General features: G+C 46.5%; 2 protein-coding genes across 10 annotated transcripts; one reads left to right on the plus strand and one right to left on the minus strand.

The window, feature by feature from the left end:
- Positions 1-23,229: 23,229 nt before the first annotated feature.
- Positions 23,230-50,123, plus strand: SLC41A3 (solute carrier family 41 member 3). 5 transcript variants are annotated; one of them, XM_085590488.1, is made up of 11 exons: positions 23,230-23,462; positions 25,421-25,737; positions 35,985-36,092; positions 36,931-37,002; positions 37,799-37,943; positions 40,009-40,155; positions 42,768-42,912; positions 43,787-43,866; positions 45,569-45,703; positions 46,514-46,662; positions 49,090-50,123. In XM_085590488.1, exons 2-11 carry the CDS (start codon positions 25,447-25,449, stop codon positions 49,273-49,275), a joined length of 1,458 nt encoding a protein of 485 aa, XP_085446614.1. In that variant the 5' UTR covers positions 23,230-23,462; positions 25,421-25,446; the 3' UTR covers positions 49,276-50,123. The 5 variants fall into 5 exon arrangements, with proteins under 5 accessions (XP_085446614.1, XP_021387521.3, XP_085446615.1 ...); XM_021531846.3 differs by lacking the exon at positions 23,230-23,462 and adding an exon at positions 24,279-24,423; XM_085590489.1 differs by lacking the exon at positions 23,230-23,462 and adding an exon at positions 24,492-24,749.
- Positions 50,124-57,306: 7,183 nt separating this feature from the next.
- On the minus strand, positions 57,307-87,194 carry CHST13 (carbohydrate sulfotransferase 13). 5 transcript variants are annotated; one of them, XM_085590496.1, is made up of 3 exons: positions 87,025-87,194; positions 61,947-62,023; positions 57,307-58,620 (listed from the first exon to the last, which is right to left on the minus strand). In XM_085590496.1, exons 2-3 carry the CDS (start codon positions 62,010-62,012, stop codon positions 57,775-57,777), a joined length of 912 nt encoding a protein of 303 aa, XP_085446622.1. In that variant the 5' UTR covers positions 62,013-62,023; positions 87,025-87,194; the 3' UTR covers positions 57,307-57,774. The 5 variants fall into 5 exon arrangements, with proteins under 5 accessions (XP_085446622.1, XP_021387601.1, XP_085446619.1 ...); XM_021531926.3 differs by lacking the exon at positions 87,025-87,194 and adding an exon at positions 86,121-86,260; XM_085590493.1 differs by lacking the exon at positions 87,025-87,194 and adding an exon at positions 82,218-86,114.
- Between the last annotated feature and the right edge of the window lie 45,496 nt (positions 87,195-132,690).

The raw sequence follows: 132,690 nt of genomic DNA on the forward strand, positions 1-132,690 counted from the left end.
CCATGTTTCTGAGATCCCATTTAACAAAAAGAGCTTGTGTGAAAGCACTACCTTTAAGTACATGCAGTTATTAAGATCTCTTCACTTGGAGAATAATTTAGCTTTGGCAATTCCCTGTTCATATGACAATTAATACATTTTTCATGGTAATGGCTATTTTCTTAAAGGCGGAAAAAAAAAATCATACTTCTGTTAATCAGGGATACCACAGGCTCAGTTTAGTGTATGCAAACTTGCTGATTTCTCAGAGACTTTAGGAAAGGACTGCTTTCTGAAGTAAGAATTATCACTAGCATTAAACAATACTTGAGATTAAATTCTGCTCTCAGTAAATTCAGGTCTTGAATATAGAGAATGACAGGCAGCACTTGACTTACTAATTGCTGTCTAAATAATAATCCAGCTGGGCAAAATTCACAGGCACAAAATCATTTGCAGAGGTCTGCATTGACCACATTTACACACCATTGGGTGTGTAAATTGCCCTAAGCAAGAGCACAGATCAAGGCAGGACACGTGTACGGGAAGCCAGGAGCTACACCTTCTTTCAGATTTCTGTTTCTATACTTCACTATTTCAATTTGTGATCTGGGAACAAGGAACTCTTAAAACTGTTGTGAAACTTCATGGATGAGAATTTATGGAATGATTTGAGGTCCTCTCCAGTGGGGTGGCACATTATTAGGATCAGAACTGTGCCAGATATTGAATTAATGCATGGGCCCTGGGGACCATCGCTTGAATCAGATGCTGTAGGTAAATTTAAATCTGTGCCACAGTTGCTACGTCTGCAGAGAATGGCTGTTTTCCTTTTAATCTGCTGTTCTTCAATGGGTTTCCAGCCTTTGCTAGCCAGTCTTTGTGAAATGAATTTTCACCATTCAAAAGCAGCACTGTTTTATTTTTGTTTTAGCTGTGCTTGGGAATGCAGAGCAATTCAATCAAGAGGAAAATACACCATGAAAAGCTCTGAAAGCCCTGAGGTCAAGGATCTGAAGTTACCCACAATATTAATGACAAACCAGTGGCTGCACCATGGCAACGGACAGAAGAATACGTGGCGTGGAAACCATAAGTAGTTTGGGGCTTTGAAAGAGCACAAACGGGAGAAAAATGGAAATTACATCATGTTCTCTCTGTTCTGTGCTAGGACAGCCATGTACAGTCTAATTCCCAGTGCTGGTGAGTCCAAGACTTTCACGAGGGCCCCACAAGAGAAAGAGAAAGGCTTTGGAGCTAGAATTGGACCAGTGAGAAGTTTTGTTGAAAGGGGGAAAGGTTTGGATGGAAGCAAGTTAGATGAGGTTACTTGAAAAAAAGGATGCTGATGCTGTGGGATCTCCATTCTTGGGTTCTCCTCTGGGATTCCCTGCTGGGTCCAAGTGAGTCACTGAAAAATCAAACATTGGTGGTGAAGTTGATTAGAAATATGAACCTCAGCTCCTTTGCCTGAGCTGGGAATTAGTGGCAATAGGTTGTGCTGTTGACTTCAGAGGGTGTTTCTCCTGATTAAGAAGCGAAGGGATTGTTTCCAAAAAGTTCTCTAGACAGGATAGCTTGTTATTCTTTATTTTTACTAAAATATTATGTTTCTGTGACCATCCCTGCTGGCTGATAGTACATGAGATAATAAAGAGCAGAAGATATGGAGGGCTGAACTGTCCTGTTCTGGCATCTCATGGCAGTACTATTGAGCAGGGATGGGGGAGACAACTGGAAGAGTAAAAATGGGAAAAGTCATGAACTGAGATAAAGGTGATTTAGTAAGTAACCCAAAAGCTGTGCACACAAACAAAGCAAAACAAGGCATTCATTCACCCTTTCCCATGGGCAGGCAGATGTTCAGCCATCCCCAGGAAAGCAAAGCTCCATCGTGTGTGTGTGATGGTCAGCGGGGAAGACAAGCACCATCACTCCCAGTGTCCCCTGTTGCTCTTTCTTCCTTCAGTTCTGTGAGTTGAGCACGATGCCCTGTGCTGTGGGACATCCCTTGGGTCAGCTGGGGTCAGCTGTCCCCTCCCACATTCCTCTGTACCCCCAGCTGACTCGCTGGTGGGGTGAGGTGAGAGACAGAAAAGGACTTGACTTGTGTGCAAACTCTGCTCAGCATAAATGAAACATCCCCCTGTTATCCACACAGTTTTCTGCACAAATCGAAAACACAGCCCCATACCAGCTACTGTGAGGAAAACTAACCTTGTCACAGCCAAAGCCAGCAAACAGTGGTAGAACTGAGCTCTGCAAAGCAGTGATGATCCCCATTGTCATACTTGGCCACCCCAGTCATAAGTGTGGATTTTTTTGCTGTAGCGCAGCATGTGCTGAAGCTCTGCCCAACCCTCTTGCAGCAAACATTAACGTCATGGCTTGGACAATGCTGACAGCTGCAGCTCTGCATCTTATTTTGCACAAATGCCTTTTTTTCTTTTTCTTCAGCTGTATGAGCACTTCAGCCATAGAACCATCCACAGAGCTTTCTGTGGAATGAATGTGAATTTTTCTATTTTTAAGTCAAGCTCCTACATTTTGGAAAACCAGTGGTATAGACTCAAAACTGGGTCATGGTAAACTGCGTCACTGAACAGCCCATAACATCTGTTGCTGCAGCATTTGTTGTGTACACTTGCAACCAGATGACCTAATTCTCTTTGTGTGAACAGGGAGTGCACTTAGGCAGGGAGAGGGCTGAGAATATCTCCAGGAGAACCCTGTGCAGGAATTTGTCCATTCAGTCTAGCTGGTTAGATTGCAACAGCTCAGTTGCAACAACTGAATGAGAAGAGAGGCATACAAGGCAGCATGACTTTGTGGAAGAACACAAAATATTGTTGAGGGAGTGGGCAAAAAAGCCATTTAAAATCAGAATAGGAAGATTTTAAAATAAACACCAAACTTCCCCTGATAAAGGCAGGAAAGGAAGCAGTGAGCTCCTTGCAGCAAATGCTGCAAATGATCACTTAGTGCCTAAAATATACCCATAAGGCCCTTTTAATGGTATGAAAGGCAGTAGCTCAAGAGGTGTTAAATTTGAGACAGGAGGGCTGTGCAGGGCACTCTGGTGAAGAGTTTCCTTTGAAGCACCCTGATGACTTGGGAAAAACTGGGATTAAATGACAGGAGGGGACAGAAAGTTCAGCTGCTGGGACATGAGGCTGAGAAATGTGACTGTGTTTCTTCTTTCTGTTGGTTGGCATTTCTTGAATACCTTTTAATTTCTTGTTCAGTGCATTGTTCGGTGTCTTATCCAGATGACCTCGAGTGTTTTACTTCTGAACATGAGTTGCTTCTTTCCATATTGTCTAATGCTTGTGGTGCTGTAGCCCCACAACAAAGAGAAATTACGTGAAACAGCACAGTCATGAGTACTCTTCTTTCCTGAGGGCATTCTGCTTTCCAAAATAATCCTAATTATACCAATTTACCTCTTTTTTAGCTGCCTTCTTTTCATGGATCCTTTTCTCCTCATACTTGTTGAAATGCCTAACATGGTTGTGAATAGATAGGAATGGACATGAAGAGCAAGGGGAGGATTGATGGTGAAATGTGCATGTGAGCAGTCAGGGTGATCCAAACTTCAGATTCTGGGGGATTGTTTTGCTGACTAGTGTCTCCAGGGCAGGGCCATGCTCTGGATTCCTGCTCCCTTTCTCTGACTGGCCAGGGCTGGCTGGCAGCAGAGTTTGGTCCCATGGAATATCTGCAGGAATTTGGCATCTGGCTTAGAGGGAACGAGCAGGATGAGACTGATGGCCAGGTCTGGGGCAGAAAAGAAATGTTTTCTGTGCTGTCTGAGGGTGAAGGAACCTGTGTGGGTTTTGGACTTCTATTGCTTCCAAAGGTTTTTAACAGAAAGATCCTCAAGGAGGGAGAAAAGTAAAAATAGTGGGTGCCCCATCTTAAATGACTCTTTAGAAAGTTTTAACAGGGAAATCTGGGAGGAGTTTTTGTAACATCCTTGTCCTCTTTTGCTCTTGCTTTCTCTGAGGTCTGTTTTGCTTGTCAAGCCAGATACTGAATACTCCAAGCTACTCTCCCCTTAAAAATAGCCCAGATGTTCCACATGGACTAAGAGCTACAAATCTGCCTCTCTCTGGCTGTTTACTTGACTCCTCTCATTAATGCCTTGATCTTTCTCAAGAAAAGATTGTTGTGTGGCTCTGGAGCCACAGCTGCCTCGTAAGTACAGCTCCTCGTGCACTGACTGTGTCACATCACCACCAGTGGGGACCTGCAGGGCTCTGGGTGCTTCTCTGTGACCTCAGATCTCTCTGCAAGTCAGCCAGGAGGGGCTGAGCCTGCTGTACACAGCATGTTCATCCTGGTGCCAGCACACATGAGAGCAGTGAGACCCCAGTGGAGCTGCTGTCCTTGCCTCCTGAGATGTTCCCAGCCTTGCAGAATGTGTCTTGTGGGTGTTGGCTGTGCTAGACTCTCAGTATGCAAAGGAGGGTTGGCCACTGCTCCTCCAGCTGTTCCTGAAGTGTTCTCTGTCAGTGGCAACCCTTCATATAACATCAGAAACAGCAGCTACAGATGGAAAATCACCAAAGTGCAAGTCCTGCTGACATGCCCAATGCCTGACATCAGATTCCTCGGAAAGGATCCTGAGGAATCTGGGAACTGTGGCACATGATGGATTATTTCTGGTTTGGCCTGTCTCCTCCATGCAGCTTATTTCTGTCAGTCTCTGCTCCTCTTGACAGCTGGAGGGTTGTGGAAATGCAGCTTGTCTCTGGCTGCCTTTACTATTCCAGCCCTGCTAACAGGCTGGCGTAAGCCTGAGTGTGACACACAGGAATGGTGATCATATGTCCTGAGGTGACAAAGTCCTGCAGTACAGTCTGCTCTGTTCTTTCCAGCAAGGCTGCAAAAATAATTGTGCCTGTTTGCTGGAAGCAAAAGACATGATAAAACTCCAGCCCCTGTGTCCCTTCACAGCTTGTAAGCAATTAGGCACCAAGAAGAAGAACTTGCATGGGTTATAGAGAAAAGGCAGATTTAAAGTGCGTTGCTGTCTTCTGATCCCTGCCAATAAAACCTTCAAACTGCTCCCAGGCCTTTCTAGCTCATCAGGGGGCATGTTCCAAGCTCTCCCACCCCAGTTCTTTCCCTGACCTTGTTGTTGCAGTCAGATTTAGCAGTCTGCCCAGGCAGCATTGGGCACTGCTGGCAAATTGTGGAGCACAATGTCCCCTGCCTGCCAAGCCCTCTGCAAGGCTCTGAGCTCTGTGCAGCTGTGGGGTGAGACACAGGGGATGATATTGTTCTGTTCAAGCTCAGGGCCCAGCCTGTCAAAGGCTAAAAGCTCCCAGCTCCTCAGTGATGCCACTGGGGTTCAGGATACAGTACCTGGTGCATAGAGTGGCTCACTCAGATATAAAAAGGATGTTTTTTATTTCAGGCTTGAGTGATCCTACTTTAGTGTGGGAGACGTGGCTTAGGGTAGCTTCTTTTGTTCCAGCCTGTTTCCAAAAGACTCAAAAGAACAGTGCTACAACTCTGTGAAGTTCTTGATAGTACAGCTTCCACCCTCTAAGAATGTCTAACAGCAGGAATGTCTAACAGAAGGAAATAATCTGTCCAAATCTTACCCTGAAGCATGCAGAATAAAAAAAAAAATCAGAGAACAAGCCATGTTGCTGGATGATCCCACATCTGTACTGGGTCTAAACCCAGGGCTGAAGTCAAGTTTGCAGTGGCACCTTCACTCTGGATCAAAGTTTTCTTTTAGAGTCATATGTTTATGTACCATATGGTGGTGGATGGTAACCTCACAAAAGGTTACCAAGTAGCTATTTTGTGTAGTTAATGCTGGGGTCAATATTAAACAGTCGGTCCCTTTTAGTAACACTGAATTTTCATTTCACTCTGCCTAGAAGTTTATCCCACAGCCTTGGGCTTAATGAAGGGCTCAACCTATCTTTGATCTCATTCTCTACAGGGTGGAGTAGAGAATCTTTTCTAGCACAGATCACAGGAAAATAATGGCACTTGGGGAAGGCTGATCTCACCCCAAAGGTTGTTTGAATCCCTTTCACACAGGTAGGAGGAGGGGCTCACTGCAGGGACCAGTCTTTTCTGGGCACTGGGGCCAAATTTGTTCTGTCAGCAAATACACTCTTGTAGCACATGACACCTCCTAGGTATGCACAGGGGGCAAGATGAGCCAGCAGCTCCTGCAAGAGTTCCAAAAAAAGAGTGAAACTCCTGCACTGCTTGTTCATGGCCTCCCTGGAGTCGGCACAGGGGGAGTTCAGAGCCATTTCCCTGCCATCTTGCTTCCCATGAGTACCAGACAAAGAATGCCTGATGCAAGAAATAAACCATGGCAAATGCTCTGTTTCCATTACTATATGGGGAATGGCTGGCTTGTGTAATGTGCAGTGTGAAACCACTGCAGGGATCAAATATAAATATTGCCCTATTGTGGAATGTACTGGCGGCATAGCTGATATTTTTGTGGCTGATGAAAAATCAAAGCTCATTATCACTCCTGAGGTTTGACCTCTCTGTGTGTGTCAGTGTATGGGTCTGTCTATCTCAGTGTATTAAAGGCTCTGGGTCAAATCCTGATAATTCTAGTTTTGCTTTGTCACTACTCAGGCAAAACTTCCATTGACACTAATTGGAAAGCTACCTAAGAAAGGGTGTTGAGGGAGTTGAGAAGCTGGCTGTAACTTGGCTTGATTTTGGTTTCTGAAAATCCTTTTCTTGAGATTTACTTATATATATATATATATACTATATTATATATATACATATACTTCTAATGCAAGTTGATGTTGGTGCAAATTTACGCTGCACTGCTGGAGCCATACACTGATTTATTTCAGCTGGGCTATATTTTGCTCTGCATCTAGGATAGAGGTGTCCTGTGTGCCTGTGGGTCTGCACTTTGTAGGACTTTCCCCAGGGAAGGGGTGAGGAAGGGTCTGTGTTTGAAGTCACCCACATGGCAGTGTGGCAGTGGAGCAGTGCTGACTTTCACTGGCTGTAGTTCTGGCAGGCAGAGTATTTATATTTTTTTGGTGGGTTTTTTTTGGTTTGTTTTTTTTTTTTGTTCGGTTTGGTTTTTTTTTCCCTTTCATCACTGAAGGCATTTGGTGTTTGATGGAGGGATTCAAACAAGTCTCCTTCGATCTCAAAGGTTTTCCTGTTCTTTTCCTTCCAACCTGCTGCTTCCAAGCTTGTTCTCTCTGAACTGCTGCCACTATCTGACACAAAGGTGGCAGTTTGTCACTTGGCATGGAAGACCCTACGTGAAAGACACCTGAGGAAGAACTGGCTTGTGGAGTGAAAGGCATACCCAGCAGATGAAACAATCCCCTGGCAATGAGTTGAAAACGTTTGCCAGGTGGGAACTCTGAGTGAAGGGCAGTCAGAAAGATGTGTCTTCTATCATTAGCCCAGTTTTTGATTTTGGACTCGCTCAAATTATGTTCTTGCTTCTCAGGAAGGACTTGGTTTGAGGAAAAACAGACAAATCCATTCTGGACAGATGGTGCTGCAAAAATGGGTGGCAGAGAGGTGGTGGGAAAGCAAAGGGAGGAGTGGGTGTGAAAGGAGGATGGGGAGAGGGAGCATGTCTGATACAGGCTCAAGCAAGCCTGTGAGGAGTGATGTGAGCCAGCCCCTGACGTGAGCCAGGGAGCTCATGGTACGTGAAAACCGTGTCAACAAGAAGAAACTTGTGAGAGTGCACAGGGGCTTTCTTCTCCCTTCAGTGGCACTAATGAGAGTTGTCAAGCTGCAGCTACTTACTGGGCACAGTCACAGGCTTTGTTCTTGTCTTTGTCTCCATATCCTGAGCTTCTCTTTTTTGGTGCTACCACTCAAACTAGTTCCCAAACAGCCCTGAAATCTGGGAACTTGGGAACAACCCATGCAATTCCTTTTTTATCACCCTGTGATCCAGCCTGTGTTTTAACCAATGGGGTTATTCTCTAACTATTCCTAGAGAGTGTGGATGAGACCATGCTTTGGGTCACAGTGGTGTCATGGAAAATAAGCATGGGAAATATTCTGATTAATGTTATGTTTTGCTATTAGGCAACCAGTAGTGGAAGAGCTGCCAAGAGCTCATTGCTGTCCCTGCAGAGAAGAAGTTCCCAAATTGCACAGTGACATTTAGTGGTACCCAGAGTCCTCTTTGCTGGTGTCAGGCCTCTGAATCTCTCCAGAAAAGGGGTATATCCATCTGTGCTCCCATGTCTGCAGAAAGATGCCATCCTGCCAGAACAACCTTTGAGAAGAGATGGTGAATAGATCAGGAAATAAACAGGTTGGTTATTCTCAGTGGCACATGAAGCTCTCTGAAGACAGCAGAAGGAGCATCTCTTCTGAGAGCTGCTTTTACTCTGGCGATATCTACGGAACAAGAAATTTCTTCTTTGTCAATCAACTTTACCATCAGGTAAAACTACAGGTTTATCACTGTTGATATGACATGTTGTCCCAGCTATTGGCTCCAACTGCTGATTCAGCTGCAAGAAGGCAAATTAGGCTTCAGATGCAACCCTGGACTTCTGGGGAAAGCATGCTGCTTTCCTGGGAGCATTTCCTGTTTCCTGTAGAAACAATAAAATGTAGAAATCTCTTTTATTACAAGCATTTTTCATGAGGTGGCTGACTGACTATTTGGAAGGGACTGTGTAATTTGGATAATTTTGCATATGAAGGCTCTCATGTTTCTCATCTTCATTTATTACTGTACTTAATATGTAATTACAGTCAGCTATTAGCTCTTAGCAGTTAATTCCCTGTTACTGATGATGATGGAATTGAGTTCCCACTTCCAAGTGTCTTATTTCATGCTTCTTAGCGTCTGAGCCTCCAGAGAAACATCTCTGAAATACCTCTGTAGAGCAGGCAAAGCATGACCTTCCTAGAGCTGGGCTGGAGTTGTGTTGCAACCTAAACAATAAGTATTCAGGATTTTCATTCAGTTTTTCATTTTACAGCATTTGAAAATGTTTTGGATCCCTCCAGGAGGCTTCCCGGATTAAGTGAGCTCCTCAGGCAGGTGGTTTTCCTGGTGTGGGGATGGTCAGCATGGCTTTTTGTGTCTAGAAATGTCTGTGTATGATTCCAGCTTCAAATCTAGACCTTCACCCCTCCTTCCCACTGACAGTGCAGGAGGACACGTGGGGGGTTTTGGTCAGTTCATCACCCAAGGTTTTCTTTCACTGCACAGTGAGAGGAGTTTTTCCCCTGTGAGGCTGTGGGGTCCCTCCCACGGAGACAATTCTCAGTGAATTCTCCAACATGGTTCCAATCTCAGCAGCAGCAGTGCTACCACACCTGCTGCAACGTGAACTCCCCCAGGGGCACACAGGCCTCCCAAAACTGCTGTGGCATGGGTCATTGTTCCACGGGGTGCAGTCCTCCAAGGCCAGGCTGCTCCAGCCTGGGAGCAGGGCCCTCTCTCCATGGAGTCTCCCACTGGATCTCAGCCTCCTGCAGGCATCCACCTGCTCCAGCATGGGCAGCTCCCACCTCCCATGTGGGCTGTGTGTGCATCTCTGCATCCCTGTGGATCCCCATGGGCTGTGGGTGGATCTCTGTATCCCCCATGGATCCCCATGGGCTGTGGGTGGATCTCTGTATCCCCCATGGATCCCCAGGGGCTGTGGGTGGATCTCTGTGTCCCTGTGGATCCCATGGGCTGTGGGTTTTTCCAGCCCACAGACACACAGGAGTGCACTGAAGAATAAACACATAGCACAGCTCTCTGCACTGAGAAAAATCCTAAGGGTGCTGTGCCCTGGGGTGAGCTTGATCCTTTTTTAAGCAGATCTGTGTCATGCTTAAGAGCAAAAAAAGGCCTGGACATCAAACAGTTTAGAGCCTTAGCCTGGCATGGAATATGTTCCTGCAGACTACTGGGTGACCTCCAGTCAGTGATGAGTGTGAAAGCCAGCACCCTTGAGTAGTAGTGTGATGTGGGTCAAGCAAAATTCCCCTTCCTGAGCCAAGAAGGAAAGGAAGCATCTTCTCCAGGCATCTCTTGCACTCTGAGACACTCATTCTCTGTTTCTTTATGCACCTACTTTGATCCTCTGGACAAGAAGTTTCCGTCTTAAAAAACCTGAGCCTCTGTTCCCAGTCTGGTCGCTTCACAAAATGCTCCTTCCTCTCAGCTGCTCAGTGGAGTGGCTTTTCTGATCACTCATTTACTGGGATCGTGCCAGCCCTTTAAAGAGTTCACGTTCAATTACTCCTCTGTGCCACTTTCTGGTCACCAAGGAAATGCCTCCAACAATCAAGGAGGCAGTGCAGCTGATGAGGAGGTTTCCAGCCAAATCCCTCAGCAGGAGGGTAAAAAGACAGACAGGAACTGCTCAGAAAGCCACACTCAAAGTAAAAACGGATCACTTTAGGAGTATCCATTCACACCTCCCCTCCAGGTTGCCTCTAGGTTGTAATAACAGCCTTTAAAAAATTATTGCTGCTGCTGTGGTTTGGGAAATCTAGAAATATGGGAAACTCTAGAGAAAAAATAAATCTAAATATACCTGTCAACCCCACAGGATATTTTCATATTAGCTTGCAAAGATGTTGTATGAATAATTGATGGCATGTTGATATTGTGCCATTGATTAGCTAGGCTCTGACTAAACCATCCACCCCACCCTATGGGATGAAGTGCTGAATATTTTTGTTGTCATTATCAAAATTCTGGCTTTCAGTTCCATGGACAAGGGCCAGAACTGAAACTCCAGCTCCAGCCACCCCAAACATGGGTGATGTTAGGGAGCTGACCCACAACTGAGTTCCAAATGTAGCAAATCTTTATCATGGTAGAAAACCTCAGGTGTGATCAGCTTGGGGTCAGGCTCTGGCCTCACTTGAATGAGTGAGGCTTTGGCCGTGGCTGGATTTGGAGACAGGAGTGCTGGCTAGTGAATTTCAAGCCAGGATTGTATTTACAATTTGATTGTACCTTAAACTGGTTACTTCAGTGTTCCTCAGTTTGTACTCTCTCCTAAGGACCTAGGTAGAAGCCAGCTAAATAACAATCTTGTCTTAAGTGTCTTGTTCTCAGCCAGTGGGGAAAATGTTATGATCTTGTGCTCCATCTTCCACCCCTCGGAGATACACAACTCCATGATTAGATGTTCTCACTGCAAATGGTTTAGCAGGTTAGCCCATCATTTCTAGAAGCATGTAGTGAGTTTTATGCTCTGAAGGACATTTATCCTTTTAGCCATCAATGTCCCTCTGACATTGAAAGCAGGCTTTCACTCATTGGGAAATGAGTGAGATGAGGGTGGAAGTCCTTAATGGGAATGTGTTATGAGTTCCTCTGCCAGAACCAGTGCTGTCTATAGCTGGTTGCAGTCAATCTAACCTGGCAGTGCTGTCCTCCTCAGGGACAGCTCAGATTTCTCTGTCTGAAGAAGACCCTTGCATCAAGGTGATGATTTTATTCTTCATGCCAATACACAGAGGTTGGAGGTGGAAAGAAAAATGAGCTGCTTCTTGCAAGCACCTCTGATCCTTTTGTACTTGCAAAAGTGACTGTTAGGCACGCACATGCCAAAACTCACTGAGAGGCTGAGCTTGGGAGCACAGGGAGCCAGAGCCAGCCCTGCGCCAGCTGTGCAGCAGCTGCTGCCCTGGGGCTGCTGTGTGCCTGTGTGTGACACTGCTCAGTGTGTGACACTGCTGTGTGACAGTGCTCGGTGTGTGACACTGCTCAGTGTGTGACACTGCTCAGTGTGTGCCTGCTGTGTGACACTGCTCAGTGTGTGACAATTCTCAGTGTGTGCCTGCTGTGTGACACTGCTCAGTGTGTGACAATTCTCAGTGTGTGCCTGCTGTGTGACACTGCTTGGTGTGTGCCTGCTGTGTGACAACCCTCAGTGTGTGCCTGCCGTGTGACACTGCTGGCTGTGACCAGAGCACAGGGCTCTGACACCCAGCCTGCTCTCTGCAACACTGAGCCACATCACTTCAACCTTTCCAGCTTTGTTCTCTGTTTCTAAAGGCTTTACTCTTCTGATGAGTTTTGAGCTTGAGGATTAATTTCTTTGGGCATAGGTAAAGGAGAAGTAACACACTGAGAAATGAATATGTTATGAAGGTGTCTGTACTGCTTGTGGAGAGGATGGATGGTCAGTAGGCAGATGTAGACAGTGAACTTTCTGCTGCCTGGGACAGGGCAGGATATTGGGCAGATACTGGTAAGGAAAACAGCTGCATGACAAGGAAGAGTAAATGATCTATATTTTACTGTGGGAAACTCTACCAATCCATATCACTATTATCTCATCATGGGCTTTACTTTTTCCTTGCTCTAAAAGGATCACATTGTCAACATCAGGAAAGGAATGCTAAATACTTGTATTCCAGTGTCTCCTTGCACAGAATCCATTGCCATGTGCAAAAGACACAGTGAGCTGGGACACTTAGCATGAACTTTGAGGATTAAGGCTATAATGTGGGAAAATGTTGGGCAGGTTTCCCTTGAGAGGCTCTCACAGTGTTCCTGTGATTGCAAACCTCCCTGCATAGCTGCAGGGCTGAGATAAACAGTTCTGCCAAAAGAGTAGTTAACCAGATGAGAAGAAATCCACCTCAGTCTACAGGCACGAAGCCACTTGGATCTTGGGTTCACTGTAGTGTGAGAAAAAAGCCTTCCTCCTTGCCCTTGTGTAACCAAAACCTGCCAATGCACAGGCAGAGAGGTGGGCAGTGTTACTGGGCTTTGTTTAGTGCTGAAGATTTCCAAGACTCATGCTGTCTGTTTACTTTAAAATTCAGCATTTAAGGCAGATCCCTTCTGTAGCCAGCAGAGAACAATGAGCACTTTTACTGGGTCCCATCTGAAGAGACGTGTTTAAGATGGATTTGATGATTTGCTCCCTGGCTCTCTAGCCTTCCTAACGCTTAATGAGTATGATCCAGCCTGTTTCAATTTTGACATATTCAGTCAGGGGGTTTAGGCATTACTCATCTGGGTTAACAGTGCTCACAGCTTACATTTCCCCCCTTATCTGTGAAAAGCAAAGATTTATGTGGCTCAGCTAATGTGCAGTAGCTGAGTAAACCAGAGCAACTAAGTTGAGTGTCTGAGAATGAGACACATTTAACTGCAATTTATAAAATACCGAAGGATGTACCTCTAGTTGCTTATACTTCATTACTTTCAGAAAGTGGATAGCTGATGTTTATCATAGCTAATTAACAAACTATGGAGTGGGAAGGCAACTCTAAAAGCCTTCTCATCCATCCTCTGTTTCAGCTCCCTGTGCATAGAGGTTTACGCCTGTAAAGATGTCAATTATTGGAGGCATGCTGACCTAATGCTTCATTATCTCGGGAGTCTGAAAGCTCTTCCTAAGCTGAAGCCAAATTACCATGTGTTTGTGGGTGCTTGCTAGCATTTCAACATAGGTAATTAAACTAATATATTAATGAACAACAAAATAAAGCAAAAAATCCCAAAGGATGTTTAAATGGACAAGGGAGGAGAAGGGAGGTTGCAGTACATCTGCACATAACTAGATTCTGACAGCGAGAAGATAGTGACTTTCTATAGCATTAAAGAGATGTTTTAGGAAGTGCTCTGTTTGTTGAAGGTTGGAACATTTACCTTTTTCTCAGTCACTTCCCTTGGAAAAACTGCAAATGACTTTGAGGGTTCTTCCAGTTCAAGTTAATGAATATTTAATTACAGAGCAATTTAAAAAGTAAGGAGAGCTCCAGCAAAGTCCTTTTTTCACCTGTACACAAAACTCTCTCTGGTACTTGTGATGTGATATTTGTTCACATAGAGTGATAGTCCCTTGGTGTTATGGATGGGAAGGAAGTTGTTCTAAAGCTCATTCCCAGGCGGAGTTTGCTGGAAGGGTGCAAATTCTTCAAAAGCTCATTAAATTATTACCTTCATCCTGGAGTGCACACTGCAAAGCATCCACCCCTGGTTCTTAATGTCACCATCCATTCAGAGTTATTATGACAGGGTAGGTCACGGGATGTAATGTACTGCTGACAGCGCTGCCACGGGCTCCACACACCCCACTAATATGGGAAGCTCAGGGCTCACATACTTATGGCTCCCATTACTCCAAACCACTTTGCTGCCAGGTCAGAGCTTCCAGGCAGGGCAAGGCACTGTCCATTCACCAGTGTCTGTCTCCTGAGGCACAGCAGAACATTAAACACATGGTGCTCAGCAGATTGGTTCTCCTTAGCAGCTTGGCTCTCCACACAGAGAAACCTGCTTGTCTGTCATTCCAAGGACTCTGGGGTTTTTTTGCTTAGCACACAGAGACATAAATAGATCTCGTCTTAAGATATCAAAGCTGGTTTGGGTCCTATTTGTGGCAGAAGCTAACTGCTAATGGAATGAAAATCCATAAATGTTGTCGGCAGCTTTTATCACCCAAATGTTTAAGGAAGCTTTACCACAGACTGTGCTCACTTGTTAACTGTAATTATCCTGGTAGCAGACATGAGAAGACTGAGAACAGGACACTAAAATGCTGCTCAAACTAGCAGCACGTGCAAATGTAAGTTTTGCTTTGCCTCCTCCAAAGCTGCTTTTTCAACAGCTGGACTGTGCTGCCTCTGAAGTGTCCAGTGCTGCCAGTATCCTTCAGAATTATATAAAAGCTTTTGGTAAACAGATTGAAGAGATACTTAGCATATATCATGTGCTATGGCTGCTCATTGTTTCTGAACCAGAAGGGCTCTGCATTTAATAGAAACCTCTGACTGCTGATACAGGCAAGCAACGGTTCTTCCTATGGCCAGGAGTGTGCAGGGGATTAATATTGTACGTACAGGTTCTTGAGAAGCCAAGGCATGTGATGGCTACTCTCAGCTGCTGGTATGAGACCTGGAGGCAGCATGTGGGTTGTACACTTTCTCTGACCATGCACTTCTTGCATTCAGGAACGGAGAATTTCCCTGCACCAAAGGAGTGGTGGCACACAAGCAAGAACATAAGGCCTTTTCCCTCTGCCCAGGCTGCAAATGAAAGGAAAAAACCAAGATTTCCTAGAATTATGTTTGTCTCTGGTGTTGTAATGTTATATATATACACACTTACATATGATCAGAATTCTAAGCTACTTTGACAGAGTATCTGGACTTACCATATCAGGATGAGATCTATGCAAAGAGTATATGAACACTCCAGATTAGAGTCTGAGTCTGGAAAGATGCTCCTCATTATTAGGGAGAAGAGGTTAGAGAACAATGAAAAGTGATACAATCTAGAGGTTACAGAGTCTTTTTTACTTGGAGTCTTCCACATCTGTAGCTCTGTGCGAGTGAATTAGAGCTCCTTGTGTCTCAGTTTCCTTAAAGCACCACAGGAGAAATGCAGCCTAAATTAGAAAGGGAGATCTATGTGTATGTTTTAGCCAAGTATCTCCAAAGTCTCTCACAAATAGAAAGTCAGTTTCAAAACAAGCTCAGCTGGACAGGGTAGAATGAAATGCACAGAAATAGTGTCTCCTGCTCCTGGAATGTACCCATGTCTGGGACTGAATGTTACAGCAGTGCTTTTTTCACAGCCTGGCACAGAAGTTCACAGCAGGGTACAGGGATCATGCACTGCGTACCTCTGAAGAAGAAATGATGATGCAAATCTGAAGAATGTAATCTACCCATGCTGGAACTCAGAGATTATCTGCATAAGGAACTTCTTCAGTTTGCACCCATGTTTGACAGCCTTTCTCAAGTGTCTTTTGCCTTTGTGCTCTGGTGGCAGGAGACTGGTTGCAGAGAGCTCTGAGGTGTTGGCAGGGCAGCTCCAGAAGCATCAGTGAGTGTCTGCCTGCATCCAGCTGTTTTCAGCTACGGCATCGCCTCCCTGCAGGGAGCTATGGGGAAATACATGCTCAAACTTCCTTTGAAATGGGAATCCTCCCAGATCTTATGCAGTGTTTCTAAACTTGCTATTTAGGTGGGAACATGCCCTTGAATTTGGCCTCAAAAGGCAGAAGTGATTGTACTACAAGATCACAGGGCAGGGGCTCACCTGGTACTGATGGCTGCAGCACAAAGCATCAAGTGTATTCAAACACAAATTCTCTTTTTCAAGTATAAAATAAGAACTCAGAAAAACCTTGAAAATTACTGTCTTCTTTTCCTCTTGACTGTACAATTCTAAGTCTGGATTTCTGACAGGTTGAGAATAAACTATTCCCTCTCTACGCAGTAAACAATTATGATATGGCACTCCGCTCTGTGGAGGATTGGACCTGGAAATATGATAAGTATAGTAGCTAATGCTCAAATAGAACCAAACAAGTCCCCAAAACTAATATTACCAGGGTTAATCAGCTGGGAACATTTTCTATTAAATATAGAAACCACTTTTCCATCTTACAAGCTAGTTATAAACAAATATAAATGGCTTGTAACTTTTTTTTTTTTTTTTTTTTTTTTTTTCAGGAGAGCCTGGCACAGCCCCAGTGAGCCTGATCAGCCTCTGTTGTGGAGCTGAGTAACAGGGAAACAGGCAGCTGCAAACCTTCTAAATACGTGAGCAGGCTGACACACTGCAGCCCAGCTGCAGAGCAGGGACACAGATTTCCCCCTCAGTTCTCTCTGCCTGTGGGTGACGTGCCCTGAACAGGGCTGCAGAGGATGAGCAGCATCCCTTTCTCCTGCCTGTGGAGGACACACTGATGGGGAAAAGAAACTGGGCTCTTTGCTTGGTGTTTGGGAGGAAAAGGAGAAAATCATGACTGAAATAGAACTGAAAGCTCTGAAGAAGTTGTTGCTGTTGGTTTACAGTGTGGAGAGTTTGTTAGATTAGGACTGGCACAAATAAATGGTACCATGAGCAAGAGTTGGCAGGTGTGCAGGCCTGCACCATGGGAGTGCATGGTGACTGATGGGCAGATACCCTCAGCATTTGCACTTTGAAGGGAACTGAGTCTGGGTTCCAAAATCTGCCTTTTTGTGCCTAATAACAGCAGCATCAGGACATTCATGTAACATTTATCAACTTCTCAGAATGCTACTTAACAAATAGATCTCCTTGAGGAAGCTCATAAATTGCTCAAGAATCCTTGGAGGAAACATGACTCTAATTTTCATGCTGCTAAAATGTCTTCCCTGCCACCCCACCCACCAGCAGATTCTGCTCTTGGAAGGTGATGGGTGACATCTTTGTGTGTCTGTTCCACAACAGGGTAGGACACTGGTCCCCCAGGTGACCAAGGGCTGGCTGAGCCAAGAGCACAGTCTGAGGGTGTTGTCAGAGCTGTGGTGCCTCCCATGGTTTCCAAAAGGTCTAAGTGCTGTCTTATGGGAATTTTGCATTCAGGTGTCTGGGGATTAAAATACATTTGCATCATAACTGTGTGTAGTTTACATATTCATTTGGCAAGTCTTGAGACAGGGTACACAAAATGCACCTGCCTTGTTAGACCATTCCTTTGAAAAGGTGCCCCTGAGAGCCTATGGCTGTAACTATGCTTCTTAAAAGCCTGGTTTTGGTAGTGAATGTGTCCACACTCAGACTTCATAATCCTCTTTAAGCCCTGAGTTTTCTGCTGAGGCTGCCAATCTAGAGGCCATTTCTTATGGTGATCTTTGGGACACTTCGAGTGCATATTTTGTTTTGCTAAACAATATTGTTGGGACTTCCCAGATCCTTTCTCAAGAAAGCTTTGGCTTTTCTGGAAAGAGTTCAAAGAGGAAAGTTTGTTGTTATTTGCAGCAGCAAACAGCTAAGAAATCAAAGGTAGCAACTCATAATACAGATCAGCATAAGGTAAGAATGAAACCATTTCCAGAGGAAATATCCTAACAAACCAGAACGACATTTCAAAATTATAATTTTTAAGTCACTTAATAATATTCTTTTCAGTACAGCTGTGCCCTAAGGAATAAGTGTCTATATTTAATTCCTCTTAAGCAAGAGGCATTTGTCTGTTGGGAAAGGTTGCTTTGTTCATCTTCCTTGGGGGCAGTGAGACAGCTCCAAAAATATTCAATAGTATCCAAGTTTCTGCAAAACTGAGTGGTTTTGAAAGATGGTTTATTTTAAGAGCTATTAAAAAAAAAAAAAAGAGTAGAAGGATCACTGGCTTACTTTGAGGTATCAGTTCCAGGCAGAACTGAATGGAAGAAATGATGCTCTTCTTACCTACATTTGGAGCTGCTAGATCCCAGCCCAAAGATTTCCTACTGCCACTTCCATCATACTCAAGCATCTAAAAAAAACTATTATCAGGCTGTGTCCTATACCAGGGCACTGCAAGTGTAAGTATTCTTGAATGATTCTGCATGGTATCTTGATGTGATCACTGCAAACTGGGAAACTGAGAAATACTGCTTTTACCTCATACTCTGGTGTGAGCTACAGGGAACTAATTGTAGGGATTAGCATAAATACAGCCACCTTGTTTCTTAGCAAAGGTACAGTTATGCTAAATTAAACATGCTGAGATGACTAAGAATAATTATTCATCATGATATCTTACTGAATTTTCTGGGGTCAGGAAGATGACTCCCTTTTTAATACTAAAATTATCATTAGCTGAACAGAGCATATTTGATGTTGTCATGAGTAAACTTGGGAGATGAAGCAGACTGAGTAACTAGAAAAAAACTCTGCCCATGGCAAGGGGGTTGGAAATAGATGATCTTAATAATTCCTTCCAACTCAAACCATTCTGTGATTCTGTGAAAACACTGATTTTATTTTTTTCTCTCTCCCTCTTACTCAGTAGCCTGAGCTATTGAGAGAGAGAAATGTACCCTGCAGAGGCAGCAAAGCACAGGAGAATGGAAAAAAGGCTGTGCTGTGTGTCACTGCTTGTGACAGTGTTATTAGTCAAAATAATGGAAGAGCTCAGAGGTGACTCATGAATGAAAATAACTTGGTAATTAACACCAGTGAACATTTATTTAGGAAAAAATGGGTCCCTTCAAATTAATCCAGTTAGGCTGATGGGTTACAGGCAGAGATCTCTTATTGATGGGCTGAAGTGACACTGTAACACACTGACAGTCTCCTGATGCACAGGCAAAGCACCAGCACTTTAGTTATGAAAATCCATGGGCCAATGTGCCAGTCTTTAAAAGTCTAGCAGGGCTAAAATGATCACTGGTTTGACAAAAAAAAAGTCTGCTGCCATAGCACAGTTAGTTTGGTTGTCTTTGGATTCAGCATTGCTGACCAAATAGTGGGCTCTGTTGTTTTGCACACTATTTGGAAATTTAGTTAAGTGGGGAGTTGTGGGGAGACTCACAAGAGTGAGTGGAAGTTAATTTGCTTTTCCTAATGTGAGGGACTCAAGGAGAATGACAAAAGTGAAAGGACACCTTGGAAATGAGCTTATATAGTCATAAAGATATATAAAGATATAAAGATGTAACTACATTCAGAGGCTGAAAGCCGAAATGGGTAAAATTTAGCCTCATAAAGACATTCTAACAGAATTTCTAACAGAAATGCTCCAGTTCAACCAGGAGTTAATCTAAAGACATGTTATGTGCTTTGAGTCACACAGGACAATGGTTCCTCTCTTGCCTTGCAGGATATCAACCATGGATGTGCTGAAACCACAGAGTTCCAGTCTGGGATCTGAGCCTTGTAATCAGATTGGTGAGGTTTGAGTTAAACAAAATACAAAATGAATACATTATCATCTGTTTCCTCCCATTTTGCTTCAGGGCACTAACTGTGGGAAAATCACAAAGTGCTTGAATTCTTCCCAAGCTTGGGCAGTAGCCCACATCTCAGAGGCAAGATGGCACATGGAACATTTTCTGTTTCCAACCATTTCCCTTGGGGGTACCAGGTGCCTCTTTCCTGTAGTCCTGTGAGCTGTGCTGTTAATTCAGCAACTCAGAGATCTCAGTGAGGAAGGACAGATTCCCACTTCTGTGTTTTCCCTACTGTATTGCTCATGATACTTGAGAGATCCCAGTGATGTAAACATACCCAGATGTGTGGAAGCTGCCCTTGGCCTCCCTGCCACGCTGCTCTGGGGGTGCTGTGAAGCATTTCCACTCTGGGTTGCAGGTTTCTGTGGGAAGGGGGCTGTTGGGACAATAACACCGGGTGTGCAGGGGGCCTGGCTGCGTGTCCTTGCAATGAGGCAGCTGGATCCCATCCCTGGCTCACACTGGCATTTTCTGTTGTGTGGTGGCACTGGCACCATGAAATGTCAGGTCTCAAAATGGAAATGGCTGGCATTGTTTAGGACTGATTCCAACAGATGCCTTTTGGATAGAAGCACTCTATTGCTGCCCTTCTCCGATACCTCGTGAGGAGAAGGATCTCGAGTAGGTCATTGTTATGCACAGAGAGAGCCCTGCTCCCTGAGCTCCCTTGTTTTCCAAGTAAACGAGCTTTGGAGGTAAGTTAGCAAAAGAGACTGATTCATTAGCAGCAAGGGAAATCTGTGTGTTGGAGGGGAGCCCAGCTGCCCAGAGGGATTTACGTAGTGACATGCTTCTCAAATCTTCATAGAACAAGCTGAGTGATACACACACAGGCTTGAACTGTATCACAATCACATGCTTGCTAGGCTCAGTTCTTATCTCACGGGTTTCTCTGGAGAGTATCACTTGCTCCAGTCCTTCACAGGGCTTTAAAATTGTAAGGGAAGAAGTCACAGTGAGGTGTCCTTTAATGTGAGAAAATTCTGTATCTGTTTTCTTTTCCAAATTAGGTCACCTTGTAAGGCAGTTCTGGATGGAGTTTGTCCCTGCAGTTACAGAGGCTGTAAATAACATAGGTATTACAACATGTTTGACAGGATTTCATTGCGCCATCACTACTCTGTCCGAATATCATATCTCAAATTAATAACAAATTAATTTTATCTGCTGAAAGACCCCAACTGTCACCCTCCTGCCCGGAATGAGATAATTCTGGGCAGTTACTCGCTTAGAGGAGGAATGGGGCCAGCACATTCTTCTGGCATCATTACCGAGGGCAGGCTTGTCACAGGGATGAGTGCTCCCCTTTGTCCAATCACACAGAGCTCAGGAAGGAGAATTCAGCCTCCTTGGAGCATCTTCTGCCTCTTTGTTGGCGTGTCAAGCACCGGTGCCAATTAGTGCCAGGGATGAGAAGGGCATTGGTCCACAAGATCAGAAGCAGAAATGCACAAACTGCTCTCACAGGGGATGCTGAGCAGCTGTAGGATTATAAAGATCTCTGGCCCCTCCTGACCTGGGCCAGATTTGAACCATTGACCTAGAAGCGGAAAGCTTGAAATCCCTGCACAAGCCACAGGATAAACAGGACTTGCAGAACCTCTTTTGCATTCAGTTGCTGCCATCTAATGGCAAATGGAGAGGGGAAAGGCCTCAAGCAAGAGAAAGTAACATAAATATCACCCCTGGGGCTCGGTAGGTGGTAAAACCTGCACAGATGGTTCTCATCAGAGCGCTGGGGAAGCACTTTAGGCATTTAGGCTGGTTTTATTCCTCTGAAGAATAGTTTAGTTTATTCCTCTGAAGAATAGACAAAGGACTGCTGTGCCCCACTACAAACACCAGGTCTTACACTGCTTTTGCTCTTCACTGCTGGGTTGTTTCCATTCAGGAAACCTGAGGGAAAGTCTGTTATTGAAGTCTGGCTTAGCAACTGCCCCAAGGGCAATGGCAACTGAGTGTTGAGTGCCTATAACTGGGGGAGGTGATGCGAAAAAGAAAGTAGGAGATGGCACTTTTAATTTTCTTAGTAACACTGGTGCACACAAAACATCTGGACTTCCCAGAACTTTGTATCAGAAAGATAAGGTGGTGGAGATTAGAACAAAATTAACACAACTATCTAAAATATATTTGGCCTGGCCTAGGAGACAATAAAGCTCACTTTCCTTCAAATATTACATAAAGGAGAACCAAAGAGAAGAGATTCCTCCTTCTCCCCCTTTACCAGCTTCAGGAAGTTCCTTCTGGTTTCTACCTCTAAACCCTCAGATTTATAATTTAAAAAGTATTGTTCATGCATCAGTTTTACACTGCTTGTTTCTGTCTATGCACATAGCTCCAAATATTTTTTTTAAGTCATGCTAGCTAACACTGTCTCACAGAGGAGAAAGGCTAGAGAATGTATCTTCCTTTATGCATCCGTGAGCTGCAGCAGGTGGGTATCCAGAGGCATGTCCCATGATGAGCCATGCAGCAGTCTCCAGAAGCCTTAACACAGCCCCAGTGGTGACATGGGAGCTTGCAAAGCCCAGAAGTCCCACTAAGTCTGTGACCAGGCTAAGTGAAGTCATAAATCAAGATTTATATTTGAGAAACGTCTCCAGTAGTCCCTAGTCACCCAAGAAATGCCATCTTATAGGAGAAAACTGGGAAGGAAATAAAAAAAAATCACATCTTCAGACAGAATACTGAAGAAAGCTGCAAAATTCAACTTTCCTTGGCTGAGGGAATAATTGCTGGAAAGAAAGTCCAGTTGTGAAGCAGCATGGAGGTGACAAAGAGAATACCAATCTTATTCTTTTTTTTCCCTACTGAAAGAAACAGTCTTCAAAAGTAGTGCAGGGATAAACAGAAATGAGTGCATTGAGCCCTCACCTTGTGACTGCTGGTGCTACCTGCACGTTTGTGAGAGAGCAGAGGAAAGCAGCACATGCGAATTGTAACTCAGGGGGGAGATAAAACATTTTAGCAGGAGGCTTTGTGCCAACAGGCACTTCTCAGGCTGCAAGGAGCAGCTGAGCTATCCTATCTAAAGGGTCACTGCAGCTCTGTTTGCAATCAAGGTCCAGCCACTACTGCTCCCTTACGTCCAAGCCAGCATCTATCCAAGCAGTGTTGCTGCACTTCTGAGCAAGTGCAGCTCTGTGCTGCTGGTGAAAGCAGCCTGCTCAAATATGCAGCCTGGGGATGCTCCGGGGACTGCAGCCTGCTGCACCGGGTCATGGCACACGAGGTGTGCTGCACCCAGAGTGAGCTCCGGCAGAGCCGGGAGCTCTTGCTGCGGCTGCTGCCAGACCCAGGTGTGATTCCCTTGTAGAACAGTTGCATTCCTGAGCTGGAAGCATCACCAAAGTGTCCTTGTCCATCAAGTGCCCCGGGAGAGTTTGTGCTTGCTCTGTAGATATTTTACTTTGAAGCTCATTGGTAAAATGATAGGAGAATACACTTAACAGGTCTAAAACTGTCTTGGCAACGTTGTTACTGTTTAAAACCGCGCTCCTTCCCCTCTTGTTTCTCACATCAAGAAGCTGTCTTCTGACCACTCTCAGGGAAGAATCAGTTGCAAAGTAAAGATGTAAAATTACACCAAGTGAGCTGAAATTTAAAGCCTTGCCCTTACAGGGCGACGTTCAGCAGCCACCGTGCACCCTCGGCTCGCAGCAGCTGCAGGGTTTCGTTACTGCCCCTTCCAAAAACCTTCAACTCCTTTTGCTGTGCCCTGCTTTGAGCCAGGGGCACCATTTTATCTGTAAGAGCCCTTTAGCGTAGCATGACATCTGAGAGACTTCAGCAGGATATAAATTTGCTCTGGTACTGAGGTATGATTTAATATCCTCAATTGTTCTGGAAATTTGAGCTGCATGATTCAGGAGACTTGCATGAGTACGGTTACTCCAGTGCTTAATGAGATTTTTGTGCTTAAATGAATGCTGTAATCACGTTTCTAACACGCCGATTCAGAAGGGGAAGGGGAGAAAATCCCAATCAACGGGAGCTTTGCTCTGCCGGCGGTGGAGGCAGCCTTTTGCACAGGAAGCTTGCAACGCGACCTCTTGCAAATGCCAAAATGAGGAGGAAAAAAAAAAAAAACCCAAAACCCGCCAACTAACCCAACAAAAACCACCCCGACGAACCCAAACAGAGGAAACATCTTTCCGCAGCTATTAATCGCAGCCTCCTGTTTCCGCTGCCCGCGCTGGAAGCTGCCACCCTTTCCCCACCACCCTCCCCGGGCTCCGGGAGAGCGGGAGGTGCTGCGGACCCCGAGCGACCCCCGTCCTTGCTGGGAGTAAAGGGGGCACCGGGAGGGGCTCGGGGCCGCTGCCGGCGTGGCGGCACCGCGGTGGGGGCAGGACCGGCCGCTGCCACTCACGGCGCCGCCGCCTCCTGAGCGGGGGCCGGGCTCGAACCCGCGGGGCCGGGCTCGAACTCGAACCGCGGGGGCCGGGCTCGAACAGCGGGGGCCGGGCTCGAACCGGCGGGGCCGGGCTCGAACTCGAACCGGCGGGGGCCGGGCTCGAACTCGAACCGGCGGGGGCCGGGCTCGAACCGGCGGGGCCGGGCTCGAACTCGAACCGCGGGGGCCGGGCTCGAACCCGCGGGGCCGGGCTCGAACCGCGGGGGCCGGGCTCGAACTCGAACCGGCGGGGGCCGGGCTCGAACCCGCGGCCCCGCGCGGGGCGGGCGGGATGTGGCCGGAGCCGCCCGCGCCCGCATCGGCCCGGCCGCGCCCGCGGGGCAGCGGCGGCGCGGGCAGCGCCCCGCCAGCTCACCCAGCCGGTAAGCGCCGCGACCGGGCCGCGGGCCGTCCTCCCGCAGAGCGGGACTTGGTCTTCCCGTCTTTCCTCCCTCCTTCCTTCCCTTCCCCTCCCCAGCTGTTCCCTCCGCTCTCCAGATGTTGCGGCAAGAAGGGGGCTGGTCTTACCTGGGATAGCGCAGGGCCCCTGCTGAAAATGAGAGCATCTGGCAGAGGTTAATCCGGATGAGGGCTGGAAGGAGGTGATGGGTGAAGGATTTGCGGCACTGCCTGGGCCAACAATGGGACGGGCAGTGTGAGTGACAGTTCCATGAAGAAAAGAGATTTGATGGCAGCAAAAGGGCTACTGGTTAGAATTTTGCATGTTTATTTTTTTTCTTGTAAGATGCTGTGAGGTCATAGCAACTTCTCTGTAGATAGATGAATCATGTAGTGCGTGCATGTCAACTAAGACACAAAAAGAAAAGTATCCAGATTAGCACGAAGATCAAAGAATCGTCTTGTTATTGAGGAGTGGTGGACAGCTATGCTAGGTAGTAAGCATAGTACACATCTTGACCCTAGTCCTTTGCTGGACTGTGGGATGCTAGGATATAAAGAAGTCAATTTCTCCCATTTCTTGGCTAGGGGTGAGGTCCTGAAAGGGGTTGGATTCTGCTGGGCTCATAAGTTCTTTGTGACTCCCAGTGTGAGAGCTGGTAGGTCAAGAGTTCAGGCCATGTGCAGTGCCTTCTGCTTTCTTCTGGGAGTTCTCAGGGGAGCAGCCAGGATGCACAGCAAGCATTGCAGCATGAGCACAGGCCTAGGAAGAGATGCTGCTACAGGAAGGGAGATTGATTTGGCACTATACAAAGTTGAAGATAAACTAAGTACTAGTATTTGGGCCAGCAGAGTATCTTGGGTTAGGGGAGTAAGTGGTAGCTTGCCTTCAGGAGTACACACAGTACCACAGAATTTCCTGTCTCTCATCTGCCTGATACTTCTTTTTGTTATCTCATTGTTTCTGACTTTATTTTTCAGAAAAACTGTGATTCAAGAAAGCCACCATGAAAGGTGATGAAGTCCGGCAGAGGAGAAAAGAGGGCAGGTCTAGGAATGGAGAGAGATCCCGGCACAAAGGAAAGAGCAAGGGTAAACACAGAGAGAGCCGACTTGGCAGCCAGGAGGCAGAGGATGTCTCTCTGCGTACACAGCAGAAGCTGCTGGCTGAAGAGAAAGCAGCCATGGCAAAGTCACAGGAAGAGTCAGCAATCTCAATTTGCCTGCAAGTGCTCCTGCCATACCTCCTGGCTGGGCTTGGCATGGTCTTGGCAGGCATGGTTTTGGATTATGTTCAGGTAAGGGGAAGAAGCTCATCTGACATACCTGTTGTGGAATAAGTGGGGAACTTTTCTTCACAGGCAGGGGATTTGGTCTGGGAATGGCATAGTAAGGGAGGATTTGCAGCAGTTTCCTGTGCTTTCCCTCAAAGTCAGCTGTTATGTGCTGTGCAGTTCTCAAGAGACCTGGTGCTTTTCTGGTGCCTTTCCTTCTCTGGATAAAAAAGAGGACACGGTACTAAAGGGTACATGAAGGTTGATTAGGAATGTGGAGTCCTAATTGATCAGTGATTAGGAATATGCAGAAATCTCCCCTTGGTCCTGGGAAGAGGGTGGGTGAGGGCAGCCTGGGGTGGCACAGTGCTTTCCTGCAGCAGACACAGTGGTGACATATCTCGTGGATGTAGCTCTGGACAGTTCTGCACCTGCTGCTTCCTTGCACAGGGCATCAGCCAGCCCAGCACTGTTAACATTTCATACAACAGCTCAGCCCTGCCTGTGCACCACATCCTTTTCTAAGGCCTCACAGCAGAAGACTTGAATTCCTGAAGTCCCATTCCTGCCACTGTGGGGATCAGGATAAGACTTTTCTTCCTGTGGTGCTGCAATACAGACATTTAAGGCAATGATCAGCACCTAATTTTAGACAGTTTAAAGCTGATTATAAATTGCCATGCCTTTGCACTCTGGGTTCCTCTAACAGCATGCCTTTTTGTTAACCTTGTTATTTGACTAACTAGCTGTGAGGTCAAACTACCCTGACCTATCTGATACAGTGACACAGAAGCTACAGTGCTTACACTGACAACTTTCACAAATGTGGAGCTGTGTTCCTTTGTCATTAACCCAGGGCTGATCTCCCTGAGCTAGAAGAGCTAAAAAGGCTTAGGAGTGACACAGTATCCTTAACTGACCTTAGCATGTACTTGATACCCAGCAGAATGTCTAGTCAGATCATGGAACACCAGGCAAATGCAGAACCCAGTGTCAAACTAATTTTTGTCTCCTTAGACATTATTCCCAAGAGCCTTGAACACTGAGCAGCCACTTCCGTTTTTATTTTTTAGACTTTCTAGAGCTGCCTGTTCCTATGGACCTCTGACATTAAATGTATGTTTCTTCCTACTGTGAGTTATTAAAGTGTGAAATGGATTGCAGATGGGTTTATGATGTTGGAAGAGGACTTTTCCTTCAATGTTTCCTCCCTGGGAGTTTTTTTTCCCTAGAGGGAACTGAGCCACTAATATGAACAGAATGTGAAGCAAACCTCATTCTACTCTGAAACTGCAAAAGTCTGTTTTCTGGTTTTGCGAATACAGAGCTCACTAAAAGCCATCATAGTAGTGCTTAAAGTATGGGAAATCAACCCATGCAACATCTCATAGGAAATGTGGCTTTTGGCAATTAGCACAGTGGCTGTTTGTACATGACCATGGACTCTTGAGCACATCTCATCACGGACTTGCTGCTGCCCTTCCTTCCTGAGCCAGTCCTGGCCTTTGCCTGGCTGCTGTTGTTTCTGTGGGACACCAGTGGATCCCTGAGAGTCCCTGGGCCCCAGGCACTCTCCATCTGCCTGCTTTCCAGCTCTCCACAAAAGTTCTCTTCTCTGCCCTTTCCTAAAATGGGGAGGAGAAGAGCAAGTGAGAAACAAAAATACACTGCTTGGTGTAACAGAGAGCTCACAGAGTCAGGAGTGGTGGTGCTTGAGCAGCTGGGACAAAGCTTCATTCTCCTGTGAGCCCATGGTGTTGGGATAGTGCTTCCTGCTGCCACCTCTGCCACGTCGTGAGAGCATTCTGTCATTCCTGTCTCCTCTTTGCAGGGATGGCAGGGTGTGTATGAAACTGTGCTCTCAGACAGTTGCCATCTTTCTGTTCTGTTTTTTGTACTGTGCCAGTGGAGGGGCATCTAGATCAGGGTCAGGACTCACCCAAGAGGTTGTTTCTGTCCTCCAGGACAGTGCTACTTGTTGACTAGCAGGCAACATGAGGATGGATCTGTGTGCAGAGAAGGGCAGCAGTGCACTTCTCCAGGTTTTGCCTTCTTGAGTGGCACAGCCATAAGCTGTTGGGTTTTTTTTTAGTCTTTTCACTAGCTAGTTACGATCTTTTTCCCACTGTTGAGCAATGCTCTCATTCTTCTCAAACCTGATGTATGTTTTCTGGACAAATAAGGTATATTTCTTCGCCAGGAAAATGTGATGCATCTCTCTGCTGATAAATATGGTGTGGCTCTTTATCAGAGGCTCCTTAAATGCATAATAAAATGGCCCAGTGTACACACATGGGTCACCTGAACCAATTACCTCTCTGCATACTGATTTATCGGTTGAGGGCTTTTTATGGTGCTTGCTTAGCAGGAGAGAGATGGAGCATGATAAACTCATAAACCCTGTCAGGCTGACGCTTTAGTACAGGATGTGTTGCTGCTGTGTTTTTTAATGTCATTTGAGTCATTCAGTCTCATTGATATTTCCTTTACATTAATGCTTCTGCCTGTCATCAATCCAGTTAGCTGATAGAGTGACATATGGGACTAGGTAGGCACATTATTAGAACTGGAAAACCTATGTGTTTGTCCAGAAATTTTGTCAAGAAATTGTCTTTTGTTTCCTTGAAGCCTCTGTGAATGACTAACTAGAACTGGGCCTTCATACTGTCATTTCTCTCTTCCCAGCTGGTATAAAGAGGTTGGGTCATGTGTAGTTATTATAGGATTTTTATTAACCTGACTCTTCCAGATATTTTATGGTGGCATAAAAAAGGTGGGACCTTTTTTCCAGTTAGATTAGCTGAAAGGTACTGTCCTGTTAGCTTTCAGCTAACTGGACCATTGTTAGGTGGTGGAGACACATGTACACACCAAGGCAGCTGGGAGTGGAGAAGGTTTTAGGGGCTGTACCAAAATAACATCGAAGGACAAAGCCTCTGTAGCTTGCATTTGTTTTCCACTCTGTCTTGCTTTCAGGGAGATCTGCTCTGTCACCTCACTTGGTGTGAATTCAGACCAAAGAAACACTGTCTAAACAGCCGAGAGCTTCCTCAGTTCCCAGTTTAGCTGCAAGTATGTCATGTTCCCTCCAACTCCCCCGCAGTGCTGGGGACCCTGTCACAAGGACAGAGTCCACGAGCCATTAGCCTTTTCCTCTCTGCAGAGAATGTGAAGGAAGGGGTTGATCCATCCTAAAAGGTGGTTTTTAAAGCTTTCTCACCCTCTGATTCAATTAGTTTGCCCGAAATAATTATTGGAAAGGAGCCTAGGCATAATACCATGACTCTTTTCCCTACATGCCTGACTTTGAGCTGAAGCCTTTACAGAGCAGGATACAATTTTTTTTTTGGCTGTATGTATGTAGCCATGGTACAGCTCTAATTTTACCTTGTATAAAAGCTTAACCATGAAGCCTTTGGGGTGAGACCCCTCTCTCAAAGAGCACCCAGGAGCAGCGTGTTTCACTTCGGAACAGGAAGGGTGACCAGCTCACAGCGTGCCCTTTCTCTGCCTTGCCTGTCGTGCAGAGAGATTATGGAGCTACCTTAAATGAGCTCAGCTAGGACTCTTATCTTGGCCTTTGCAAACTAGCAGAAAGTTGAAGTGATGACAGCAGATAAGGGTGCTCGCTTTTGAAGCTTATTGGCTGGTTCTCTGAACTTCTTTTCCCCGCTGAGAGCCGGTCATTCAGAGGTACAGCTGGCACAGCCTGGTTGTTGTGCCCCGCCGAGACCACGGAGCGGACACGAGGGGCCGGGGTCTAGAAGGGCAGATCCTGTGTCACCAGCGGCTCAGCCGTGTCACCTGCCTGGGGACGGGATCTGCGCAATGCCGTCAGCTGAGAGAAACGCGGGCTCCTGCTTCCCCTGACCTTCCTTCACCTTGGAGAAGTGCAGAATGGATCGTGGTTGGTAACTCCCCACCTCCTCGGCCTCGGGACAGTGAGGAAAGTCCAGCAGAGCTTGTGGTGGGAGCGAGGGAGCCGAGCTGGGCTGCTGTGCGGCGGGCTTACTCATTAAACCATCGTATCAAACGCGCCGCGCTCCGACGAGAAATGTAACCCGAGCAGAAAGGACACCAGTGTGTTTGAGCACGCTGAGAGATTCTTGTATGACTTGTTACTCTTTCAGTGCTGTAGCCTGAGCAGGTCTTACTGGTTTTTACCGAAGCGGTGGGAGCTGAATGGGGTGTGGGCTCGTTTCTATTCATCCACAAGCATCTCTACAATCTTCTCTTCTCTTTTTTAATTTCCCCCTGGATATAAATCAGAGAAATTGTGTCCATCGAGTTTGCTGCCACCTGGGCTCAACCCAGCTGAACCAATTTTGGAGGATACCATTGCTGCAATCTTCTGGACGTGCTCCTAGGAGGAGAAGAAACTAAAGGAATTTGGCATCGTTGCTGTAGTTTGAGGAAAAACATTCCTTCTGACTTTGGACAGAGCTACAAAAAGGATCTGTGTCATGTCCTAATCTCCCTCCATTTTCCTGCTGAGCATGGGGTAACAGCGTGTGACCATGGTGGTCACCCAGTTACAGCTGGAACTGTGCTTCCATGGCAAGAAGCTGAGAGGTTTCACCTGCAAGTTGACCAGGTCGGCCAGTGGATTTCTCCCAGAGACTTCATTCTCCATTGCCTCCCAGATTTTTGTGCCATTCCTTCTGGCTGGCTTGGGAATGGTAGCTGCTGGCCTCTTGATGGATGTTGTTCAAGTAGGTACCTGTGCTTAGGCAACCTGTAGTGAGAGGGTGGGCTAAGGCTCTGACCTGGAGTATTTGAGCTTGTTTGTTTTTAATGAGTGTGGTCCTAGCAGCCAGACAGCAGTATGGCTGTGGGCTTGTTCTGTGCTGGAGGGACACCATCCATCTCCTTCAGATCAGTAGCTGGGTTCCTTGTGATGTGGGACACTGGTTTTCAGATGGCTGCCTAGCACTTTGCTGGGTATGTTAGACTGGGCGCTCCTTTTTCTCTGTGGAGCTAAACTCTTTGGTAAAGACTCCTGTGAAGCAACTGGATCAGGCTGCAGCATATTCCCTTGTTGCATGATATCATTTCTTTCCTTCAAAAATTGCTGATAAGGAGATCTAGGTCAGGGTTGTTGTTACGTACCTGTTTTACTTAGAGGCAAGTTCATGCTTTCAGGTCTTTGCAAACAACCTAATATAATCTTTGGTCTAGAAAGCATTTAGATACTGTGATGAGAGGCATGCCACCATAAAATGATTAGCATTGCCTACAAAGTGAATGCTTCTTGGGCAGTCTCTGAGGTGGGTATAAATTTAGAATAACTTCCCATGACTGCTGGGGAGTGCTGCAGCATTTACACCATTGTGTCCCAACCAGGATCTATCCCATCCGTTTTTCTTTATACCGGTGGCACAAATAGAAATGCAAAATTTGATCTGGTAGATTTACAAATGCTGGTAGATTTACAAATCAAAAGTCTGGCAGAGTTTCCCAAGGATATATCCTATACTCTGAGCTCACTGGAGTACATTGGATTCTCTGGCATTAATACCACAGGATGAGCTAAATATGGATACATGAATGTTTGGAAAGACAATACCTTGCTTGTTTTTTTCTAGCACTGGAAGAAACAAAGAAGGCAGAGAAGTCGAACTAAAGAAAGCACAAGGAATATCAAAGAAGGGTTAACTGGAGTGGCACAGGCTGTTGCTGGGCTGTGTTTGTCATCTCCACTTGGTGCAGTGCTTAGGCACAGACCTGTCTTGCAGCATTACAGAAGTTCTCAAACTACCCAAGATGTTATGTTGATAGTTAGCATTTATCTCAAAGAAGGAGAAAGACGTAGCACATACCCACTCTGTACTTTAGAGTGAATAGGTCTTTGTTTAGAAGAAATCATTTCACTTGCTAAGAACTGAGCTGTGCCCAAAAATGTAACTGTATCCAAACTGATGAGAAACACAGGCCATGTATGCCTACATTGCAACTGTCCTTTGAATAACAATGTGCAATCTAGTTTGTGTATTTGCTCACTTGACTCATAGAAATGGGGTCAGGTGTAAACCACAACCACAGGAAGTGTATAATTTGGTGAAGTATATTGAAATATAAACATTGAGTCCATGGTTCAGCTCCCAGAGGAGGGAGCCCAGTGCATTGAGAGTCACAAATGGCACAGGAGAGATGTTAGTGAGGTGAGCTACCATGGTACCAACAACCCCACAGCTAAAAACAAAACCAGCAGCTGGGAAAATGCAGAGATCTTAGCCTTTAAAGGTTTGGGATGTTCTTTAGTGCTTCTTTGTCTTTGAGCTGTTTATTTTCAACTTCCTGCAAGTGTGAGAGATACAAAATCACAGTCCTGTCCAACTAAAACCTGACACTAAGTTTGTTTGCTCGAGGCCAGGTCCCATAAGACTCATATTGCCAGGCATGAGGGCTCACATACTGAAACTACAGGTTTTTCAAGTCCAGGAGCCTGTGGTTTGCCCGTTTTCTAGTGGTTCTTCTGGCTAAGGAATGTTTTGCCCTAGTGACTGCAAAACATTCTTAGGAAACTCTGTGTCTTCCTTGGAAAGGGAGATATATGGGCAAGCTTAAGGATGGTATCTAGAGCATAGATAACACTGAGTTTAATCCTGCTGAGTTTAATCAAGATATTTAATACAAAATATCTTGAAATAACTTGGTTCTGTGTTGTGAGTCCAGCTGATGCTGTCTTTTGCAGAGCTCATATTGCTGTAAAGAGAACAAAGTGTAAATTGCTCATTTGTGTCCTATCAAACTTCTCAGGATTTTAGCAGTTTCTGATCTACTCTGGGATGAGTAACCAAGAACTGTTCATATTGCTGTTTAAAAGAAAAATCAACAGAACAGATTTATCTAGCCTAGTTGACTCCAAGGCTCAGACCTGGGTGTCCCATGCTGTAGGAAAAGGATGCCCAATGAAGTAGATGTTTGCTATTTTCTCTTCCTGAGCGTGCAGGGGATGCAGTCTCTCTGCAGGGCTGATAGCACAGCACAGGTTTTTTCCTTCTGGACATTTTTGCCTCTGTTCCAGTGATCCTTGGCCCACTGGTCCTTCTGGATTCTGGGCTGGCTGTCATTGCTGGAGACCTTACAGGGCCCTGCCAGTGTTTGGCCCACTTTTGTACAGTAAGGTGAAGAATCATTTTGAAGCTGACTGATCAGATTTCAAACCAGAGAATTCAGGAGGAAAGCTTCCCTTTCATTTTCCCTTTCCACACCATTGGAGTGGGACACAGTCCAAATAAAAGCCACAGATATAAGACATCTCTTTGTTGACAAAAGCCCATGGGATGATTAGCTTTGAAAAGGATTTCAAATTGGCTTGCATTTTATACTCTAGGATATTTTGATCTTTCTGTTGACTTGTTCAGAGTAATGGGAAACCCCTGAGGCTTCTGAGTTGCTGCCATGGGAGATGGATGTCCTTGGGAGGCACCAGGACAGGTTGGGTTTGTGAGGACAGTGTGAGGAGCTCCAGCACCGAGGCTGGGGGGCTGCAATGAGGCTGGGGGGCTGCAATGAGGCTGGGGGCTGCAATGAGACTGGGGCTGGCTCAGTGCATCCATGATAACCTCTCTTCCTCTGAGGGACCCCACGAGCAGATCCAGCTGCTATGGGTAGGACATGGAATTAACCAAACTTCTTCCGAGCTGAGTTCTAGGGCTGAAACTCCATTATGAAAATGTGAAGTGGGAAAGGGTCCCTCTCTGGCTGTGTATCTGCCTGTGTGAGTTTGCAATGCTGCATGGAATGTTTTTGTTCTTTCTAGGCCAGTTTTCATCTCAAAGGACAGAGACATTTCTAGGCTTTGTCCAGGTGTCTTCATTCAGGCATCTCCTTGCCCACATGGCTCCAAGCTGCCCACTCATCACTCTTCCAGCTGGCAGTCCTGCAAGCTGATGGCACAGGCATCATCTGTTTATTCTGTATTTCTGCAGTCACTAACACAATGAAGTCCTGGCTCTTGTGGTATAAATCATTAAGAATCTTTCCTTAGGCTGTAGGTGAGTCACTAATGAGACTCCAATAGAGGCAATTAAATCAGCTTTTTTTTTAATTAGTACAGTTGTGTGATTATTAAATGTTCAGAGCTTTCAGGTGTAATTATATGTAAGGCAAAGTCCCAAAACAAATCATACCTCATATGCTGAAACTTCTGATGGCTTGAAACCTGTTAAATCTATTCTGTCACAAGGACTGGACCTTACCTAGATATACCAAAGTCATATTTCCCAAAGGTGGCATGCACAGAAAATACAAACAGTCGAATTTTCCTGTTGCTTTCTATTTATGTCTTTTTATGTGCAAAATATGCAAGGTCTTAAGTATGAATTTTCTGCATGCCTCTGTGCTTTAGATGATTGGGGAGTTTTACATTGTGACTGTGAAGTCTGTGTTTCCTCCTCTTTCTTTGGAAGATATCAAAGATGTGTTTTGGATTTATTCTTAATTAAAGAGAGAGGAGAGAGGGGAATATGAATCTTTAAAAGAGATGTCCACCCCCAGCTTTTCTCAGGCATTTAAGTTCCATGTTAACAAATTTAAACAAAACTGTAGCATGTCAAATAAGGGGACAATTTTTGTGTTGTTTGTTGTTTATGCAACAGTAACATACCTTGAACATTTTGAAATGTGCCTGTTTCTACCAGTGGCAGGAAAAGTGCCTTTTTTATATTGATAATAACATTTTTGCTTATTATGTGCACTTCTGAGGTGCCTTGCACCACACGCTCAGGACTGGCTCAGCCCCAGTTTCATTCATCCTGACTGAGAAGGAAGCTGTGATGAATTCCCAGCAGACAGACACCTTCCCACAGCTTCCTGCAGCTTCCCATGGCACAGCCAGAGAAAAACACTAAGCTGTTGCACCCTGTGTGTATTTCCTAACAGCCTGGCAGCCGAATGTGTCACCATTTGTGTCTGTCCAACCACCTGGATATTCAGGTTTATAGAATCCCAGTGGATGTGAAAAAAGTGGGTAGGGATGTGCTGGTTTGTTTTGTCCTCTAGTGCCAGAATTCAGGACCACAGTGGGTAGAACAAACAAATCCTTCACATGATGTGCTGCTAAATGATGGAAATCTTTGCCACAGGATGGCACATGGGTTGGAGGGGGGGAGTTTGGATGAGGACCTGGAAGAGAAAGCCTTTCAACACTGGGCATTGTGCAGCAAACCCCCACCAGTTCAGTACCCTGTGGCATATAGTCATAGTCTGGAAAATACACAGGAGAATTATCCCATTTACTTGCCATTTTTGTAGCTTCTTGCTTTATACACCCAAATTGGATTATTGGCTAAGGATGGGTTAGATGGGCCTTTGATCTGACTCATTGCAGCCACCCTTTTTTCCTTGTATTCTGCTCTTGGATGCTGGGCTCATTACTTTTCCTTCATGCTGAGTGGCCCCATTCTGTGATTTCATCCTGATTTAAACCTCTCTGGCTACAGCAGGGCTTTGCCAACACCCTTGAATGCACAGAGGAGGAATGAATTCTATTCCTAGGCACTGTATGGTACATAAATTAGAGAACACATGTCAGTTAAAAAAGTTTCTTACGTTTTCAGATTGTCTCTGGCATTGCAGCTGGTTCAACAGCTTTGTACAGTTCAGCTTCAGAGGAGCAACAACAGTCAAGATATTGGCCTAGCAGTCTGGCTTATGAGATATCTTAATTAAAAACATTTTTCCACCTGTACTGAAATTGTGCTTGGTAACAGGAAGATTTAGGAACTGCCTGTGGAGAAGAAATGCAAAAATCTCATTCCCTCCCTCCATCAGTCTTAGATGCTTGATTTGGTAAGAAAAGATAGACACAGCTTCTTGTTGTGGGATCATTTTCCAGATCTTTGTTTTTGTTCTTATGAGTTTGGTTATCAGTAGAGCTTCCTAGGTTCTAGTCATAGAGGTTCTAGTGCCAGTGCAAAGGATGGAGAACATGCTCTATTAAAGTTGCCTTGTGAATCTTAATTACTTTTAACATTGGTCTTGGCTGATGCTAAAGGCAGGTTTTAATTGGTGGGTTTCCAAAATCTTCTGTTGCCCCTATAAGGAATGCTCCTTCCTCTTTAGGGTAGTGCTTTGTTGTGCATGAGATGAGACAGAATACTGCAAGCTGAAAATTCCTTCCTTCCTTCCCAAAATGCAAAACATAAAATGCATCTGGGCAGCATCTGCCCCTGTGTGCACAGGGCACCTGGAGGTGTGAGAGAAGAACCTGCTGCCCTGGGCTGGGCAGCACCACAAACTGAGGTCATTGCTTTGTCTCCTTGCAGCACTGGGACGTGTTCAGGACAATTACAGAAGTGTTCATCCTGGTTCCTGCCCTGGTTGGCCTGAAGGGTAATCTGGAGATGACACTGGCATCCAGGCTCTCCACTGCTGTGAGTGTTAACAGGCTGGTGGGGAGTGCTGGGAGGGGAGGGGGGGGGGGTGATTAGCAGGAGACATCAGGAGATTCTTAATTTATGTAATCACACTGTGTATGAGAGATGCCCTTTGCTGCTAACTAGAAACTAGTGGGGTGTGAGCATTAAAATAATGTGTTTGCCCTCATTTTGTAACTGGAACAGAGAATTTCCATCCGCACTTTGAAGGTGAATTAATCCCTGGGTGGCCACTTGCTGATATTTGGGGCGCTGTGACACATGAAGGAGACAAAGCCAGGGCTCCACAGCTGTCAGCTTCACTACTGGATTGCTTTTCTGTGGGTATTGATCCTTGAGGGCTTCCCAGCAATCCTACCTTGGGGGGAGCAGACTGAGGCTTCTTGGAACCTGCAGCAGCTTTTGCTGCTCTGTATTTGATCTCTTCTATCTCCCTAAGCAATTTTGTTTACCTTGGTCTTTTTTTTTTTTTTTTTTTTTATAATGCCTCAGGAGAAAATGTAGCTTACCAGAGCAATTTAGGGGGAACAAAGGACAAAAAATAGTTTTAATTTGTTCAGCTTTTTGTCTGCGTGGGCTGTGGTGGATATGCCCACTTGACTTCTACCTGGGTGCCCTGCAACACCTCTGCACCTCCAGTGTGAGCCTCTGATGCCCCTGGGACACTGGGCTGGTGGAAAAGTGTCAAGAAGGAAGTGCAGGGAAAGGTGGGAGATGGTAACCTGCATTTGCCTCTCTCTGGCAGCCCCTTTCCCCCAGGGAGCAGGTGAAACTGTCTTCAGCAGCCACCTGTACCACAGAAACAGCTTTTCAGAGTGTCTCTCTTTACTCCTAGGCTAACACTGGACAGATGGATGATGCCCAGAAACAATGGAAAATGGCCACCTGCAATTTAGCCCTTATCCAGGTGAGTCACTTCAGCTGGGAGATGAAAAAGTCCCTTTTCTCTTGCTGTGTTGCAGACCTGCAGCATCTGTTCCAGCAGTGCTGAATGCACAGCTGGTGATTTGGGGCAGGTATCCTCAACACAGCCAAGCAGAGCCAGGACTTGACCTCCAATAAAGCTCTTTGTGGCCCCAGAGCTTGTAGTTTAGCTGTAAAACACATCTAGGCATTCATTGCCTTTGTGGACAAACTGAACTAATAAAACTCCTTTTGCAGCAGGAGCTGTGGCACAATCCCTGTTCCACAGCAGCCCCTGGATAAAGCCTGTCATTTACTGGCAGTGTGTGGGAATCAGCCTTGGCCAGGAGGGGAGAGATGGGAGAAATTGCCTCTGTAAAGGCAATTCTTCTGCTTGTTAAAATCCAGAACCAGCCTAGAGTTTGCACATGGCAAGACCTCAGGGCTGGCAGCATCTGTCTTGTGTGCTTTCCCTTATCTCCCTGCACAGCTCCAAACCTCCCAGGAGTGCAGAGCTGATGGGGAGCCCACTTTTGTCTTGACCAGGACTATTCCTTTGCTGATGGACTCAGTGTCCTTTGCTGAAGTGTTATCTGCCCTTTGCAGGCCCCCAGAGATTTTCTCCAAACTTTGTCAGGATTTATTTTCTGATCTAGTGGAGCCTTGTGGGGCTGCTGTTTAAGTACTCAAACAATCAGCATCTGTGCCAGGCTTTGCCCTCCAAGCTGTGTGGCAGTGCTGCAGCCGTGTGGAGCTGCCAGGAGAAGATGTGTGCTCACCAGCTGTCCTTTGGTGCCCAGGTCCAGGCCACCGTGGTGGGACTGCTGGCTGCTGTCGCTGCTGTGATCCTGGGAGCCATCTCCAAGGGCTCTGTGGAGCTGAGCCAGGCTGCTGTGCTGTGTGCCAGCAGCGTCACCACGGCCTTCATAGCTGCACTTTCCCTTGGTGAGTGGTTCTGGTCCCTCAGATTGAACATGCAGCACTCAGGTGGGGAATGAGCTGTCCCTGTTCCACCAGGGAGGCCCAGCTGGCATGCCTCTGGTCTGGCAGAGGGAGGAGGGATGCGGGGAGCTGGGTCTGCTGCTTTCATCCTCTCTGCATCCTGCCTTTGCTTCTCTTCCCCCATCATCTGTTGCTCACTGGCATGCACAGGCAGCAATCAAAGTGTGCTTCACCTGACACGTGAAAATGCCCCAAGCTGTGCATGGCTGTACAGACACCCCCACTCCGTGTCCCTTGGGTGTCACATGAGCCATCTACACCGGCCCTTTCCCAGGGGAGGGTGAAACAACATCACCCAGGCCATGGAGGGTCTGTTAGCAAACAAATCCAGACCAGGCTCCAGATGGGCTTGGGTCACCCCACACCCTGAGCAGGGCTGTGGCCAGCCCTGCAGTTTGCCTGCTGTGAGCTGACAGTCCTCTCCCCTGGCCCTTCCTCTTCCAGGGGAATGTGATGGGCTGGACAGCTGGAGTTGCTCTGTGTGGTCTCAAGATCTCCAGTTTGTAGATCTGCCATACGAGGGCAGCATGATACCTGAATAGAGCAGCTGGCACAAAGGATACTGCAAGTTTCCTAAATGAAAGGGATGAGTTAGAACAACTGCATATCCCTAAACTGGAATCAAAGGCTGGTTGTAGATACCTTTGATGAAAAACGTGGGATGAGGCAGTTGTTAAATACCAGCAGCTCAGCTTTCATTACTCTTCCCTACAATCTCCCTGCTTGGTGTGGTACAGAGAGGCTTTGCTGCTGTCCTGTCTCAGGTTTGACATCAGTTTTTTCCCTGGACATGGTCACAGGCAGCCTGAGTGTGGGTGTGCACGATGGCAAGCTGCTGTTTTTATGGCCAGGGAGGGAAGCAGCATGAACTGTGCTGAGGGGAGGGGAGCGTGGGTGTCTGGGAGGGCTGCTGTGGAAATGTCACGTTGTGTGAGGATGTGTTTTTGTGTTAGGGATGTTGCATCAGGGAAGATGCATATGGAGCATTTCTTGGGGTAGAGCTGATGCTCCTGTGCATGATCAGCTTTGGAGAGGCTGTGCAGACAGGCACAGAGAGGTTGTGAGCTGGAGGAAATCCCCATTTCTTGGGCTTCCTTTGGTGCAGTCTGTCAGCCACAGAAGGACTTTGAAGGGATGTCTTATGTCTTGTCTCAAGGCTGCCTTTGCTACTTAGCAGTGGAGCCTGGCCAGGGCTTATTCCAGGTGCTTCTTCCACAGACCTGTGAGAGATCTGACAGCTGAGGGATTCCCACATCTTCATCAGGGGTTGGGGTTTGTGCTCCTAAACTTACTTGGACATGCAAAACCTCTCTTCTCCCTAGCAATGCTGAAAAGCAGCTCAATATTGCAGGTGCACCTCAGAGGACAAGGGAAGAGATGTGGGCCACCACCATGACCCCTTGACTCGGGAGCTGCTCACAGCATCAATATTCATCCAGTGCAAATTAAAGCAGCCCCAAAGGCTCTGGGACACGAGGGCTCAGTCTGGTGGCTGGGCTGAAAGGCTAATGCAGGCTACTGTAAGGATGCTCGTTGCTCCTTGGTGATTCAAACTTTGAGAAATTTCAGTCTAATATGGAAAATATCTTTGTGCTGTGGAATCCAGAGGAGGGGATGCACCAAGAGGCTGCTGCATGCCTGCTGTGTGCTTATCTATGAGTGTGCTTCGTGCCTGGTTCTGCTTCAAGGCAGCAAAGATTAGGCTGCTCAGGAGGGGAGCTTCTCCATTTGGGCTGCCTGCTGGTATTCTGCTTTGATCCCTGGAATTTGTTTGTGTGCCTCTGGGCCCTTGGTGCAGTTTATAAGGACAGAGTCGTGCACTTCAGGTTGGTGAAAACAAAAGGACAAATTCCTGGGGGTGTCCAGTCTCCAGCTGCATGGTGCTGTTGTGGGTAACGTGCTTCTTTCTTCTCTTAGACCCCCACGTCCTTCTGGGAACCAGAACAGCAGCTCTGGGGTAAAACACAGCCAAATGTCATCTCTGATGCCTGCTCTGTGTCTTCTCTAGGTCTGGTGATGATTGGTGTGATCATTGGAGCAAGGAAAGTTGGGATCAATCCAGACAATGTCGCCACACCCATAGCAGCGAGCCTGGGAGATTTGATAACCCTTTCCCTCCTCGCAGGGATCAGCAGCACACTCTTCAAATACATAGGTACAGTGTTCAGCAGGGAACTGCAGCTCAGCAAGGGAGCTCACATATCCTTGGGAAATTACTGCAGGCTGCCTCAGCATTTATGGCATGTTTCAGAATGGAGGCTGTCATGCCACTGGGGTAGAAAAATGACCAAAGAGGTTTTTTTCCAGACTGTCTTTTAGTAGCAAACTGGAAGGCAGAGCCTAGTAAACACAACTGGGATTTGTCAAAGAAATGACCAACATGTATTGTGCAGCTTTGGAACAGAAGGCTGACATATGTGACGCTGACTCTGTTCCTCGATCTGTCACTGGCCAAGCAAAACTTCTTCCTGTGCATGGGTAATAGCAGGTCCCTCTTCACAAGGCAATTCCAGGGGTTTGGCACTAGTAAGATATTCTTGTATCCTCTTACGTGGAGAGTCATGGATGAACAAGATATTCAGTTGGAGGGAAGTATCTGCAGCGTTTGTGCCTGCAGGACTCTGAGCAGGAGTTGTGGTCTGGGTTAGCTGTGCTGCTGGCTGCCAAAGGCTTGGGCACCTGATGACCCTCAGAAGTTCAAAACATTGGTGATATATGTCTGTTGCTTTTTAAATGCTAGGCTGTTTACTGTGAGCCTAAGCTAGAACAGAAATGGGAAAATAAAAAGATCCGGCAAACTCAATTCCATTTGAAACCCAAACTGTTCCTTCAGACTGAGCAGAAGCAGTGAGGCAGCTGTTCTCAGTTTGCATAACTCATTCCATGTGCAAGAACAAGTGAGGGAGTGAAGGAGCACACACTGCAGGGAGAGGCCTATGATTCACTTCCATCCTGTCCTCCTTGAGCTTCAGAGGTGCTTTTTTTTAATAGGATTTTTCCATGATGCCATTGCATCTGCCTCTATAAAGCTAATCTCACTTTCAGTTGCTGTGCCTCAGATAGTATCTCCCAGGGAGCACAGGGCAGAACAACATGATAACCTCTATGGCTGTGACCAGAGAGCATTTCTGGGGTTGCCAGAATAATTTAAAGACCCTCTTGAGATGGAAAATAGTCAGCACACAGACACCAAGTCACTGGGAGCATGAAGTGAAGCAGGTAGAAGAATAGCACTGCTGATGGTGCTTGAACAAATCCATTTCCCTGCCCAGTGTGTAATGAGGTACAAGTCACACTCTACAAACTTCTGGGTCCTACCAAAATGTATATGTATCCTTCAAAAACACTGATGAGTCTGTAAAGTTTGAAGTGCTGTGTGCCACTTGATGCAGCACCTTCTCCTTCTGCAGAATATCCTCTTGCCAGAGAAGATTCTAATTTTTTTTAAATTGCGTCTGGTCCTTCTCAGTCCAGCATAAAGGAGATACAAACTGTGCCAAAAGGTTTCAGCTTGCTTATGGGCTGCCTGTGAGAGAATGTAGCAGAACTGGAATGTGGAGCCTGAAGACCATTCATCCTACCAGGAGCCTTTCTGTGGGCTCTGGTAAGGTTTGATCAACTCCTGTGCTCTGTGCCTGCATTATTTAAGAAGGAATTAGTTGCTCAAAACAACATGTGGTGTGGGTAAGAGATCCAGTACAGCAGCTAAGTCTGTCGTACAACCCTCCTGTCCTGGATGACTCCAGAGGGTAAAGTGCACTGACAAAGCTCTTAACTCCCAGGAGGAGCTGCATTTCAGTGCCCACTGAAGCCACTCAGGAAGAGTTGCACCTCTTTGTGTAAGAGCCTTTGATGAGCAGAGAAGATGCCATTATGTCAGTACTGTCACATCCATGTAGCCCAAGACCCTGGCAATGGTGCTTTTAAACATGCACACTTTGAGCTGATTCATCTCCCAGATTATCTGCAAAGCCAGCATTACATCCCACTGCCTTTGGCCCCAGCTCAGAGACCAGATAGAGAGCTTTGTTGAAGAAGCATTTTTGTATCAAAAGGGGGTTGGCATCAGCCCCATTGCTCGAAGGTGTTTCTCGTGCTTCTGAGTCATGTTTATTTTCTTTTAGTGCTGCACATCTACTTATTTTTTAATTTCTTTGCTTTTAGAGATCACTCCAAGGCTATGCCTCTGCTGAATGAAAGAAGCACCTAATGGAAACACATGCAAGCTCACACAAAAGAAATCCCAGATCTTAACTGGCTTATACGTGCCAGAGAACATTTGTTCCTATAGAGCAGACCAGCTGCTCAGCAATTCTGTCAGCTTGCCTCCTAAAGTATTTCCTACCCACCTCTTGTGTGAGGTGAAGGTATGAGGTGTCTGCCCTAAGTGGGATACAGCTTCCACACAGGAGTTTCCCTCTTGCCCTGCTGTTTGATTTATACCCTGAAGCCAGAAATTTTGTAACTTTTTGTCTTTCTTAGTTGGAGATGGAATTGGAGAGTTGTTCGTCTTCAAATATAACTTGCTTTGAATCCTGCTGATTTTCAAACAGCATCCTCTAGCAGCGAATTTCAGGGATTAATTATGGATTTCTGTGGTGGAATGAGGTGGTTTTGTGGGGACTATCATGCTTCATGTGATTTTTCCTCTAACATAACTTGGTTGGAGCAAGAGCCCTTCTGCATTTCTTCCCATCTTTGTGCATTACGATTTTGGCAACCAGTGAAGCTTTGGGTATTTAATTCAAGATTTCTTTTCCTTGCCAGATGTGAAGTACCTTTCTCCTCTGATCTGTGCTGTATTCATTGTCATGATCCCTCTCTGGGTTGCTATTGCCAAGCAAAGTCCTTCCCTGGCCGAAGTCCTGAAGTCTGGGTGGCAGCCGGTTATTGTTGCCATGAGCATCAGCAGGTAAAGGAGGCACAGCTCCCAGCCCTGTGTGCACCCTGGGCTCACTTAGAGGGCCACCAAAGGTGACACTGGCAGGGACAGCAGGAGGGTATTTGCCCAGAGCTTCCCAGCCATTGCTGACTCTCCAACAGACTTTCTTATGATTCTGTAAAATTTTGAAGTACTGTGTGCCACCTGCTGCAGCACCTTCTCCTTCTGCAAAATAACCTCTTGTCAGAGAAGATTCTTAGGTTTTTTGGTTTTTTTTAAATTGCCTCTGGTCCTTCTCAGTCCTGCATAAAGGAGATACAAAGTGTGCCAAAGGGTTTCAATCTGTCTCTCTTATTTGTGAGACAGCTGATAAGGAGCCCCCAAAGGACTGGAAAAAGCAAATCATTCTAAGTCTCACTCGCACATCCAGGCACCACATGGGTGAAAGACAGGAAACTGAACACAGATGATGATCATCACGAATTGTCAGGCTTCAACCTCATTCTTATCCAGCTGTAAAGAGAAAATACTGGTAAATGTAGAGCCAGGTAGTCCCTTCTTCCTGTGCTACATCTTTCAGCTGAGATCTGGAAGAGAATTTTTAAAACCTGCTAAGTCTAGTATGGAAGTATAACAAAACTTTGTGGGAGGATGATAATGCTTTCCTCACTACTACCAGTTTTGCTTGGGTGTGGGCAAGGAGGTCCTTCTGAGCTCATTCTGTTAACAAAATCTGTAATGCTTTCTGTAGGGGGAAACTGAGCTGTAAAAGGAGTACATGGTGAAAAGTCCAGCCCTGGCAATGGGGCAGATGCAGTAACCCATGTCAGTGTGCTGTTTTCAGTGTAGGAATTGCCCTGGGAAAAGACTGGTCCAACCTCATTTGCTGTCCTTTCCTTAACAGCATTGGTGGGCTCATCCTGGACAAAACTGTAACTGACCCAAACTTTGAAGGCATGGCAGTTTTCACACCTGTGATTAATGGTAGGTTGGGCATGGGGGTTCTGTGCATGCTTTTATTTATTCCTCCCCTTCCTCCCAAGCCTTCTGGCATCCACCATTGCCACTACACAGAGATCAGTGTCCAAGTCCCTGCTCCCATCACGAGTGGAAGTGAAGCTGCTGGTCCCCATCATGTTCCTGCTTATGTTTTGAGCAATATAGCAGTGAGGACAGAGCTGTGCAAAAAGGTTAGCAGCATCTCTGAGAGCTGCGTTGACACTTCTCATAAAATCAGACCTACTGGGATGTCTCAATAAATCCATTTTCCCTTGTTTCCTTTCCTCCACTCAGTAATTTGTGTGGTGCAGTCATCCCCTATACAGAATGTTGATAACTAGTAATATAATTAGATTATACATGTGTATGTATCTGAAAGATTATATGCATGGATTTGATATAATTGGATTTATATATATATATATCTCAATGTGTTTTGTGTGTATATTTATACTTATATTCACAGTATACACACACCTATCAGCACAAACTGCTGGGGATCCTGGTATCACTGGAGATCCACTAGCTTATTCTTCTGCTATTATAACATTCTTGTAGGGCAGTCCCATTCCAAGGGAAACCCAGGTTCCTAGGGCTTCATGCCACCCTGAAAGCACGATGTCCTGTTGCAGTGCCAGAGGGTGTCACCCAGCTGCCACCTGCCTGGATCTGCAGAAAGACAACCGCCTTGCTGACAAAGCCTTTCCAGCATGGTTAGTCAAGGAGCCTCCTTGGGAAGTCAGCAGCCATTTAACTGAGCAAGGAGAGCCCCAGACATGGCTCTGTGGGACAGGTGACCTGTTTGGCAGAGCTGCTGGCAGAGTTGTGCAGTGCTCTGTGTCTTTGCACAGGCAGCTCTTCACTCTGCACGTGCAAAGCGTGGCAGTGCATGGCTCAGGTCCCATCTTCAGCTCTGGTGAGACAGCCTGGATATTTTCACTTTGATTCCTATCTGGAAAATCTCACATTTAATAATGATTTTTTTTTCTCCAAGGAAGGGAAAGCATGAGAAGCCTGTAGCATCTGGCTCACTGTTATCTTTTCTGTGGCATTTCCACCCTGAAAATACTTAGGGTGGTGGAAGCTTGGTCCACAGATCATTATCCTTCTATTTCCTACTGGAAAATGTAGCTGCTTTTTCATGTTTGCTGCAATTAATCAGTCTGGAATGAATTAATTTACTTTAATTTGCTAATATTTTTGGGTTCTAATTAATTCTCATGATTCCTTCTCATTTACCAAGTGTGTTAGGTACCTTCAGACAGACATATAATTACTCTCTGTGATGTTTTGTTGTCTTTTGAACAATAATATTTCTCTGAGTGAGTAAATCCAAGCAGTGTCCATGAGCAGCACCTGCACTGCTTTCCCCAGGTGTTGCTCACAGACTGTGTCCAACCAGGTGCAATCACATCATCTTCAGAGGCCACATGGCATTTACATCCAGTGCTGGGGAGAAAGGGAAAATGTTTTCAGCCAGCAGCCAGAAGAATACAATTACTGGAGCCTTCGTGAATTTTAGGAGCTGTTCCTGCAAAGTGAACAGTGCAGCACCCCTAGGGAATGCAGGGATCAGGTTTTCTCTTTTTCTCACTGCTGCTCTCAGTGAATGCAGATTGACTCACCTCAGGCTAGGTTTTGGAGTGATGAAGGTGGTTTACAGGTTTTCTGTGTTTTGTCCTCACAGGTGTTGGAGGCAATCTGGTTGCCATCCAAGCTAGCCGAATTTCTACATTCCTGCATTTCTGGAGCATGCCTGGGGTTTTGCCATACAAAATGAGGCAGAATTGGCCCAACCCTTGCACTACATTCTTCTCATCAGGTAGACCCTGAACCCTTGGTGTCCATGTCTCAAGGTCTGTCATCACATTCCCAATTCCCAAGGAATTCCCATTCCCAAGGAATATGGCTGGTGAAGGACTAGCTGGGTTTCAAAGGCAGAACATTCCCCTTCCTCAGAGAATATTCTGATCAGAGGGGAAACATCCTTGCAGTGGGCAGCATGAAAAAAAGGCTTAAGGCGTATTTGCTCACTGGCATGCAAAGAAAGTGGCCTTCAGGGAGCTCTAAAGAAAGTAATTGAAAAAGAATCTTAGATTTGATCTAACAGAAAGTCATTTTAATGGCCAGCCTACAGCCATCACCTGTGGACAGAGCAGTGAATAGACCATAATCTTGCTGAAAATCAGCAATTCCTCTGTCTTCAGCACTAAAAATACTTAAGCATCAGCAAAACTCAATTTTGGGTCTATTGTCTTTACAGAGTTCCTCTTGATTTTCCCTGTTAGGTTGAGAGTTAGTGCTAGATCAAACTATAAACTGGGAAAATCTGTTGCAGTGAGGCAGAGCAGAAGTTGTGGGAGGCAGAGAGCAGCTGAGAAGAGTGTTTGCAAGAATCAGAGTGGATCAGCATGGAGCACAAAGCCTTTGGCATGTAGTTTCAGTGCTAGGCAAAGCTGCTGGGCTGATCCTGCAGATGCTCCCTATGTTTGTGTGATCTAGAGAAGGCATTAGCAATGAGGCTGGTGGGAGGGTGCAGCCCCAGGTTTATGCATTAAAATATGCAGTGTCCTGTCCTCCCCTCACCCTCCCCAGCTGCTGTTACCCCTGTTTCTGTCTCTGTGCTCTGCAGGGGTGAATTCCAAGTCAGCACGGGTCCTGTTCCTCCTGGTTATCCCCGGGCACCTCGTGTTCCTCTACACCATCCATCTGCTGCAGGGAGGCCACACGTCCCTGTCCTTCACCTTTGTGATGTTCTATCTGGCTGCTGCTTTGCTGCAGGTAAACCCCAAACTCTCATCGAAAAGGAATCTGTCAGATAACATAAAACCAGCATTCTCCAGGTTAAAGAGGAGCCACAGTAAAACATTCAGCAGCAGCCTCTGTTCCTTGTCATTTCAGATGTGCTTCTGCCAAGAATCATGTACATTCTGTAGCTCCAGTAATACTTCACCCAAATTGCCAGGCTGTAGTTTCCCACATGAACAGAGCCGTGCTTTAGGGTGAGTGAGGAAAAAGTTCTCAGCATCCACTGAACTGCAGCAAGTGTCCAGAGACACACTTAGCAAGAAGTACCTTGCTTTAAAATGTTCACTCCTTGAGTCTCTGAGCTCCAAGTTATTTCCAGGCTGCCACTTGTCACCCCAGCAAGGTGAGGAGCAGTGAACTCCAGCCAGCAGTTTTCCCCACCCGTTTTGGAAACCACTGTCAGATGTTATGGTGAAGACCTAGGGAAGCCCTCTGGGCAGGGCCATGTGGGCAAAAAACAAAGGGAAAGCCCAGGCTCTGAGCAGTTCATCTTCAAAAGTAAAAGTTCCTGGTAGGCAATGAGCAGATCATCTGATTTGTTCTGCTTGTTCTCTTTTGCTGCTTTTCTTACCCTGTAAATTTTATTTTTCACACTCAGAAGTGCACGTGGCTGTTGCCTGAACTCACAGACACTCTGACTTCATGTGCCCTTTTAAATGAGTGATTCATTTGCATGATGAGGTGGCTGACTCTCACTTTGCCTTACAAGCAGCCTTGTGTCTGAGGGTGAATTCCTTGTGTGTGTAAACAATCAGTTTTTCTCAACCTTTGCACAGCCCCAAGCCCAGAAGCACAGCCACAGTTTAAATGAAAATATTTATTCATTTTATGCATTGAGGTAACTCCTCAACCAAAGCCAAGCATGAAAAAACAAGAGTAAATGACAGCATAAAAAGAAGCATCCCAGCAACACCACTGACCCTGAAAGATTCCTGTGGAGGCCAGTGGAGGAGGGTACACTCAGCCTGGCCCTTTTCTCCCCTCTGTTATACTTTATAAAGAAAGACAGAAAGAAAAAGGATTGGAGGGAAAGTTTGGGTCACTTGGAGGAAGCCCAAGATCAGAGGCCCAGAAAACATGACCTCAGAGGAGTGATTGAATGGACTGGGGTTAGCTAGTTCACAGTAGAGAGACTTGAGAAAAGTCTGGTTAACAGCCTTTAAATTGCCAAATTTCTGCAGGAAGGGGCAGAATAACATTTGCTATGTGGTTATTAGGGGAGGAAACATGAAATCTCGGATTTCAAATGGAAAAAGGCAGATTTATGTTAGGCCTTGGGAAAAACAAAAATGGGAGGGGAAAAAAACCATGGGGATGATTGCTTTAAGTGTGACATCTCCATCTGAGAGTTGTTTAGCACAAGTTAAACAAATTTTCCATCAGGGAAGATGTGGATGTATTTGATCCTGAATTAAGGAAGACAAATGATCTGTGTAAAACTCTCAAGTTTCCAGCCAGCGTTAGTTTCTGTGATTCTGTTATTTAATTTACTTCCCCCATCTCTCCTCCTCCCTTTCTCCCAACCCAGCTTGCAGTTTTCACCTTTAGAAATGCTGCCTCAGGCTTTGGTTCCTGATGTGCTGTGGTCTCCCATGGAGGGACCACAGATGTGGGGTACAAATTCTCTCTCCCTTCTTAATTCAATTAACTAGATAGTCTTTAATCTTTAACCGAAGTATTTTTTTCTGCCATCTGTTTATCAGAATCGGGAATAAAATAAGAATTAAAAGAAATCACAACAAAGATTTTTAAACTGTTGAGATGGAAAAAAAAAAAGATTTTTTTTTTTCTTAACATGTCAGTTCTGCTTGGGATATCTTTGATGTAAAAACTGCCTCAAACTCCAGTTGTCCACTGAGACTTTTAGGAAAAACAAAGTACACATGATGTGAATTTTTAACAGAAAAAAGAAGGACAAAGAGAAAAAAGTCTGGCTACGAACTTGTCCTTTGGGGTTGCCTGCATATTCACAAAAACCCTTCATCTGGTGGAATGAGTGGGAGCACTCCCATTCAAGGCATGGGGATAGGAACTGTACCTTTGGGAGATGCTTTTTGGTGGCCGGGCTCTGGTTTGGGCAGGCAGTGCTGGTGAGCAGCTCAAGCAGGGTCTCTGCACTGGTGGCTGGCAGCAGAGGGCTGTGGCACTGTGGGTTTTGTGATGCCAAAGGGTAGGAGCCAGCTACACCCATCCCATCCCATCCCATCCCATCCCATCCCATCCCATCCCATCCCATCCCATCCCATCCCATCCCATCCCACCCCAGTGAGGAACCCCAGCTCTCTGGGGAAGGTGGAAGGCTCAGTGGTCCCTGTTAGCTCTGCTTCCCTGGCCATGGCCACATCACTGGCTCTGAGCCCAGGGTTTGTGTGTTACCTTCTCTCTGCCTTGCTCTCCCAGGTGGGGATCCTGCTCTACGTGGCCGACCTGATTGTGCGCCTGATGTGGAGGAAGGCTCTGGACCCAGATAATTTCTCCATCCCCTACCTCACTGCCCTGGGTGATCTCCTGGGCACTGGGTTCCTGGCCATCTGTTTCCGCCTGGTTTGGCTCATCCACGGCGCAGATATGAACCTGGGCAACTGAGAGTGCCTGTGCTGCTCTCTTCCCTCGTGCTTCCCTCCGGGACACCGGGGTGCCTGGCACTGGGTGCTTCCCTCCGGGACACCGGGGTGCCTGGCACTGGGTGCTTCCCTCCGGGACACCGGGGTGCCTGGCACTGGGTGCTCCCTCCGGGACACCGGGGTGCCTGGCACTGGGTGCTGGCTCACCCGGCTGGGCTGGGCCTCCCCTGGCACCCCGACACCCCCTGCCCTCCCCGCCGTGCCTTACAGCCGGGCCCGCCCCGAGGAGTCAGCACCCACAAACCCTGCCCTGCCAGCGAGCAAAGTGGATGGGAGGTGTGAGCACCCGTGGTCACTGCTGTGCCTGGCAGACAAGGCAACAAGGAACGTTTCGGCCACTGGGAAGGAAGGAATTAAAGAAGGAATGAAAGAAGGAGCATTTGGGCCGTGGTCTCAATCCCCAGCACTGACACAGCCCCGAGGCTGCCCCAAAGCCTGCGAGGTCACTGCCTCTGATCTGGATCTTGCAGCCCCTCCATCACACTCTGACTTTCCACCAAGGGAAATTCTTTATTCACCCCACTTTTCTCCCGCTCCTAAAGTAGCAGAGCAACCAGGTCTTTAAATTTGGCTTGTCTCCATGGCTCAGAGGTTCAGGATCTGAGGCAGTGTGCTGCTGGCTCATGCCCAGTGGGAGGTTATTTAGGGATACCACCTACCTGCCCTGACAGCATCGCTGGTGTCTGACCAAAAAGCTGGTTAGATTGCATTTTGAGGGCAGGAAGGTTTGTTTTTACGGTTTATGAAATGTCCAGTAATTGAAATGTTTATAGAAACACACACATAAATAAAGTGGGTAAAAAAAAAAAAGAGTAATGCTGTGGATTTTCTTGCCCCGGACTCTGCCTGTTTTTAGTTCTAACTTGTCAGGTAGAACTTCTTGTTTTTTTCTCATCCATTCAGGGCTGGACAACACAATTTTAATAGGGCTTCAGGAAAATCAATGTTTCCTAACCAAGAATGTTTTGTCACCCATATGTTTCAGGTTAGAATTAAAGCCTCTCCCACAGTCACCATCCACTCATTAACAACTGCTCTGCAACAAGTCCAGGAGCTGCTGGTTGGTCTGGGTGATGATCAGGCACTAGGCTGTGGCCAGTGGCTCCTCAGGTCCTTGCTCCAGGGTGGCAATCTGGTGCTACCAAGGACATGTCAGGGAGGCTTTTGGGGCTGGAAGCAGCCAGTTCTCACTGAAATTGAAGAAGTAATAGAGTCCTCCAGATAATAAGATGCTGAAGAGTCAGGAGATGAGGAAGTGGATCAAACATTTGAAAAATGTCACTAGGCCTCACCTTTATTAATTATCTGCCTTCAGAATGTTGGAGAAGGGAAAAGGGGAGGTCAGGATCCCCATGATGCCTTATTGAAGGACCTGCCAGCTCTAAAACACTCAACTCTCAGCTGTGTTGAGTGCCTGCTGGCCTTGGATGTTTCATTGCTCCCAGCTCTGCTCTGGTGTCCCAGAGGCACTGCAAAGCTGAGGCTCCTGCATGGGTTCCACACATGGCTGAGGGTCCCTAACAGGGAAAGCTGAGGCATGGGGAAAAGCACTCCCTGAAAAATAGAGCTGTAGCCTCCCCTTTTCCTAAGCTTCCTCTTCTTTTTTTTTTTTTGTCATGAAGGACAAATTGCCTGGTGCTGCTGAGCTGGAGGTTGTGCATGGCAGCTCCCCAGCAGGGAGGTGTCAGAACACGCTGCCCTGCCTCGGGTGTCTCTGTTCTTCCCCTGCTGCAGCCTCTGTGCTGCCAGCTCTGCTTGGCCAGGGCACCCAGGGGTGACAACTGCAGCAGCAGCAGTTGAGGGGGCCTGTAGGAAAAGCAAATCTGCCAGTCCCAGTTTGAGGGGCACCATAGAGGATGTGTACGTATATATTTTAATAACTTGAGCTTAGTGCTTTACTTTGCTTTAATAGCTCAAGTTTGGCACTGGCTTGAGCAGTCCTGGCAAGTAACACCTGCCTCAACACCACGGTTCCTCCTCCTTGCTGCATTGTCCCCACCACCTCAGAGAGGTCCTCTCTGGAGCTTGGTGCTTGTACTGGTCTTGTGAATCAGGTAAGGCTGGTGCTAAAGCCAAGCTGCTGGGGACACCCCAGCCTTCTACAGGATCTTGAAACTCCTTCTGCTTTTCTCTTAATAACACAGATCTGGCCCTGCCTCCTCCAAGCCTGCAGAAGACCTAGACTGGAGCCAGTGACTGGTACAAGGGATCCCAGTCACATTGCTCCAGCATCAAATCCCAGTGCCCAATGCACAAGTGATTCTCTGCTTGTGCTTGCAGCAAAGCCCTGGCACTGGCACGTCCCTTCACTGGGGGATTTCTGGGCAGAACTCAGCTTAATCTGGTTGTCACTGTTGACAGAGGACAGGGATGGGAACACGTAATGGATGCCATCTGTGTCCTACTTGTGGGACTCGGCTGTGCCAAGGTGACCCATGCAGCTCCTTGCCTGTGCTGGGCTTGGGGGTTCCCCCCTTGCAGGAGGCTCTGGGGCTCAGAGGTGGTGTGGGCAAATGACAGAGGGCACAGCAAGACCTGCTGCTCTCCAGGGCACCCCTTGGTGGGCAGCCAAGCATCAGCCTTGTCCCTGTGGACTTAGGGCAGGGAATGCACTTAAGACTTAAAATCGCTTCCAGCCTCAAGAGAAATGATATAACCAAAGGAAATGGTTTCAATAAAAGGGGATTTTTTTCCCCTTTTTTTTAAGGGCAGTTAGAGGCTAGTTATTTGGCTGCTCAGCCTGTTTACTCCTTCTCTTTCCTCTTTTTTTCTTCCCTTTTCAAATGAGAAAGGGTCCTTGCTAAGAAGGCTTATATGTAACCCCGGAGCACAGCTTGGATCAGCATTCCTGTAACTCTGTCTGAACTTGCTCCTCTAAGAAAGCACCCTCAGCCCTTCCAGTGAGTGGGCAGCACTGCTCTGTCCCCTGGCACCAGTTGCCCCAGCCATCCCAGCAGGGCCAGAAGCCCCTGAGTTATCTGGGCATCCTCCCCCTTCCCTCCCCTTAAAATCAGAAATTTGATACTTAAATACCTGCAGGCTCCTCAGCTTCTAAGAATTTTCAGTACATCACAGCAGGCCCTACCTGGTTATATGCTCCCTGTGGTATTGTGTTGGAGCAACATGGCCAGGGAGGAGATTTGGAGAGGGGGTTGGTTGTTTGACTCCCTTTTCCTCCACAAATTGCAGAGCAGACTTGTGTGGGCAGCAGAGCCCAGACAGGGTGGGGACATTTCACAGGGATTTCTGTCTAACCCAGCAGGGAAGTCACTGCCAGCAGTGGGCCTGGCTTCTCTGCTGCTGGGTCTGTGTCATCACTGTGCCCAGCTTGTCACAGGGCTGGACCCACCCTGCCAGAGGCACCAGCACCTCCTTTCCAGCTGACAGTGATTTCTATATGTATTTAGTCCTCACAGCTCCCAAATAAGCAACAACATTAAAAAAGAATGAGATGGAAGAAGAGGGCTTCTTTCATCCTGCTCTTTAGTCCTTGGCTGCTGAGCTGCCCCTCTGGGCTCAGTGCTGGTCCTGGACTGAGAAACCCATCCAATGCTGTGAGACGCTTGTGGAAGGTTTACCTTGCTGTTATCTTCAGAGGGAATAAAGGAAAATGGGGAGTGTTGGCAGAGAATGAGATTGGCTATTTTTGAACCCTGCGCAGCCATCGGCCAGCTGATCTTGACTCCAGTGAAACATATCTTTTTTGTCCCATGGTTTTATTTCCCATTGTATTAGCAGTGCAGGTAGGCTCACTCCTGACATCAGCCACTAGCTGTGCCCCAATAAACCAAATCTCAGGTTCATGTCAGTGTTGTGGGATGAGGCTGAGGAAGAACACTGGGGTTTGGGGGGGTTGGGTGCCCTGGAGCACCACATGTGTTGGGGTGCTGAGGTGGCTGCTGGGGCCTTGGGGAGATCCCAGATGAACTAGGGAGGAAGGTCAGTTAGGGGTTCCCCCATTCCTGGGTGCATAAGGGTTTTTCTTTTCAGGCAAAGAAGGGGCTGTCACCATCTCTAGATGCAGCTGGGAACAGGGGTTTGTTTTCAGGAATAGTCAAATAATTTATTTTTCTTGCCCCTCTTCTTCCATTCATTGCCTCCATCCTAACACAGTAATTTTCCAGAAACTCTTTGTGAGATGGAGCTTCCTTACCAGGGACAAGCAAAGTGCCAGCCAGCAAACACAGTAAGTCTGAAAAGCCTCCTTCAAGGGAGACACTGCTTCCAAGACATACTTGAACACTTGAACACACTTTTTTTTTTTCTTTTTTCTTTTTTTTCTTTTTTCTTTTTTTTTTTTTTCTCTTCAATGACAGTCTATTTAATCCTCCAGCTGGTAAACAACCCAGTCTGTGGTGCACAGGAAAGTCTGGAAGGAAACCTCCTGATCACTGAAGCTCCATTTTCTTCCCCTGGAAGGAGAAACTCAACAGCTTCACATGGGCCATGAGGGATGGGGCCAGGAGCTCCACAGCACAGCAAACCAGAGCACAGGCAGAGTGCTCAGCACACTCAGGAGGCTGGAGCTGCTGGAGGTACTTGGAGGAAGGGGCCAGCTCTTCATTAACTCCTGAGCCACGCTGGACTGTGACAAAGCTACAGTGCAGCAAGGGAAGGTACTCTCTCTTATGCTGGGGAGTATACGAGTATTTATATAAAACATGGGATGGTGTACAGATACACAAATGTAGACATACGTAAGCCAAATGTCTATTAAGTATTATAACCATATAAAAATGTAATCACTCAATATATAATATATAGATTGACCCAGCAGTAATTCTATTATACATTATAATAGAATCATTATTTTCACTGTATATTTGTGCACACATGAACGTATCAAAGTGAGGCTGTTCTTGTTTCCTGTGTCTCTGGTGCTCTGAGAGCTCCCCAGTAGCTCCCAAGCCTTGAGCCAGACTCCAGGACCAACCTGACTTATTTAGAGTCTCTTGTCCCCAAGCTGTGCAGCCTGAGGCCAGGATGGGAACCTTTCAGGGGGCTGGGGGACATGATTACCATGGTCTCACTTCAGCGAGGCCAGGACTGGCACCTTCTGCTGGTCACATTCCCTGCTCAGAGAGGGCTGCCCTGCTCCTGGGGGACAGACCCCAGGCATCCCCTTGGAGGTCATGCCCTGGCTGCACATCAGCCACTGCCACATTCCCACTTCCAAGTGGAGGAGAAAATCAAATCTAGTTACATTTTAGAATGGCCCAGGCCTCCTTGGTGTTTTCTTCTCTATAAAGAAAAAGGGCGGCAGCGAAACAATTTGAAAAGCCCAACCAACCAGGAGCCATCAGAGAAATTGTTCCCAGCACCCGAACAGGGAACCACAGCGCCTGTAGTTGGGATCAGCGGGCACACGGGGTCCTCCTAGCTCCGTCCTGCTCCCGTCCTCCAGCGCTTTCCGTCCCACCGGGAAGGCTCGGACCGTGCCTGCCCCGCAGCATCCCTGCCCCGCAGCATCCCGACCCCCATCGCACAGCATCCCCGCCCCGCAGCATCCCGACCCCACACCATCCTGATCCCGCAGCATCCTGACCCCCATCGCACAGCATCCCGGCCCCGCAGCATCCCGACCCCCATCGCACAGCATCCCCGCCCCGCAGCATCCCGACCCCACACCATCCTGATCCCGCAGCATCCTGGCCCCGCAGCATCCCGACTCCGCAGCATCCTTACTCCACAGCATCCCGACCCCCATCGCACAGCATCCTTACCCTGCAGCATCCTTAACCCACAGCATCCCGGCCCCGCACCATCCTGACCCCACAGCATCCTGATCCTGCAGCATCCCAGCCCTGCAGCATCCCGACTCCAGAGCTGGCCCCAGAACACCCTGGTCCCAGCAATTCGGCTTTGGTACGGGCTGAGCGATTCCTGTCCCAAAATGCTCTAGTCCAGGCTGAAAGTGCTCACTTCAGAAATGCAAAATGCCCCTTTTCTGTTTGCATGGTTAGGTTTTCCTTTGGAAAGCTTTGGGTTTTGGCAGAGAGGATGCCAAGGGTATGACCCAAATGGTTTGGATTGTGGATGTTGTCTGTTGGGATTTTATAGAAGCAGCCCAAAGGTGAGTATTTCTAAAGGTCCTACATGACCCAAACCACACCTTTACAGGGTCCTGCTTTCAGAAGATCACGACCAAGGCTGTAGGGCTGCATTTGGTCCATTGGCATGTGGCTGGGCTGTTGATTCGGTCTGATAAGGATTTATTGTCCTGATAAGGATGCCAGGACAGGCTGTCAGTCAAACAGCCATTCACAGCTGGGACCACCTCCCCATTGGCACTGTTGCAGGAAAGATTAGAAACCACCTGGCTGAAGAACAAAGCCCAGAGGCTTCTGTTCCCTCACTCTCACACCAAAGAAAGCCCAAAGCAGCTCCCAGCCAGCCAGATATTCTCTAAACACCCACAGACAGCACAGCTGGGAGTGAGTGTATCCGTCCTTGCCACTCACTATGCCATGAGCTCTTTAGAGGTACTGGCAGGGAACACTATTTAGTAAAAATAAAAACAAAAAACCATCCCAAAATCCAGCCATTTATGACCCTGCATCTGACCCCAAATTATGATTCATGACCAAAAGTGATTAAAAGATCTTGCAATGATTTGAACAATGATTTTTCCAAACAGAGGCAGCTCTAAGCAGGAAGCACAAGACTCCTGAGAAAGCAGGAGGAATGCACTCCAGGCCTGAATGCTGCAGACGAAATTTGTTGCATCATATAATCTGTTTTTGTGCTTTGTGTTTCAGCTAGACAGGGAGATACCAAGATAGCATGAGAAAGGCCATTTCTTCAAGATCTCCAGTGCAGATTGGGAGAATCAGTCACACTGCCAGGATCCCCAGGAGCTTCATTTACTTTTCTTTTTCATTGCTTTGCTAAAGCTAATCTCCAATGGAGCAAGCAAGGAGGGAGTGTCAGCATATAGATGCCACTCGGAGGCAGAGAGGAAAAAGGTTAAGATATAACAGCTGAAAGTTGTTAGATGGAAATACCATTTTTTTACAGATACTGAGAGCACTGTGGTTTTATAAAACCTCCCATTGTATTGCACTAATAAGTCAAGTGTTTGCAGCCAAGCCAGCAGACACACTCTACAGCATCTATTACCAGTGTGTTTATTTACAAAGGCAGCCAGCAAGCCAAAGCCAAACAGAAAAAAGGAAAGACTGAAATATGGACTGGCTTTTATTTAAAATCCTAGGGCTCAGTTTGTCATTTTCTTTTGTGTTTCACTCCCTCCTCCCTGTTTTTTCTCCAAGGAATGATTGTCCAAAGGCAACCAGGAAAAGGACTGCTTCCCTCTAGGTGTCTTTCTCCCTGTTTTTATCCTCAATTTTTTCTCTCTCTCTCTCTCACATACACAAACATACACACACAGACTTTTCTGGCCTCTCAGTCCAACATTGCTTCTCCATTGCCACAGCAATCACCCACATCCCAGCCCAGCGTTCCCCCAATCACTTTATAACTTTGGTAAAGGGGCTGCACACAGGAGCAGTCCATGCTGCCATGGGAAGAGAAGCCAGCACTGCCAGCAGAGCCTTGTCTGAGCAGCTGGGCCATGGGCAGGACATGGTGGATGAAGTGATTTCATCAGAGCAGACACCTGAACCAATGCTGCCTGCATGGCTTTACAACTGTTGTCACCTGCTTTCAAAAAAATGGGAGGTGTGGGGCCTGGATTTAATGGATTTGACCAGAAATCCAGAGACATGCACACACAGGCACTGAGCACTCTGCTGTGGTAGTTCAGGGGAAAGACTGAGGACCTGCTGCAAGCCTTTCCTCTCTATCTTTGGAGTATTTTGCATCCCAACTGAGAACACATGGAAGGTGAGAAACAAAAAATCCCTCCAGGGATAAAAATGTGGTCAGAGTAACACACCTCTGTGTGTTATATCCCCCTCAGCAGGAGATGGCATGAAGGACAGAGGAGAGCAAGACAAAAAAAAAGTGGGAGCACTTTTAAATAAAAGGAAAGTTACATTAAATTATTGCTTTATTTCTGGCTCTATGCAAGTCTCGGATACACTCCCCTCTGACCCCTGAGACTCCATGTCTGCCCCCAGATGGCCCAGTAGGGAGGAGAAAGACCTGAAGGGATCCTGCCCAAAAATAGAGCCTTCGCAAGATTTGGATCTACAGAGGAGTCTCTTAGTTACAAGAAAGTCCCCAACCAAGGTATGAAGTGTCCAGTCCCACCACCATTCCCTGTAGATATTGAAGGCTGGGAGGGAAAGGGAAGGAAAATCTCCAACCCCAGTGTATTGAGAAGTGTTCTTCCTCCAGAGCATGCATGACCAAGGCATCAGGAGGTGGAGCAGACCCCAACAAAAGGGCACAGGGAAGAAATCAACCAAGGCAGGAGAGCTCAAGGCAGGAGAGGAGGAATTATGGCAAGGTGAGAGTTATCCAGCTCTCCCTCACCTCTTCCCCCGCAGCCCCTGCCTCACCGGATGCGGAGGTATGAGGGGATGGAGTAATTGAATAGCAAGTAGTCCATTTTGTATAAATTAAAGAGTCTCCTTTGGTAGAAGGGGCTAATGTCCTGGAAGAACTGGGCTGTCATGCCGTCCGTCGTCCTGGTGGTCTTGGAAGACGCCGGGAACTTGACGCTCGTGTCGGCCCCCACCAGCTGCAGGATGTAGTTGGCATCTTGCGCCAAGGTCTCGTACTTGCCCACCACGTCGTAGTGGATGATGCAGGGGTGGCAGAGCGAGTGCACCCGCTCCCAGTGCTCGTTGAAAGGCTCCTCCTGCTGCGTCCGTGGGTCCAGCAGGTAGTACACGAACTCCTCGAAGCGCACGTCGTCGCCGCGCTCCAGGGCCCGGCCGCTGGGCTCCCGCCGGTGCCGCCGGATGATCTTGGTGCCGTAGCGCTTGTGGAAAGCCGTGTTGTAGCTGAGCGTGAACTTGTTGCGATAGGCCGAGACCAGCCGCTCAAAGGGCTCCCGCACGAAGACGAACTTGAGGTAGCTGCGCAGGCGGGAGTTGATCTCGGGAACGCTGTACTCGGACAGGCTGCGCAGGTTGGAGGGCACGTGCGCCTCGTGCGCGGGGATTTCCAGGGGGTCCCGGTACTTGCCTTGCCCCGTCAGGACCATCATCACCCGCTTCCAGTTAGTGCAGGCCACTTTGGGCACGTAGCAGTAGAGCAGCCCGTGCGTGTCGTCCACCACCAAGTGCCGCAAGTCGTCCGGCTGCAGGAGACGCCGCTTGCGGGTGTAACGGCTGCAGACGCTGCTCAGCATCTCCCGTCTCTGCTGGTGAACGGCCTGCAGGGACGACTGCTCAAACTGGGGAGAAAAAACCCAACAGAGACGGTCACCAGCTTGCCCAGGCTGACTGTGGCATACACACAACACTTGTCCCACAGCTGTCCCCACTGTCTTCCCTTTACTGGGCTGGTCGGTCACCCATGTGGGATTTTGGAGACAGCACTCACTTTGAACACATCTTGATTTGGTGCACTTAATCCTTGGACAGGCTGGCATCAAAAGAAAGGGCAAAATATGATGAGGAGCTGTATGAGGAGAAAAATCCAAGGGGGTGATGGAAGGAGAGGTGGTGCAGGGAGGGTCAATAACAGCATTTTTAAAAGCAGACACACACACTGGGCTAACGTGCTCTCCCCTCACACCAGCCTGGGGGGGATGTATGGCCTCAGGGGCAGAAAGCACAGCCTGTTTGCTGGCACAGGGCTCTGCACACCTCCTGCTGCTATGGGGCATTGCTGCCTCACACTGACACCCACACACATGTGCTTGCTGTGAACACCCAGCCAAGGTGTTGAAACGTGGCAGAACATTTGGGCATGCTGGATGGAAAAGGCCTGGGTGTTCTGCCAAGGAAAGGCAAATGGAAATGGTCTCTCACGCTGATGATCAAACCCTGGTGACCAGGAGGGGACCTGGAGATGAGGTAGGGTGGCAGGTATGATGGACAGGAGCAAGGGGCTGAGTAGATAGTGCTGGGGCCCTTCCTGAGAGCTTTGGGTTCCTTCTCCTGAGGGACTTCTTCCACACAGACCAGTCTAATGCCTCAGCTTTGGCCACAGGGACAAGGAACCAACACATGGTCCTTTAACCTTTCTGACCCTCACATCAAGAACTGGCAGCTGCTGCACTGGCTTACCAGAAGCCCAGAGTCCCTTAACCCCTGACCCAGCTCAAACCCCTTACAGATCTGGGGACGTGGCCTCTCCTGTCATGTTTTTTGTCAGAAATTCCAAAATCTCATTAGAACATCTGGGGAAGGAAGCCATTTCCAGGAAGTCAGAAGGGGAAGGTCCCCTCCTCCTCCTGCCCACTATGTCCCTATTTTGCTCTCAAGGGTTGGGAAATTTCGTGTTCCTCATTGCTGGGAACATCCAACAGCCTCGTCTGGAGATGGCAGCACCAAGCACCCGCTAACCTGGGACAGCCCTGACCCCGCAGGGCTGTGGCTGTCACGCCATGCAGTGACCACCACCTCCCAGCATCACAGTGGCTCCCACTTTGGGGTTGTAAAGACAATCCCCCCAGGGTCAGAGGGTGCCACAGCAAAAAGCTCTGCATTTGCACAGACATGGTAAGCTCCAGATGAAGGGCAAAGGCAGGCCTTGCTGCCTACACGGACACCCTTGCATGCTAAAGGACACCCTTGGCCAGGCTTCAGGTGCCTCTCACTGCTCCCTGGGGGCTAATGAGGTGTTTGGAGGGACAGTTGTATGGGCTTGCAAAGCTCCAGCCAGGAGCTGGGACACTAAGAAAAACTGTCCATCCTGTGGATGGTCCAGCACACCTGACATCTTCAGAGAGACACTAACATCTGGGCAGAAAGCTCCTGTAAGGGATGAGCCACTCTCAAGACTCTTTTGGATCTTATTTCCACAAAGGAAATAACCTTGTCCAGGTCACCTTAGTGACCACGTTCTCCAAGAACTTGTATGGGCAGTAACGTGAGACAGGGACAGGAGAAAGCATCCCATCTTTACTCCTTCCAACAGGGACATGATAAGGAAAAATGCCAAAATGAACAAAATTCAGGTAAACAGATGCCAACTGCCAGCAAGGTATGACTCTGACATTGTTGGCTACTAGGCTACAAAAAAAATACAGCACCTAGGGAGGCGATAACCACAGCTGAAGAAGTATTCTCATGCTGCCTTGCAACACAGCCAAACCTTTCAGTAGAAATTTCTTTTGTTTGGAGCTTCCCTGTCAGCTTTCAGAATTGGAAAACCTTTTTTGTAAGGGTTTAGAAAAAGAAGCATTTTAATAATGTGATTTTTTTCAGGTGTTTTTCCCTGCACTTGCATAATTCAAAACTATTGGACCAAAGAGACAGACAGACAGACATTGTCTGCAGGCATGGCAACAAATAAATGTGACTACTTTTCAGCAGCCGCCCACTGGAATAAATGCATGTCTTGCAGTTATTTCAGAGCAAAATTGCTCCTTTCATTTCCTTCTCTTTTAAAGCCAGGGAAATTAAGTATCACTTTTAAGGAAATAGCACCATGACATTCCAGCAGCATCAGGGTTTGCTGGCATCGTGGCCTAGGGAGTCCATATTTGTAATTTTTCAGAGAACAAATGTACTTTGGCTGCTTACAGACAGAAGAGCATCAACCTAGACAGTGACACAAAGCAACACACAGGGGAAGAGCTGACTCTGGCTGCATGGGGCACTGCCCACGGGCATTGGGGAGGCAGCAGGGATGGCAGCTCACTGAGGGGCCACCAGCATTGCTCTCTGCTCTTGGGGGCTGCAGCAGATGACAGCCCCATGGACATGGCGAGATGCAGGGCACTCTTGGTGGCTGGGGCACGTGGCATGGCACCCGTTGGAGGGTGGTTTCCCACAGGCCTTCCTGCAGGGAAGTTGTGGGTGAAGATCCCTCTGCAAAGGGAAGTGTGGCTGAATTAGGGGAAAACTGCCTGCCCAGGGGGAAATGAAGCAAAAAGAAACAAAGACTTTTTACAGCTCTGACCATAAGCCCCACTGTGAAGGGCAAGCAGGACACCTTCCCTAATTCCTGCAGGGGGAGGGACCCACTAAGCCCACCTGGAGGGGAGTGATCCTTTGCCCAGGCTGTGCCTGGCTGCTCATTTCTCAGCAGGTATAGCTGGCACAGCTCAGAGTGATGGAGAGGCCTGAGATATTCCAGGATTATAAATCCCCCATAGCTGAGCCCAGCTGTATCTATGTAAACATATATATGTGCACATACCTATGTGTGTGCACATATATGTAGCAGCTAACACAGAAATATCTGTCAATTATCAGTTTGGAAGGGCAGCAATGAAGCTCTTGCCCATCTATGATGGCACAGAGTTGGCTTTGAAATGCTCAGATGGCAAAGTCTCCCAGGTTTGCCCAGCTATGGCTCAGCCCACTGGTAATTAAAGTATTTACCCAAGCACTAGCAAGGGCCATAAGCAGTGTTTATCAAGCTACAAGCTCCAAGCAGTGTGGTCTTGTCTTTTAGACACAGACAGAAGACCCTTCAGCTACAAGGACCCTGGGGGTGGCTGGGCCTGGCACAATGCCCCACACACCAGAGGAGTGGAAGAAAGGGTCAGCACTCAGTGCTCCACTTGATCTTTGCCCCACCACTTCTCTGTCCCTGTCCCCTTACCTGGTCACTCTCATACAGGGCCTGGAGTGGGCTGCGACCAGCCTTGCCTTGCCAGGTGGATCTCATTTCTTCAGAGGCTGAAAAAGGAGTGAGGGAAATCAGAGGGGCTGGAAGGGTCTGCTTCCCATACTTTCTCTTGAGATGCCCAAATTGGGATAAGACAACCTCTCCCAAGAAGAGACAAACCCATTTTGCCCTGGAAGTGATGCTCAAGCAATGCTCTTCGCTCCCCCTTAGTTTGTAAAAAAATCTGCAGCTAGGATTCAAAAGGTCCAGACCTATTTTTTATTCAATAAAACACCATAAATAAAGGTAACAATTACAATTTCAAGTGCAACTAGGAAAAGTTTGATCCATATGCTATTGGGAAATGCCACTTGGTCCAGGCTGTATGTTTGAGGGAATGACCCAGAGGAGACAGGCCAGCATTGCCACAGCCCTGTGAGGGGTGAGATAGCCCCTGTGCTTGGCAGAGATGAAGGGCACATCCAGCACTGGCAGCTCTGTGCTGAGCCCCCACAGACTCAGAGCTTGCACTTCCAGGCTCAGAGACACAGACAGGAGCACACAAATTGGTCAGGTGCTTTGTCTGACCGGTAAATCAATTGAAGTTCTTATTTGCTATTTATATTTTTTTTTCATCCCTTCTAAACCAGCCACATCTCCTCTGGTGTTTGAAGCTGAAGACAGCCTCCCAGGCAGTCCTTGCCCCCTCCCTGCCCTGCAGATCAGCTGTTTCATTTTGGAGGTCCATTTGCAGCAGCACCAAACCCAAGGCTGGATGTGGCCAGCCATAAGTGCAGCACCAGAAACCCAACCAGTGACAGCTGATCAAGTTCTTGTGCTCATAAATTATTTAGGGATGCAACCACCTTCCAGGCTAGGAAGCATCTGCTTCAGCTCAGCCTCTGAGGTCCCCCCAGGGACCTGTTTCCAGCAGAGTGGTGGCAGAACCATGTGGCCTGGATATCCCAAACCCAACGCAGGGAGCCAGCCAAGGCAGGGCACAGGCTCTCACTTGCAGCAACACTTTCAAGCAGCTCTTCCATCACTCACCCACCCTCTGTTCTTGGCTCTGACTCTCTTCATTGGCAGAGGATGCCACGACTGTTTCTGCATGACAAGGTTTGTAACCATGGGGGTTGTGCAGCCCTGGAGTTGGCTTCCACAGAAGGAATCACACCATGAGTTTTAAAATGGAGAATTATGTTTTCTGAAGGGGAGATAGGACACATTGTTCAGGAGACTGTGGCCTGGGAGGCTCTTCCAGTCCCTGGAAAAAGCATCTGCCACAAGACATTTCTGGCAACATGAAGGTTTCTAGCAGAAGCTTTTTGCATGACAGTTTGGGGCTCCGGATCTTTTCATTCACTGACCATCACCAAATAACCCCACATTTGTTATACAAGTCCCACGTGGCATCTGTACAACCAAAATAACCAGAAGGAAAAATCCAGATCCTGTGTTCATTTTGACATGCTTGTATTTTGCTTAAATGAAAACTGCACCAAAGCACAAAGTCACCAGGGTCTCAGCTAAACATTATTCATTCCTGGAGCTGTAATTAGGAGGAAATGACTGCCTGACCTCACAAATTTCATCAGCAGTGCCTGTACGCTTGCGCGTCTGTGGGAAATGACACTTCCTGCACGCCGGATTGATCAAGATGCGACTCAACGAGAAGTTGCAGTTTCTTCCTCAATCCTGTGTATCAGTTACCCCACAGGAGGGTGAAATAGCATCTGTGCCAGTGGGAGATAAGCAGAAAATCCAACGTACAGTTCTGGGCTGAGATGCTCATCCCAGAGGAGTCCCGTTTCACATTTCCAGGCTTAGCCCTCTGCAAATGACACGGAATGAGACCTTGAAAACTCGGCTGACTGCAGCCCACATCTGCAAACAGAGGGCACTGAACTTGAGCCCCTTTCCCCTTTGGCTGGGGCTGATAAACTCCTCTTGGATGTAGGACTGTGACCCTGCTGAGGGCTGCTGGCAGTACCCTGCAGCAGACACTGCTCCTATATTTAGTAAAAACAATGTGGAGGCGTTTGGTTTTGAGATTAACACATGCATCAGTCAGAACCTTTCTCATGGGGACAGAAGGAACCCCAGGGTGGCTCAGGCTGACTTAAGGATGTTAGAAATGCAAATAGTTCGTGCTGGTGCTGCACAGGGCAGCATGGCAACGTCCCAGGGAAAGGCTTTAGTGCCTGTTGCAGCATGAGGTCACGGCCCTGGAGGAGTGCTGGCTTGGCAGGAGGCTCTTTGGGCTCAACAAAAGGCAAATCTGCAGTAAAGAAGGGAGGGAGCAGAGATCAGGCAGGTCACAGCTATGCTCTGACCTCTTCAGTCCTCTTTTTTTCAGAGGGACCAGCCTGGCCAGTGGCTGCTGCATCTCGCAGGGCTCTTGCCAACAGCCCCAGCAGAAACATTGCAGAATGGATTTCCTCCATCCCTTCCCCAGCACAAGATCTGGCAGAGAACAAGGCATCTTCTCTGGATAGCTGCAAATCCCCTGGGATCCCTGCTATGCTCTTGCTGTACAGGGTTCCAGAAAAAAAAGAGGAAGAGATTAAAAAAAAATGGAAAAAAAGAATGCCTGCCAGGCTGCTCCCGTGCAGCTGGAGGAGGCTGGGAGTGCTGAGCTGGCAGGGGCAGACACGGCACTCGGCACTGGCTGCATCCTGAGGTCTGTGCGCTCCAAAGCGGTGACACCATCCCTGCCTAGCGCTGCCAAACCTCCAGAGCAAGGCCTGGCCTGGCTGCAGGTTTTGGGTTTTCACACGGCTCCACTGCAGGAAGCCTCCCCGCTCAGGAACTGTCTGCTCACCCTGCACACGGCATTCCTGGGATCCCGGCTGGGCCACGACGGTGACTTCTGGAGTCGGGGTGAAGGCCTGTGGCAGATGCACCATGAGGAGGGCAGCATCTGCTGTGTCCCATGGGATGGAGTGTCCATCCTCCATAAGGCTGGGTCAGCGCAGCTGCAGGTGTGTGTACAGAGACAAGTCCAGGCTGTCTGTGCACAAAGCATCCCCAAAACATCTGGTATCACAGTGGTAAGCAGGCCAGGACTGCTGCAACCCACTCGAGCCAGCAGCAGGCTGGAGACAGTGATTTAATGGAGTCCACTCCACTAAGATCAGCCTTTGACACCCAACACAGCCCAGCCCCATGACCCCAAGCTGTGGCCACCCCCTGTTCACCAGCCCCAGCACCTGCAGCATCACTGCTCACACACTTACAACATGTAAATGTTCACATTTACACATCCCTCCTACTCCACTCATTCATGCCAAGAGAGTTAGGCATCCCATTCCCTGTACCATTGGTTTACCAATCTCTGAAATGCCCCTGGGACTCCCAAGAAGTTTGGAAAGGCCAAGGAATACTTAAATAAATGACACTGTTGAGGAGGGAGTATCATGTGAGTAGTTAATGGTTTGTGTTGCATTTTGGCACCACGGCCCTGAGTACAGCAGGATATTCCATTGTGGAGGAGCTGCCAAGATCTTCACATCTTGGATTTTCTCCTGACTTTATAGCTTGTTACTGAGGTTCCCAGATTCCACCACATGCAGTGGTAATCCTTGGAAATTTAGCATTGCCACAATCACATCTGAAAGCGGGGACATCACTTAGCCAAGGCATATCAACTTTCTAAAGGGGAAAAAACACCAACCCTTGGCAACTGCAGGATCACTATTTGGGTGAGAAGTATCAACACAGTGCATGTCTGTGATTGAAATCTGAAGTGTTTTTCACTGACACAGGCAGAAGGAAGTATCACATTTGTCCTTTTAATCTTCAAACAATGAGGCAAGGGAATGGGAATGATGGGGAGCAGGAGACCAAAACTGCTGTGCTAAGGCAGAGACACTGACCAGAAATCACTGAACCAGTTGAGACTGAAAGGAAGCTCAGGCCCATTTTTGAGTCTCCCATGCTACAAGGGCTTTCTTTTGGAGCTTAAAAAGAAATCACATGTCTTCCTTTCTTTCCTCCTGTACCCCAGATTTCAGTGCTGTCCCACCACAGCTGACGTTACTCTCTTGCAGTGTGACATCAACACCGCAGCAGGATCTGGGGCTTCAGTGTCTTGCCAGCTGTCCTTGGAAAAGGGAATAGATTTTTAAGCTGTGAATATTTAGGTGTACTAGCTGATTACAAAGACAGCCAGACTTGTGAGGTGAGGGAAAGACTGGCTCATGCCTATTCCAGACTTCTGGATGCAGCAGTGAAAGAATATGCTGCTTTGGCTGCAGAGACCCTTAAAAAAAGAGGGAGGTTCTCTGCAACCACAACAGCAAATCCTGTGTGTGAATTGAAGAGTTTGGCTCGGAGACAAGATTCAGGCAGCAACAAGCCTGCTAGGCTGACATCAGCATTGCCCAAGCTTTAGAAAACAGTCTGAAGAAAAGAAAGCAATTAAAACATGTGGGTGCAACTGGATAATAAATAACTTAGAATTAAAATCAACATAGCACTAACCAGACACAGCTCATACCCATGCAAACTTGTCTGTAAATAAAATAAGCTGTTTCTGTAGATCAAGCCTATGTGGTAGATCCTCACCCAGATACACACAGTGCATGAGAAACAACACTCCATAGGAAACAAGGATTTCATCCTCTTCGGTCAGAGAGGATGAAGTTTAGAAGGTGAACTGGAAAGGTCACAAGCAACAAGAAAGCAGGTGGCACTTAAATAAGAAATACTGGGCAGAAGGCAGATTCCTAGAAAAATACCTCCCGGATTAGCTTTGGGATTAATACATTGAGAAGGACTTGATACAAAAACAGAAAGATACTAAAGATGGACAAAGACTTGAGAAAGGCTGCTGTGGCAGGGAGAGACAAACACCAACACAGAAACTGAAGTTCATCCTGGATGAGGGGAGTGGAAACTTAATAGGGGATTTAATTTCACAATCTTGGAATTCAGCAGTTTCTGCTACTTTGCTGCTGGAAGTAGCAGGAGGTCCCAGATGCATTAGTTCTGGCCCATCAGCTGCCGGTGTGACAGTCGTAAAAAAAGGCAAATGAAGCCCTGAAACAAATCAAGTGAGATATTTGCCAGCACAGCAAAAAAAAGCATTATCCATATGCTACTATCCATAGCATCGGTGACCCTCCCCTGCAGCACTGACAGCTCTGCTCTCCTGGAGCAAGGCAGAGCCAGAGGTGCTGAGAAGGGCTGCCAGGTGAGCGGGTGATGCCAGGACTCACTGAGTTGCGTGGGCTGGATGTGTGTATGAGCAGAGCTGGGATGCCATCACCCCTGGGAACAGGCCAGCAGAGAGGATGGCAGCTGTCCCACATGCAGGACATCATCACACCCACGTGCTCAGGTGCCAGACTGGAAGAGGTTTGGAAACCCCAGATCAGTGGGAGTGGGTGGCTGGGACGCAACAGGAAGAATCCCAACTCATTTTGGGTTTGAGGATGAAACTTTCAGATATTTTCCAGGCTGGACCCTCAGGCCACAAGAAGCCAAAAACTCCACATGTGGTCTCCAATATGTAACACTGGAGAGGGTTAACACCTGGAGAAGATCAGTGGTCTGCAGACAAGGGAAGAGACAGCACATGTACTTGCACATGAGCAGGCACCCCAGAGGCCCTGAGGAGCTAATCCTGACCCCACCTCTGCCTCCCCGCCGCCCTCTCACAGCCCCAGCCTTGCTTCCTGTTGTGTCTGTGCAAAACCTAAAAAAAGAGAAAAAAATAATTGCGGTGCCTGAAATGATCAGGGTAAATTACAGCCTGCAATTGCCAGCGGGGCAGTGGGAGAGGTGCTTCTTTGTTCTGTAGGAAGAGTCAGTTCTCAGGGGAGAACTGACTTCCCTCTTGGAAGGGAATGCTCTCTCCCACACCAAAGAAAAAGTTCTGAAATTGAAGGTGATATTTTCGATGGATGCTGACTTGAATAAAGGAAAAAGGACTGGTGACAGAAGCTGTCTGCTTGGCACACATGGCATGTGTGCAGCTAAACTGCATTCATAGGAGAAGGAAGAGCATACAGAGGGAAACAAATAACTATATTACCAGAAGGGTTAACAACACCCAGAGTTTTAGATTGTACAGGGATTAGCACTTGGTTTAAGGCATCACTGGAAGAGCCAGAAATTAGGACCTGGATCTCTTTGTGGGCACAGCAATGAGCTTCTCCAGATCATGCTGACTCCTCTCCAGGACCTGCCAGGGGCAACGAGTGCTCCAGCCTCAGCAGTGATGGCTCACTCACCCCTGACCACCAAGATGCCACTCCACAAACACAGGCTCCTCACTACTGAAATAATGCATCCAGAAGGATCCTGCCACAGAATTTCTGAGAGGATACTGTGACTGTGCTAGTCAAAGCCAAACCCTAGCTGAAGCCACTGGCTGCTAATCTGTCCAATTTTCGATTTTAACATCCAAGCAGGACCAAAAAAAAAAAAATAGAGAGAGAAAAAGAAAATAGAGCTTGGCAGCAGCAGTGGTGGATCCAGGCAGTTATTGCAGTCAGAACTCAGTTTTTCCTCCTGGTTTGATACCAAGGATGGTCCAGGACATGGAGGCCAAGAAATCCCACATGGGAGCACCAGCTGAACCCCTGGGCAGTGTTCAGTGGTCCACATGAGAGCCCTGCCTGCAAGGATCAGAGCTATAAGGTCAAACAGGGCCGTCTCCAGAAAGCAGTTTAATTCTAGGAAGCTCTGGCTTTTATGCTTGGGCTCCTATTGGTGGAGAACACATTTCCTTAATTTCTGCCTAAACACAAAGGCTAATTGTTGTTGTTTGTTCTTTTGAATTTTTTAAAAGACAGATATTTTTAAAAACTACGGTGATGTGAGACTCCAACACCAGAATCCCACAGAGAGCTCCAGACTCACTTACTGCCTTAATGTTGTGGAAGGCAGTGACCTCTCTTTGATGCACAAGATGACCAAATAAGTGACCATCTGCTTTCTCACATCATACCCCTGGCTGTGAAGAACTGTGTGGCAATTCTGGCGTTCACAGAGCTAAGGGAGGACCTTTGGGAATTACTCCTATTTTAATTCTTACTGAAAGGTTTTGATTTGGAATGGTAATTTTTTGGCTCCAAGAGCAAATCAAATTTTTAATAAGAAATATAACACAGCCACACAATTGATTTGTTTAAATGCATCCTTCATCTTTGTGAATTCAGACACAAGCACCTCTGCTGGGGAGCTGTAATGAGGTGTAAGTGACTGGGCTCATCCAGCTGTCTGCACCCAGAACACTCAGAGGGAGTGGGCAGCATCCATGTCCCATTCTGGCAGGTAACTGGCATCAGAGCACATGCACAAGAAAGAATTTTGGGGAGAGAGAACATGTCACAGCAATATTCAGACAAGCACAAGCAATGGCAGAAAGCAACCAGCCCTTTGGAGAACAACCAGAAGAGACAATTTCTGGTCTTTTCCCTGGGTTTCTTCCAGGCACAGCACAGCTCCCCAAGAAGAGGAGAGCTCAGATATCAACCCACAAAAGCCCACACCTGGCACAGCTTGCAGGTGGCAGTGAACAGATCCCTGTGGAGCAAACAGTGTACTTGACCTCTTTTGTTCCTCCTGGGGCTGTGCCAGGGAGTGGTGAGCAGGAGTGATGGAGGGGAGCTGGCATCAACTCACAAGCTCTGCAACTCTGATATTTATAATACAAACATGCATTTATTCTTCCTGACCAACATCCTCTGTAGCTCAGGAAATGCCCCTGTGGCCCTTCCCACCATTGCTTCTCTTTTCATGGTGCTTTTCTCCCCAGTTATGCCTTGTTCAGCCTGTTCTGCCTCAGTCCTTTTGCAGAGGCTCAGCACTGACACAGGTAACAGGTTGCCACCTCACACAGCCCCATGCAGTGTGGTCACAGGCAGACCCACCACTGGCCTCCTCCAGTGTTTTCCTTGCTGATGAACAAGCCAGCAATGCATAACCCAAGCTATTCCTGACAGCTTGCCCTTGGCTCTGTGGCCAAGCCTGGGGAAGGGCTGGCTGCTGTGCATGTCTCTCTGCTGAGGTACAGGCGGCAGAGAGTCTGTTGAGCTGTCTGTCTCAGCTCACTTGCTAGGGAACAGGAATAATTCTCCATCAGACCTTCCCTGCCAGCTCCCCTCCTGTTCCCTACAGACAACTGACAATTTGGAGCACCCTGGGGAGCAGCAGAACCTTCCACATGCTTGCTCCAGAGCATTTTCAGACATCAGAGCAGAGCCAAGGGCCAGGATATTTTTACCCCTGCAGGGGTCCTGGAGCAGGTCCTTCCCAGATAAGCCAGCCAGGTTAATGTAGCATATCAGAAGGGCAGGACCTTTGTGATTCTGCCTCCCTGAGCAGATCAGCATCCCTGTGCCCTGCAAAGCCATCTCGTGATTCATTCCTCCATGTCACCAGTTGAGCCACCACCCTCAGGCACTGGGATGACACCAGGAAGCTCAAGTGTCCCTCTGAAACCACTGGGTAAGTGTCCTTCACCAGCGCTGCACCCTAGCTCTCAGGCTCAAAAATTGCCTCAAGTAGCTTGGTTTTGGGCCACACAATTGTATTTTGAATCACAGGCAGTGCCTGGGTGTTGTCAGCCTGGTTATCTCCATGGCAAAGGGGCTCCATTTGGTGGCTCTTGACTTAATGATGTTTAATTTAGCAGAAATTAAACCAAGTGACTTGAACTTGGCTGGATCAGACAGAACTGAGTCCCGGCAACACAGGGGTGCTTGAAAGCTTAGCTCAGGCTTTTTTTTCCCAGAGCTGCACATTTTCTCCCATCCCTCTTGAAACAGCCAAACCAAGTAATTAAACCCCCCCACCTCCCCTCACACCCAGCACTTGGAAATAAAGATACACTGGGAGAAGGTTACCCACAACACTAAGGGAAAACCACAAGGAAAGCAGCTCAGGGCCAAGCTGAGCAGGGCAAGACAGGACATGTGCATGAGTAGGTTTGCACAGAGAACAGCCCACGCACAGTGAGCTGCAGCAGGGGATGACAAATCTGCTCTCCCATCAGCCCGGGTGGGTGAACCCCCTCGTGTTTGCATAGGGGACAGGGTGGTTTTGCATCCCCACAGGCACTGGGCTCACACAGAAGTGATGTTTTAGCCTCAAGGATAAAGTAGCATTTCAGGGCAAGATGAGGGGTAGGGTGCAGCAGAGGGATGAAGGATGGACAATGGTCCATCTTCTTCCTCTTCTCCAGTACCTGGCTATAATACATCACTCTCCTGTGGAGCCAATGGAGGGATCCTACCAGTCTCTATCACACAGATGTTCCTCCCCAGAAACCTCCCCTTTTTGCACAAATGGCTCTCTTGTTTTCCTGGGAAGCTACTTAAGGCAAACTCCAAGCAGTCACAGATGGCTCCTGAAGGGTGATGGGGCAGCCCATCCCCAGGACACATTTTCATCCCACGTCTCTGCTGCTGAAGCACCCCAGTCCCCCCTTCTCAGCCACAACCCTCAGAGGAGGCTCACAGGCACTGAACTGAGGTGACACAGCTCACTTCTGAAGAGGCACAGTGGTACAAACCTCTTAGCCAAGAGGGAAAGGAGCATTTTCCAAACTCCTTCCACCAAATGTCTATACTCCACAGTTACCATCCCCTGAGACAAACCCTTCTGCAGCATTTTCCACCCCAAACCACACAGCTCCTACTAAACACAGTTCCAAACCACACATACACAGATGTGAAGGTATTTGGGATCCCTGGACCTCACCATAACCAGGTCTACATAAGAAAGATGTCCAAGATTGCTTTCCTTTGGAAGGAGATGAAAGGAGGTATCACACCCTAAAAATACCCTTGTTTTCAGCAATGCCCCCCTTGCAGCTTCTCCGGGGCTGTGTGGCACAACTGGGTGGTGATGGCAGCCAGGCTGCCTGGCACAGGCAACAGGCTTCCTCCAGCCAAGAAACACTCTCCAAAGAGGGGACAATGAGTCACTGTTTTACATGGGATAACTCAATGGACTGCACTTTCCTTTAGCAGGAAAAGTCATTCACTCCTGCAGGGATGTGGCCTGCCGGCTGGAAGGCAGCAGCCACAGGCAAGAGAGGAACAAGGGGGTACTGCCTTCAGGAAATGTTAGTGAGGGTGTGGAAGAAGGTTCTCACCTATTCTCTCTGGAAAGTGATGGATGGGAAGAGCCACACAGAAGGGTGAGTACATGTCCTGCTCTCAGGCCTGCCAGAAGCAGCAGTGATTGAGGTGAACGTGTGAGGGTGGAAACACACAGCCTCAGGGAACTGAAGTGAGACCAAAAATCCAAGCACACCTGCCTCCACTTGTGCCCAAGATCCCTGATATCAGTGCAGAGTCATCTGCAGACAGCATCCCTGTAAATGGGGCTTGTGGGACTGGAATGCCTCTGGCATGCTGCACTGGGGGATGGAGAGGCAGCAGAGCTGCATCACCTCTCTGTCTGACACTGGGGCACTTGTCCCACCCACACAGTGCAGATTATTCACAGCACAGGCTCTCACACAGAAATCTGAAGGTGACAGAGGGCTGACAGAAATCTGAGGGCTCACACAAATCTGAGGGCGTAGGGACAGCACAGAAGCCCCAGGCACATTAAATTAAACAAAAAACTCACATGATTTCCAGCCTGAAAGAGGCAGATGGATCCTTCCTCAGTCTGGGGTTGCAGTGACCCATGCTCATGACTGTCACCTAGCCACAACCATTTCCATGCTCAGTGACTCATGCCAGATGCAATAAATCCACAGACAGCAAATGTGGGGCAGGGGCCAGCAGCACAAGGTGCCACTGGCACCAAGTGCCACCAGACTTCAGGTTTCTCCATCTGGATCCAGTTCAAGACAGACACATTGACTTTCATCAGAAAATGCCTCAGCCTGGCCTCTCAAGCACCATGGCAGCCTTTGTGTGGCAGGCCAGGAAAGGCGCAGCCGCCTCCTGAGTGGATGCTGTGACACTGCAGCTGACCTGACCCCCTCCCAGCCACGGGCTCCTCGTGGCTGTCCCCCTTGCCACCACAGTTCAGCATCTTCTCTTTCAGCTGGAACATGTCCCAGCCATGCTCCTTGCCAGGAGTCACACCTGGAGAGAGCCTTCTGACAGGCCACGCATGGGGCTGGCACTGCCATCACCACAGAAACGTGACAACCAGACTTTATTTCACATCATCCTTCCTCCACTGAAAGGATCCAGAAACTGCCTCTCCAAGGGGCAATTTCTCCATTCCCACTCCCCAGGATCTGCTGTGCCTTTGGCACAGCTCATGGCTGGAAACAGGACTCTGGGTCGAGATCAGCCCCTGTCACAGCACAGCCTGCGTGTCCCACTCAGCACCACGTGGGATGGGAGGGAGGCAGAGGTCTGATGTTCAGAGCTACTTGGGTTTTCTCCAAACCACTAAAAAAGAGAGATCTCTGCTGAAAGTGCTCCAAAGAAACACAGCAAGCACTGCTGACAGTACAATCTCCACTGTCCATTTCTATTAATGCTCTTACAGGTTTAGCAAAAACTGGAAAGCTTGGAGCTGGCTTTTCACTGCTCAAGGCATGCAAGAGCTCCCAGATGAGCAAAGCCAGCATGACCCTGCGTGCAGCCCCCATCAGCGCCCTTTGGAGGGGCACTTGCCTGGCAAAAAAAGACTTTGTGTGTTTTGCTCCTCGTGCCTGGCTGACAAATGCACAGTGCACACTCAGCACTCTGCAGCTAAGCCAGGCTGAGGGACGATCCAGCACTGAGGGGTTTGCAGCCAGCTCTGTCTCTCTGCCTTCCATCTGCTGCACACAAAGCTCAGGCAGCAACCACAGAGGTGGCTCTGGGGTTTGAGGGGATGTCATCTGATGGATGTTTTTTTAAGCTGCTACAAAAAGAACATTAAAATCCTGACATGAGATGGGGTCAGAACATCCTGCGCTAGTTTAGATTTCTACTGCATGTCACACATATTGGGCAGGAAAATAATTATCTTTCTAACTTTACTTTTTTGCCTTTCCTTTTTCATTTTTTTTCCTCCCTAACAGGAGGCTCTCAGCTTTTAACTGCCTGGAAGAGACCTCTGAAATCTGAAATCCCTGGTCTGTCCAGGCTTCGGCCACATGCCTACTGTTTAGGGAGTGCTGGCTGTACCCAAGCCAGTGCAGGGGCTGGCTGCCACTCATTCCAGAAGTGACTGTGATTCAGAGATCTGGCTTTTGGACATGCTTCAAAACCACTTGTGCATTACTCTTGATGTTCAAGATCCTGGAAAGTTTACTTAGGAAGAAGTTATTGCCATTGCCATTAGGAAGATATTAAAATTACATGAAGAGCCTCCTTGTTTTCTACAAAGCTTCATGAAAGCTCTCTCCTCTTCTGGCTCTTGCTTTCTTGCACAGCTTACTTTGTCTTTATGATTCTAAAGACAATTTGTCTTCATTTCTCACCGATGACACCTCTTGGACTATCACAGTGCCACCAGCTACACCAGGCTCAGGGGCTGGCACAGCTGGGCCTTGGCTGTGTGGCTCCCTCCTCCCCAGAGGTGGGAATGGCTCAGGCTATGTTTCTCAAGAAAGGCCCTCTTATTTCCATTTAGTCAAGTTGAGTCAAGGATCAACCAGGGAAACTCTAATCAAGTGATGGAAAATGGTGACAGTTATAGGATTAGCTCACAAAAAATCACACAGAAAGGGAAAGAAGGAATCCAGCTGCTTCAAGGAGCTTGCCAAATGCCCCAGCATTGTCTGTGGGGATCATATTAGGAATAGAGCCAATGGCAGCTGGTCTGGACACTCTGGCCCATTCAGTGCAGGGGCTCTTCTTAAACCTTCATGTCTCCTCAGCAGCAGGAGGCTCTGGTCACCTGGTACCAGCCGGAGGCAGATGCCAGAAAGGTTTAATAGAAAGATCACAGGCATTTTAGCTGGAGGGATGTATTTTGTTGGGGCAGTGTCCCTAGGTCTCTAATGTCACAAGGACTGCAATTAAGATCTTTATAGGAAACAGAAAATTAACAATATCCAGCAGGAACACAGCCTCTGCGAGCAAATGAAGTATTTGCGTGTAAGTACCATGCAATCTTCTGTTTCCAAACGGTTAATTCCTCCTATAAGCCAAGCTAGAAGCTTTCCAAGAGCAATTTCTCTTCCCCATTATGCCTGTCATTCTCCTGGCCCCAGTTGGCTGCTTGCATTTATAATTCAAGCCTGAACTGCCAGCATTTCCATTCCTTGTCAATAAACTCCTCCTTTGCAGCCTGCTGCCCGAAGGAACTGCAGAAGAAGGGCTTGCACCAGCAAACCACCCTTTGTCAGGATGGACAGGGGCTGATTTTCCCTGGGCAAGGCTGCCCCAGAGATCCACCTCTCCCTAAAATCCCACTTGTATGGTGTCTGTATTCTTGCAGGCCCCCTTCTCTGGGCAGGCTCGGGCAGCCCACAGCTGCTCACACAGAACCACAGAGCTGCCAAGCCAAGAGCCCATCTGCAGCAGCCCGCTGCCTCCTGCTCAGCTGCTGAGGCCACGGCAGGCCAGCGTGCAGGGGAGCAGGCTGGGCTTGCTCAAAACCTGCCCGTGCTCAGGTCTGGTTTGGGCAGATGCTGTTTGTGCCCTCTGCACACAGGCCACCTGCACAGGTACAACAAAGAGGAGTCTCTTGAATGTCAGATGGCTCAACTTGCCTGCTGAACATGACTCAAGCCATCTTCTCAGCTCTCATCTGGGATTGATGAAAGCAGCAATAAGCTGATCTGAGAAAAAAAGCATGCTCAGCAAACTCTTCCCAGTGCAGCACCTTGCATGCAGCCATCCCTCCCTGCTCTGCTTCATGCCTCTCATCCCAGCAGAGCCAGCTGAGGGGCCGTGTCCTGCCTCTCTAAATGACACAGGTCATCAGCTGGTGAGACTCTCTGTCTCAAGATACACAACAAGAGGCTTTACGAAGAATTGAAGAGATGCATGAGCTCACGGAGGAGGAGAGAAGTGAATTACAGCCTGCTGGAGACTTGGGAGAACCAGCTCTGAGAACCATCTCCAGCACATATGGCCCCACCACACGGCCCCTCATGCCTGCATTTCCTAATGACCCCTGCCTGAGGCCACCAAAGAGCTCTGTCTCCCCAGCCAGCACATTCAGCAGAGGACACAAACATCCAGCACCATCGCAGCTCTGAGGCACAACAGATCCAGCATCACTGCTAGCTGCTTATCTGAGTGGCTGTTGGATTTAACCCTTCCTGAGAGTGGCTGCTGGCTCTGGGGACGTCCCTTTTCACAGGGAGTGAGCAAGCTCTGATGGGTACTGGGAGGCTTGTGTCTACACCACCCAGCAGCAGCTGTGGGCTACTGATGCAAAACTCCAGCAGCATCAATTCAGCCTTGTTTGGGTCTCACAGTGCCTGTGTCTGCTGATCCTATTAAGCTAAAGGGAAATCAATCTCCCTGATACTGCCAGGAGTAAACTTGGAAGAGACCCAGCTGTGAATATGCTAGCCCTGCACCCTTGCCAAAAGGAAAGGCCTGGCTCTGTAGATATGTGCAGGACTGAACTCGCTGCCTTCCCCTGCCATGGGGAAATCTGCCGTGGCAGGCAGAGCCCCAGTCTCGCAGGGCAACACAGTACAAATGGGAGTGGGGAGCTCCCGAGCAGCTTCTGACCTGCAACCAATTTGTGCTGATTTCTCAGGTCCCTGCTTTGAAGAAGGCCCTCTAGAACAAGCAAGGCAGTCCCAGGGACACCCACACTCGGCAGCTCCCAACAAACATCACCTTTGAACCTCACGTCGATATTACCCATCTTTCTGCAAGGTCAGTGAAGCAACATCTGGCCAGAGAGCAGGCTTGGGGTGGGTTCCACATTAGTAGTGAGGCTGCAAACTCACAAGAAGAGAGAGCACTGCAAGGGATGGCTCAAACCTGCTGCTGCTCCTCCCTGGAAGAGCTGGGAAAGCAGCCAGGAGATGGAGGGCTATAAATCAAGTGACATTTACATGGAGAAGGAAAATCTGTGAGCACGTTGTGACTGGAGGCCAGGACTCATGGCCTCAGCACCTCTCTGTAGCACAGGAGGTAAGCTGATGGGAAGGGACCTATGGGCCCTGTGTACTGCTGTGGAGATCCAAAACTTTAATGGCACATCTCCTTGCACAAGTACCATGGGTAGAGATGCCAGCACCTGCCCATCTGCCAGGTTAGAGGCTTTCTCACCTGTCACTCGAGCCACTGTGGAGGCAGCAACACCTTCAGAGACATTCTTTGGGGAGAAAAACAGCTTCAAGTCCCGTTGAATGCTGCTCTGAGGGAGTCTATGGAAATTAAGTCCAATGGTGAAAAAGCTGTGTCTCACCAGAATCAGCTGCTTTTTCAGCACAGCAGGTCTCAGCCCTGTGCTCATCATGGTTTGTGTACGTGGCCCTGTAACAGACTCACCCGAGCACAGCACCACACACAAGCCTGGGGCACTGTGGTTTGCAGCACCTCACAGCTGCCAAAACAGCTTCACAGTGTGACACCACCCGAGGGTTCAGTGGCCAGGGCTGGGGCGCTGCTGGGAGCTCTGAACACCTTTGCCATTCCTGGCTCCAATGTGTCAGGGATTACTGGTAAGGTGAAGGGGTGGTGGGACATGTCAATAGACAGGGAGGCAAGCAGGACCCCAAAGAGCCAGGCCATGGCTGGGGATGGCTGTCTGGTGTTTGGAGAGCCCTGCTGTAGGTCAGGAAGCTCTCAGCACAACACAGGGAAGGACTTGAGGTGGCACGGGGCAGTGTGTTGAACTGGGACAGAAAAATCATCAGACCTTGAATCCACACACACTCACACCCTCAAAACCAGGTTCTTGACCATTTTCAACACCCACTGATGATTACCCTCTCAGCAGAGCTGCCAGAGGATGTGGGTTCTGTGGCCAGGCTTTCCTGCACTGCTAGACAGATGAGCCGCCTCAGCTGAGGATGTAGCTGCAGAACCCAAGGGTGGTGGAGCTGCTACAGTCCTGACCAGAGAAGAGAAACCCTGCTTCCTTCTCCCAGGAAACACCAACTCTAAGCCCTTCCCAGCCAAATTCCCATCAGTCTGCCTGCCCATAAATTTACAACTATTTATTTAGTCAAAGCTCATCCAAATATTAAGAGCTCAGGGGCACTGTGGGAAAACAGAAGCAGGCAGAGCAGGCAGCCTGCTCCTCCAACAGGCTGCAGGAATTCCCCACTGCCTGGTTCAAGGCTGGACACCTCCATGCCCTGAAGCTAAATGTGTTCAGTGACATGCCAGCAAGCTAAAGGGAGTGGACTTGTGCAAGGATCTCTGAAGCTAGGATCACCAAGTCTAGAAACAAACCCGAGGCAGATCTTTGCCTCTGAGACTTCCAAAGGTGGGAGGTGGAGAAGGTTACAAGGCAGGGACCTTCAAAACCCTACACACCCCAGATATCCCAGTAAGGGCTGCTGCAAAGGGTTTAGGAAAAAATGAAACTTGCTTAATAGCATTCAAAAGAAATGCTGGAAGAGAGCTCAGCTTCCCTCCCACCTGTCCTCTCCCTGTCCACCAGAAGCCAGCATAAAGATGTCCCCACATCAACAACTGGCAGGTCAGGAGGACAGCACCAGGTCCAAGATGGAGCTCTGATGGCATGACTGTGGCTCTGATCCCATGTGGTGCCCTCACACAGCTTTCATCAGCTTTTCAGACTGAACATCCATATTTTAGGCAGCTGCCCAGGGCGAGTCACAGCAATGTGGGGGTGATGCCGAGACCAATTTGCCAACGGCAGGGGAGCATGTGTGCACAGGGCAGTGTGTGTGTGTTTGCTTTTTGCAATCACTGTCCTGTCTGAGGAGCTCACACTGAAAACACGCTCAGGGCACTTCTGAGCTCTGACAGATTCAGCCCATCAAGAGGGGAGCAGAGATTTGTGGGCTGTGAAGTGATGGGGTGACAGTTCAGGATGTCAGGTTCCTCTGCTATGGGTGTCCTGGGCTTGCTCAGCTCGGTGCAGAGGGGAACTGGCACTGGTGGCTGCTGGAACCACCCCTGCTGCCTCCTGCAGAGGAGCCAGTGCCTGGCTGGTGCTGCTGCAGCCCTGTTTGCTGAGCAGCCAGCACACCACAGCTCCTGACAGCACGAGTCTTGCAGTGGCAATGTTGGTATCATTTGTGTACAGGATCCAAGTCACACTGAGCCATTTCTCACACCGTGTCCTCTGGCTCCCCTTCCCTTCCCTGTCCCCACGAGGGACACACTGGGTGTCCCTCAGAGCATCACACTCTCCTTCCAACACAATGAATGAGGCATCTTCTCTGCTCCCCAGTCATTAAACTGTAACAGAAACAAAACCAGCCCCAAGGCTCAGTGCTATCCCCTACACTGGCTGATCTCCTGTGAAGGATGTGCAGGAAGATTTACCCAAGCAGTGGCTGCCCAGCTCCTGGGGACACAGAGAAAGTTTCTTCTCACCTTTGCCCTTCAACTTAGATTGAAATTTTGGCTTCCCAGTGGAAGGCACAGGCAATTGGAAAATAGAGAACAGAACAAGAAGAGACATTTGGGGGTTGAACCCAATTTATCAGAACTCTACAACTGACTTTAATGGGTAGTTTACTAGAATGACATGGGGTACAAACCTGCAACAGCAAAAGCTGGAATAAATCACAACGGCCAGTCATGAAGCAAGGATCCCAGCATCTGGAAATGAACACCAGGGATGGGGGACAACCTCACAGGGCAGCAGCATATCCAGGGGCCATTTAGCAATATGCCCCCCATACAGCCTTGCTGGGAGGATTGCACTGCCAAGGGGGGAGTTCAATTTCAAGAAGAGAAAAATATCTATGTGAATCAGTGGGGAAATTTCAGAGAGCTTGTGGTTGAATACAGACCTGTCCCACAGCTGCAGATCCAGACAGGAGACAGAGACAGGGTGTCCCAGTTTACAGCACTGCAAGCTCTGCAGGTACAAGTACACATATGGGAGAGGACACACTGGTCTAAACTGGGCAGCAAAGCCTGGGAATGTGAGGTTCAACTCCCCATTGACATCAGTCACTCCCCTCCATCCATGACAAATTTTACTGGGGGAAGAAAGTACCTCCAGCTCCTAGGGTAGGTCCATTTGTCCCTGTTTTTACTCTCAGTGTAAACTGTGCCATGTAGGCAGGACCAAGGCACAATGATGTTAAACTCAGGACTTTCAGGCCACCGGAGCTACTCAGTGAGATGTTTCTCCCTTGTCTGACTGCTAGTAGTCCTTAACTGCCTGTGAACGAGGAAAGTTTTGGGCTTTTGCCCAGCTGTGCCTCAAAGGCTCAAAGTGAAACATCCCCCCTTGGCCCCTCAGAAGTATTTGGGGGGCTAAGATCTTCTTTGGGTACTCAGCTCCAAGAAGCAGTACTGGGAATTAAGTGTCTAATGCCTTTGTAGTTTCTTTTGGCTTCTCATATAAAGTCTTGGGAAAGACAGCTGTGTTTGCACTGGAATTAAGATGGAGGGTTTGTCATGCTCTCTGTTCAGATGCTTGCAGGAACCAAGGACCAAGAAATAAACCCAGCACATAAAAAATCCCAAGCCCCTCAGGAGAGCCCTGACCACTGCACAAGCACTCATCTGCCAGCCTTGGACCTCTGCCCTGCACCAACACAGGCAAAGCCCTCCTGGTGCTGCTTTTGTGGAGTTCTTATTGCAGCACATTGGAGTTTTGTGTGTAGGGACAAAATGCAGGTGCACGTGTTGCCAGCCAGAAAGAGCCAGGCTGAGATGCCAGAGGAACGTGGGGCCAGGAGAGGCTGGATGCAGGCAGCAGATCCACTGGGACACCAATTTCTCCTGCAGGGACAGAGTTAATTCTGGGTGTGCTAAGCTCACTCCTTTCCCCTCCAAAACCTCTTGCATGTTATCAGAGATTTTCAGGAAACTGTATAAAGCCAAAAAGGACTAGAGAAAAGCATTCCTCATGAAAAGCCCGGCCCTCAGGAGCAGATGGGCTTCATTACTGCCCTGCTCTCAGCACAGGACTGTGTGGATTTTTCTACCCCAACAGGTCACGGATGGAGTCTTCATGTCTTTTCCAAAAACGACAGAACTCAGGGTGCCCAGCTTGTGTTTGCCAGCAGCTTTGGTAAATGTTACTGCACTTCAAATACTGGCTCCTCAAAAGGAAGGGGCTGCATTCTGGGCATCACGATACTATGACTGAGAAAATGAGTTGGGCAAAATTGCCCCATGACAAACGGAAAAGGGAAAAAAGGGAAAAAGGGGAAAAAGGGAAAAAGGGAAAGAAAAAGGGGAAAAGGGAAAAAGGGGAAAAAAAGGGAAAGAAAAAGGGGAAAAGGGAAAAAGGGGAAAAAAAGGGAAAAAAGGGGAAAAAAAAGGGAAAAAGGGGAAAAAAGCGGAAAAAAGCGGAAAAAAGCGGAAAAAAGCGGAAAACGGAAAGGGAAAGGGAAAGGGAAAGGGAAAGGGAAAGGGAAAGGGAAAGGGAAAGGGAAAGGGAAAGGGAAAGGGAAAGGGAAAGGGAAAGGGAAAGGGAAAGGGAAAGGGAAAGGGAAAGGGAAAGGGAAAGGAAAGGAAAGGAAAGGAAAGGAAAGGAAAGGAAAGGAAAGGAAAGGAAAGGAAAGGAAAGGAAAGGAAAGGAAAGGAAAGGAAAGGAAAGGAAAGGAAAGGAAAGGAAAGGAAAGGAAAGGGGAAAGGTCAACACCATCTGAGGGTGGCTTGATTGTCACCCTGCCTGTGCTTGCAGCCTTAGCCAGGGTAAAAGCAGCATCTGCCTCCTTATCTGGAAGGCTGAGGACATGTGTCAGCCAGCTGCAGGCATGACCAGGCTCAGAGCATTCGCTGGCCGAACCGCACACGTCCCAAGGCAGCGGCTGAATTTCAGCCTCCAAATACCTTTAAACAATGGGGAGGAACTGAGGACTAAAATAGGCTTTTTCCTGTTCTGAAAAAAAAAAATCCCTGGTTTTCGAAGGTCTGCTAATATTTAAGTGTGTATTTATCTCCATTCACATGAAGTCTAGGTGCAGTTGTAGGTTCAGGGACTAGAGCTCTGCGGGTCAAATCACTTATCAACTCTGTGATCTCTGTAATAATTTGTATCCATCTGAAAGGACCAATCTTTAGGCACAGAGATGGAGTTGACTAGGATCAATAAATTTGGACCAATGAGAAGCAAGAGTTTCTCCAAGATCTGCTGGTCCCGAGGGGTGTTGGGCTGGGCAATTGAAACCAGCTGAGAACTGGCAGAGAGTGGTGGCAGTGGTGTCTCCCATATCCACCTTGGCACATCAGAGGGCTAAGAAACAAAGTTGGTGAGGCAGTTTCCTACCTGTGATATCTGCTACAAGTGTTGATGTGGCTTCTAGCATCGCTGCTCATCCTCCTGCAACACCTCAACCCTTCTCTTTCAGGCTGGTGAAGGGATTGGAGAAGGCTTTGCTCTATCAAAACTCAGAGGAGATCCAACTGGTTGATACAGGAGCAGATAAGGATGAAGACAGGGCTCTCATTGCTTTCTCACTTGGAAAGCTTTCTGGAATAGGATCACAACCCTGGCACTTCTGGTATCTCTCATTGTGAAAGAGTCAGACCAAAGGCTGAGTACATGTCAGCTGCAAGGCCCCATGAGGTCCAACAGCTCGCGCTGACAGCAGGTTGTAAAACAAATGGGAAGTGCAGAAGCCAGCATTGAGCAAGTGCTGCTAAAAAGACCTAAGAAACATCAGCTGGATGCTACAAACAGACAGAAACAGAGCAGAAATAAAGGAGCACTTCGAGATTAAGAGTTTTTCCTTCTTTCTTATTGGAGAAAATCTGCTAGCTCTCCAGATGTCAGTACAGTTTTCCTACCCACATTTGCCCCAAAGACATACCATTGGGGTGGCCCCACAGTACTGCCCTGCAGAAACCTCAGACCAGATGAGCATAAGGCCTAAGGACCTGCCACTCACCTCCCTCTAAATCCTTCACATGTTCCCCCTTCCCTCTAGCCCACATCTGTCCTACCAGAGTCATCTCACCTCCCCCACTGTTGCTAAAATCAGTGTGGTCCCCCTGAGAACAGCAGTGACCAAAGCTCTGATGCAGACAAGGAGTGGCAGCCTCCAGTATCTCCTGCTGTGCCAGCCTAGATGTGCTGCCAGCAGAGTGAGATGAAATGCCAGCCTGGGAGCCCCGCTGTGTATCCTCACCTCGCGCAGAAATGTACAGCGTGCACAAGCTAGCACAGCTTGTGCTGGGACAGCAGAAGAACATCAGCTCAGACGATGGATGATAATCGTGCTGAGGCCAGCCAGCATCTCCTGGATGGCTGTGGGGTGACACCAGTACAGCCAAGGACTCCTGGTGGCCCTCATCACCCCCTGAGCCCAGCTGAGATGGCACGAGGCTTGCCTGCGAGCTGAGCGCGCTTGCCCACGCCGCCAGCCCAGGTGCAGGAGGTGCTGAAAGGTGACTGCTCCAGGTAAACCCCAGAACTACCCACTGTGGCATAGTGTGGAAGGTCCAAGGTCAGTGTGCTCAGCACAAACACCTTCCTGCAATACAGATGTGCTCCCCTTGGCCATGTACCTGTGAGCCTGGAGTGGGACAGACAGGTCACCACTGACTTGAAGCAAGCAGGGGACAGTCCATGGCACAGCTCCACCCCAGAGCCAGGGGAGTGCTGGGCCACAGTCCCCGTGTCTGCTCACCAGTACAGCCAGCAGGAAGGAAAAGCAACAAAACCCACAGGGCCACGAAGGCAGGGCACACTCAGGCACACAACCCCACTTCCCTGTGGAGCACCAAGACATGTCCCACCCCTCTGGCAAACACTGAGCCCATTCCTGCCTCCAGGAGGTACAACAGGGAATTCTGACACTGCCTGCAGTACAGACTAATTCAGCCCACCACCAAAATAACCAACTCAGCAGCATTTAGGAGCAGAGTTATTTCAGCACAGGCTGGTGTGTGGGTGTTCCTGAGGCAGAACAAGAAAGCCTTATTCCAGCCCAGCCATGGAGCTCAGCACAAACCACTCCATGCACAACTGTCCAGATGGAGCTGTAAGTGGGCAACACAACCAGAGTGGTGAATTCCTGCTCCCTGAGCTGAATGAGCCTTAGCACCTTCAAGCTTAAAGGTTTGTATCATCATTCTTCCCATTCCTTGCCCTGGTCACAGGAAGGTTTGGTCTCTACGTATGTCTTTTGCCATTAGCAAGGATTAATTCAGCATGTTCAATGTAATGGACTGTGGGTGGCCCAGGGAAGGCAACCTGCTCAATCCTGCTAACGATGGAGAAAGGATCTGACTGCTCCTGGGGGAAATTCATAGCATTGCTTCTTTTTTTTTTTTTTTTTTTTTTTCGTCCCTAGCATTTTTCTTCATTATTGTATAAAAACCAAATGACACCAGACAACTAGAACTCCAAATAACCCCTAGGCAGGCATCACTTTAAAGATGACATTTTTGTTTGCAAATTGTTTACCTATTATTGTAACTTATAACTTCTAAAATTCAAGCAATTTGCCTCAGTTTGTTTTCCTTTGGGATAAAAAATGAAGCAATCTGTAGCTTGCTTCCTTTCTGTATATGGTAATGACCTTTCCTCTGCTAGTGTTTCTCACTGATCTGAAGAGGAAAGGAAAAACTGTAAACTGAAAAATAATAAGGGAAAGAAATGTCACAAAAACGAAGGCTGGACCCAGGGAGACAACTGTGTGGCTAGAAAATAAGCTGATTAGAAAACATGAATATTGCTTTAACTCACCTCTTTATTGAACCTAAAGGGGCAAATCTGCAGAAGGCATCCACATCCTCACAAACGGGTTCCCACAGAGTGACAAGCATTACTTGGTTCCAGCAGTTGGAGATCCCTGCCTCACACCTATCAGCATCTATGGGAACTTTCAAAAATCACACTTGCCCCATGTGAAAGAAAAGATTTGCAGGGCATTGCATTACCATTCCAGACCCAAATTCCCTCCAGCGCCTTGTGAGACACCACCACCATTACCATCACCTGGTTTGCTCTGACCTCACGGGAGCTCTGTGTGAAACTGGGTTGAGATCAGGTAAGGAATTAAAGTCAGCTAAGCACAGAAAGTTCTGCTGACTCAGACCAGCAGAATGTCTTTCTTGAAAACCAGAGCCCCAAAAAGAGACACGTTTTCCAGTCAGATGCTAGAAAGCATACCCAGTGTAAAACACAATCATCTCTTCATTAGCACCCCTGGAGATTAAAGCTGATTCAGTGCTGCACTTTTTACTGAGCAGTCCCAATACTAAAATAAAATGCATAAATCATTTCCTTAAGAAAAGAAAAAGTTACTAAGGAATACAATACTGATTACGGTCTTCTGGGATTTCTGAATTCACATGCTCGTCTAGAAATAACAAATGCTCGCTTGAAACCCAACTCCTTTTCAATCTTACTCAGCCAACAAGCTATGCCTTTTTTATTTTTAGGAAAAAAACACATTAAAATGATAGAGCAGCCCCTATAAAAGGAAAATCACATTTCATTTAGTCTACACTGATAAAATTCCATTAACGTTTCAGTCAAGTCGGTCTTATGAATTTAAAGATGTAACTCTAAAGGCCCCATTGATGGATTGCTGCTATACTCAGAAAACATTAGTACATTGTTAAAACGGCAGGAATTACCCAAAAACGTCTCGTAGGAGAGAGGAACTAATTTCCCCAAAGGATCAGAAAAGACAGGGAAATAAATTATCCCCCCAGTACAAAACGGTTCAGATTTTATTTCAGAATTGTTTCCCAACTAGCGAGAAATTTCTAAGAGCACACACTAGAGAAGTTCCCTTGAGCCACTCAGACAGACTCGCAGGAATTTTCGTGAGCGCGGGTATGAACCGGCACTTGCGGGACAGAGCAGCTCTCCTCTCCCGTCCCGACCCCGGCACAGCTCCGTGATGGCACAGAGCTCCCCGCGGTTCCACGCCCCGCAGGGACGCCGAACAGGACAGCGACCCGACAGAAGGCGGCTGTGGAAAGGAGGCACGTTTGGGACGGGAACGCGCAGGGAGAACTCCGATGGGCTCAGCCGAGCGACGGGACCCCAGCTCACCGGGACCGCCCGACCCCGCGGGGACAGCTTCAGCTGGCCGGGACCGCCCGACAGCCGAGGCGCTCCAGGAGCAGGGAAGCGCTGCCCGCCGTGCCCCGCTCCCCGCTCCGCCCGCCACCGCCGGGGAACCCTGCTGGAGCGCGGCGCCCGCGGACCCACCTGGGCTGAGGCTGCTCTGGAAGTAGAAGAGGACGAGCAGGAGCGAGCCGAGGCCGGCGGCCAGCGCCAGGCGCGGCGCCCGGCTCCGCCGCATCCTCGGCCGCGGCTGGCGGCGCAGCGCAGCGCCCGCGGCCCCGGCCCGGCCCGCCGAGCCCCGCCGGGCGCCGCCGCCGCCCCGCCCCGCGCCCGCGGCCCCGCAGGAAGTGACACGGGGCGGCTCGGCCGCCGCCACGGGAACTTCGCCCCCCGAGAGCCCCGGAGCCGGCAGCGGCTCGGCCCGGCCGGCCGCGGGGGGTTTGCTCGCCCCGTGCCGTGCCCGCGCCCCGCCGGCGCTCCGGAGCGCGCACTTCCCTGCCCAGCTCCCGTCTCGGCTCTGGGACTCCCCCAGGGGAAAAGGGAGCCGCTGATGCGGTGGCAGGGTCGGGAGTTTCCTGGTGGCTTTCCTCTGCACGGTCAGCACTTTGGAAGCATCGCAAAGTTTCGTGGCCTTAAAATACACGTGGCCTTGAAATACACCTCTTCCTTTTTTTTTAATATACTGTTGGCTACCCCCGGCCCTGCAGTCTTTTACTGAAAGCAATAACGCTTCTGACTAATTCCACCTCAAGCAATAAATTTCTGTAGAAGGAGGACATAATTTTCTATTACTCCCGGCATGCTTTCGGAAAGTGAGAGCACAAAGTTCTCTTACTGCATGTTCTATCCCCCAGGCTCCACAATCACAGGCAGAACCAGCCCAGAGCTTTTTGTTGCCCCAGTTCTGAAATAGCAGCAACGCTTTTCACCCAGCTCTCTAAAACACTCAAGATCTACTCAAGGGCCACCTGCCAAATTAGCCAGATCAAGAGCTGGATTCTACTGACAACACCCATTCACTGCTTCTCTTCAGCCCCAGCGCACTTACCTTTAAGAAAAAGAGGACAGTTCAAGGAGGAGCCACAGGGAATGACAAAGAAAGCCTGGCTATGTGCAGATGCTGGGCTTCATTCTACTCTCATTTAGGAAAGAGGAAACCAGGAGGAGAATTTCATTGTAATGAAGGAAGCTGGAATGAAATAAGAACACACACAGCATCTTGCAGGCTGTGTTGGGCTACGACCATGGAATTAAACAGCTCTTTGATGTCCCTGTTGGATGGTCTAGAGAGGGGCAACAGAAATGAGACCACAACTGGGACCCTACCACCCCTCCTTGCGAGGGCACACCAGTGTGAGCAGCTGGAAGGAACCTTGGCAGCAGAGCTTTGTGCCTGTTTGATCGCTGAGGGAGGGACTGTGACCCCAAGCACCAGACAGTGCCAGGGCAGCGCTGCTGCTGGCAATGGTTGCGCACATGCAGCCTGCTCTCTGTTGCAAATGGTGCAGTAATTTTGGCCCCTTGATGAGTATGGAAAGACTTGGGGTTTTCCTCACATGTAAAGATGGGCTGGTAGACCTCGGGGGCAGCAAAAGGGATGTCTGGGACTGAAGACATATCCAACCTGTGCAGTGGCAACCCCCTTGGAGTAGCTTTTAGGAGCTGGAGGCTGTACTCAAGACTGTTGCTGAATTTTTCATTATTTGTATCTCCCAGTACTGAAACACCAGAGAATCTAGCCCAAGGCCCATTGAAGAGCTAGGGACGATAATCATCCATTTAGCCCAGTTTCTCTAGGTTCAGCAGGAAGAATAAAAATGGTAGAAATAAGCAAACTTCACCCATAGTTGGAAATTCACGTTAAAAAAAATACAGTAAAGATCCCAGTAGAAACTCATGCATTGAGTAGGACCTGTTGAGTCCTGCTGCCTGCTGTCTGTATTTCATCCCCGAGGGCAGGGCCAGGGCCATCTGTGAGCACATCACATATGCGAGGCTGGTCCTCAGCAGCCCGAGGTGAATGTGCTGTTCAGATCCATGGGGCTAAAAATGGAAGCACATCATGAGGATTTCACAGGATTCCTATCTGGACTCAGCTGCAAATGCTCCCTTTTTCAAAGGACAAACCCCTTTCAGAAAGAGTTTCTCTTTTAGAAGGACAAACCCATTTTCTGGGGGAAGAGGTACATTTTGGTAAGAGCTGACTGCTGGCAATGGCACCAGCTGCTGGGAGGTCAGGTCTTTGCTGTTGTCTGTTCCTGAGCGAGTGACAGACCTCCCTGATCACACATGCTGCTCTCTTGTCCCAACCCCCTTCCATTCCAAAAAGAGCAACCCCAGCCCATTAAGGCAGACAACAGTGACCAGTGCTTGCTTGAGAAGATCACTGCAGATATACAGGATGGCACAAGATGAAGCTGTCAGAGTCTCAGATTATGATCCCAAGCCTATTTATAATGGAATCATCAGATTCAGACTGCTTTGGAGAAGCCCTGCTCTCCCTCCCCAAGCCCCAGTGGTGGCTGGAGAACAGCAGGTGCACAAAGCACACACAAAAATAAAATTGCTCAGCAGCACATGTGAAATAAATGTGGCAAGCACTGATGCCTGGTGTCTTAATCTGTTGCTTTGCCAGGTCAACTGGAAGAACTGAGAAATGAGTATTTGCTGTAGAATGGCAATAGCTCCTTCCCTGACAGGCTGTGAACTCCCTGTGGAAGGCCCACCCTGTTCCCTGTCTCCAGAGTGCCTCCCACTGTGAGGTTCAGAGCATGGCTGGAGCTATTTATGATTATTAAAACAATACTGGTAACCAAAAATAATGATCAAAAGGTGCTAAAAATGTGCCGTGGAGGGAAATTATTTGTTACTGCCAAGGTCTGAACTGCAGCTGGCTTGTAGGTGAAGAGGAAGTGCTGCTTGTCTGCGGAATGATGCGGTGCCTTTGATGCAGTGCACGCTTGATTCCCTCCCTGCTCATTAGCAGTGCTCGTTACTGTCTTCTCAGCAGGTTTCTGCCACATGCTTTGCTTTTTCCCAGGACCTTGGTGCCACCGAGTGAGATTAACCCCGAGCTTTGGTCTGATGACCATGTTGAATAGAAATTAAACAGCGTCTAGTTTCTGCTGGAAACTGAGGAATCTGTTGTACTCCTCCCTGAGGCCCAGTTGTCCAGCCACTGTAGAAAAGCCTTTCTAGAGGATATTTTGACTTTGCAGCCAGTTGTTTAATTCTGGAGCCACAGAAGCAGTTTTCCCTGGCCTCCTGCAGCTGAGATTCCCATCTGCTGGTGGCCCTGGTGCACTCACAGTGCTGCCACTGCCCAGGTGTCACTGAGTGAAGGCTTGGGTGGGGATGTGGGCAATGACACTGGTGCAGCACAGGCTTTCCTCAGAGACCAGCAGCTGGGAGGTGCTCCAGGAATGACCATGGGTCATCTCCTCTCTGTTTCCTAACAACTACATCACCCTGCCTCTGGGATTTCCATGGACCCCTGTGTATCCTGATACTCAATGCTGTGTTTTAAATTTTATGGAATCACTGTAACACACTGGCTGAGAGGGACCTTGCACAGCCTCAGCCTATCCCTGCTTGAGCTTGTTCTATAAGTTTCCCCAAGATGGACACTGAAGATCTTGCCAAGCAATCCTTTCCAGATTTACAAACCCTCTAAATTTTTTCCTAACACCTTATCTGAACCATCCTCATCAAAACAGGAACCCATAGCATTTTGTCCTGAAAGATAAGCAAAATGCCTGGTTCTGTCACTTTTTTTATTAAACGAAAAAGTCATTGCTTCTGAGAGCACCAAGCTGCAGTACTTCCTTTTCTCAAGCAGTGCATTGATTTTCCATCATTTCCTGTAGCCCTTTGCACCTGCAGAATGTGACTTTTCAAATATTATTTCATAAATGCACTAGTGTTTATGCTCACTTTGCACTGATATACAAGAGTCTTACTTCACAGCAGCAGAGAACCATGCTGGGGTGGACTATTCACCATCAAGTGATGGACTAAATATTAGTAAGGTCAGTATACAAAAGACACAGATTGGATTAAAGGTAAAAATTACATTAAATAGCCCTGGAGAGGTAACTGGAGGATTACTATTTACATAGAATATAACAAGATGATTTGTGCATATTTTTAAAATCTGCAGCTAGATTTTGTCACTTGTTCATATAAAGTAGCACTGATGCCTTGGGAAATCTCCTTGGTCTCAGAAGGACAGGGCATGGAAACAACAGAATCCAACCCCAAAGACATTCCACACCCTGAGGAACCCCACTGATGTGGTGGATATGAGACTGTACATTGCCTAAAGTTAATCAGATTCTTATACCTCATCAGAAACAAAGTACAAGGGTTAGAATGGTTTACATAGCACCTGATTCTGAGCAGTCAGTATTGTAACCTGGCTAAATTCCACAGCTTGTCAACCTTTCTGCTACCCCCTCACCATGTAAAAAAGAAAAAGCTAATGACCTCCCAGGGACCCTTTTACAATTATCTCCTCATCTCCTTGGAAATCTTCCTAAAGACCTAAAAGGAGGAACTAAAAGCTGAGCTGTCTCTTCTCATTTCGGCATGCTGGCCTCTGTCAAAATATATTTCAAGGAAACACTCCTTTAACTTTATTTCAGCCACAATTTTTTCCTTTAAAATCATCAGTGGTGATGGAAGCAAACCAAATTACAGGCTCCAAGGACAACCCTCTGCCTGCATCTACTGGAAATGCTGTTGGTAGGAAGGAAACTCCCATTAAACTTTTTATTCAGTGGTGTCAGCTAGGGACTATTGTCTTTTGTACCAGGCATTTATATTTCATTAGTTTATATTCTGTTCCCAGCTGGGAGCTTGCTTTCTGCTGATGTCTGATTGAGGGGCTCTCCTGAGGAAGGGATGTGATTTACAGATACACACTGGAAAGCCAACTGACCTTGGCACAATGATGGCAGTGGTGCAGTATTGTAAAATGCAGATGAACCCAGTGGGAAGAAATGATGATGTCCAACTCCAGTTCAGAAGGCTGAATTATTTCTTTATTATAACTATGATATAATACATTAATCTACTATATAAAGAAAGATACTAAAACTACATACCTACTTTTATAACTACCATATCTAACTCACAATTCGTGACCTTCTCATGAGAGTCCAGCCTCATGTGGGTTGGATTGGCCACCAGGCTCAGACAATCCTCACCAGAATCCAATCAAGCACTCACTCCAAACACATTCCACATAGGAAAAACAAGGAGCAGAAATAGAAGTTGTTTTCTCTTTCTTTCTCTCTGTGCACCTCTATAAAAAATCCCGAGAGAGAGAGAGAAATGTGCTTGCCACAGTGCAGTTCCTTCAATAGCAAACCTGTCAAGCTTCCCATGAGGAGGATGGTCAGAGTTTGCCTCCTGTTTCTTGCACAGCCAGGGAAGAAAGCCACAGCTTTTCTCCCTGCTGCCCAAAGCAACAGGTTGGCTCTGCCCTGCACCTCTGTACCAGCTGTGGTCAGGGTTGTACAAAGAGAAGGTGATGGCCGAGATGGGAACCAGCCAAGGAACTCTTATCCCAAGGAAACCCATCAAATATCTGCAGAAAAACCCCACCAGGGTCGTGCCCATCGTGTGGCAGAGCACAGCAGCTCAATGCACAGCTGCTCTGGCTTGCAAGGGAACACAACTCGGAGGAGATGGAGGGAAGGAATTCTTCTGCTGTGTCACCCAGATCTCCTGTGACTGAGGCTTTGCACAGAACAGGGACTCTCACATTCACTGCTTGTTCTTACCGCCTGATTATGGTGGCTGGGAATGAGGAATTAGAGCCTTTCAAGCACATAACCCCTTGCATTTCAAGTGTCCTCTGGAGGTGGGAATTTTTCCTTCTTGCTCCTTAAGCTGTTGCTCCCTCCAAAGAAGAACTATAACTGCCATATCACAAGGGCTCTGAAGCAGAGGGTAAAAACTCCTGAAACAAGACCCATAGGATTTTGCCTGGCTCACAAACACCCAGTTCAGACCAGGTACATTATCAGACTTTTTATAGGACCCAAATTACCTTCTCTTGCAGGTTTCTCAATATTTGTGGTCACGAGTAGTCACTATTTCATAAAAATATCTTCTGTCTTATTCATACCTTATACTGCAAATCTCAGCAAATAACACCAATTCCTGTCTTGGGAAAAAAAAATAAAAAAAAAATCCCTATCGTTATATACCCAAATTCCTCAGGGTAGGATGGTCTCTCCAGGGCCCAAGCCTGTAATTTTTGAATCAATGGAAAATCCTGACTGCATCCTATGCCTTGCTGCTTCACCTCACAGTGTGACACAGCAATATTTAAATCCCTGGGGGGATTATGAGAGCTGCACTACTGCCCAAATTTGGGGTTAAAAACAGGTCATGGCTAGTGTTCTGCAAATAAATGCTTAATTTGACTGCTTTCTGCATCTGGGGGGAACACACTATAGGGGTCTGCATTACTGGGTAGCCCTAAACCTCACAGAAATTCACCATGACCTGGTTAGGGTCTTTGGGAATCCAATGTTGGCAGCTCTGTTAAGCCTCTGTCTGCATTCAGGTATTCTCGGACCTCCCCAGCAAAACCAGGGGAGATGGGAACAACATCTGCACCACCACATGCTGACCTTGCTCCCACAGTTCCAGCATGTCAGAGGAAGAAATTCTCTTCTTGGAGGAACAGTTTTCATTCAAAATAGTCTCAAAATGGGGAAAGAGAGGCTTGGAGATGCCATCAAGAAACATCTCCATATTTCAGAGCACCGTGCTTTCAACCATTTGGCTGAAGCTGATGATGGGGAAGGAAAAGACAGAGCTTGCCCATGCAGACACACTGCCTTTGTGATGGATTTGCAACCAGGATTGTTAGATCAAAGCCTGTAATGGAAAGGCCAGATCTTTGGCTGCTCTAAGCATTTGCTCAGAGACTGCATTCATTTTTATCCCAGCTGAGGGGCCATGGCCAGGAGACATGTATTTGATAGAAAGAACTTTATTAACAGAATGCTTTTATACTTTCACAAGAAGTATAAATCAGATTATTCTAAACTGGCCTTTATTTGCTTGAAAGCACATAACTCAGCAGCACAGACAAGGCTGGTATCTCAGGAGCAGAGCAGTTAGCAAAGAGTGCTCAGAAATCCCACTGGAAAATTGTGTTTCCTGGACTTCAGTTGATTTACACTGACTGTTCATGACTGGAATCCTGGGACCAAAGACTCTGGTCTTGGAATCTTCTTCATCCCATCAGCTACAGCCAAGAAACAGCATGAGAGAGACCTTAGTTTTAGTACCTCGTTTGGAGAGTCCCCTTCTGAGCACAGCAGCACTGAGCATAAGATTGTGACCTGGGTGTTGCATTCTATAACTTCCCAGATCTGAGCAAAGGCAGGTTTGTCCCTGAGAGTGGAGTGAGGGGGTGTTTTGTGGGGATAAATGCTTGTGGCCAAGGGAAGCATCTTCCCAGCCTGGCAGGGCACTGCTAGCGCTCACATTGCTGCTACAATGCACACATCCATCTGAGCTGGCTCCAAAGGGAAGGGGAAAAGCCCACACTGTAAATAGCAAGTATAAATTGCCATCAGTGGTCAGAACAGCACTATAGAAATCTCCTCAACCACAGAATAAACATGCTGAGAAACTTCTCTTTCTCCTTAAAACCCTGTGTTATTCGCAGGGACCGAGATCCCGTTTATTCTCATCCCTCTTACTTCAGGGGAGCTTGAGCAGGTCTGTCCTTTGTCCCCTCAGCACCCCATGTCCTGACAGCATAACCAGGCCATCCTGAGATACTGACACTGATGACTCTTTCTACAACGAAGCAGGCTGGCCCTGGGGAAAGAGGAACATGAACAAAGACAACAGTATGGAATGACATTTTCAAAGAAACCTGTGTGACTTAGGTCCTGTCCTCACTGACCATGTCTACTTGAGGTTTTAGGTTCTTAAATCCCTTTAGTACTACTGATACATTCCCTCATGACTAAAAACAGATCTTCTTGTTTACCAAAAGAGGTGCAGTTAAAATAATCATCATCATCAACTAAATACCATTAGTGAGTACATACTGCCACAAAGTCAAACTCAGGTTTGTTACTGCAATTCTAAGCATAGAGAAGTAATTGCATATGTCTGAACATGACAGGGCTGGTCAGATCCAATTCAAACAGCTTCTATTTCATGGAAACCCTGGTTGAAAAGGCATATAAATATTCTTAGTCCAGCTCTTGTTAATGATACTCTGTGTTTTCACTATTCTAGGAAGCCTGAGATACTATTTTTATTTAGACTAAAAATAATAAAGGCTTTTCTCCAATCCTCTGGGTGCTCTATTTGAATTACGTCTGCATTAGAAAATTCCAGCACTGCTAAAATCAGACAGCTACTGACCCATAATGTCTAGGAGGTCTACCAAGGAAGCATGGTGTCTGCCTCCACCAGAAACTATATCCAGAGGTGTCTTGTGCAAGAAGTTTAGTCCTGGAGAGGTACCAAATCAGCTTAGTGTGGTGTGGAGAAAGCCCTTTCCAAGTCTCTGAGCCACTGCAAAGGAAGCCAAGCCAGCTGGCTTCTCTCTTTCCTAAAGAAATCTTCCAAACAAGCACCTCATCCCAGTGTCCACAGGCAGAAGGGAACAGAGATTTGCAGCTGGAGCTTTTATTACTACTGCAATCAATTCAGGAGAAACAGCCCAAGGAGCCCTGCAGAGTGCAGGCCAAACCCCTCAGATAAAAGGTTTGCAGGTAGTGCCTTGGGCTCTTCATGCAGAGGTTGGCTATGGAGGGATGATTCATGAGCTTGTGTGTCATGGGCTTCCAGAAACTCAAGCTGTGAGTCCCAGCTCTCAGTTGCAGCCTGTCCCCCACTTTGAGGCACCCTGGAGGAAGCTCCAGCATTCAAGCAGAGAGAGTGTGGCTGGCTGCCTGAGTTACTGCTGCCCTGCACTGCCCAGACCTCCTCTCAGAGGTCTGGTACTGCTGACAGTGTTGAACAGTCTGGCTGCTACCAAATCTATACATTAATGGCAGCTAAATCATGTACTTTTTAAAGAGGTTGCTGTATTTCCAGCTGGTTGCAGTTAGACAGGCTCTACCCTTTCCAGTGTCATGAAAATAATCCACACAAACACCCATGAGCCTGACCTGCTCTGAAGTTTGCCATCAGTGAGAGGAGAAGAGAAAAAGCCACTTCATTTCTACAGATGTTCTCAGCAACAGAGTGATTTCAGCAAAGCCAGAGAGAATTCCAAATTCTCTCTCAGCTGAGGAAGACAGCACAGTCACAGCCTTGCCCAAACCTTCTTTCCAATGAACAGTGCAGCCAGTGTCATTGGGAAAAGAAAAAAAAAAAAAAGGAAAAAAGTGAAGTGAGTATACAGTTGGTGGGTTTTTTTTTTTTTTTTTTTTTTTTTTTTTGGCTGCTATTTTGTGGTTACAGCTATAGCTAAAAGCAGCAGTAGCAGGTTACAGCAGAAACTGAATATGCTACTGTGCAGAGGTTCAGTTCAGTGAACTGGGCAGATATAAATGGGCTTTTAAACTTCACAAATTAATTTAAACAAAACACCATTATCTCTTTCAATGAGGGCATGTCCAGAAAGCACCAGCTGGCCGCAGTACAAGGTAGCTCAGGCATATGTTGCAGTGTTTAAAACCTGAAGCAATGAGAACTGCACTGAAGCTTGCTCTATTTCTGTTTGGCATCCTGAAGCTAATGGAGTGAAGGAGCTTGAACAAAGTGCCTCAGTCAGCCTCTCTGTGGCTCATGCCCTGAGATGCCCCTGGCCAACAGTTCTGCTCTGCAGGCCTCCAGAGGACTCTCCCAAATGCAGGATGGGGCACTACGGCCACCTCCAACCTCCTGGTTTGACCAAAGCAAGATGTCGTGGTTTGACAAGGAAGAGAATTCTCTCAGGAAGTTAGTGTCAAACCGGTTGGGGGCCAGGTTTGGATAGTGGCACCTGGAGTGGCCACTGGAGGCTGGACACGCCTCTGAGAACGCAGAGGGGTTAAAAGCAGACTCCCAGGGGAACTCTCTCTCTTTGGTCAGGGTGCATGCAGAGGCCGTGCAGCCTGGCTGAGGTACGGCCAAAGGGTGGAGGGAAATCTGGGATGTGCACTGTGGGGAAGGAGAAGGGTGGGGGGCAAAAGGTGCCCAATGTGGGAGCTGGAGGTCTGGGCAGAGATCCCAGCTGGCCAGGGAATTTGAGCCTTTTAACCCTTCCTTCGGAAATGAAAGTTTTGTGAAATATTACTCCTCCTCGTTTTGAAAGAGAGGAAGAGAGACAGTCTGGGACCTGAGATGTTAGAAGGAGAAATTCTAGATGGGAGGAGATGATGGAGTGGCTTTTGGCTGGACTTTTCTTATATGGCCATAGACTGAACCAAATTCTCCTGCAATTGAGGCTGCATTTTTAGGGGTATGCAGTGATGAGCCAAGAGACCTGCTTCAGCAGCTGAGAGTGACAGGAATGAACAGAGAAAAAGTTGAGGAGAGTTGTGGTGATGCCCTCTGTCTTCAGAGAAGAAGATGATAAGAAGAAGATCTCTGTTCTTGGACCCTTGGCCCCAGGGGGAAATGGAGGGGACTGTGATCCCAAAATGAGAAACTGAACTGTTGTTTTTCTGTGGTCCTTGGCAAAGCATCCTTGAAAACAAACCCTATGAGCAGTCTGTCCATGCACAGTGGTGAGGGCACTGTGGATGGAAAGGAGAGTGTCACCATGGCATATTTTCTCCAGGTTGTGCCATGTGTGACATAGAAGCACCAGAGGTCACAGCTGTGTTTCTTGGGGGTCTGTGACACAGGAGAGACTCCTCTCTCCCTTGATGGACTGAGTATTGATTATCTGGAGGGTGAGAACCTGATTGAGGGTCCAAGTTGTGTCTCATTGTTGTTTGTTGGAGTTGGGTGGAGAGAGGAGGAATATTTTGGAAGGTTTTCATTCTGGATTTTAGTGTGTGTGTCCCTTAATAGTAGTAGTAGTTTATTAAAGATTTTTTCCTTTGTTATTAAGCTTGGGCCTGCTCTGCTCTCTTCCTGATTGCATCTCACAGCATTTATTTGAGAAGGTGCATTTTCATGGGGGCGCTGGCATTGCGCCAGTGTCAAACCACAACACAAGACAAGGAATACCTAATAATCAGTGAGGGATTAAAAACTCACTGCTCAAATTGCAGGGGTGGCAGAGAGGGACATGCTCTGAATGAACTATGAATCCATACTGTACTGCAACGTGGATTTCATCCAAGCTTGCATGGAGTGTGCAGGCTGAGGCTCCCTGTGCAGAGCTCCTCGGTGAACCACGAGGCTGGGCAGAGCCAGGGGCTGCTGCTGTGCCTCAGCCTGCTGCTGAAGGGGGGTCAAATCCCTCTGGGCTGAAAGCACCAGGCTCATGTCACGTTTTGATGATGTCCACAGACTGTGTGGAAAAGCTTCATGCTGCCCAGCAAAGCAGCTGAAACTGAGCTGTCAGATAATCAGTGAGAGGGAATTATGGTTAAACATTATCTAGACATAGGGCTGGCCCAGACTATAAACTCTGGCCCCATGCTAGGAAAAGATTAGGAATTAGGGGGAGAAGTGTAGTAAAGGTCTGCTATTCTGACAGTTACCATGCACTGCAGTGCAGTATATGTGACTTTACTGCTGTCCTGCACTTTTTGTCCCTAGTTCTCTTGCCAGCTGTGTGTGTGTGTCTGGGAGTCTGTCAGGCAGCTGTGTGGTGTTTTACTGCCTGCTGGGTTAAACCACGACTACTGTCTTCTGTTCTGCTCCCATAGCTGTACTTTCCCTGGTCTTTGGTTAGTAGCCAGCCAAACTATTCCTGCAGAGCCCAGAAGAGACTCGTGGTGTTAAACCAGCCAAGCATGCAGTCAAGGCAAATGCTAACTTTCCAGAGTCTCCTCTCAGGATGTCCAGAGCTTGACAAAGTGGGCAGGACTCCATGGATCTCGTGAGCCACTGTCTGGGTACACAGGAATTTATAGCTATGTGGTTGCTACAGCTTCAGCTGAAGAGATGTACTTACCTAGTTGTTTTCCAATTAACTCTTCACTGAACAATGCAGAAGATGAGAAAAGTAAACCATTCTCAGATGAAGTCTCTCAAATGTATTCTTTGATCAGTCAGGACTGCAGAGGGAAATTTAATCCTAGATCCCACACTTTGTGACCACTGTTAGAAGTGAATGACACAAAGCAAAATCTCCTCCTTTTGATTGCAGTGCCTTAAACACCTGCACAGAGTTCGAAGTCTGATCTGTGACTGCATGTTGCTGTTTGTGAGTGTGGCAATGAAACTTTAAAAATTGCAATGAGAAGGCTATAAAGGAAAAGTTATCCATCAAAAGCAGCATGGAACCTCTTCATGTCCTTCCTTACTGTGTTAAATAATGACTGAATAAAGTAAAAATATGTAACAGCTGAATGAAATATTAGACTGCACAGAAACACATGGCACTGCTCAAAAGATCAGCTTTTCCTGCATGGAGAATTAGTGCTAGCTCTATATGGACTTAGCCATCACAACTTTCCATCCACTCCAGCTTTTGAAACAATTAATCTCATGGAAGCCAGAGCAGGAAATCCTGCTGGGGAACCAAATGCTTTTGGTGAGAGATCCAGCAGCAATGAAAACAAATGCACCTGACTTTCTGGGCTGTGCTCAGAGAAAGTCCCCGTTAGTTACAGTGACAGATGTGAATATTTCTGTTTTTCTGCAGCAAGTCTTTCTGTCAAACTTTAAATCATATTAAGTGCTATTAAATAATTATCATAATAACTAAGTGGGGGGCAGGAGCGGGAGGAATTTTTTCTTAACTAGCTTCAGGTATCTGGTTTTCTCCTTGCCCAAAAACCTCTTCCACCCAGCTGCCCATAAGAATATTAGCTGTAAAATCAATCAACTATATGAAGAAACCAGAATAAATTCATGTAACACAAGCAACTCCAGACATAGAAAGTGCAGAGAGGTTTTGTCAAGTGGGAAATGTTCATAATGTCCAGGCTCGTACAACCAACTAAAATCAGCCTATTTGCTGACTTCAGGGAGGGCAAAAATGTACATCTGAGCATCTGGGACAGATTTGTAAGGAGGCATGAAACCCCAGGTGTATTTGATTGAAGGAGGGGACAGCAGAAAGCTACTCAGCTTGGATGGTGGGACTGAGGACAGGAGCAGGAAAAGCAAGATTTCCAGGAGACAGACTGTGACAGAAGTCAGTGATATGGGCTGTGATTTTACCATTTGTTTCACAGAGGCTCTCAGGACAACCCTGCCTGACACCAGAAATCACATCCAAGAAATGACAAGCTTAGAGTACAACACATGTGGGTGGTAGAATTTCTTTGATGGAAGGGATAAAAACCTCCACCATAACCAAAGTAGTAAGAACAACGTCCAATATTGAATCTCTTTAACCTTGGCCAAAGAACAGCTGAAACATTTTGCTGATATTTAAAGCAAATTAATCAGCATGAAGCAGACATTCTCTGCTTAGTAAGTTTCAGCCCAAATAGTTGCAATCTGGCAAAACTATGAGCAGCTGAAATGAATTATTGTTGCTAGAAGTGCTGGTCCATTTCAGCAATAGGTGGTGTACCTGCATCACTTGCCATATGCACAAAATTCAGTGTTGCAAAGACAGAAATGAAGGCTGACACTGTTAATCACTAACACCTAAAGCATTGTAAGGAAATCAAGAAAAGCAGCTTTTTCCTTGGTGTTAAGAGGTGGTAATTTCAACCTCTTGCAGAGAAAACATTGGTTGCTGAATTTAAATTTTCACAGGTCAAAAAATATTTTTAAAAGCCCTCCAGGTGGTTTCTAGTCCATGAATTTAACTGAGGCTGTGAATTTTGAGACCCTCTCAGACAGAGACATTATTTTCCAAAGCCTTTTGGAATAATAAAGATTATGTGGGAAGCATTTTATTATCCATTCCAACACAGAGGCCAAGAATGGGAACAAGAGGGGACACTGCTGGAGCCAGGACCATGGGTGCTGTGTCATCTCTGCAGTAGAAGCTTAGGGGTGAAAATGGGGGAATAGTTCATATAAGATATGGATCCAGCTGTGTAGGAGAGTGAGGATGAAGAGGGAGGTGATGTCAGAGGTGCAGAAGGAGCACACAGTGGTGCACCAGCCTGTGGGCTGGATTGACTGTTGCATAAGAAGAGACCAGTACAACAACAGTATCCTGGGCTTTGAATAGAAATTCTTCAACCAGATTCCAGGGGAATATTTTTGCTATTACCTAAGCAAGACAGGTGAAAGTAAGTTCAAACACATAGAACCCCAAAGACTCCCTAGGAAGAATGTTTGCTGGGCAATACCCTTTAGGATCAGAACTGTACTGAAGCACATCAAAAAGATGTGAAAAAGAGCACAACTGTCTCATTAAGTAGTCCTCAAAAGCCTCACCCAAAGACAAGCCCTGTCCCCAGTTTACCACCCTGCATGTGTCCTGTGTAAAAGCAATGGGAAGCCACTGGGGAATGCAGAGCTCTGCTCACACGCTCTGCAGAACTTCCCAAAGCTGCCACAGGCAGAAGGAAAGTCCACTGGCCCAGGGGTATCAGCAGCTTCCCCTCCCCACATTTCTGCTCTGGAAAGGGGATACTCAGTGAGTCAGAGCAAGCTGTGACCCTGTTTGTGTGGTGCCACTCTAGAAATACTCGGCTCAGAAGAGGCTATGCTGCCAGACAAGTTAATGCCATGGGGAACATGACACATTTATAGCTCTTTGTGGCAAAAAGCAGGCAGCCAAGAGTACAATGAATTTTTAAATCATTGTATGAGCCCCATAATAGTTTTTGTGGGCTGATGGAGTGAGAACGTGGAGCTCTATTGCCCTACCAAGCACAGGTTCCTTACCATTTAACTCACTCTTTAACCAATTACACCTTCACTACAATTTTAAACCATGTATTGCACATTTGGCTTTTTAACAAAGACTTCTAATCCATGCTACCCCCTTCTAAACTTTAAATTCATATCTCCAGATCAACTGAACATGGACAAAGTAAAAGTGAACACAGCCATTACCAGAAAAGCATGGAACAGACTTCCCCTGGATACATGTTCCTGCAATCCTTGTATCAAGATGAAGTGACTTACCTGTGATGGAAGAACAAGTCAATGGCAGAGCAAAACAGAACCGAGCTAATTGGATTCACAGCAGTTTACTCCAAAAAAGCTAATCCCTCCTAAAGTACATCTAAAGGAGTTTCTCTGAGGGACATCCAGGGTTGTTACTCAGCACCCTCCCTCTCCTGCCTCTGTGAAGGTGGTGGTGCTCACCACTGAAGGTGTCTGAGAAGAGCAGGTATCCTTTCTTGAGAGAGTTAAGTGTTGTCAGGTGATACTTACCTGTCCTGCACTCTTAGAGCACCAGTGGCCAGCTGCTGCAGGAAGAAAAAAGGTTTCAAACACATGGCACAAAAGCAGCCCATGTTGTGGCAGAGGATGGAACCCATGGGGAAATCCCCTTGCCACAAGCTAGAATGTGCCATCAAAAGGAAAAGGCCCTTGGCTTTTACTGAACACCCACATCATGTGAGGATCAGGGGCCTGGAGGGGTTTTCTGACTGTTTTGCTGACCTTTCAGTATTAATCCAATGTTTTCTTTGTTCAAGTTCTCTCACATTCACAGTATAAATTTACTTTCAGTTCACTTCCACAGTAAAGGGCAAACCTGTCACTTTGCTCCACCTTGCCCCAGGAATTGTTATATTATCAGTGCAGCCAAACACCAGCATGGGGACACAGCCTGGGTTTTTATCATTTCAGCAGCTTCTCCCCTGTGCACATGCACAATTCAGTCCAAACAAGCTCTCACAGGGATTTAGTTCCCCACTGCAGCACACAGGCCAGCCTCTCTGGGTAGGATTTGGGAATCCCAAATGCAGTATGGCTGAGAAACTGGCTGAATTTCAGCAAATGAGGCATTTCTCCCTAGGGCCCACACCTTCACCAGGAGAGCTGGAGCATTTGGAAGGGGTGCACTGAGCTTTCTCTGCATCCTGGGAACACTCAAAGCCCAAAAGACTCCCTTTGTCCAGGGCGCCCACTGCAGCAGGGGGCCAAGTTGGGCAAGGCCAGCCTGGGTGTTTGTACCCAAACCTGCTCAGGATGCTGCAGGGGGACAGAGGGAATAATGTCCCTCCCAGTGCAAAGGCAGGCTCTGTCTGCAGAGAGGTTTTGCTGCTCTTCCAAGAGCAGCCAGGAGCAGAGTGGGCTCTGCATGCCCAGCCCCAGGAGCAGCAGGAGCCTGTCCCAGGGAGTGCCCTGTGCCTGCGAGGGGCCCAGTCCCAGAGCTGTGCCCGTGGCACTCGGAGCTGCCAAGGCTGCTCACACCCACCAAGCCCCCCTGCCCCGGGAGCAGCCCCTGCACGTGGCTGTAATTCTGTCTGAATTCACCCCTGAGCCCCGGGGGCTCTGCAGCCTCCCCCTGTGCCCCCTGCCTGCTGCTGTGCACACAAACCCCTCTTCATTGCATTCAGGGCAGGGAGTACAGAAATCAAAGCTGCAATACAGAGGGGCACACAGCCCTGGCTGTGCATGGGAAGCATCTGCTGGGAAGGAGCCAAGTGGCTACTGAGCCCTCGAAGTAAAAACAACAACCAGTTTTCATGAAGAATTACAAATCAAGAGTGAAAGAGATGTGCGTGGGATGAAATTCCAAAGGGAAGCAGCACAGCTCAGCAAAGCCCCCAGTCCTTGGGAGGAAGAGGGTTTGTCCCAGCACTGCTGCTCTGCCAGGAGCCTCTCTCATCTTCCCCTTGTCTTTTTGACCTGTCTGAGTGATCACACAACCTAAATATTTATAGTATTTATTTCCCAGTGCTCTCTTGGATCTTTGGAAATGTGCAGAGTCTCTTGTTTGGGTCTTCTCCTCAGGGCTGCTGCCACTGCACAAAAGGGCTGGGTCTCCCTGGCAGAGATCAATGTGGCATCCAAGTTCTCCCTTCCAGCTTGAACAATCCTGGTGGGCAGTCTGTGGATTTCTCAAGTCTATCCATTACACTTTCTGATAGAATTTTTGTTTTCACCTCTTTCCCCATCTCTGGACATGCTAGAAGAAGTCACTGGCAGAGCAGGCTGTTGCACAGCCTTTGGGCTGTCACTGCCCCTGTAAGACCAGCAGACCCTTTTGTTCTAACCCCTGTATGTGGGGTAATAATGGCACAGATTTGACATAAAGGTGTTTGGTTTTGGTTTTGGTTTTGGTTTTTTTTTTTGTTGGTTTTTTTTTTGTTTTTTTTTTTTTTTTAGGGTTTTTTTATCTTGAGAACATCAAATCTTCTGGATCAGACAGGCCTTGCTCAGGGCAGTGTTCCTAGAAGCAAGATTGGTTTAGCTTTAACCTCCAACTACACCCTGAGCAGGAACAGGCCCTGGGTGCAGATGGACAGAAATCCCTCTGGCTCAGTTTTTTGCTGGCCAGATGCAGGTGGCTCCTGGCCAGGAGCCGTGGGGCTGCATGAGCGAGGCCCTGAGCCTGGCACAGGGGGCAGAACCCCCTACACCCAAACCCAGGGGTGGGAATTGTCTCCCCACTGTCCACCCAAGACTCCCTGGGCAGGGCAGGGTGCCAACATCTGGCTGGGGTTTGTCTGCTTGGCACAGCTGCTTCTGGCACAGGCGGGAGCGTCACACCCGCCTGCGGACACAGAGCTATGCCTTTTTATACTTCTTTCTCTTCTTTTAATTTGAATCTCTTGCAATTTTACTTGCAAAGCTTTGGTGACCAAGTGAATTGTGATTTTCAGTGAGTTACTTGCAACACCATCCAATCACGGGAAACCCCACCAAAAAAAGAAATCAGCAACGTTTGTGGGGTCTCTTGTAGCATCTGCCACATGACCCCAGTTGGGAAGGAGGTGGCTCACTCCTTTATCACCCTGCCTGGATGCCAGGGAAGAACAAGGCAGCTGAGAAACTCCAAACACTGTGTGAAGCAGGGTTTCATTAAAATAAAATACACCCAGCACATTGCATTGTATTGATTTGTAATTCTCACCAGTGGTTGCTTTCACAAAGTAATTGCAGATGCTCACTCTTGTTCTTGCAAAGAGAGCAGTCAAAATTTTTGTCTTGCTTAACAGCCTCTGCATCAAAGACCTCATGAGAGGCTTGGGCATTTTAAAAGGATCGGCAATTATTTGTGGTGCTGGCTTTGCATTTAGTTTCCTTGCATATTCATGCCAGTGATATTTTAACATGCACATAACAGGAGGAAGCAAAGACTGACAGTAGGGGATCCAGCTGAAGTGAAGCAGATGTCTTTTAAATTCAGAACACATACAGCACAGAAACACTGAGTGATCGAACACAAACTAGAAGCGAAACCAGAAAAAACAGATTTTATACTTAAAACTGAGCACTGCGGAAAGAACAAAGAGCCTGAGTGGTGCAGAACAAACTTATATTAAAAAACTCTTTACTCTGAACACTCTATTGCATTGCCAAGGAGCACAGGTTAGGAATTTCAATAAACTTAGTTTTATGTTGACTGTGTCCCTTTAATTATTACTTTTTGGCACAGGATGTAGGACACCTCCAGGCCAAAACACAAGTGATGTTGAAAGTGCAACCGTTCCTTCCCTTTGGGAATGAATGTTTTCTGATTATTATATAAAAATATTTGGATGTATTTTTTGGAGATTCACCCCATTAGCAGCTATATTATTAGCAGTGAGTCAGAGAACATTTTGCTGATGTTTTAAAACACGTAACTTAAGGTCAGAACTTAACTACACCAAGCAAGCAGGCCTGGTGTGAAGCAGCCTTATTCTCTCCAGTGGGATTGCTCTAATGAGCAAGGGTTGGCAGCATGTGATCTTAGATTGTGAACTCTACAGAGCAGCTTCGTTTTAATTGCAAGGCACCGGGCACATCCAGGCAGGAGCACAACTTAAGGATAAAAGAGCAAGTGTAGAGAAAGAGCGGATAATTATAAACTGAAAAAAGAACCAAGGGTGGAGGGTTTCTCTTTTTGCTGGTTAATCTGGGAAATTTATTCAACTGTGGCAACAACCAGTGGTCATTAGAGGAGCACTGTGACACCAGGCAGTTTAAAAAGCTCCAATCTAGGCTTTTCAACAATCACAGGCCTGAAGACCAACATTCATCTTCCCTGGGAGCAGCCCTCTTCTAAAAGCAGACCTGAAATGTAACCCACATGCCTGAGGCTATCTTTGGTGCAGGAGCCCTTCTGGATAAACCAAAGTGATGAGTCCTTGGCAGTGGAGCAGAGTTACTTATAGCTCTTATACTTATACTTTGGCTTCTGCACACACAGATGAGGCCATGGGGGGACTCAGCTGCTTTGTTTTGCTGATACTCACTTAAGATTTTATGAAATTTTGATCCATACAGATTAGACAACTGCCTCCCCTCCCACTCTTTAATTTCACGCGGGTTTCAGGGAAAGCTAAAAAAAAAAAAAAAATTAAAATAAAACTTAGCTTAAAGCACAGCTTCTGTTTTGGGCGTGTGCCCACTGGCTTAAGTCACACTAGAGAGTTGGCTTCCCCCGGTATGGACAACATTCCAAAAGACAGCTCGGACTTTTCCCGAAAACCTTGTGTTTCCCTGGGCCCTTGCACAGCCCTGGGCTGGCTGGAGGCAGAACCACACAGCTTTCTCACTGTTTTGCTTTTTGCCTGGGTATGTTTCTATTAAATCTTCTTCCTGTCCTGAACCACAAAGGATGAGGTGAAGAGGGAAAAAACACCAATGCTGTCAGTGAAACCCTTCCTGAATAAGGTGATATAAGCCTCGCTTTAAGATTGAGCTTAATTTCTGAAAGGGGACAGCAGAAAGGCTGGTAGAGTTCAAAATGAGCCACAGCAGCTGTGTTTGGGTTGGCCAGCAGCAGCTCACCATTGGCTGGGCTGGCTTGGCTCATGTGGACCAGGCAGATTATTGAAATACCCGTTCAGCAATCCCATCCTTGGAGCACTTGACAGCGCTGCCTTCTCCTTTGTGTGTCGCTGCTTTGACTGAAAGTGGTAACAAAGCAAAGTGGAGTAATAATGTGAGGTGCCCATGACAACAGTCAGTGATAATCCTATGGTGCTGTCCTGAGTTCAAAGCAAAAGATACCATTTACTGGCTTAAAGCGCTGTCTTTTTGTTTCAAAAGTACCTTTTGGGTAGGGAAATGCATGTCTTTGTCTGGCTTAACTGCTGGGCTTAATTTGCCTTATTTTGGAGCATAATAGATAAATCAGCAAGACGTGGCAGAATTCAGAATAAATCAAGCTAAAAAGCTTTTCATAACTCACCACAGAAGGAGAGAAACTGCTCATTTTCTAAGTAATAAGCTATGCCACCAACCTGAACAGCAGTTGAAAATAATTAACAATACCGAAAAAGAAAGGGTGTGTATATGAGTGGTTCTGCAGAGCCACTCCACCCAGTACAATGGAAAAAAATTAAATGGGTGGACCTGCATTCCCGTGCCAGTTCAGAATGACTGCACTTTATATTTCTGTGCCTCGAGATATACATTTCTTGCACGTGATCACAAGCATTGAGGCAAAAGAGGAGCTTGAAAAGCAAAGCAGGACAAAAAAGCACACTCAAGAAAAGAAATGGAAACAATTTCTACAACAAGATAAAAAACAACTCACAGTGAATTTTCAGGAGTGCTGGTTTCCTTCTTCACAGTAATTATATAATTTAGTAGGTAATGTTTCCTGTATGATATTTAGAGTTATTGTGTGAGGATGTCACAACATCTGTGTTTATTAGATAACTTTGGGGACCTTGCTATGGGAGACTATAAGATAAAAGAATGAGAAAGATAAATTATCTAAGAAAGATTGAGTGCTCTGTTTGAATGCAAAGGGCACCACAGACTTAATGGAGATGGGAAATAACCGTGCAGTGCCCTTTCTCCTGCAGATGTAAAATGTCTGGTATTCAGCTTTAACCTGGTATTTAGGACATCTCTTATATTGACAATAATCAGGATAAAAAAAAGGATGCAAGCCCTGCCAGTTCTGGCTGGGAAGGAAGGAGATCAAAGAAGTGTATGTGCAGAAAGGCTGGGAGTTGTGGAGCAGGAGGAGACTGAAAAAAAGGATCCTTAGGGCACGATAAAAAAAGCCTGTGCCTTGCACCAAAAAAGCCCAGGTGCTTTTTATAGAGGGATTGCCCAAAAGGGCTTTCATTGCCAGTGAAGAGCTTCAGGATGATTCTACTCTGAGGCCTGGACACTTGAGGTTGATCAACAACTCTGCTGTTGATGGTGGCCTGGGGACCTCAGAGCTCTGTGCCAGCACTGTGGGGCAGGGCTGGACAGAAGGTCAGACAGAAAAGTGGGCTGGGCTCTGACATGGTTCAAACAATGTGTTATGAGAGCTCTGTTGGATCTGGTCACCATCACCTCTTTCTTCATAAGTTTGTTTCCTCAGGAGAGTCCAAGAATGAAAGCCAGCACCCTTCACTCCACCTTTGTGACAAATATATTGCACTAATAGTTACTTTAAAAAAAGAAAAAAAGATGGACGTGTAGTTTCTTTTGTAAAAATAAAAGTCATTTTATCAGTTGTACAGAGAGAAATATTCAAAGTATTCAGGTTTTGTCTCTGGAGTCAAATCAACTTGATTTCCTCTCCTTCAATAGGACGTCCCTTTGGTATTTGACATTTTTTGAAATTCCAATTTTATTGTTGTTAGTGAAATAGATTTCAAGGATCCTCACAGAGTCCACTCATGAATAAATGTTGATTTATTAATATCCTAAAATCCATCATCTTGGCTGTGTACTCTTACCTGGGGTGACACGACTGCGGGTCTGTGTAGGGCTCCCTCCGGGTGTGCTCTCAACCAGCAGCTCTGTGGGGAGCTGAAGGCATTGCTGCTGCCAGCTCTGCCAGCAGATCTCAAACATCAGCATCGCTGATCACTTGGCAGAAGCAGCATCTCCTTGGCAAACCTCAGGGAGGAGGAGGAGGAGGAGGAGGAGGGGAATTAAATCTAAACACATCCAGGAATGGAGGTGCAAATCTCATCTGATTCCAAGAGCTTGGGCATTTTCATCTATTTCTTCACTCTGCTCTTTCTTTTCCCTGTTGTATGCACAGTTGCTGCTGTCAGACTCAAGCAGAGGGAGCCTGGTGAGAAGGACTCAGACTCCAGGCACTCCTGTCCTCTGGAAGCAGGTCAGGCAGTGGGAGCAGGGGGCAGGATACATTAGAGCACTTGGGGTGCTCAGGAACATAAAAGCTGCACACAACTGTGCCTTTTATGTGCAATTGCTCTTCACAGCCATGCCCAGTTTATGGAGCTGGGAAGCTTTTTTCCTTGTTTTAAAAGTAAGCTTTATGGATTAGCAACAGAATGGCAAGGTGAGTCTTCTTCACTGTAAAGTTTTTATTTACAGCAGTGATGGAGCACAGAAAGAAAAACTTGGGGTTTAGCTGTTCAGAGTTTGGAATGACTGCAGTTAGAAATACTGCCCTTTGACTTGTAGAAAGAGCACATTTGATCTGGGAATTGCTCAGACAGGAAAAATCAATATGGACTAGTATAATTTGTTTTTGACAAAAAGTTGTTCTAGTCTTGACTGCTAAAGGCTTTACACCATTTAGTAACAGACATTTTTCAAATAGATTGCACTTAAGACTCTAAAACCCACACAAGCTCTTCTCTTGGCTGCTGGTTGGAGGATCAAGTAGGATGTAAAACAGCCAAGAGGATGAGGCAGAACTCTGCAAAGGAAAGTTGAATATGAGCACTGTTGACATTAGCTCCTAGTTGGGAAAACTTTAAGCTCCACCTGAAGGTCTGTAAATATCTGCCAGACTGTTCTGTCCAAATGGATTTCTCCATGGCAGCATCATGTCCTGTCCCAGAGAGCACCACAGAGCAAAAGAGAATAGTGCCAGGCTCTGCTCTGCAGCAGCATTTTAAAGCTGAAGGGAACCAGCGTAACCATCCAGCTTGGTTCTTTCAAGGATAAGAAATTGCTCTTTTCTTTTCAAATTCTGAGTTTGTTCTGCACTGCTGCTAAGCTGGGAGTTCTAAAATTTTGTCATCTGACAAAATCTATATCTAGAGAAAAACTGCAAATTAATCTCACAAGATGAGTGCAAATGTAAACAGACATCTAAGCAAAGTCTGTCTTAATGTACAGTCTGATTATTTACTTTTTTTCCATCTCCATCTGCTGTCTGCATATAGCTACTCTGGCATTTCCACTGTCCCCAATTAACACTTTCTGCTGGACTAATGCCTTCTGTCTTATCACCATGTTGTCCCCATCATCTGAGCTGCAGAGCAAGGGTGGCATCCCAGCAGTGCAGCCATTTCATCACTGGCTCTTTCACTGGGGCTCTCTGAAAGTGCAGGAGTCATTTGGTCTGTGATGTTTCGATTTTCAGATGGAGAATTGCACATGTGGATCTGGAGTCTTTGGGAACAACACTTCTGTAATAAAAATGAGACGGGTGGTGACAGTTTTCCTTACAGTAAAGCAATGAATTCTTATAAATTCTTTTGTCAAAATTAAACTCTTCCCCTTGGCCTAAAAAAATACCATTTCTCTGTTTGAATTGCGCATGTGATATTTTTTGCTTTTTGATTAAATATCTCTGCTTTCTTAGAGAGACTGTTGTTATTACTCAGTTTCATCAATGTGGCACAATGAGGTGGGGAGGGACTTGTTCGCTGCTCTTTTCCCTGAGGCTCTATTTAGGACCTTCAAAAATTAACCTATAAGTGAGTCTTATAGTGCAGCTATATATATGTGCTGTGCCACCTCATCTGTAAATAATTTTTTTCATTTAAACAAGTCTTTTAATGTCCATCAGTTCAGTCACTTTCATGGCCTCGGCAAGTCAATGTCCTCCTTGATAACAACTTTCCTGTTTGTTTTCAGCTGCTTTCTCATTCTCCTCTAAGTGACCCCAAACAGCACAACATGGGAACACATATGATCATCACTCAAACAAGCACACAAAGTTTCATTTTGAGTAAAAAAAGCCTGAATAGCATCCTTTTTAGAAGAAACCTTACCTTGGTGGATGGGTAGGACACACTGTACTTGCACCATAGGTGTCCTGATGCACCTCCTTCACCACCCACTCCAGGGCACATTTCCCTGGGAGATTCCCCACAGCCAGGAGGTGGTTCCATGTGCAGCAGCCACACTCCACCTTCTGACCTTACCCTGCACAGTGTTCAAGCAATGTTGAGCAACCAGCTGTGTCAGGGATGCCAAAGCTGGGAGCTGTGCAGAGGTACAGGGGAGACATCTTGAACTGGAGATACATCAGGGATGAGGGATTAGTCACAAAATTAAGATGGAAAGGAGTGATTTGGAAACTTTACCCTTTCTCATAAGTACTGATTCAGTGAAGCATTTTTATTCTGCACTGCAGTCATAGCCAGCAGCATATACAGAATAAGGATTGAAATATTTTGAAGTGCTGTCACAGTGTGAATGATTTTCTTTAGAGCATAAAATCAGACTGCAAAGTTATTTTCTCTCTGCAGCAACACAAGAAGAATATGAATGTCATCATCTCTGGCCCTGGGCATACAGGAATGCAGAACTGGCCTTAAACAGATGCTCTTTTTCATTCTGAGTCCTTCTAAGAAATGTAAAATCCAAAACAAATTCTGAATCTGGCTAGAAGTCTCATAAAAGGAACAGGATTTCTGCATAGCTGAAGCAGCATGACTTTGATTATTTGAAAACGCATGATTTAATAATTTCATTATGCATACCTTTTCTCAGCAGGCACCACAGCCTAAAACAGACAGGGACAAGCATTAGATAAAACAATATGCTTTGTAGCTGAAGAGATTGGAATCAAAGAGCTTAATCTTGCAAGGTACTGGTGTCCTCAGTGCCTTTGGACTTGGCTGCAGAGAGCAGGAGTGCTGAATTGAGCCCTGGCAGAGTGCCCTGCTCAGAAGAAACATCCTGCAGGATGGCTTTGAGGTCTCCTTTCCCCAGTGCACATGGGCCCGTGTCCCACACTGCTCCCCCTCCCTGCTCACCCGTGGAGTGAGGAAGTGCTGTCAGCATCCCGACACCCACCCCCAGCTCAGGCTGCTCTGAGTGCCCCCAGCTCCCTGCTGTGCACCCCTGCAGCATCTGTCCTGCCTGGGCAGTCGTCCTGGAAGAGACCTGGATCCCAGATCTGTCTCTGAAGAACCCTTTTTGCACCATGTTGTGAGTGGCAGCCTCAGCACAGCGTCCTTGTCACAAGTCAAGGGAGCTGCTCACCCAGAGGGGTTAGAGTGCAGACACTGTTTTCCCCACTCAGAGCAACTGGGGTGCCCCTCTCTACAGTGCCAGATCCTTTTTCTCTAGGAGAGTGGAAACAACAGGGCCAATGCTCTGCCTGATCCCAGAGGAAAGACATTTCACTGCCCTTCCCTGCCTCCCCAAACACCAAAGAGGAAAGAGCTAAATTGCACAAAATAAAGTTTGTGCACAAAAGCAGGTTTTAACTCTTTAGAGCATCCCAGACAAAGAGCCAAGCACAAGTCAGACACAGGCACTCTCCCAGACAGAGAGCCAGACACAACCAACCACAAGTCCCTGGGACCTCCTAAATGGCATGGCTTGGTACCAGAGGCCATGCCCCCAGCTGGGGAGGGTCCCTTAGGGGCAGAACAAGTTGATTATTATTGTGAAAATAGCCACGCATCCATTATCACTGCCTGGGTCAGTGGGGGCTGCTGGCTTCCACAGGGGCTGTGGGGCTGGGCCAAGGGGCTGTGGTGGGCAGTGCTGGTCCCCCCCAGGCCCACACCAGGGTCCTGGGGCTCTGACAGCTGAGTTTGGGGGTCCCCATCAGGGGATGGGCCAAGCATGAGCAGGGTGAGCAGCAGGAGCCATCCATCACCCAGTGCCTCATTGTTGTGCCTTGGACCTGCTGCATCTGTCCCTCCCTGTAAGCTCCTCTCTGCTCCCCAGGGAATGGGGTTTTGAGGGGTCTGGGACAAGCCTTGTAAGCTTGGGAAGGCCAGCCAAACCTGCCTGAAATCTCTGCAAAAGGAACCAGGGGCATACCCACCCTACAGTCTGTGGGAATGGGTCTCAGCCACAGTGCAGAAACCCCAGAAGGGAGAGCAGGCACTGGGCAGGTGAGGGAGCAGGGCAGGTGAGGGAGCCAGGGCACACAGCCCCCTCCCTGCTAGAAAGGAGCCCGAGAACACCAACCACTTCCCTGCAGTCCTAAACTGGATTCATCCAGTGACCCAAGGAGGCAAAGCTCAGTCCCAGGTCCTAAATTGTGGTCTCATGGCCAATTAAATGCTGTTCAAAGGGCAGCAGAGCATCAGGGAGTGCTTTGATCTCAGAGATGCCAGCCAGATGTGTAATACCTGCTCAGGTGTCTGCCAGGTATCAGTTTACAGTCCATGCACATCAGACAGACAGGTTTCTTCCTGGCTTTGCTAACAGAAGCAGCAGTTCTCAGAAATCGCAGAGAACAGAAATAATCCCTACCTTTTTATACATCAAAAACTGTAAAGCTTCACAGCTGCACGGCTCTGAAATTGAATTGAATGACTTGACTTGCCAAAACCAGAGATCAGAGTTCTAGGTCTTTCATGCCCCAGCTGAAAGCATCAATTGCACTCAAAGGAGGGCACAGAGCCGCCTTTCAAATACCGATTGTGACTTTAGAAGCATAATTTGGTCTCACCCTTCAAACACAGTAACCTCAGTTCAAAATGGATGTGGGAATAAAAAACCTGATTTTCAACATGAGCATTTTATTATTTGAAGAACTGTTTTTCTTTTTTTTTTTTTTTCTGAAGTTATATCTAAAATTAGCCAAGGAACCTAGATTTTGAATAGGTTTTGAATTTAAAGTAAAAACATTTGAATCATCATTACATAGGAGGGCAGCAATGTGTTTTCTCTTCAAGCAGTGCAACAATTTGAAAGCAATACTGATGGAATAGCAGACTTGATCCCACAGGGATCCAGAGAAAAAGACTTTTGGGATGAAGCATTCAATTCCCAGATATTACTTTTCCCACTGATCCATAAGAATTCCAGGTCTGTTGACTGCTCCTCATGCTCTAGGACCTCGTTGCTCAGCCTGAATATCTTTCTGCTTAGCTATAAATCCCTTGCCTTCATCTATTGTCCCAGCACCTGAAATACCTGCAGAGCTCAATGTAAATAATTTATTTATCCTCCTAATGCCCCTTTGAGTTCTGGCACTGCTGCTACCTACATTTTACAGTGGGGAAAACCAAGACAGAGGGAATCTAATCTAAAACCAAGGCTGGGGAAAACTCCAGCAGGGGCTCTTACTCATTGGTCACTGCATTATTCACTTAGGTTATTATAGAGAAACAAAATGGTATTAACAAATGAACAACTGATTGAAGCATTAAAACCAGAACTATTTCCCTTGTAAACATACAGAAGGGGATCAGGCATTGTTTTACTCACCACAATATCTCTCTTGATACTCTAAGGGAGGCATGAGGAGAAAACAATGTCATCATTATCTGGGGAAAACACCTGTGGGTGATCTGACAGGCAAACACTGGATTCATACATATACACATGTACATATTTATATAAACCATACCTATATTTTTATAGTATTATATTTACAAACCTTCTATGCATATATAAACATATATTTAGGTATGTAATTGGCAGAAGGATTTAAAAATGCAACATCCCTAACTGCTGTGAAATTAACTATCTTCAAAGCAAAACATCCTGAAATGCCTGAAAGCCTATTCTCTCTGACAAATACTTTCTCTTTTTTCCCTGTTTAGCACATCCCTGAGCTGCAAAACACAGAACCACTTTCTGTCATGGCAGAGAAAAGAAAAGAAGTCAGTGAAAGCTTTAAAGTCAAAGACAATAAGAAGTTTGAACGCTACCTTTGCTAATGCTACCACCATCACTTTCTTGGTGAACACTGGTGTGTGTGTTCCACCTAAAGCTCACCCAAAAACCAGTGCTGATGATGCAAAACTCAGGGCCTGCTTCAAATGCAGAGTGGGGCATCTACAGAAGGGCATGAGCTGGTTATGCTGACACTGAGGAAGAAGCATCCCAAACCCTGAGCTCTGAGCTTCCTGAGCCAAAGCCTTGTGTCAGTTCTGCTAATGCCTGGTCCTTGTGTGTGGCCCCAGGTGTGAAGCTGCATCCGAGCTTCCCTGCACCTTTGATCCAAATCTTGCATCTTGGGACCCCGTGGACAGTGGAATGGTTTAAAAATAAACAAAAAGACAGCTCCTAAACCTGCTGCATATTTTACATTCTCAAGCTTCTTTGAATCCATACAAATATTAGGAACCGGTCAGACAACAGATGCATCAGGAAATTAGCTCATCTCTTCCAAGAACACACAGTAAAATGAGGAAGGAGATGAAGATCAGGGGACCTGATGCCCTCCTGGAGCTGCTGCTGTAAGCTTTGCCTCTAGGTGACAAAGGGGGAGATGGTTAATCCAAGGCAGACCGAGGAGGATAACATTTCTGTACTTGTACAATTCTGTACAACATTAGTCCAGACAGGAGTCTATTAACAGTGTCTGATGGAAGCAATTGTATTATTTATTAAACTGACAAGATCAATTGGCTGCTTTGTACCCATATAAAAAGAACTATTGTACTTTCATGTCCTTTTAAACACCAAGAATAAAGCACTCCCCAGGGTGCTTTCATGGGCTGCCTTCGATTAAGAGTTCTGAGAACATCTGATATTGTCAGAGATGGCTCTCCAGATCCCCAACTGGATTCACACTCCTTACAAAGAAGGAAGATGGTAGCAATTATAATTATCAGTGCACTGAGAAGGAACCTTACCTGACTTATAGGAGTTCTTTTACTTAGTCTTCCCAAAGATTAGGCCCTCAAAGCTGAGGGAGATTGACCTGCTTTGATAGCAGCAAAGTCATAGCACAGAAAACTTCACATGGGATGTTCATTCTCTTCTTCACCAGAAAAATGAGAGGAGTGAAGGAAGATGACACTTTCCAGGGCATGAGTAATTTTTAATAGGACCTAATTATGGCAAGCAAAAGTGTTGTGTAAATTATCAGCAGGTTATGAGTTGTGCAGTATATTTATATATTAACTCCATGCAGAACTACAGGCTTGGGAAAGAGTGGCTGGAAAGTTGCCCATTGGAAAAGGATCTGGGGATGTTGGTTGACAGCAGCTGAACACGAGCCCAGGTGTGTCCAGGGGGCCAAGCAGGCCAGTGGCATCCTGGCTGTGTCAGCAATAGTGTGGCCAGCAGGACCAGGGCAGCGATTGTCCCCCTGTACTGGGCACTGTTGAGGCCACAGCTCAAATCCTGGGTCAGTTTTGGGCTCCTCACTGCACAAAGACATTGAGGTGCTGGAGTGTGTCCAGAGGAGGGCAGGGGAGCTGGGGAAGGGGCTGGAGCACAGGTCTGATGAGAGTAGTTGAGGGGATTTGGGTTATTTATCCTGGAGAAAAGGAAGCTCAGAGGGGATGTTATGGCTCTTACAAGCCCCTGGGAGGAGGCTGCTGCCAGGTGAGGGTCAAGTTCTTCCTCTGGGAAAGAGCCCAAGTCTATTGTTATTTAGGACATGGTACTAAAAACACGTGTTAACACACACCTTTACCTGAAGAGTGGTTTGAGAAGTTCATCCAGAGGATGCAACTCTGTAAACTACAAGATAAGCACTTTCAGTCCATTCAGTGGCAGTGGATAAATATGCTTGATAAATTAATAGCAATGCTGTCTCAAAGCAGCTGTTTCTGGGCAGTTGTGGAATTTTCCAACATCTGAATGCACCTTTTACTATGTGCTCCTAAACAGGGATGTGCACTGACTGCTCCAAAGCTGGGAGCAGCTTAGGGAAGGAAAAAACTCTTTGTGGGTATCAATGCAGTGTTGTTCTGAGTTTAACTGAATCACAATTATGTGCTTATCAACCTAGAACTAAAGCTCCTGCAAGCTGCCAAGTACTGCTGTGACTCCTGTATGTGATGAAGCTCAGGCTGAGTTTCTCACAGCTTGTCCAGAGACTGGAGATGTCTCTGCTCACAGTTACAGCAGAATAAACTCCTAACAGCCCTGCTAGAGAACTTCTGTGGGTTTGTTCTAAATTTGCCTCAATGTAAATGAACAAGTTTTGCCTTATATTCAAACCCAGCTTTTATATTGGATTTTGCCAGGTCCTTGCTATGAACATAGAAAACACATCTATTTTAAGCTGAAATCTGTACAGTCACTGTTCTTAGTTAATTACTGCCCCAAAGAGTTTCAGAAACAGTGGCAAATAGAGTTACATCTTATTTCCCTTAGTTCAGTTCCCTACTCTTCTATTTTTCCCTGTTCCCTGCCTCTGCCACCTGGATTTGACAACATTTTCAGCAGTGCCAAGAGACCTGATGGCCAACCAGCTTCGGTTTTGAGAGTGGTATTAAAAATTCTCACTTTCTACTCTTTCATTTATGCAGTTTTAATCGGCAATCTGTTGCTACTTTATCTCTTCTGAACCCTACAAGCCTCGAGATTGGTGTTCAGTCTCGGTCCTGTCACCATCACTAGCAGGAAGCAGCAAAGCCCGTGCCCCACCTCCCGGCTGCTGGACAGCACTGCGGGGATCCAGCTGCCAGAACCGCTGGAAAAATCGGCTACAGTCTCAATTGCTCTGACTTTACATAATACTGACCGTTCTTGGGTGTGGGAGTACAAAGAAAATATGTATTTATGCATATAAATAGAAAAAAACCCCCCATAATATATTTATTTATATAAATATCTAACATACAAATACAAATGAAATAATATGCAGATAAAACATATAAAATATTAAATTATATATATATATATATAAAGAGCATATATATATATATATATATATATACACAGCAGCATCCTCTGCAAAGATCAGTATTGCAGGAAAATGTTTCTTGTTCCAAAATTTAACAAATCTGCAGCACTGTTTATTTCTTCATTTTATTTATAAGCTGGTTTTCAAGGTACCTCAGTGTCATTCTGTCATCAGCAAGTGCCACAAGTGGAGAGGAAGCTCAAATCCACCTGATGTGGGGTACCTGCTCCTCTCAGCATGAGGTGACGTTGGGCAAGAGCTCTGCAGAGAAGCTGACAGTGGAAGGAGATGGCAAGGAGTTACCCATGGAAAGGAAAGGAAGGAAGAGAAAGGTAAATATTCATGGCAGGGGAAGAGGACAACACAAATGATGTAATACACAAGCAAATATTCAGACTTGCCCATCACACAACACCAGCCAGTGCCCATCTTCCCAGGTCCACAACTTTCCTAGATTTTAGGATCTTTAGCATAGACAGGCTCGTAGTGAGTTAATTACAAAAGTTTTCTTGTTCACATTTAAAACGTCTACCAAGAGATGATTCATTAATTTTCTCACAAATTGCAATGAGAAAATGAATCCTTAACTCTACTAATTTGTATGTAAATTTGATAATGACAGCTGACCTTGCCTGCAGGAATAGCTAAATATGTTCACAAGACAGTCTTGGTGCCTCTAACCATCCTGTGATCCCAGCCTGTGCTCACAGAAAAATAACCATATTTCAAGGAAACAACTGTGTGAGCACAAAGCATAATTTCTCCTGCTGTGGGTCATTAGAGCCCCAGCACAGTGACTAATGTATCATTCCCTGTAAGTTACACTGAGTGAGTAACAATTGTGGAAAGTACCTATTGTAGGATAGAATAGTCCATGTGGACCACAGGAACTTTCTTTTTATCATAAGCATTTCTCAGGAGTTCCCTATTTTCTGTAATCTCTCAGTATGGACAATTTCACGTAATCTGTAGGATTTGCTTTTAAACATTAAAATACCAAACCTACAACACGCAAAACACTCCCAAAACATACACAAACACTATTGTTTTCAAGAGCTATAAAATCAAAGCTCTCCAAGTCCTTTCCAGTGTGACTTCATTCCAAGAGACACATCCAAGGAAAGGAGCAGCTTAAAGTGAGTTTCTCATCATCATTCAGGAGTTTTCTTTCATTGCCCAGCTGTGGTCTGAGGGCATCAGGGGCTTTTCCACATCCTGCACAAGAGCAGACAGAGAACACTGCTGTGGAAAATACCTTCAATAAGAGCCTGGTGTCTGCCTCGCCAGGAAAACTCCCACTTCTTTTGGCATTTGTGTCTTTCTGGGACCTGGTTTAGTTAACTTCCCTGGAATAATCTTCTCAGCCATAATTAAAAGACAAGTTTAAGCACTTATTGTATAATGAAGTGACATTGTGAGCACAGCAACATCCGTCTTAACAGCCAGGAATACACCTCTAGAGTACACATATATAAAAACATACCTTACTCACTGTTATAAAAGAGGCCAAGCAGAGTCTAAGAGGTCTTTACATCCCGTGGGGTCTCAAAAATCCAAATCTGTGCTGATTTTTGTGTCTGCTCATTGCAAAGTCTTCAGTCAAGTACTTTGCTGTCAGCAGTAAAATGCTTTCCCTTCCTCAAGGATCTCTAAACCACGGGCTGAGCCACACAGTAACTTGAGGAAGTTTACGTGGGAAAGATGAGAAATGGACAAACAGAGCACTTAACCCTGGTAAATCCGATCATTTGCAGAAAAATGAAGGGAATTCAATCCCCCAAAGAGAAACCACTGCAGTTACAGTTCATTTTGCTTCTGAATTCATAGATCAAAGTAAACATATTTACACTAATAATGTGGACAGGGATATCATCTTTAATCACAATTTCTATTTTTTTATAACTCTCTGCTTTTTCCAAGCAGAATCTTCTGCCTGCCAAAAGGGCTTTTAAAAACCCCAAAAACCCCAAAAATTCTGGTTTGGTTCTTTCTTCACTTCTAATTCCTTGTTCCTTGCTTGATGTATTCTGAAGGTGTCTCTAACAGAGGATTAATTTTCAGTGTCAGTAATTAAAAAAAAAAAAGCATATAAGACAAGTCACTAGCAGAAAGAAAAGCCCACTTTACACGTTTCCTAAAGCAACAGCCTGCGATGTGCCAGAAAGCATTGGTTATAAACAAAAGGTGCCATCCCAGATCCCCATAGTGAACGTGGCTTTCAGGATCCTCTGGCAGTGGGACACTTCTACCAGCAGCTCCTCTGTGCAGGGAGAGCAGAACAAGCAAACGAAACAAAACCACAGAACAGCCTTGGAGGCAGCGACAGCCTAATCCCACTTCTTCATAGCTCAGCTGAAGTGCTGCCTATAAAACCCTCTGCAGTGATTTATTCTGCTCTCATTTCAATATTGCAAGAACCCTGCCTTCCTGCCACAAATCTGCCTCCCTTTGCCCACGGAATAACCCAAACAAATACAGAAACGTTCACGCCAATAAATCCTGCGTTGGGTTTAGGTGTCTGTGTTAAATTTGGCGTGTATTTCCAAGCTCCCTCCTGCAAACACGGAGACAGTTCTGCCAGTAGATGTCACCCGGAGCAGGGAAATGTCTGTGGAATAATCCCGGTTATTCCTACCGGGTGTCAGAAGGCGCCCGGGAAGGAGCCCGAGGAGGAGGTGACCAAAGCACCCAGGGTTCATCAGCATTTCTGCCTCCTGGCACAGCGGGTGCCGGGCTGGGGGACACGGTGACACGTGGGGACACGGGGTGGCACACGGTGACATGTGGGGACACAGTGACACAGTGTCACACAGTCATGCATGGTGACACACAGTGACACGCAGTGACATGCAGTGACACAGTGACACAAATACACAGCGACACACAGTGACACACAGGCATGCATGGTGACACACAGTGACACAGTGACACACAGTGAAACAGAGTGACACAGTGTCCCACAGTCATGCATGGTGACACACAGTGACACACAGTGACACGCAGTGACATGCAGTGACACAGTGACACAAATACACAGCGACACACAGTGACACACAGGCATGCATGGTGACACACAGTGACACAGTGACACACAGTGAAACAGAGTGACACAGTGTCACACAGTCATGCATGGTGACACAGTGACACGCAGTGACACACAGTGACACACAGTCGTGCATGGTGGCACACAGTGACACACAGTGACACACAGGCATGCATGGTGATAAAGTGACAGAGTAAAACAGTGACACACAGTGAAACACAGTGACACACAGTGAAACACAGTGACACAGTGTCACACAGTCATGCATGGTGACACAGTGACACACAGTGACACACAGGCATGCATGGTGACAAAGTGACACAGAGTAACACACAGTGACACAGAGTGACACAGAGTGACACAGTGACACAGAGTGACACAGTGTCACACAGTCATGCATGGTGACACAGTGCCACACAGTGATGCGCGGTGACGTGCAGGGACACACGGTGGCACGCGGTGACACAGGTGCCCTCTGTACAGGTGCCCTCTGTACAGGTGCCCTCTGTGCAGCCATCCCACCCTCTGCAGAGGTTTCATGCAAACCTGTTCCTCAGGCTGCAAACAGGACATTCCAAGCGTAGGAGTTCCCAGTCCCCGGCAGCTGCGGAATGGCCCCGGGGATTACCCAAATTGTCCATCCCAGTCACTCCTGGGATGAGGAAAGGGAATCCCCGAGCTGATTTCACTCTGCTGCTGTCAGCTGAGCCCAGGATCACCATGGAGCTGGTTTCTGACAAGGCACTGATCAGGCTGAGCAGTGGCAATATGGAATTTCAGGGTGATTAAAAACCAACATTCCTACAAGAATGGTGGCCATAAAACAACTCTAAATGCCTCTGAAACCCAGCCCCACCTGCACCCAGAAACATGAGAATCCAGCCCACACACCTTCACCTCTAGGGTGCGTGTACCAAAAAACAGTTCATGACAGCAGAAATCTCACTGGAAAAAGTATTTTCTCCACCAGTGAATAAAATCCAAATATGAAGTTTGGGTGAGATATAAATGCTACACAAGAAAGACCATCAGCTGTGCCAAATCATCTAATGAATATGTTGTGTTATGCTTCTTTACATCAGAACAAGAAAAAGAATTTCAAATTAAAAATGTAAAGGTAAATCTCCAGGCTTTCAAGTTCCCTACCTACAAGGAGAGATGCATAAATCATCTTGAGCACTGCTTTCACCCAAAGCATCCTTCTGAAAAAGTATTCTGAATATTTTATTTTGGTAGATCTTGGTTATTTGTATCTGGTACTATGTAAGGTTTTCCTCCTGCAATTATTGGAAAAGAAAAAAAAAAAAAACCAAACAAAACAGAGGCTGTGACAACCTCCAAGATATAATTGATCAAAAGGTATTTGCTTCCACAAAAATGTCTCTTTAATATCTTCATCAAAATTTAAGCTTCAACGAACAACTTCAAATATGGATTCCTTTTTAAAAATGGAAGACCTATGACAAATATAGAAACAAGCAGCAAACTTTCACAAAAACACCAACAAATTTAGTTTTGTGTGTTTAGTGTGTGGAATGTAGAAGGAGTAGAGTACCACGGAAATAGCTGGAAAGAGAATTGGAGAGAAATAGGTAAGTGCTACAGTCTTTGTAAAAAAATTCTTTTCAGAAACCCAGCCTGCATAACGTAAAGAAACCCCCTATTCAAAACCCAGTTTGTTTGCACAGACTGATTTGATGGAAGCATTTTGTGTGCATTTTTATTATGAAAGGTTTGCTTTTTTTCTATGGGGAGCAATCTCTGCTTTGGAAGCAGCTCTCGACTAAAGCAGGATGGGAAATCTTCCAGGTTTGGGCTAGAAAAATAGCAGTTCTTGCAGGACTTGTGTCCTGGCTCTGGATTTCACAAAAGGTTCCTTTCTTTCTTCCTTTCACTCCCAACAATGCACCTCCAGAGATCTGCCACAAAGGATTGTTCTGAAGTATATTTAGCACATGGTGGCAGGCTTAGCTGCTGGGATCAGTTCTTCTTCACTCTGAACTGATTCTTACGTTTCTGAATGCAGCAGCTCATTCAGAATTCAATTCCTCATTTTTCACAGCAGAGCAAGTTCAACTAAATTTTTTACAGGTTCAAAAATCAATCAGGCAAGCCCAAGACAGAAAAATCCATGAGATGTCCCAGTTAAAGCTCAAGTAGCAGCAGTACTACTGTGCACTGGAAGCTGTGAAGATGCACTGGAGGGCTGTCATGGCATGTTTTCCTGTTCTTTTAATTTCCTTTATACTGGGCTCTGTAGACCTCTGGTCTGGCTCATTGTGGCTGCTCATATGTTGCATTCTCATCAAGAATCCTTCCAGGTGGGAATCAATGGCAGTGACCCCAGGACCAGCAGCTTTTTCTCCCTTTTAAAGGTGTTTAAAGATGGATTTTCAAAGATGGATGAGTGTGGTAAAGATATTAAAAGAACAATATTTTATGAACATAATAAAGCTGGACATCAAGTTTAAAACCTCATTTATCTAAATACGAATATGCTTGCAGAGTTCCAAATCAAGGTTCCCCACTAGGAACCCTGTCCCATTCCTGCTTAATTTTTCCTGCAAATGATGTTGTTATTTTCTTTTTTCACCAGCTCATTCAATGCAGATGCCAGAGTGTGATTTATTCTGGGTTCTCCACACTAAATAGCCCAGTGCTATTGTGTATGGACAATACACAAGCAAGCACTTCAGAGACGTAAAAACAATTTTATTTTCTTCCTAAATAGAAGTAATCCAATAAAGCATTTAAATACATATAAGAATTAGAATGTTTTTGATTTTTTTTTTCCATCTTAGGTTTGGATCTAAATTATGAGCCCTGCTTTTTGCCCTTTATACAGAACTGACCTTGCAATTTTTTTATTTTTATTTTTTTTTAATTTTTTTTTTTTTTTGGAGCACTTATTCCAATAAGTGTGGATGCTGTGAAATGGCCAAAATTAAGGTATTCAAAAATCCAGGCTTGGATCTTATTGAAATTCTGGTTATCCAAATTTCCTTCAAGCAATACATTTTTTTTTTCAGATCTGCTTTCTGGTGGAGCAGTGCAGCTTATTTTGCAGATGATGGAAACAGAAAAAAAATAGCTGAAGAAAAGGGAAGATCCATGAGGTTAAGCATTTTTTTACACATTTCCACATTCTAGCAGTTGCCAATATCCAAGAAACATCTGTACATACCAGTGAGAAACTTAGAGCATTAACTGCACAGCAAGATATAAAGATCATTTTTAAAAGCTTCTAAGATACCTTCAAAAGCAGTGAGGAAGCAACACTGGAGTGTTATCAAGAAGGCTCTCAGACAGCAAATTCTGCTAAATATCCTTGAGCTTTATTGAACAGCTTGTACTGGAAGATAAAGGGATCAAGACCATCTATGGAACAATATTAAAACTGATTTAGTAATTGCCTGTGAATACAACTCAGCCCAGGCTAGATGAGGCTCAGGAGACCTGAGACCCATCAGCTCCCCAAAAGAGGTCATGAACAGAGCTTTAAGTGATGCAGACCCTGCGTGTGGATTCCTCTCTGGGGAATAATTCTTTGCCATATTGCCACATGAAGAATCCATCACCTGGTAGTTTTGTTCCATTTGTGAGGCACTGAGCAACTTCAGCAGGCAAAAACCAAGTTAACCTTAGAAAAGCAAAGCCCATCTCAGTTGAGATGAGGCAGCATTTTACCATGGGGACTTAAACACATGCACAGCCAGCTGAGCCTGCTGACAAACACCAGTGTGAGGCATCCTGAGCCAGCACAAGCCTGTCTGAAACATCACAGGCTGGGCTCTGACTCTAGCATTGGAAATGGTAAACTTGAGCGGATCTATTACCACCTCCAGCAGAAGGTGTGTCTATTCTAACACTTAGTGTCCTGTGTATCAACACTTCCCAGACACAATACCTCCCCTTTCTGGTCCAAAGCCAGGGGAGTACAAATTTGCCTCCTTACTCAATGGCCTTGTCCCAGAAAGGCTCCAGTCTCCCCATTTGCTACTGCAGATATTTCTGAATTCTTCTGTTTCTTTTGATCTGCTCCTCTCTGAGTTTCTATTGCCAAGTATTTTCTCTTCATCTCTGCGTTCAAAGCCCCGAGCTGCAATGCAGAAATGAATCACTCTGAGGCTTCTCTGTGTGGATGAGCACAGGCTGTGAGGACTGGCAGTCAGTCTGTGGTTCATTTAGCACCACGGGTGACAAGGGACACCGGGAGCTGCCCTGCCCCAAGTGCCTGGAGCACCGGCCAGAGGCACAGAGTGTTCCCTGGTGCCAGTGGTGAGTCTCCAGCTGCAGCACAGTCCCAAACATGGGACCAAGGGGCAGGAAGAAAGAATGTACTCCACATTGATTTAACCAGCACCTTCACAGATCTCACTGCTTTGGCTGCCTGGCAGAGCTGACAGAATCCAGCTGATGTGGAGCCTTACTCCCGTTTGTAAATGCAGAAGAACCCAATGGGAAGAAATTATAATGTCTGACTCAATTCAGAAGACTGAATTATTTATTTATTATAACTACGCTAAAATACATTAATATACTATATAAAAGGAAGATACTAAAACTACATACTACTTTCTCTGACTCTAACACAAGACGTGACCCTCTCTCTCTCGAGTCCAGCCACTCTGGATTGGATTGGCCATCAGGCTCAAACCATCCTCACCAGAATCCAACCAAGCACACACTCCAGGTAAACAATTCTCCAAACACATTCCACATAGGAAAAACAAGGAGCAGAAACAGAAATTGTTTTCTCTTTCATTTCTCTCTGTGCACCTCTATGAAAAATCCTGAGAGGGTGAGAAATGAGCTTGCCACAACTCCCAGCCTCCTGACAGACATTTTTAGAACTGTGCTTGCTGATTAGGGACAAAAAAATGTCATAAGTCCAAAATCACCTGCAATTTGCATGGCTGAACACCTTCTGGTGAGGTCATGAAGCAAGAGTCTTGAAGATCAGAGGACAAACTGACATCTACATGGCACAGTCTAACCCCAGTACAGTACCCCAAAGCACTAAAACTTCAGCAATGAAAAGCAGAAAACAAAACTTTTCTCAATTCTGTGAATGCCTTCTCGTGAATTTTTATCAAATATCAAATGTTTTTTTTAAAAGTAGATTTTAACACCCTTAAAGTCAAGATCCACACCTTCTTATCTAGCCAGCTGCACTGCTGTGAATCTGCCAACACAGCCAGGCCAGGGAGGCAAGGGACACACATCATCCATACAGAGCAGGCAGGGCCTTGTTTTGGGAGTATTCCCTATTTCCCCAAATCTGTGACGTAGCATTATTCCTCTAAAAACCCACAATATACTTGAGATTGGACCAAGATTGAACAAACCAACATGTTGGAACATATTTTGGAGGTAGGAGAGGAAGGGAAATGAGCATTGTTTAAGGAGTTGCCTTCTATCCCCTTTCCAGATAAAGTTGGAACGCTGACTGGCCCAGCCCACGTAATTGTACCTAAACTGTGACATGCACACTCCCTTCACACATTTCTCAGGAAAACGAAAAACAAACAGAAAGCCCAGCCTTCCAAAACAGTAAGGGAAACTTGGGGTTTTACCAAACACTATGATTTCAACGGAATTATTCATAAGAATATTCATTCACTTTTAAATGCAAGGGAACCAACCAAGACCTCAGCAAAGGTCAAATATTTGCTGATACACCTTGTACATAACACAGCTCTGACCACAGAAAATTGAATCTAATCAGTCATATTGGTTAAACTACATGTGGGTGGAATTTAGGTGGGATGTAAGCAACTACAGTGCAGAAATCAGATTAAGCCTGGGAGAAACTGCAGCGTGTGATTATCATGTAATCATTACTCAACGTTTTGACAGAGCTCAAGACTGGGCTCAGCCCAGCCCTTGACAACGAGAAGGCAGCATAAACATCAGGGTATGAAACTCCATCACTTCTGTTAATCTGCCAGCATTTCCTCTGTGGGAAGTCCATGAGCTTCTGATGAAAGCCCAGGGCTGCAAATTTAGAGGTTCAGAGACAAGGTCCAGACCCCTGGAGAAGGCAACACCAGGTCAGCTGCAGCAGAAATCTGTGAGGTTAACCTTTTGGAACTGGGTCACCACCAACTGGCCATGTGTGTGGAGTTCTTACAGAAACCCATCTGGTCCTGGCATCCATCTGATCTGTTCTTCATGCTGTTGCCACAGCAACTGACACTTAAATGAGAAATCTTTCAGCAAGCTGGATCTATAGACAGCCCTACCAAATCACAAGGCAGCAAAAGTGGATGCTTGAGGCGGGTCTGGGAGGCATTTAGCTGTGTATTTACCAAAAGAGGTTTCAGCCTTGTTTTCTGTTTGTGCTTTATCATTTGACAGAATAAGCATCAGAACACCAATTTTTCTTTATCAACATGTCCTCTGTAGGTCAGTCACAGCAATGATATCTTTCCATTTGGCCTGTTTTGCAGTCTAAATAGATCTTAAATATTTTGATTTCTTCATTGTTTCCATATCACACAGAAATTGAACATTTTTTTGCTGTAAACACAACTGTCGAGAGAAGTAATAATAGTCATGTACTTTTTCAGAATTAAAAGACACTTTACAAAAGCATAAATTCTAACTAGATCTTCCCAATGGCATTTAGATTTATCATGTTGGATTTGATACAAATTTCTTCAATACTTTAGGGACACAGACCTGATATTTAAATTCTTTGCAGGACATTTTAATGTTTGTCAATCCAGATGTTAAGACTGTAAGAGATGTCTATTAAGTTTTAATATTTTGAGGGAAGGAAAGTCTCTGTTTGTAGTACAGGATATTACATGAGTTGAAGTAATAAATCTTAATATTCTCCCAGCTAACTGAAAAATGCTTTATTTCTGTCTCTGGCATAACAGAAACCTGAGAACTAAGCTTAAGCTGTCAGTCTCCATAGCAGGACAGATGAGAGAGGGTTTTGCCCCGGTCCTTGAGCCAGATTTAGGCTCCAAAATCAACACCCACACGGGTGACACACGGCACAGAACACGAAGGAAGTGGGAGCTGGTGACTGAGGACAGGGGAGGTGACACTGGGACTGACACTGCCCCCACAACCCACACCCTGAGCCTTTCAAACCACTGCTGAGCATCGCCAGGGGAAGGCGAACAGGGGAAAGGAACACCATTCAAATTCTTATTCTTTGAATGCATCTTTGAAATTTCTTCTCTTATTACTCGAAGTCTACAAGTGAGTGGGACTATTTTACATATAAAACGCTCTGGTTTAGAGGTATTATGTTTTTCAAAGACCAAGAGGGAGGAAAGAGGCAAGAAAGAACCTGAAGGACACCACTGAGAGGAGTGAGAAGCATCTAAGATCTCTGAACCTGAAATTGAGAAACACATTTCTGTAAAACTTCACTATTACACATTTTGCTCCCAAATTTCTTTCAGTTAAAAGAACTGAAAAAAAACTTCCTTGCATAAAAACCCTCCCAAATGCTATTTTGTCACTGCAACATTTTTCTAAAAAAATCCCAAATTACTTGCATTTTAATAACTCATGAGTCAAATTTCTTTCAACTGGCTATTTAAAATTGCCAACAAAATTCACGTTTTGTAGAGTTGTAATTGGGGAAAAGTCAGAGGGGTTTTTGTCTTAATGTTTCCAACCTTTCTCTCACCCAGCCCTTTCCTGCTCTGTCCTTGGTTACCAAATTTGAAAAGAGGAAGAAAGTCAGAGCAGGAACCATGATTTACTCAATCATGAGCAGAACAGCGACCCATAAAAATTTCTGGCACAAACCTTCCTGTGAACACATTTGCATGTTTATTAGTTAAACTTTGCCGTCTGTGAGCACTCTTGTGAAAAAACAACAAACCATTAGCACAAGAAATGGTAGAAAACACATTTTGAAAGGCCAAAAAATCTAAAGTAAACTGAACATGTTTTTTGCTGGAAATGTTTGAGAATTAGCCTGTCCTTCAGAAAGTCCAAAGAGTCCTAAAGTACAAATTCTGTCAAAAGACAAATCTGAGTCTTGTCTTCTGAATTTGGACTAAATTTTAAAAGTCCCAATTTGCAAATATAGTACAGATTTTCTCTGTCAAATGGAAATATTCCAAATGGGAGAAACAACCCAGCAGGAAGATATGATGTACAGACTATTGAATAAGGCCCAATTCTTAAATAAAGTTGAGACATTTCATGATTTTGGATGAAACCAAAGTCCTATAATAACCAAACCCTATAAATACAATTAAACTTTTTATTGTCTTCAGTAAGGTAAAAGGTATTGACACAACTAGGAAGGAAACTAAGTAATTAAGGAAGAAAACTCCAAACCTTAATTTGACCCTTTACTTTCAGTGATTATTTTATTAATACTTATACAATAATATTGAAAATCTGGTTTGGAAAAGCAATATTCCATGCCATGCCAAGCCTGCCTCTCTTCTTCAGCAGTAAATCACTGCCCACCACTTTCAGTTTGTGCGGGCAGAGGACAATTATTCATATTCAATACCCTGTTAACAAGTGTTTGTTCTTGTCCTTCTCCAGTGGCTTCACAGAGCTTTAATTGACAGCACAGATGTCACAGCTCCTGTCTCCAGCCCAAGCAATTGTTTGAAAAGCTTCTGAGTTATTTAACTGCTGGTGTTGACAGGAAGCTGGACATTTCTGCTCTGATGAGGGCTTTGTTTTAGGGTTTCTCAGGACATCTTTCCTTCTGTCTCTTTCTATCTTACATACATAAAATACTGCTAATGGCTGTGCACTAAAGGCTTCCCATTTCAACATCACATTTGCATTTTGCAGGAAGACTCTCAGGAATTTTTGAGATTGTCCCAGATTAGAGAGAGACGAAACCCATCACATAGCAATCAATTTTAATAGAGGCAAGATCACAGTCTCAACTCCTCCCTGTGTGTTCCACTAAGATCATAGTGCCTTCTGTTCCCCCAAAGTCAGCTGTTAATACAAATTATATGCAGAAAAAAAAGATCCCACCAGCAATGTGCTGGACATTTGTATTCCCAACAAGATGCTGTTAAAGACTGTTAACAAACCTGGTGGATGCCAGTCTTACTTCACATATTGATCTGGTGGAGCAGTACAAGGCATGTAGACTGCTGTATTCATTTGTACTATAATTCTTGGCACAGGATCAGCTGGCAGTGGTCTCCCCCACGTTTTAAATAGATTACCTGAAGTAGTAATTATTTGTTATCAGTAAGGGGGATTTAATAAACAAATATACTTGATAAATCAATGTGCAGACAAATCCAGACATCCACATATAAATTAGTTTACTTTAACTTACTGAAATGAGGCTGCTGGAATGATAATGTTTCAATACACCAAAATAACATTACCAGTTCGTGTAAGTTGGTGTGTTAAATACATCTCTGTCCATTCTTTGATTTTTAGGACTTTGCTTCTAGTGACAATAGGCAGTATCCTAAGGAGGGGCTAGGCTGGAAAGCCCAGATTATTGTCTTTTTTTCATATATTGTCTTAACAGAATCAGTGAAATAAAACGATGAATTATGTTGTTATATCAGCTGAACAGCTTAAATAATGTACCTCTGTTCCCACAAAATTGAAATTAAGTGTTTTAACAATGGACTCTACTCTTCCACTCACCTATAAATGAGCACTACTGGAGTAGCATTGAGCCCAGTTCTGCCCTTCTCACCAGCTAAATCTGTTTCTTCTTCTGTGAAATCACTGCTGCTTTACATCATTATGAATTAGGTCAGAAACAAACCCAGTGACTGCTCATTCCAGCTAGTGAAACATATGAAGAGTGGCTGCAATGACAGATCTGTAATAATGCTTCTCATCTGCAGTCAATTAAATTTAGACCACGCAGAACTATGAGAGGTACACAGTGGAAAATTTTGGCAGGGTGACTGGCAAGCTGTAGCACATCTAACAAACTTGAAGACTTTTAAATTCATCTTCCCTCTGAAGTTTAATCAAAGGCTATAAAAAAAAAAATCCAGCTGAATACAATAAAAATTTAAACAGCGAAAACCATTAAAGCAGACACTTCTCGTTACCTCACGGTGACTTGCAGAAAAACCTTGTCAACGTCAGCTGCTCATGCCTGGTGTTATAATCATAATTCACCTTGCTGCAGCAAACAGCACAGCAATGTCTGCATCTGCTAAGCTTGTGTACCAAAGGCAGATATGAGAGGAGGCCAAACGTGTTTTTAGAAGTTACAAAAGAGAACAATTACTTCTACCGGAGGGGTAAGAGCTTTTGGAATGTGCTTTTGGACATAGGAGTGTCTTTTGAGAACTACTGAATTTATCTTCAAATGAAAACTATAAATTAAGTGTAATTATTTCTGACAGCTTGCATGAGAAAAATAAAGCATTTATCCTGTCATTGTGATTCTGTGTCTCAGTGCAGTCTCAGAACTTTGGAAACATCCTTGTGGCATATCCACACTGCCCTCAGCAAGACTCCTTTTGTTGTTTTCTCCACCACAGTTGTGGTGAGAAAAGAAAAACTTTTTTTAAAGTAAGTGATCTTCCTTCAAAAATTTGTGGCTAAATTATTTGTCTGTCCTTTGCTGTTTTGATTTTTTGACAACTTCTCTAGAAAACTTCATCCCACTGCAACATTCCCCCTCTGTCCGTACCCACCAGCAATCACACCCACGTCACTCTCCCCTCCTCACAAACCCCAGGCCTTTGTGCCTCTGCCCTCCCTGTGGATCTTTTATTTCATTTATCCTCACTCTCTGCCCCAGAGTTTCTCAGAATTCATCTGTTCTCCCCTTTGCAGTTGCCAGTCCAGCCTTAGCTCTGGTTTTGCCTTTATTAAGTGCATCCTCCATCCCCTTTCCTTTTATTTAACCAGCCCCACAAGACAGATCCTTTCTCTAAAGTCCACAAATGATTCCTCTGCAAGATCTGCCTCTCTAATTATATACTTAACATATATTTATCTCTTCCTACAGCAGGGGCTTTTCTTCTGTGCCTTGTCACTTAAAACAGTGCCACTCAGCCACTCCACAATGACATGGCAGCACCGCTGCGCTGCAATGAGGAGGGAAACTTGCCAGCAGAGGATGGGTTTTAAACTCTTCTTGACAAGGAAAACAGCATTAAAACAATTGAAACAATTGGCTGACTCCCTGTTTACAGGACCCTAAGGGCTATCCAGGAATGCCAGGTTAAATGTGGATTGTCCATGTGGAATGGGTGGTTTCGTTTGGGCAACAACCAGTGACAAGGAAATGGGCTCGTGGAGGCTGTAAATTGTTCTCCATGTGGAACAAAGTGCATGGCCTGAATTTAGAGGCAGGTTGTTTTAAGAAAGATGGCACTTTAAAAAAATCCTGTAAATGTTCTTAAATATTACATCTGAAACATAGTGACATATATTACCCTATTTTGCACCAAAAAAGAAATAAAAAATTCTAAGGATGATATAAAAAGCTGACAACACAAAATCTTTACTAACCCACATTCCTGCGGTGTTGTTGCTATGAGATCAGTCTGTCAGATTGCACAAAATCTAATGGAACGTGTTTATAATCCAGTAAATACATTTTTCAGGAGCAGGTTTCCACACGAGAGTCATTCTCCAAGACAGAATGGACTAACTCTTACCCAGCTCACCCAGCAGACACCCAGCAGGAAAGAGCCAAGGAGGAGGGAGGGTTGTTCAAGGAATTGTTGGAGTTGTTCAATGTAAAAAATTTCTGTGATGTCCCTGGTCACTGGAATAACTGAAATAAATAGGAAGTAGGTACCTGAGTCTAGAAGAAGCCAGAAACACTATTTTTGAGAGCAATATTTCTGTCTTGGAAGGGAGATCAGTGGACCAAAAGAGGGTAAGAATATCCTGATTAGAGAAAACTAGATACATTTAAGATTGGACTTGTTAGATAACAGAAACAGCAACCAAAAAAAAAGTTAATATCATTTATGCTGATACTTTGCATAGTTTCTGACAGAATTTCAGAGGTTTAGATCAGCATTTGCCCCTCAGGGTTTCTACAAACAAGTTCCATGCAGTATTTCTGGTGGAGTAGCATGCACAAAGGGTCTGGAAAGTTTCAGCAGGCATCAGCAAATGCATCTTAAGTTTGCATTTGAGAAGCTGAATGCAAGAATCCTGCTTTTCAGATCACCAGCAGATTCAGTTGATAAGAAGATAATTTACTCTGTGTGTGGCTTTAGGCTTAGAGAGAGCGACAGAGCCCATTATGGAGCTCTGGTTATCATCCCTGCTTTGTGAAACCCTCCTTACTTTCATTGCACTGAGTTTCCAAGTAATTCCTATAAAGAGGAGAACAGGTGGATAAGAGACTCCAGTGGGGCTAATGACACAGAATTAAACTCAATACCATTATCTGAGCTCTTTATCAATGTTTTGAGAGGAGATAGCTTATTAAGAGATCAAAACCTACAGCTTTAGGACAAGATAATCTGACCTGAATGGAGACAGCCAAATTCAAACTTTTCAATCAAGAAGTTTACCTATATTAAATTTCAGAGCGGGTTCTGCAAAGGGTTTGTATAAGTTTTTCTCCAAAAGACAAGCTGATGAAATAGTTTATGCAACCCATGGAAATGGCAGCTACAATTGTTTCAGAAAAGTATCGAATCCATTTTTATACAGGCATTTTTCAGATGAACAATCTTAGAATGGATTCAGTTTTCCTTACCTTCAGGAACACCATTTGCAGAGGTGAAATTTCACCTGATGTCATAATTACTTCCTCAGCACAAGCTGAAGCTATCTTGCTTTAAATGAATATTGCTTATGTGCTTAATTAAAAAAAAAAAAAATCCCTTCTTATCTTTTTAAGTGTCATTCTGGTGTTTTAAAGAAAG

This window comes from Lonchura striata, chromosome 12, assembly GCF_050655825.1.
Source record: "Lonchura striata isolate lonStrDom1 chromosome 12, ASM5065582v1, whole genome shotgun sequence".
Taxonomy (NCBI): domain Eukaryota; kingdom Metazoa; phylum Chordata; class Aves; order Passeriformes; family Estrildidae; genus Lonchura; species Lonchura striata.

What these genes read in the sequence shown, in the direction of transcription:
- CHST13 (XM_021531926.3), bottom strand. Translation starts at nt 86,214, where the DNA reads ATGCGGCGGAGCCGGGCGCCGCGCCTGGCGCTGGCCGCCGGCCTCGGC. An exon ending in CCAGAGCAGCCTCAGCCCAG is followed by an intron (nt 62,024 to 86,120) that starts GTGGGTCCGCGG and finishes CTCCTTTTTCAG; the next exon opens with CCTCTGAAGAAATGAGATCC. An exon ending in CCCTGTATGAGAGTGACCAG is followed by an intron (nt 58,621 to 61,946) that starts GTAAGGGGACAG and finishes TTTTCTCCCCAG; the next exon opens with TTTGAGCAGTCGTCCCTGCA.
- SLC41A3 (XM_085590488.1), top strand. Translation starts at nt 25,447, where the DNA reads ATGAAAGGTGATGAAGTCCGGCAGAGGAGAAAAGAGGGCAGGTCTAGG. An exon ending in CATCCAGGCTCTCCACTGCT is followed by an intron (nt 36,093 to 36,930) that starts GTGAGTGTTAAC and finishes CTTTACTCCTAG; the next exon opens with GCTAACACTGGACAGATGGA. An exon ending in TGGCTGCTGCTTTGCTGCAG is followed by an intron (nt 46,663 to 49,089) that starts GTAAACCCCAAA and finishes TTGCTCTCCCAG; the next exon opens with GTGGGGATCCTGCTCTACGT.